The sequence below is a fragment of the Sus scrofa genome, chromosome 14 (genome assembly GCF_000003025.6).
Source record: "Sus scrofa isolate TJ Tabasco breed Duroc chromosome 14, Sscrofa11.1, whole genome shotgun sequence".
Taxonomy (NCBI): Eukaryota; Metazoa; Chordata; class Mammalia; order Artiodactyla; family Suidae; genus Sus; species Sus scrofa.
Window position 1 is genome coordinate 72,374,710 of NC_010456.5, and position 102,012 is coordinate 72,476,721.

At 49.9% G+C, this 102,012-nt stretch overlaps 2 protein-coding genes across 2 annotated transcripts; one reads left to right on the forward strand and one right to left on the reverse strand.

Annotated features, from left to right (window-relative positions):
* Positions 8,619 to 86,218, forward strand: HK1 (hexokinase 1). Its single transcript, NM_001243184.1, is given in 19 exon segments — positions 8,619 to 8,807; positions 30,289 to 30,451; positions 43,366 to 43,514; positions 49,478 to 49,492; positions 49,495 to 49,596; positions 51,935 to 52,030; positions 52,655 to 52,754; positions 52,860 to 53,043; positions 59,710 to 59,865; positions 62,893 to 63,126; positions 65,220 to 65,524; positions 67,388 to 67,536; positions 67,837 to 67,956; positions 69,839 to 69,934; positions 72,825 to 72,924; positions 78,113 to 78,296; positions 80,523 to 80,678; positions 84,023 to 84,256; positions 85,342 to 86,218. Coding segments are annotated over 19 exon segments (2,748 nt in total). The 5' UTR covers positions 8,619 to 8,744; the 3' UTR covers positions 85,484 to 86,218.
* Positions 88,696 to 101,325, reverse strand: TACR2 (tachykinin receptor 2). The gene is given in 6 exon segments (XM_001929073.7): positions 88,696 to 88,864; positions 88,867 to 88,988; positions 89,537 to 89,733; positions 91,498 to 91,651; positions 95,552 to 95,746; positions 99,886 to 101,325. Coding segments are annotated over 6 exon segments (1,143 nt in total). The 5' UTR covers positions 100,278 to 101,325; the 3' UTR covers positions 88,696 to 88,781.

Sequence of the window (102,012 nt, forward strand, 5' to 3'; positions counted from 1 at the left end):
TATTTTATTTTGTTGCCTTGGTTTGTATGGCTGCCATGCCCAAGGTTATCTCATCATCCAGGCTGGTTCTTGGATCTCCAGTCGGTCTGTCTGTACCTCAGCAGGAGGGACAAAGGAGAAACAGCGGAGGGAAAGCTGAACAACCTTAGGGATAGCTCCTGGAAGCTACCCAGAGACACTCCCACTTTCTTCTTTGTCCTTAACTGAACTTGGCTCCTCCCACTTGACCTACAGCAAAGCCAATCTACTGACATCAGGTTGCAGGTGCAGGGGCATCGAGGAGCAGCTTGTGCTCAGAAGACCATTCCCTGATGACGTTCAGGCAAAGGGGTTTTTAAAGCAAGCATGAGAGGTGAAGGTCACAGAGTGTGTGATTAGCTAGTGGGCATGCTTCTGTTTGGTTGGTGGTGAAGTAACAGGGTGATGTTTCAGAAATCTTATTCATCAGCCTTCTGGTTCCAGCCAACTTGAGGTCTATGTACACACTTGTGGTCAGCATGCAGTCACCATCCTCTGCTGGATGGGGGTCTTCTTTTCAGCAGAACCACTCAAAGATATGCACATGCTTCAGATTGTTATCCATATCCTATCTGGAGGAATTAGGAGGCTGTGACTCTGTAGTTCTAATCATTAACTACTCTTTGGAACTCAGGAACGGGCAAAGGGGAAGAGAAGCAGGGGAATGTGGAGGGATTTGTACCTAGGGAGGCCCAGCAGGGTCCTGCCTGGTTTCAGTCACCCCTTTTCTATGATATTTCTCAATCCCAAGGGGCCCATGGGCAGGACAAGAAAGGGAAAGCTTTGTATAGTAAAGTAAATCATAAGCTTGGCAGGGGAACTCAGTATTGGGGGAACTCGGCTTTACTCGGCCACTGCAGTGGCCTGAGTTGCTACTGTGGCAAGGGTTCGATCCCTGGCTTGGGAACTTCTGCATGCTGTGGGTGTAGCAAAGAAAACAAAAAAGGAAGAAGAAGAAATGACTGTCATGGGACACAAATTGAGTTTCAGGTACCTGTGGGAGGTCTGGAGCTCAGGAGAGAGGTGGGGGCTGGAGCTCTTTTTTTTAGAGCCACGCCTGTGGCATATGGAGGCTCCCAGGTTAGGGGTCAAATTGGAGCTATCGCTGCTGGCCTATACCCCAGCTACAGCAATGCTGGATCTGGGCCAGAGCTCTTGACAGGAGGGATTCTTTGGGTGGGGCACCCTGGGATGGACCCACAGAAGAGTGAGAGAGGAGGGAACCCTCAGCCAGCTTGGCTGAATTCACCAGACAAGATGCCCCCGCCCCCACCACACTGGGAGGGGCAGCTGCTTCCCGACCTCCTTACAGGCCCCTCTGTGCTAGGCAGCAGGGAGCAGCTTCACCACTTGATTTGAGAATATGCCCCTTATAAGAGTGCTCTGCAGAGCCAGGAACCACCTGCCATGTTTTACACAGCTTGCAAATCACCTTTGTGCCTCAGTACACTAGGGGAGAAAGTCCCCAACTCAGGGTTTGGCCCTGTCTGTGACTGAGATGTCATGGCCTAGACAGAATAAGAGAAATAGGGACCAGATGGTAAAATGAATATTTCACCTTGTTAGAGCAGCTGAGTGGTTGGTATCAGACTGCCTGGGCTCAACCCCAGCTCTTCCATTAGTGGCCCTGTGGACCTTGGAGAAATCACTTAATCTCCCTGTGACTTGGTGTTCTCATCTGTAAAAAGGGACTATAACCAGAACGTACCTCATTGGGTTGTTCTGTGGGTCAAGCAAGTTAATGGAAGTAAATGATTTAAAACAATACCTGGTATGGAGTAAGTTTTAGCTCAGTAATATTATTGACTGTAAAGCCAAAGTATTTAGTTTAAAAAGCAGCCCTTATTTTTACTTCTCTGGGGTAAAATATCTTTTTCCTTTAGGACATTTCAGTGGTAGAAGACGGAAATGAGAATTGAAAAAAAAAACGCCTTTCTTAGCAAAATGAAAAGCCAGTGCCTGGGTCTTGTTTGTATGTTTCATTTGCTGGCTTGTGCAATCCCCCAGCCTAGGAACCCCGCCTAGGTGTTGAGACGGACTCTTCTATGTGCACTTGTCCTTCTCTGTATTTGGGAGCTCTTGCTAAGGGGCAGGATGGAGGACCTTTTGCTGGATCCATGAGGGGGCTTGTGTGTGGGTTCTGGGGAGAAGTAGTCCAGGAAACTCAGGGAAACTGGCAGGGTGATTTAAGATTGTTCTGTCCCAACACACTAGGGGCTTCCTTTGGGGAAGGAGCTGGCCTCAGATAAGGAGCAGGGCTGAAGCCAGGCAGGCCTCAGCAGGTTGGCTAACCCTTCTTCCTCCAGGCCATTATTCTTTTTTTTTTTTTTTTTTGGTCTTTTGCCTATTTCTTGAGCCGCTCCCACGGCATATGGAGGTTCCCAGGCTAGGGGTCAAATCGGAGCTGTAGCCACTGGCCTACACCAGAGTCACAGCAACGCGGGATCTGAGCCGCCTCTGCGACCTGCACCACAGCTCATGGCAACCCCAGATCCTTAACCCGCAAGGCCAGGGATCAAACCCGCAACCTCATGGTTCCTAGTCGGATTCATTAACCACTGCACCATGATGGGAACTCCAGGCCATTATTATTTATGCACAGGAGGCTTACCAGGCTCAGAGGCAATGGAAGGAAGATGGGATGTCCAGGAAGTGACAGGACCAGGCTAGGCTTTCCTCAGCCTCCCAGAGGGATTGCAGTCCCCAAAGGAGAAGAGAAACCTTAGGACAGAAGCAGAGCAAGGTGTCTCTGGGATGTCAGGCCCTTTCTGAGCCAGGTAAATAGGTCAGGGTTGAGCAGGGGCAGGGAGGCAGGGACATTAATGATACCTGTGAAGGTTGGGACTCAGGTGAAGCAAGAGAGGTGCTTAGGGTGCAAGGCCTCTCTTGCCTCACCTCAGCCTCAGCCCTAATATCTGAGGCCTTCGGCTTGTAAATTCTGGTTATCAGCTGAAAGTTGAAATGCCTACTGGGGCCAGTCAGCTGTGTGTACCAGTGAGGCAAGTGGGCTGGGTGGGGCCTGGGGTGAGCTGCAGCACCCTTCCTTGTCTGAAGGGGTCAGTAGTGCTCAGTGCCAGCAGACTGTGGGCAATGATAACATGGGCCCTGTGTGGCTAGATGCCAGAAACCTGGATTTAATTTTTAAATTATTTTTTAATTTAATTTTTTAGGGCCACATCCATGGCATATGGAAGTTCCCAGGCTAGGGGTCGAATTGGAGCTACAGCTGCCAGTGTACACCACAGCCACAGCAACACAGGATCCAAGCCGTGTCTGCGACCTACACCACAGCTCATGGCAATGCCGGATCCTCGACCCACTGAATGAGGCCAGGGATCGAGCCCACATCCTCACGGATACTAGTCGGATTCATCTTCACTGTGCCACAACAGGAAATTCCAGAAACCTGGATTTTCAAGCATTGGCTCATATATAAAAAACATTAGGTGGGCCAAATAAGATATTTTAGCCTAGCGATGGTCAGTTTATAACCTCTGTTAGGATGTCATTGGCGGGCATCACTTTGGGTGCATGAAAGAGGAAAGAAGGCAGAGTTCCCGTTGTGGCTCCATGAAGATGCAGGTTCGATCTCTGGCCTTGCTCAGTGGGTTCAGGATCGGGTGCTGCTGTAAGCTATGGTGTAGGTTGCAGATGCGGCTCAGATCCGGAATTGCTGTGGCTGTGGTGTAGGCCTGTGGCTACAGCTCCAACTGGACCCCTTGCCTGGGAACCTCCAGGTGCCTTGGTTATGGCCCTAAAAAGACAAAAAAGAAAAAAAAAATACTACTGGCCAATTCATTTCAGATATTTCCTCCACATGCTCCGCGTAGAAAGTTAGGGTCTAAATCAGTCATTCTCATTCCTAGAAGTATCTGGGACTCACCTGGGGAACTTTCCAAAGGATATTTGGACTGCACCCTAGATCAATTCAGCTATCATCTCTGGGTCTGGGATCTGGGCATCAGCATTTGTAAAAGCTCTCCAGGTGATTCTTCCGTGAGGCCAGGTTGAACACCATGGATCTAACTAATAGAAACTCTAGGTCAAGCTCCCTTCCTGGTGCTTTTTTCCAGAATATGCCATGTATGACAGGCCTCCCCCCTGTGCCAGGATTCCAGGATGCTGCCCTGGAATGGACAGTGACCTTAATTTCTTTCTTTTTTTTTTTTTGCTTTCTCTTTCTCTTTGAGACCTTAAACAAGCTTTTTAAACTCCATAACCCTCATTGACTGATTAAATGGGGATAATGATATTTGTCCTTCTAACCTCACCAGCCTGTTGTCAGGAGAAATGAGGCAATAAATGAGAAACTCCTCTGTAAACTGTCAACATTATGCAAGCACTGCTGTTACAAGTGTGCTGCCAGATGCTGGGGTCCAGCTTTGATCTGCTGCAGATTTCTGGTGTGACATTCCTAGTGCCATGGGTCTCATGTAAATTGTTATATTCTGACTTAGCCGCAAGCTGCATTCTCTTACCATCGGGGTGTTTTGTAGGAGGCAGCACTGTCTGACCCCCCACCCCCACCCCTACTGTAATTTGTACACAAGGAGGTCCTATAAATAAACAGAGAACCCAGGGCACTTCCAGGAAATGGGAGCGCCAGCTAGAGGGTGAGGGAAGAGCTAGGGAACTCGTCTTCCCATGGTCAAGGTCTTTGTTGCTCTCTGTCAGGGTCCATGGAGTAATCAGCAAAGGGGCCTGACTAGGGTCCAAGAGACATGTGTCAGCAAAAAAGAGGCAGAATAATGAAGAAGTGCATGGGGTGAGAACTGGCATGACAGAGAGCGGACATAGGCCCTGCTCTGAGCCTACTGGGGACAGAGCAGAGCAGCATGGGCTCTGGCCTCAGGAAGCTGTCTGATTGGGGTAGATAAGGCTGCCTCCGCACCCCCCACCCCCCTAGAAGACAGTCAACAATATCAGGCAGACTGTCATGACCCAGTGTTACTTATCTGAGAACCAGGTTGCAATGCGGAGGTGGGGAAGGGTGGACAGGGCACCAGCTGGGCACCAGAACTGGGTTTGGGTTCCAGCTCCAAACTCTGCCACAGCCTGACACTGGGTAGGATGGCCCACCTGCTGCTTCTCAGGTTCCTAGTCTATAAAGAAGAGTCTTGGTCTAGAACTAGATAGACACTGAGCACAGTCTGAGCTTGCCTCGTGGAAGTGCTGAGGCCTGGGAGAATGCACCAAGGAGCCAAGTTTAGGGAGGGTGGGAGAGCTGGGCCTCTGGCGAGCGGGAGGCTTGTCAGGTGGAGGTGAGTGGAGAAGGCCAAGCAAGCAGGGAAATGAGCAGGGGCTCAAATGGGATGCACTTGGTGTGTGGGGGCCAAAGACAGTGGGAAGTGGCTTTGCCGTGGCCAATGGTGGTGGAAGAGAGAAGAGGGGAAGAGTGGAGTCAGATTACAGAAGGCCTCAGACAGAAGGCAGAGATGTTGAAACTGGCTCCATCAGGAAGGAGGGGGCCATCAAGGGATTTGGGGCAGGGTTATGATGTGATTAGGCTGCTTTTTAGCAGGATTCATGTGGCCAGGACCTCAGAATGACTTGGATGGCGGGAAGCCAGGAACAAGGAAGGATAGCTAGAAGACTCTTGTAATATTTCTGGCATGGGCTCGTGAGGACTGAGGGTTGGGAGGAGGCAGTGGGGCAGGCCTAGAGCTATTTCTCAGGAAACACTGATAGGCCTTGGGGTATGGCTGCATTCAAGGGGTGGAGAGAAGTGAATCCCCTTGAGAGTTTTACTCTCAAAGGCAGGGACGAGAAAGCATTGGCAGCCTCCCTGCCTGCAAGCAGAACATCTCAGGAGAGCCTGGCCATTGGAGGAAGGATTAGCTTCTCCATGGCTCCAGCTCAGATAATTCATCTCGGTTGTAATGAGGGCTTGGTGACCATGCAGGCTGGGCCTGGTTTAAGGGGGATGTGTACTCCTGATCACTACACAGGGTTCATGCCACCTTCTTTCTAGTGTGAGACAGAGTGATGAACAAAGCACAGGTTTTTTTTTGTTGTTTGTTTTTTGTTTTTGTCTTTTTAGGGCCATATCCGTGGCATATGGAGGTTCCCAGGCTAGGGTCCAATCCGACTGCAGCTGCCGGCCTATGCCACAGCCACAGCAACACCAGATCTGAGCTGTGTCTGTAACCCACACGACAGCTCACGGCAACACCGGATCCTTAACCCACTGAGTGAGGCCAGGGATCGAACCCACAACCTCAGGGTTCCTAGTCTGGTTCATTAACCACTGAGCCACGACAGGAACTCCAAAGCACAGTTCTTGATCCTCATGAGTCTGGCAGAATCACGTTTGCAAGAGTCAAATGGCAAATTGTACCCATTCACCCAGTTTTGCTTTATGGCCACAGAGGTGGTCTAAGTGTTTGATGGATGCCAGAACACATCTCTGTTCCTGGTTTATAATACTATTGGCGGGGGTGGGGGGTGGTGGTGGTGGTGAACAGATCTAGGTTTTGTGAGGCTTGAAGCTTAAATAATTTGGGGGAGCCACTTTGGCAAACAATCCAAAATTATAAAGTTGCTAGGCCTTCTCAGTGCCTAGAATTGGGGGAATGCAAGTGAGAAGCCCTGAAACGTAAAACTCATCAGCTTCCCAATCAACCTTATAATAATACCGTTCCCGTTGTGGTGCAGCGGAAGTGAATCCAACTAGGAACCATGAGGTTGCGGGTCCGATCCCTAACCTTGCTCAGTGGGTTAAGGATCCAGCGTTGCAGTGAGCTGTAGTGTAGGTTGCAGATGCAGCTCGGATCTGGCGTGGCTGTGGCTCTGGCATAGGCCAGCGGCTACAGCTCCAATTAGACCCCTAGCCTATGGAATCTCCATATGCTGCAGGTGCAGCCCTAAAAAGACAAAAAAGGCAAAATAATAATAATAATACCTACTGTTTATTAAGCATGTATTATAAGAAGGTATTTTATTTGTACTATTTCACAGCAACCAAGGTGGGCATTAGTATCTCCATGGTATAGGTGAGGAAGCAGGCTCAGAGAGTGACTCAGGATGCCACCTCCATAAAGCCAGGGGGCAGGGGCTATGCTCTGGACTGAGGGCTCTGGCCCCATGGGCCACAGCTGAGTTCTTTTTCAATTGGTGGTGGCAAAAACCATGCTCTTGAGGTTCCTGAGGGCTGTTCTGGACCTAAATCATCCCCTCCCGACTCTTCTGTATCTTTCTTAGGCCTGACTAGGGCCCCAGGATCCAGGGCTAGGGTAGATTCCTGGTTGGATTCTGGCCATGTCAGGGCACCGAATGGTGAGCCTTGGTTCCTGTAAGGAACCATTTAGGCAGAGAGGGTGCAAACGATTGGTAGGACAGCAAACCCCAGGGGTGAGCACTGGCTTTGGAAACACAAAGAGCCAACGTCTAATCGTGGACCTACAGCTTTCTGGTTGTATAGCAAAACACATGGCCTCAGTGAGCCTCCACCTGCTTGCGGGTTGAATCAGAATAGTAACCATTTCCTTGTATTTTGAGCTCATTACGTGTCCTCTTGCAGGGCGGAAAAGCTCCCGGTGGTGTCTGGCACAGAAAAGCAATACATTTAAGAATGGTATGGTTGCCATTAGCCCTAGTAGCAGCAAAAACACCTGATTCCACACCTTCCTTACCCCCTTTAAAGCTGAATGATTTTCCAAGGATTCCTCCTATCCCAACTAACTTCCTCCCTGGAAGTAAAAACGGCGGCACCTAAGAGGGGCGCCTAAACTGTCCCTCAGTCTCCAGCAAGCCTGGATGTCCAAGAGGAAGAGAAGGCCTGGGGGATGGGGCCTCAAGTCCCGCCCAGCCGGCATGCGCCCTTCAGGAGGGCCTCAAGGACCAGTGACTCAGGGGCGGGTGCTGTGGGGCGTCGTTCTTAGTCTAACAATACAAATCCACCAGCCGGAGATTAGGCCAGGAGCGGCCACTGCACGGGCAGGGTGGGGTGGTGTGAGGTGACGCCCCGTCAGTGAGGACCCAGGTGGGGCTCCGCGCTCGGCCCCTTGGGCCCGCCAGAGAGGTGTGGCGTGGCGACCGGGTGCGAGGACCGAGAAGCCTCCGGATCTCGCTTCCGCCAGCAGAGGCCCCGTGCGCTTTCCACGCCCCCTTCTTCGAGGGCCCCCCCGCCTCCCCCGGACGTTTCCCCTTCCACGGAACTCGCGGGAGCGAGCCCTAATTTCCGAGGAAGGGGACCGCCCCCTCTAGGCTGCCCAGTTCGACAGCAAGCCTAGACAGGCGGTGCCTCCTCCCGCGTCCCCCTACCCCGCCGCCTGCGCCCCGCCCAAGCAGGACGCCGCCACGCGTGACGGTGCGCGCACAACAGCACCTCCCGCCCCTGCGCCGGCTCTCTACGTGGGGGACGTGCAGGGAGATGCTTGGCCTTGGGGGATTTCGCGGCATTGCCCGCCCCCTTTCCGGCGCGGGGAGGGGCGGCCGCCGCGCCCCCCCGGCCCCAGCCCGGCCTCCACCGCCTGGCTCTGCCGAGGCGCGCGGCAGCCAATGGGCGCCGAGGAGGTGGGCCGGCTGGCGGCTGTCACCCTCCCGGGGACGGCGACGGGAGCGCGGAGACAGGGAACGCGCGAGCTGCCGCCGCGCCCGGCTCGTGGGGGAGGAGCCGCCGAAGGAGGAGGAGCTGCGGAGCAGCCGCGGGAGGACCACTGCTCGCCCAGGCTGAGGAGGACAGACGCCCGCCCCACTCCTGCCGCCCGGCTCCTCCGACTGCCAGCATGATCGCCGCGCAGCTCCTGGCCTATTACTTCACCGAACTGAAGGATGACCAAATCAAAAAGGTGAGCCCCCACTGGCGCCGCCGCCCTGCGCTCTGCCAGCAGCGTTGCATTCCGGTATCCGCCGCAGCCGCCTCCATCCTCTCGCGCCCAGCCTTCCCCAGGCCAGCACTGGTTGGACTGCAGAGGGAAGGCTTTGCCCTTTGAGTCTCCCTGGGAATCGTGCGTGCGTGCGTGCGTGTGTGTGTGTTCGTGGGGGACGAGTAGGAAGACCCCGAGACTGGAGTGCTTGCTGCAGTGTCCTTGAAACAGGCTGTGGATGTCACATGGGCCCCCAGGCCATGTGGGGTGGTGGTTGTGTGGGGACTGGTGGGCTGGTCCCCAGGGCCTGTTTGGTACCGTCCGAGCGCCGTGGGCGGAGGAGTGATCATGGAGATGCTGGGGAGGTGAGCGCGAAGCAGGCGGGGGTGCTGGCTGAAGGCCAGGCATCCCATATTTGGGGTTCCCGGCGGAGGGCGTCAGATGCCCGGGAAGGCTGTTACCCGGGCTCTCCAGCTGCTGCGGCTTCTCCTTAATCTGAGGACTGGGCGACCAGCGCTCTGCTTCCTGGAACAGGGAGGGGCGCAGAGGCCACCGGAAACTTTGCTCACAGGCCTCAGGTCTGGAGCGGTTTGTCTGAATGGAATTTCTTTTTCCCTCTCCGCGACCGCTCTCTTAAGCTGTTATTTCCAGCCAGTCCAGGGAGCTCAAATAAGAGACTGGTCTTTTGAGTCGGATGGAGGCCTCGACATGTATGCTTGTGGCATGTGTGTACTTGCACAAGGATGTTTCTCCCTACCCTGAGGTGTTGCTGCCTTTGACTTTTAATGTAAAATACCATCTGCTGGCAGGTGTTAAAGGTGTACCTCTCTCTTATACCAGCGTTTGCACTACATTTTTAAGAAACAGCCTAGGCTGTATAGGGAAAGATGCCCATTTTATCAGTTCCAAGCCTGGCACAGGCTCCTGACCACCTCACAGCCTGCATGGTGACATTAGTGCTGGGATAAGCTAGGGTAGACAGCAAAGCCAACTTGACCTGGGAGTTCAAACAAGGGAGTGCTATCTACAGGTGAGAGGCAGGAGCCTCAGGCCCCCAGCCACAGGATGTTCAAGGCTCTTCCTTACCAACCTAGACAACCCCTTCCTCTGGCACAATAGGAAACTGGCCTGCTGAGGGCAGTGACCTCATCAAGGTCACCCGAGGAGTTACAGGGAGAGTCAGGGCGAGACCCGGGTCTCCGCCTCTCTCCTGGGAACTTGACCGACGCTCCTCCTGGAAGTCAGCTGACAGGGAGGTGCTGAGGCAAAGGCCTGGGGGATGCTGCTTGGATCCTGGATTCTGTGCTGAGTGGGCACCAGAGTGGGGCAGTTAGAAGACAGGCCTGGGAATGTGCCACGGCCCCTCATGGCTACAAGCTGTGGTGACTCTGGAGTTGTCAAACTGTGGGACTCATGCTTGCTCCCGTCGAGCACCCTGGAGCTTCCGAACTTCTGGCCACTGAGCTGAGGGAGCTGCAAATGCCAGTTCGTGCATTTCACCAGTTTTCTTCAGTGATGCCGTCAATCATCCATGTTCTTCCTGTTTCACAGTGGGGGACTTAAAGTATAGATGAGTTCACTGCCCTTACCCTGCACGTGGTGCCCTCAGAGTTCAAGACAGCAGATTACTGAGGCAGGGACCCTGATGCCCCTGATGCCTCCAGCATCTGTAGCCACCAATATCCGAGTGGCTGCCAGAGGCCAAGTTGGGTTGAGGTTTGGACTGCCCTCAGTGAGACCCATTTTAGCAGACATGCAGAGTCTTGTGCGGCTCCAGAGCCCTCCACTCCTCTGGTGGCCTGACTCACATTCTATCCACCAGGGTCCTGATGGTATGACTTCTGAATCAGTTGATCCTCAAATGCCTTTTCCTCTGAGACTGGCATTCTGAAATTCCCTTCCCGCCCTCCTCTGGCCTCAAGATGTTGCCAGAGGAGGGTGTTGAGGTCAAAGCTTCCACCAGATGATGTTATTGGTCAAGGAGAGTCTTAAAAAAACAAGAGGGCTTTCTTGCACTTCACAGAGATTTAGCTGCAGTTCTTAAGCTGCTTTCTGTAGGGAGAGTATATGGAGTCCTACCAGGGGGTCACCTAGATCTGCATGACGGGCTGAATGGCACTGCCATCCATGAGTGTGGCCCTTAGGAAACTTCCTGGGCCTCCTGGGCACACACTGGACCCTTGCTCTGATGACCTAGTCAGTTTTCCCAGTCCCTACCTGTGCAGATCCTAGGGAACTGCCTCTGCTGTCCTGGGACTCAGGACTTATTAGAGACCAGCTGTTCCTACCCATTACTTACCCTGGGAAAGACTGGGTGGTGTTGCAGGACCCCAAGCCCTGTTCTTCCTGCAGGAACTGGGCCCTACCTGCGACCTGATGAGGACCCAGTAAAGACAGCACGGCCCCCTCTCCCCCAACCTGCCACCGTGGGCAGCCATGATGATTCAGCCCTCCAGCCCAAGGCGGCCTCTGGGGCCCTGGTTCAGCTCCAGCAACCCTCACTAATCTTCATCCATCTTCTTGCCCTCTGGCATGAGGTCAGGGAGAGGAAAGATGGGGACGATGCCAGGGAAGGTTTGTGGGATTGCTCAGGATACAAAAGTGATCGTGAAAGGGTGTCTTTTCTCTCCCTGTTGCCTATGAGACTCATCAGTCATTCAACCTCATAAATATATCCTGGGTTGAAACAGCCAAGGCTCTGGCTTCCCAGTATCACACCCGCATTTTCCAGACTGCTTCTGCACAGTGTTGATGATGGGGTGCCATGGAAAGGGTGTCCTGGCATTGGACTGAAGTAAGTACCAAACAGATTTCCCTTTCACTCTTCTAGTGCTTTGAGGAGGAAAAGGAAGCACGTGTGTCCTTGTGAAAGATTTATCAGAATCCCAGACATCTGTTAATTCTGCAGCTGGAGTCTGAGTCTTTTGAACTCCAAATGACTTTTAGCTTGTTCCTCATCTCACCTATGTCTTCTTGGGTTAGCCATTAGGAGCCTGAAGGAGGGTGAAGGATTGCATAGCGTTCTGTTCCTTTAGGAAGGGGAAATGGGTCTAGAAAAGTCAGAACTTGGCTTCTAAAGAAAGACTAGGCTTCCTTTGTTCCAGGGTTGTCTGCATGGTGAGCAAATGCCAGTGAATCTTCTGTGTGAGGGACCCCCATGACCCTAAAGAATTCCCTTCAGCAGGTGAACAATAGGTGTGACTTGTCCAGTGACTGAACCCAGAGTCCTCGAGTGCTTGGCTGAGTCCTCGAGTGCTTGGCCTAGGAAGGCAGAAGAGAATAAGCTTAGCAGTTAAAGGGCTACCGAGTTCTGTTTCCTCAGAGCCCATGTGTCCCATTGACAAAACCAAGCATTTTTAAAAAAGTGCCCGAAGTTCCCAGCAGAATGGAAAAGAATCCGACTAGGAACCATGAGGTTGCGGGTTTGAACAGCGCAGCAGAAACGAATCTGACTAGGAACCATGAGGTTGCAGGTTTGATCCCTGGCATGGCTTAGTAGGTTAGGATCTAGTATTGCCATGTGCTGTGGTGTAGGTTGCAGCATGGCTCAGATCCCCCATTGCTGTGGCTGTGGTGTAGGCCAGCAGCAGTAGCTCAGATTAAACCCCTAGCCTGGGAACCTCCATATGCTGCAGGTGCAGCCCTAAAAAGCAAAAATAAATAAATAAATAAAATGCCCATTTCCTTATTGCTCGGGAGTGAGAGAGCTAAGGATTAGGAAATTATGAAAAATATCTCATGCAACTCTTTTTGAGGTGAGGGTGTGCCCACAGCATGTGAGAGTTCCCAGGCCAGGAATTGAACCTGTGCCACAGCAGCGAGCCGAGCCGCTGCAGTGACAGCCGTGGATCCTTAACCCGCTGTGCCACAAGGGAACTCCTCTCATGCACTTTTTGATCTGGTGTTACATAAATACCCAGTAAGAGCCTCAGTCCTTGGTGTATCTTCGTTTCATCATCCCTGTCCCCTCCACCCTGGATGGTCCTTGGAGTTCTCCCCAGAGAAAATCCCCAACACTTCATTTGGTTTGATAATTTGGGACTGTCGTGAGGGCATAAACTGGGAAAGCTGGTGGGTATGAGGGACTTTCACATCTGGCCGTGCCACGCTGTCCTCCCACACTCCTCCTGTTTTCTGGAGAAGGCACAGGCAGCTTTCTCCTAAAAGCACTGATTTGTCTCTCTGTGCATGTCTGCAGTCAAGGATTCCTGCCTGATAGAATTAGCCATTGGAGTCAGCTGTGAACGTGCCTGAGGAGGCTCCCAGAAGAGGTACTGGATAGAGGGGCAGCCATACACCTCCGCCTCCAGGAAGCAGTCCTGGCTACACCACTGTCACCTGCTTTTTGCTTTGAGAACCTTTGGAATCAAATCTGATTGGGGAAACTCATTCATTTCTTCAGAAAATCTTTGAGTCCCTTTTTATGTGCAGACTACTGTGCAAGGCTGGGGTGATGACTAGGAACCTGGTAGAAATAGTCCCTATTCTCGTAGAGTATAAATAATTATTTGCTGTCTTACGATAAGTGCAAAGCATAGAATGCTATGAGAGCTGTTGGAGCCAGTGGTCAGATCTTGGGTGGGAAATCACTAGCCTTAGAGTTGCTTAAAGTCAGTTTCTAGATGTGCAAATTGGAATATTCTACCTAGAAACTGTAGTTTTGCTCTCTTTTTAATGGTTTGTTATTGCTGAGCATTCCCAAACACCTTATGGGTGCCATATCAGGTATCAGGTGTGTGCATCAGTATATATGCACATATATGTTTGTATATATGTGTGTCTATATCTGGCAGTACACACAAAAAGTACTAACCTACGTGTGAGCGCACGCTTTCATCGGATTTTTCAAAAACCTCAGTGAGGTTGTCAGGACAGGAAGTATTATCCCCCAGATCCCAGGGCCAGGGCGTCTCAGGGCAGGCCTCTGAGCCCAACCCACCACCCCCACCCCCCAACCTCAGCTCCTCCCCTGGACATCCTGCTGCCTGCTTTGTGTGCCATAGACAGAAGGCAGAGATTGTATTCCCCATTTAGAAACAGGGACTGATTGGAGGCCCAGAGGAGATAAGTGGGTTTCTCAAGGTCTTAGAAAATCCGGAAGGCTATTCTTGCTTCCCCTGCTTCTTTCCTCCAGGAGAAAAACCCATCTTTGTTGATTTTAATGATTTAACTTGGAATCTGTATTTAATTATAATTATTATTATTTTTGTCTTTTTAGGGTCTGCACCCACAGCATGTGGAGGTTCCCAGGCTAGGGGTCTAATCGGAGCTGTAGCCACTGGCCTACACCACAGCCACAGCAACTCCAGATCCGAGCTGCATCTGCGACCTACACCACAGCTCACAGCAATGCTGGATCCTTAACCCACTGAGCGAAACCAGGGATCAAACCCGCAACCTCATGGTCCCTAGTTGGATTTGTTTCTGCTGCGCCACAGCAGAAACTCCTGGAATCTGTATTTTAATTCCCACCCCCACAAATCAATCCATGTGAATTAATTTGTTCTTAGGAAATATTTGAGGTGCCTAAAAAATATTGAAGTTAACAAACAGTTGTGTATCCACTACACAGCCTGAGAAGAAACAGACAATTACAATTACCTCACAGACACAACTGAAACCCCTTCTATGCCTGTCTTCATTCCCATTTGTTTGCCTTCCGGAGGTGAACTCTGTTCTGAATTTGCTGTTTATCATTTCCTGCATGTTTTTATGCTGTTATTACATATCATGTATCTATAAAGAGTACATAATGTTACTTTATATGGTTTTAACCTTTTGTAAATGGTGTTATCCTGTTTGTATGCTGCAACTTGCTTTCTTTTTTAGCTCAACTTTGTATATTTGGGATTCTGTCATGTTGATCCATATACCTCTGTTTCATCAATTTAAACTGCTATATGCTCTTATGTTGTGTGCACACACAAGACTAATTTTTATCTGTTCTTTTGGGTCTTTGGGTTTCTGATTTCTTAAACTACAAATAGTGCCACAGTGGAGTTCCGGTTGTGGATCAGCAGAAATGAATCCGACTAGTATCCATAAGGACTAAGGTTTGATCCCTGGCCTCACTTTGTGGGTTAAGGATCTGGTATTGCCATGAGCTGTGGTGTAGGTCGCAGACGGGGCTTGGATCTGATGCTGTGGCTGTGGCTGGCCAGCAGCTGCAGCTCCTATTCGACCCCTAGCCTGGGAACCTCCATATGTCATGGGTGCAGCCCCACACACTCCTCTCTTCCTGGGTGGATCTGACTCAGGCAGGGCTGGCTTTTCAGTCCCCTGAGCCATTCTCTATTATAGAAAGCTCAAGCCAGCAGTCTCTCTTAGACTATCTTCCTTAAAAGGAGAGGGTGGCCGTGCCCCCCGTGGCCAGAAAACTGAAATGTGAAGTCTGCAGCCCAGCCCTTTGCAAACAGAAGCCGAGCTTGCTGTCCCCATGAGAGGCAGAAAAATGTCAGATCATGTTCATCTGATTCCATGCTTGGTTACAGGTGTACGGACACTGAGGCCCTGGGGGTACCTTGGAGGGAGGGACCTATCGAAAGCCTATTAGGGGCCTGCCTTTCCTAAAATGAGTCTTATTTCATCATCAGTAGTAATAATACTAATTGAAGCAACACGTAATGCCTGTCACCTCTGCTGCACCAAAGGCATTACATCCCCACAGCAGCCTTGTGATGCGTGGGTCCTCTTATGATCTCCACTTTCGGCGACGACCCTGAGGCTCACATAGTCAACAGAAGGGCCAGCATTCAGACCGTTCAAGTCTGCTGGTGGGACCCCCACTTTTTTTTTTTAATTGAAATGTAATTCATTTACCAGACAACCGTTTTAAAAAGTGCTGTGGCAAAATGGGATCGGCAGCGTCTTGGGAGTGCTGTGATATAGGTTTGATCCCCAGCTCGGCACAGTGGGTTGGGGATCCAGCATTGCTGCAGCTGTAGCTTAGGTCACAACTGCGGCTCAGATCTGATCCCTGGGCTGGGAACTCCATATGCCACAGGACAAAAAAAAAGGGGGGGCAAGACTGGGAATTCGCTGGTGGCTCAGTGGGTTAAGGATCTGGCATTGTCATTTGGATGGCTGCTTGGATAGCTCAGGTCACTGCTGTGGCAAGAATTTGATCCCTGGCCAAATTGCCTCAGTGATCCTGCCACTTCCCAGTCTGGTCAAAAGTCTATACAGGTTCCTGTGGTTCCACACCAACCCTTGGGAGAGTCAAACCTTTAAATTTTTTCATAGTTTGAAAGAGACTGTTTCTTCCTAGTCATTTCCATTCAGGTTGCAGCATTCGAGCTTGGCTTAAAACTAGTCATTTCCTCATTTACCTTATGAAGCAGGGCCCGCTGCCAAGCACTCCTGGGTGGCGTTGATAGGTCTCATCGTGAACAGTGCTCGCCCCGTGACTATTTGCAGTGCCCAGAAGGGAGGAGGAGGCGAGGCAGAGATAGGTTTGGGAGGGCTCCCTGCCTCCCCTTGTGCTCTAGCATGAATCTCTTAAACTTTTCTGGGAATTAAAACACACACGTGTGATTTTGCCCCCACAGCTGCGGCTCAGATCTGATCCCTGGACTGGGAACTCCATATGCCACAGGACAAAAAGGGGGGGGGGCAAGACTGGGAATTCGCTGGTGGCTCAGTGGGTTAAGGATCTGGCATTGTCACTTGGGTGGCTGCTTGGATAGCTCAGGTCACTGCTGTGGCAAGAATTTGACCCCTGGCCCCTGAACTTTCACATGCTGAGTGTCACCAAAAATAAAATAAAAGTGCAAGTCTGTGGTGTTAGTACATTCGTAAGATTGTGAAACCATCACCACCATCTAATTCCAGAACATTTTCATCATTCCCAAAAGAGACCTTATACCCATTAAGCAGTCACTTCCCATTGCCTCCTCCACCTTGGGATCTACTAATGTACTTTCTTTTTTTTTCTTAATTAAAGTATAGTTGATAACACTTAGCATGTTTTCAAGGTTCATCCATACTGTAGCATGTATGAAAACTTCAGTTCTTTTTATTGCTGAGTAATATTCACTTGTGTCTATATTCCACATTTTTTTTGTATTTTATTTATTTATTTATTTATTTTGTCTTTTGTCTTTTTTGTTGTTGTTTTGTTGTTGTTGTTGCTATTTCTTGGGCCGCTCCCGCGGCATATGGAGGTTCCCAGGCTAGGGGTTGAATCGGAGCTGTAACCACCGGCCTACGCCAGAGCCACAGCAACACTGGATCCGAGCCGCGTCTGCAACCTACACCACAGCTCACAGCAACGCCAGGTCGTTAGCCCACTGAGCAAGGGCAGGGACCGAACCCGCAACCTCATGGTTCCTAGTCGGATTCATTAACCACTGCGCCACGACGGGAACTCCTTTTTTGTATTTTTTAAAACTACTCAGTGAATTTATTACATTTATAGTTGTACGATGATCATCACAATCTGATTTTATAGGATTTCCATCCCACAACCCCAGCGCATCCCCCCACCCACTGAACTGTCTCCTTCAGAAACCATACGTTTTTCAAAGTCTGTGAGTCCATATCTGTTCTGCAAAGAAGTTCATTCTGTCCTTTTTTCAGATTCCACATGTCAGTGAAAGCATTTGATGTTGGTGTCTCATTGTATGGCTGACTTCACTTAGCGTGATAATTTCTAGGTCCATCCATGTTGCTAAAAATGCCGGTATTTCGTTCCTTTTAATGGCTGAGTAATATTTCATTGTGTATATGTACCACATCTTCTTGATCCACTCCTCTGTTGATGCACATTTAGATTGTTTCCATGTCTTGGCTATTGCAAATAGTGCTGCAGTGAATATTGGAGTACATGTGTCTTTGCGAGTCGTTTTCTCTGGATAGATGCCTAGGAGTGGGATCCACATTTTGTTTATGCCATTTGTCAGTTGACTGACACTTGGTTTGTTTCCACTTAGAGGCTGCTCTGATAATGCTGCTGTGAACATTTGCATTTCATTTCTCCTGGGCATGTGCGTAGGAGTGGAATTGCTGGGAGAGCCCCTGCTTCTGTCCACCTGCAAAATTTAGAAATGAGGAAACCAAGGCCCTCAAGTGGTGAAGTGACTTGCTGATGACTACACAGCTCGGGCATGATAGGGATAGAAACACTGCCAAGTCCCCTGACTCAGAAACCCGTGTTCTCTCCACCATACCACATCCAACTCTCATTTTGCTGTTTAGGGAAACAGATCCAAGCAGGGAAAGAGCAGAGTTGAGCACTGGGCCCTTCAAGTTCGACTCCCATCTCCCCTTCCTTCCCCCCCCACCCCCCGCAGCCTTTCCAGCAACTAACTGGATTGTGCCCCACCTCCCCTCCCCAACCTTCTACTGTCAACTGCTCCCTGGTGACCAACTCCCTCATCTTGGAAAGGAAATTGACACAATAAAGTCTTTACAGGGAAATGTTAGGAATTTTCTCTGGTTTTCAAATTTCTCCCTGTGTGCTTTCCATTTGTCCCATCCCCCCCCACCCCCATCCTCTTTGCATTTAAAAGAGGACACTATGGGCGGCCAAAGCTTACCCTGCAAGAAGGCCCCCTAATGCTCCCTTGTAGGCGTTATTAGTCTAGCTTTTTCTCCCAGCCTCTGGCTGGCCCTACTGTAAGCAGCTGATTTCCTTGGTTGATTGACACGTGGGGTTTGCCTCCAGCCATGTTATTCAGTCTGACCTCATTTCTCTGATGTCCCCTGGTGCTTCTCTGGGTGGGTGGGATGAGTGACTCCAGGCCATCATTGTAACAAAGACATCACCTCACATTTGCAAAGTTCTGTTCCATTTTCAAAATACTTTTACATGCTTGATTTAGTGGAGTCCTTCTGGCAAGTTTGGATGTAGCTGTTTCTTCCTCCATCTTCCATGTGAGGCAGGTGAGTCTTAGGAAGTGGAATTGATGTGATCTTGGTAGCCAGAAAGCAGAAGGGTTGGGATGAGGACACAGATCTGTCTGATGCCAGCTCTCACTGTTTGCAGATCCAGGACTTTGGTCCAGGCTTCAGGCTTCCAAGGCAGTGCATTGCAAGTGGTCTCCCAGCAGAAATCATCTCGCAAGGCTCCCATGATGGGGACGTGATTGGAGAGCTAGAGCTGTGCTCTCCACAACTGTGGCTACCAGCCACGTGTGGCTCTTGAGCACTTGAAAGGTGGCAAATCCGGTTTGATATGTGCTATTGAATGTAAAATACAGGATTCTGAAGACTTTATATGACACAAAGATATGTAAAATAGCTCATCGATAATTTAAAAAATACTAATTAGGTAGTTCCATTGTGGTACCGAAAGTTAAGTATCTGGGCATTGTCACTGCAGTGGCTTGGGTTGCTGCTGTGATGTGGGTTTGACCCCTGGCCTGAGAACTTCTATATGCCTTGGGCATGGCCAAAAAATAAAATAAAATATAAACAAATAAATAAATACTAATTACATGTAGGAATAATATTTTAGATACATTGGTTTAAATAGAATGCTATTAAATCAATTTCACCTTTTTTTTTTTAAATGTGACTATTAGAACATTTTAAATTATGTATGTGGCTTGCATTGTATTCTTATTGGAAGCTTTCTGTTAGATAGTGAATTTTGTGGCTCTGAAGTTTGGAAAGAGGCACTCTGAATTTAAGGCAGTGGGGTCCAGGGATCCTTGGGCCTTGGTCTCCACATCTGTGAAGCCAGGAGGCTGTAATCCATTGTCTCTAAAGGATCCCACTAGCTTGAGCAGTGTCGTTAGCAGACAGCAAGCTCTCTGGGCCTCAGTTGCCTTATCTGTCAGATGAGGTAAATGATTCCTGCCTTACTATCTATCAAATCAGAGGACAGAGAGGGAAGCACTTGGAAAGCATACAGAACTATACACATGCCAGATGTTATCGTTGTTGTTCACCTGGAACACACCTGTATGGTACGGAGTGCAGCTTCCTGGATAACAGAGGGCAGGCAGCCTGAGCCGGGGCAGGGATCCTAGGTATCCCTCTGCTTTGCCACCATCGGATTCTGAAAAGCCTGTGTTCTGAGAAATCTAGAGTGTCCTGGAACTCCTGTACCCACCATAGTGAGAACGAGAGGGCAGTTTTCATTCTTCTTCTTCTTCTTTTTCTTTTTTGGTCTTTTTAGGGCTGTACCTGTGGCATATGGAGGTTCCCAGGCTAGGGGTTGAATTGGAGCTGTAGCTGCTGGCCTACACCCCAGCCACCGCAACATGGGATCCGAGCTGTGTCTTCGACCTACACCACAGCTCATGGCAACACCGGATCCTTAACCCACTGAGGGAGGCCAGGGATTGAACGTGCGTTCTCATGGATACTAGTCAGATTGGTTTTCTGCTGAGCCACGACGGGACCTCCTGTTATTCTTTTACTGATGGAAAAACACAGAGATGGAAGTGACTTGCCCAAGGTTACAGAAAGAATCTGTGTAGCTGGTGGAGGCCTGAGGTCCTTTGCTTTCAGCCCAGCCTGCTCCCACCACTGCATATTTGTAAGCTGTGGCTCTGTGGTCTGGGGGTTGTCCCATGGTGAAACCAGACCTGTCCTTACTTTGGATCCTCTCTTCTCTTTTGTCTGGAAGCACCTGGGACATAGGAAACTGTGAGTCTGGAGGCTGGCCCCTGCCCAAGCCATTGACCACGAGGTCCAGAATGAAGCCTGTTGTTCTTGCCCCGCCACATTCCAGGGCTGTTCTGTTTCCCTTGAGGGACCTAGTACTTCCTTTATTTTTAGCTTGTAAAGTGTGACAAGCTTTGTTCTCATCCTGTGCAAGGGCTTAGTCTCTCACCAGCAGAAAGCTCCTCTTAGCATTAGCCAAGGTCACCAGGAGAACCTTGGACATGACCTCAGGGCCTTATGCATGAGCAAGAGGCATATGGGGAAGTAGGGGAGGAGCACTGGGATTGGGGTCTTAAGCCAGAGCGCCGCCCCCCCCCCCCCAGTGCTGGTTCCTCAGGACTTCAGCTTGGCTGCGCAGCCCCTGCTTCTTCCCATGGAAAAAGGGCCGATAACGCCCACCCTGTAGGTGTGCAGATCGGATTAGGGCAGGTAGAAATGCCCAGCAGGGACCCCAACCTTATTATGTAGATTGTTGCTACATCTGGGTTCCCGGAACCTCAGTTTCCTCATCAAGAATGGGGGTCCCATTTTCCTCCAGATTTGTTGATTAAATAGAAGTGCTGTCTGAACAGTCCGTGAAATGGAACTGTCAGTTCAGAAGCATAAATAAAATGATGGACAAGGGACTGAGAGCTTTGTTTGACTCTTGCAAAATGATAGACAAGGGACCGAGAGCTTTGTCTAACTCTTGCAAAAGGGATGGGGGAAGGGAAGCTCCCCTTACAGTGTTTCAACATGCCAAAGGGGCCCCTTAAGCTCTGGGAATGTTCGCACACACAGTTTTCCCTTAGAAGCCTCTACAGTGGACTTTATCTTCCCGAACACATTTCCTCTGTCAGGTAGTCAGCAGTCTCTGTGAGCCTTGAACAGAGGAGACTCCTGATTATCTGTAGAGCTTTTATGTCCCCCTGGGCCTCAAGGTGCAGATGTTGTGAGGGACAGTGGGGCTCAGAAATCGCCTGGGACCCCCACCCCCTCCCTCCTTCCCTCAGGTCTGAAGTGAGGGGCTGGTGCTGGAGAGGGGCTGGGTCATTTAGGGAAGAGGGGTCCCCGGCCTTTACCTGAGCCAGTAAATTCTTCTGAGACAACCTTCCGGGTGAGGTGTCACTGGAGGCCTTCCTGCCTGCCAGGAGGACAGCCACCCAGCCCAACTGAGAAGCCACCAAGGGGGGACACCAGCGCCTGGAGGCACGGCCCTGCGCCCCTGGCACTTGCGGTCTAGCTGGGGGCCTGTGCATGAATGCTCACACTGCCGCCTGTGCACCGGGCAGCGTGCTTCCCACGGAGTAAGCACGTGGGCCGAGGGAACGCCAGGCAGTAGGTGACATTGCGTGGGCAGATCTGGGTATGCCCTTTGGGGGAGGTGAAGGTGGACAAAAAAGGAGCTGGGTGCCCACAGGTATTTATATCCCTGGCCAGAGTGGAGGTTCAGGGGATGGGGGCGGGTCAGAGCCTCTGTCAGCGCCCAGCCGCCTGAAGGCAGGACGGTGCCAGGAACAGATGAGTCCTGTAAGGAACCCACAGAGTCCAGACTGTCCAGGCTTTGGCTGGTGCCCTCCCTACTCAGGGACCAGCTGCCAAAAGCAGGATAGAAATATAGGTTCCCTGGGCTGCCACCCTGAGCAGGGGTCGGGGGATGGGAGGTGGGGCTGGGGAGCCAGGAAGAGGGTGGGTCCTGCAGGAGGCGGGCTGGGGTGGGTCCTGCAGGAGGCGGGCTGCAGCACCAAGGAGGATCTCTTAGGTCCAGGACCTTTGGGCTCGCTATGGCCTTTGAGCTTCCTTCCCAGGATTGTGTGAAAGGGGAAATGAGTCGTTGGCTTGTAGCTGCTGGAGGGTGAATGAAGCCTCCCCCCAAAAAAAATCAGGCTGGAGTGAGTGCTTTCTGCAAGGCAAGGGAGCCATGCTGCCTCTGCAGTGAGTGGAGCTGTGGCCTTAAGACCACAATTCCCCACATTTCTTCCTGCTCTCGGAAGCTCTGGGCCTGGACTCTCTCTGGGCTGAGCAAAAAGTGTACCGAGGAGGGAGCACAGGAGCAGGAATGGTGGCGTCCACCTCTCTTTTCTCACTGACCAGTGGTCACCTTGGCCGGTCAAGCAACCTCTCTGGCCTCTGATTTTTTTATTAGGGCTTCTCTGGACAGGATAGTTTAAGGACCAGCATATGAAAGTGCTGTGCAAAGTAGAGAGGCCTTCCCAGAGCCACGTCAGCTGAACACACCCACATTACAGATGGAAAGATTGAGGTGCCTGCAGGATGGCACAGCTGGAGTCTGACGTGCGTGTCTACACTGGCCAGCCCATTCCCCATTGTTGAACCAAGCAGGGTCCTGAGATAATCTAAGTATGGCCATTAGTGTGAGCCTTAGAGGCAGTTCCCAGAGGAAATGGAAAAGTAGAGTTAAGGTTTCAAGCGAGCAACTGTTTGTAATATGATTCCATTTTTGTTAAATGAAGTTAAAAACCAAGCCCTGTATGTGTGAATATTTGTTTCGCTGGGAAAACCATCCTGGAACATAAAGCTCTTAGCAGGGCTTTCTCTGGGGAGGCTGAAGGAAGAACTCAGACTTTGGACTTTGATGCATGTATGTATTATTCAAATTTTTTAATAGTAAGTGTGTATTAAGTATTGTTACTATAACTTACTGTTAGTTTAAAAAAAGAAAAACCGAAAAATCCAAATGTTTCAGAGGACTTTTGCCAGGATCTTTCAATTTCTCTGGTTTCAGGGAAATGACTGCCTACTTTAGTTTTCTTTTCTGCAAAATGGGTCAGTCAGTGCTTGGTAACTGGAGTTCCCGTCGTAGCTCAGTGGAAATGAATCTGACTAGTATTCATGAGGTTGAGGGTTCGATCCCTGGCCTCGCTCAGTGGGTTAAGGATCTGGCGTTGCCGTGAGCTGTGGTATAGGTCGCAGACGAGGCTCAGATCTCGTGTTGCTGTGGCTCTGGCATAGGCCTGCGGCTACAGCTCCAGTTCAACCCCTAGCCTGGGAACCTCCATATGCCGTGGGTATGGCCCTAGAAAATACAAAAAATAAAATAAAAGTGAGGACATCAGAGCTGCCACTGTGGCGCAATGGGATCGATCAGCAGTGGCTTGGGAGCGCTGGGACATGGGTTCGATCACCATCCTGGCACAGTGGATCGGGTGTTGCTGCAGCTTAGTTGGAGGCTCAGGCTTGGGTCTGATCCCTGGTCTGGGAGCTCCATATGCTGCAGCAGGGCCAAAAACGTAAAAGAGAAGTGAGTATATCACGATTCAGAGAGGTTAAGTAACTTGTCCAAAGTCACATGACTAATAAATGGTAGATCCTAGATTTGAACCCACTTCTCTTCGTCCAGAGCCTATGTTCTTCCCACCATGTGAGAAAGAATGGAAATTCGTAAGGAGAGGCCCAAAATGAGGGGTTAGACAACCTGGAATGTAGATCCAGATGCCACTTATAAATCCAGTGACTGTGTGTGAGTCACGGGCCTCTAGTTCCTCAGCTCTAGGATGGAGGTAATGATATTTTTCCTGACTACTTCACTGAGTGGTTGTGCCAGGAGCAGGGGAACTAACACATTAAGCACCCGTTTCATGCCATTTCGTGCCAGGCACCTGGCATCCACGAGCTCATTTCTTCTCCTTCTATGACGTCCACATGTGATAATGTATGTGAAAGTCCTGTGTATCAAGGGCAGAGCCCTCTGCACATGTGACCTCTTATTAAAATAATATTAATCACCCAGGACCCGCTCTTTCCCGAGTCAGGCTCCTTAAGAAAGAGAAATGAATCTGATGTTGAAATCTCTGCCCTGCCCTTAAGCAAGAGTCCTTCCTAACCCCTCCCTGCCAGCTTCCCAGTTCCTTTTGCAAATAACGTGTCTCGCTTGGACCTGTGAAACACTGCATTTCATGGGCCTGTGCTGAGCAGCTTCAGTTACACCAGTTGCTCCACCTCATTCTTTTTTTTTTTTTTTTTTTGCTATTTCTTGGGCCGCTCCCACGGCGTATGGAGGTTCCCAGGCTAGGGGGTCGAATCGGAGCTGTAGCCACAGGCCTACACCATAGCCACAGCAACGCGGGATCCGAGCCGCGTCTGCGGCCTACACCACAGCTCACGGCAACGCCGGATCGTCAACCCACTGAGCAAGGGCAGGGATCGAACCCGCAACCTCATGGTTCCTAGTCGGATTCGTTAACCACTGCGCCACGACGGGAACTCCATCATTCTTGATCCTCATGGAAGAGCAGAAGAGAGAGAGAAAGAGAGAAAGAAAATTTTCCATGTCTGGGCCCCCTTGCAACGAGGGTCAGGATGCCTGGGTCACCCGTGGTTACAGTGCCTCCTGCCACGACTGGCCTGTTCACTTGGACATGTCCAGTCTTGAATTGTTTGTTTTTTTTTTTTTTTTTGGTGCCTGTCCGTTGGGAGCAGGAGGTAGGGCTGGGATCGGGCACAGAAACCACTGAGTTTAGGGGCCACTGGATTCTTTCACCAGCTGGAGAGCTCTGGGTGTGGGGCTTGGTGAGGCTGTGTTGTCTTCTGACATCTTCTCCTGCCTCTGCTGCATTCCTGCTTCCATGGCTGCTGAGAGCTTCCAGGCACTCCTGGTCTGCAAGCAGGACAACCCAGGACCAGACTTTGCACAGTAGTAGGGCACCAGTGCCCACCCTTTGCAGCCGACCTTATTCCTCCCCTTGAGAGAAAGGCTCTTCCCCTTTGGAGGTGGTGAAAGATGCCCTGGGGGCTAGACAGGGGCCCTCATCAGTCTCAGCCACAAGTCTGCAGGACCCAGCTAAGCGATGTGGTGTTTGGGGCCCTGGCACCTCCCCATTTCCTTCCCTGTCTGACCGAGTCCTGCATGTTCATGTCAGACACCAGATGTGAAAGTGAGCCCTCGGGGGCCTGGGGACTCTCATCACCAACTCCTGGGAGCCTCTTCATCTGTGATAGACCTCCCATGACAGAGGTTCTGAAGGCCGTGGCTTGCAGCTGGAAGCCCCCAGAAGAGGCGCTGTGCCATGCCCTCCTGTCACCAAAATGTAGGGCTGGGGGGTTGGAGGCACAGGTGGGATTCTTTGGCCAGAGCTGCAGAGTCTGGAGGCAGCATCCAAGGAGAAGAGGAGCGATTGTGGAGCGTGAGTGTGAGAGTGAGGGGAGCGGGAAAGACCTGGAGTTGCTGCAGGGAGGGACAGAAATAGAAAAGCTGAAAGGATAGCAAATTTTGACCACACCCCAAAGCCAGCAGTTGTCCTTCTCCAGCCCTGCCTCCTTCCCCCATCTCCGCCCTCCTGGGCTTCTGGGCCCACCTTTGATAAGAATAGCAGCTCTGGAGTTCTCATCATGGTGCAGAGGAAACAAATCTGACAAGGAACCATGAGGTTGCAGGTTTGATCCCTGGCCTTGCTCAGTGGGTTAAGGATCTGGTGTTGCTGTGAGCTGTGGTGTAGGTTGCACACGTGGCTCAGATCTGGCGTTGCTGTGGCTGTGGCATAGGCTGGTGGCTACAGCTCTGATTGGACCCCTAGCCTGGGAACCTCCATATGCCGCGGAGACGGCCCTAAAAAGATGAAAAGAGAAAAGAAAAGAAAAGCAGCTCTTACACGGGGTTCTTGCAGAGATTTGGAGCACATGGGCAGGAGTGATGCCCTTCCTTTTTCTGCCTTTCTCCACTCACCACCTGTTCTCAGCTCCTTTCCCAGGTGGGCAGGGGCAGCCCGACCAGCTGCCAGGAAGGGCTGGTCTGAAGGAGAGGAAAGAGTCGGTTTGTTCAGGGAAGTGCTGGGCACGCTGGGCCCCTGGGAGTATTCTGCAAGTGTTTCTTGCCATGTGCTTTCCTCCAGCGCATCCTGGGCTGCTTAAAGGGACATAGTCCGTATGGCGCAGATCTGCTGAGCCCTGCACCAGCTGGCCGCCTGACTGGGCAGTGTGGCAGGTACCTCACCAGCCCAGCCCCAGGATCTGCGCTGCTTCGAAAGTCCCTCTTGAGCTCCCAAGGGCCAACAGGGTGACCCTTGGCTCATTCTCATGCACCTGAGATCTGGCAGGCTTCCAAGTTAGTTCAGGTCTACCCAAAGCTGCAGCCTCGTTCTGGCCACAATTTCCACATCTCTCTCTTTTTTTCTTTTTGCTTTTTAGGGCTGCACCTGCAGCATATGGAAGTTCCCGGGCTAGAGGTCTAATCGGAGACGCAGCTGCCGGCCTCCGCCACAGCCACAGCAATACAGGATCTGAGCCTTGCCTGAAATCTATACCACAGCTCACGGCAACAGTGGATCCTTAACCCACTGAGTGAGGCCAGGGGTGGAACCTGTATCTTCATGGATACTAGTCAGGTTTGTAACCTGCTGAGCCACAATGGGAACTCCTCCACAATCTCTTCTTAGAGAGGTTGTACCACGTGAAGATTGGTGAACCTGAACCAGAAGAGGAAAGCCCTCCTGACTGCCCCCACATGGCTGGGTGCTTTGAATTCATCACTTAGCTTCTTGGAGCCTCAGTTTCTACAACTGTTAAATGGGGATTAAGAATGTCTCCCTGACAGGCCGTTTTGCAGGTTAAATGACACAGTGGATATGAAAGCACTTGTTATGCTGTAAACCATGATATCATTACAAAGTAGTATTCGAGCACCTGGCATTCACTGAATTCCTCTTTTGTGCCGGGCACCTGGGTGGTTCCAAAGGTCTCTTCAACATGTTCCCTTTCCCTGGGGAACCCACGCATTATCACAGGAGCTAGGCACGTCAGTGAGCAGAGGATCGTGACAAGAGTAGTAGTGGAAATGCGTCCAAATGCCTGAGCAGCACTGTGACTGTTCTGCACGCCCTGCCCCTGCTCCCCCATCCCCTCCCCAGCACACAGCTTGATCTTTCTGAAACACGTCTCTTTGTGGAATACCCATTAAAGTCACATTGAGAGTCTAAATGTGGAGAGTTCCCTAAACGTCTAAATGTAGTGGTCTAGTGGTCAGGATTTGGTGCTTTGACTGCTGCAGCCTGGGCTGTCTCTGGTCTGGGAACTGAGATCCTACATCAAACTGTTGCATGCTGCGGCCAAAAGAAAAGAAAAAAGAGGCTAAATTTGTTCGCCTGGCTTGTAGGGCTCTGCCTGGCTTAGTTCTTGACAGCCTTCTTACCCTGTGTGTACTCCACCATCACCCAGACCATCTTCCCTCGTCTTTGGCCTCCACACATGGTCCTGCTTGTGCCTGGATCCGCTCTCCAACACCACCCCCGCTGGAAGCTTTCTCCAGTCTGTGCTCAGAGCCCCCCAGGTGCTTCTGTGGCCGTTCACACATGCAGGTATCACGACCACCTCTCCCGACCAGCATGTGGGCACCGTGACAGCAGGGCTGGGATCGTTGCTGCCAGCCTTGGGGGTAGAACAGAGCAGGTCTCCTTCTATGGCTGAGTTCTGGCCATTTCTGTTCCAGCTCTCCGTGGTTTCTGATAGCCTTTCTCTGCATTGCTTTTTCGGGAGGGGAAAGGAAAAGGTGGTTGCAGTAGAGGAGATGGGGGCGGGCGGGGTTGTCTCTGGCCGCAGAGGACTTTGGGGGACTCCTGCCAGTGCCCTGATTTTCCAGGAGGCCGGAGGTAGGCAGGGCCTCAGGGAGCGTGAGACGTGGACTCCAGAGCGAAAAGGCTGGCCAGGAGCAAAATATGCAGAAAAGACCTAGGACTGGGGAGTCAGACGTCTCCAGCCACTGTGAAATTTAAGCATGAGATGCCATTCTCAGAAGCAAATCAGCATCAAAGGTCTTTTTAGCCTCATTGAGCCACAAATCTGTCTCTCTATCTGCTGGGAGCTTGCCATGAGTGAGGCTGCATGTGAGGCACCGGGAGGTCAAGGTAGATGGGGCAGACCCAGGTGACAGGTGTCGAAAGTGGTGGTGATCCAGGCTAGACCATGCAGAGTGATCATGATGAGGGAGGCGTCATCTGCAGCCTGAGATGCTCAAATAGCTGCAGAGGGAGGTGATGTTTGATTTGAACCTTGAAGGGGAGGTGAGATTTGGGTAGCTGGGAAGGGAAGGAGGGCATTTCAGTAGCACCTCCCAGGAATGGCGGAGGTGGTTTGGCTGGAGTCCAGAGAGCTGGAGCCACACCTGCAGAGTGTAGGTGCCTCAGACGCGGGAGGCACTCATGCTTTTGAGCAGGGGAATGAAGTGACCAGTGTCCCGGTTGAAGAAGGTGACATGTGGCAGTGGTGCAGAGGATGGGTTGGAAGGGAGAGAAATTGAAGATGGAAACCCATGATAGTTGAATGCATCAGGAATCCGAATCCTGGCACATGGTTATCAGGCTTCCTCAGGCAGGGTGTGGCAGAAAGAATGAATGGTAAGGCATTCCTGCTATTGAACAAGCTACTGTACAGTGGGTTTGGCGGTGTCTCTGCAGCAACAGGACACAAGTTTGATCCCCAGCCTGGCACAGTGGGTGAAAGAATCAGTAGTGCCGCAGCTGTGGCTCAGATCTGATCTCTGGCCCGGAAACTCCATATACTGTGGAGCGGCCAAAAAAAGAATGAATGGTGAGACAGACTTCCAGTGAGCTCCACAGGGTCAGGCACCACAAGGACAGATGTCTAGCCTAGAGCCAGGCACATAGTTGGTGCCCAGTAAATATTTGCTCAGAGAGCAAGCAGGAAGATACTATGAAGGTCGGAGTTCCCTTCATGGCTCAGTGGTTAACAAACCCGACTAGGATCCATGAGAATGTGGGTTCAATCCCTGGCCTCACACAGTGGGTTAAGGATCTAGTTTTCCATGAACTGTAGCATAGGCTGGCAGCTGTAGCTCCGATTTGACCCCTATCCTGGAAACTTCCTTATGCTGAGGGTGCGGCCCCAAAAAGCAAAAAAAAAAAAAATATATATATATATAAATATGTGTATATATATATGTATATATATGCATATATATAAATATGTGTATATATATGCATATATATGGAAGAGTTTTGACAAAAAGGGGGCCTTAGCTTAGGAGCCCAGGATCCTTGAGGAGAATGGGGGACCCAGGAGGAGGAGCAGGTTGGTTCAGTCCTGTTGAGGGGAGAGCGGTCTGACCTGGAAGTGTGGGCATGTTGACTCTGGCTCGGGGCGTGGGAACTTGGGCTGTCCCATTCCTTCTTGGGGTGGTGCAGTTAAGGTCTCTGTGCTCCGGGCCTGCCGCCCCAGGTTCTGAAGGGCTCCAGCCCTAGGGAGGCCACCATTTCCACCTACCTGGAAGTCATGCCCAAGGAAAACCCCCGGCACCATGGCTTCCTGTTAATAATGACAACAGCAGATGTTTACTGAGCACCTGCTGTGTTTTCAGTGCTTCTCTGTCTCCTTTGATCTTTCAACATTCTGTGAGTTAGGTTCTGTTTACCTTCTCAGTTTTTCAGTTGAGGAAACTGACATTCACACAACTGTGGAGTGATGGAGCTAGGATTTGAACCCCAGGTGGATGCCCTGGAGCCCTTGCTCTTAACATCCTTGGCACTGTCATCCATGGGAGGATGAGCCAGCCACCTCTCACAGAGGGAAGGAGTCATGTGGAGGCTTAAGGTGCCTCTGGCATGTACTTGGGGATTGAAGGGCAGCTTCCAAGTAATATTTGAGGGTTGGAAGGGACCTTGGAGGTGTCTGGTTCATTTTATAGGGGAGGAACTGGGGCTCAAAGCATCCTCAAGCCTGCTCTGAACCATGTGGTTGGTGGCAGTTGAATGACCTTCCGTTGGGTGATCTGCCAGCACAGGTGTGCTGTGCCCATGGGAGAGGGGGTGTCTTAGGCGGGCAGGTCCTCTCCCGGCCAGACTTGAGCGGAAACGACCTTCCTCAGCCTTGGCCTCACTTTCTTTCCTTTTCATCCTTTCCCCAGATTGACAAGTATCTCTATGCCATGCGGCTCTCTGATGAAACTCTGTTAGATATCATGGCTCGTTTCAAAAAGGAGATGAAGAATGGCCTCTCCCGGGATTTCAATCCGACAGCCATAGTCAAGATGTTGCCAACATTCGTAAGGTCCATTCCTGACGGTTCAGGTGAGTCTCTCACCCAGAGCTGAATGCCCTGTGAAACCATCCTTCCAACTCTCATTTGTTCGTCCATTCATTCCTTCATGTACTTGCTCACCCAGGTATTTAGTCTTTCACCACTCCGTCTGTCCTCCCATGCACCTATTCGTCTATCCATCCATCAATCCGAGGTGTGTCTCTTGAGCCTCTACCATGTCCGAGGCACTGCGGATACCATGGTTGGACCAGCATGACCTGCCTATTGGCCTGACTGTCTAGTGCCTTGTGATAAGAAAGTGTATCGTAGGAGTTCCCTTGTGGTGTTTTGGGTTAAGGATCCGGCATGGTCACTGCTGTGGAGCAGGTTTGATCCCTGGCCCAGTAACTTCTGCATGCTGCGGGTGTGGCCAAAAAAAAAAAAAGAGAGAGAGCATAGTGTTTATGGATCTTACAGGTACTGTGTGAGTTACTCTTATGTCTCCAGAACATGAAAAGCTCCAGAACAAGTGAGGAGTTCCTGTTAGGAGAATGTCTCCATCAAGGCACCAAGGCCTCCCTTTAGTACCCCAGATAGGTAGCGATCAGAATCCATATGGGTCTCAGACTCAGGAGATTCAAGTCCCCATTTGAACAGATCTCATGGATGCTGAATCAAGCTAGCCCCAAAGCAGAGAAATGGCGAGAGGAGGTAGGATTGGAGAAAAAACTTTCCCATTGGTCACCATCCGAAGGGCAGAGGGGAGAGTGGAGGTGGAGAGGGTGCAGCCTGGCCCTGGCCTGCTTAGGGGGCCTCTGGCTGGCTGACCCAGGGGCGGGTGCTGTGTTTGCCCCAGCCTGGCACACTTACAGGAATCCCATGCTGAGCTGTGTTCTGGGCTCTAGGCTGGGGTTCACCTGCTATGTGGGAGCGAGGGTATGAAAGTCGAGTTTCTCTCAGAGTTGTGAGCACACACCCTGAGAGAATGGCTTTCACATACTCCTGCTATTTCTCCCTGCTCTGGAGATGCATTTGAAGCTGCGGTCTGGGGCATCTGATATGCAGCCTGCAAAGTGGATGTCAGAGAAAGTGCAGCTGTCGCAGCTGATGTTTACAGAAGACAGGCAAGTGCATAGCTTGTTGGAGCTGACTGGCTGCTATGCCTGCAGCTGTCCTGAATGAGATGGGGATGCCCAGTAAGGGCATGTGCTCTCTCTGCCCTGTGGCCACAGGCAGGGTTTACTTCATGCACACACAATGGTACTTACAGCTCTGATGTTTCTTTCTTTTTTTTCTTTTTTTTTTTTTTTTACTATGCTGCAGCATGTCGAAGTTCCCAGGTTGGGGATGGAACCTGCACCACAGCAGCAGCCCGAGCTGCTGCAGTGACAATACCAGGTCCTTAACCCACTTTGCCACAAGGAAACTCAACGTTCAGAGTTCCCACTGTGGCTCAGCGGTAAAGAACCCGACTAGTATCCATGAGGAGACGGGTTCAGTTCCTAGCCTTGATCAGTGGGTTAAGGATCCAGCGTTTCTGTGAGCTGTGGTGTAGATCACAGATGTGACTCAAATCTGGCGTTGGTGTGGCTGTGGTGCAGGTCAGCAACTGTGGCTCTGATTTGATCCCTAGCCTGGGAACCTCTATATACCGCAGGTGCGGCCCTTAAAAAAAGCAAAAAAAAAAAAATAATAATAATACTAAATAAAATCTGTTCCACTTTTACCTTTTGGATTCCTTGCAGTCTTGGTTACCATCAAGTTAGGTTTTTTTTAAATAGCTACTGAAGAGATTCCAGCCATCAGAGTGACCAGACTGGGGTGTCCACTGGGTTTTGTTCTGATGTCTCTGGCTTTGTAGTTCACTCCTGCTTATTCCCAACCCGAATGGCTGTCATATCTAGGAGCATTTGCACCTTTACAGGATTTCTGTAGGGGAGAAGTGGCTGTGCCTGCTGTCCTCTGAGAGAAGAGGAAGGGGAGGGGCTGTGGGCGGGCAGCCCCCCAGGGCCCTGCTCTGGCTTCCAAGGGAGAGCTCAAAATGAAGGTCCTGTGTCCCTAGCCCAGGGCTCAAACATCCCATGAGAGATGCCTTCCCTTCCTCCTGAACCCTGCCTGCCAGCCAGCTGCCCTTCCCAGAACCCTGTGTCAGCAGTGGGTGCCCCCCACTCACGCTCACACACCTTTTCCACGGGTGAGGGGCTCAAAGTGTGAGCCACATACACTAGTAATAGCTCCATCTGTCCCCATTCGCTAGTCTTCAGAACAGGGCCCCAGACTCATTCTCATTTGGGAAAAACAACATTCTGCAGCCCCCTCTTAGGAATTCAGAGCAGGCAGCAACATCCTAAAGGCCTTGAGCACTCCTGCCTGGAATAACACCTGTTTAACCCGACTCTCTGCCTTTTTCCCAAACCTGTTTGATTTTTTTTTCCCTCCCAAAATCAGTCACTACATTTCATCAGTTTTGAGACACTTTGTTTGAGTACTCTCAAACCAGCCACGCGTTGTACCATCGTTGCATCTTTAAATTATTATTGGAAGCATTTTTTCCCCACCCTTCGTATTACGTAAAAGAATGATGCATCCACAGTCAGTGGTGTCTTAAATGTGATGACATGTGTGGTGATACACGCCTTGTTGGGAAACGCTGTCCTAGGGTGTGTGGAACCCGCCTCCTTCTGAGTATCTCTCTTGTCCAGTGTGGATGGACCCAAATGTTTAGGGCCTTCTGGGAGCACAGAGCTGTGCTGAGAACAGAAGGAGGAGGTGGAGGAAGTGAAGCCAAAACCCCGAACCCCAGGGACCCACCCTCCCATGCGTGAAGGCCTGGTCTGTGTTAGTTTCCAGGGCTGCTGTGACAAAGTACCATGAACTGAGTGGCTTTACACAGAGTGAATTGTCTCACAGTTCTGGAAGCGAAATGTCCAGAATCAAGGCATCAGCTGGGCTGTGTTCCCTCTGAGACACTGGGTTAAATCCTTGCTTGCCTCTTGCCAGCTTCTGGTGGTGGCCATCCCTCCTAGGTGGTCCTTGGCTTGTAGCTGCGTCTCTCCAATTTCTGCCTCTGTCATCACGTGGCGTTTTCCTCTTGTAAGGATACCAGTCCGATTAGGACCCACACCCATGACCACTTCTTAACTTGGTTACATCTGCAAAGACCCTCTTTCCAAATAAGGCCACGTTCACAGGTACCGAGGGCTAGGACTGCTGCATATCTTCTGGGGGGACACTTTGCAACTCCCAATACACCCGATAGCCCTCTCCCTATGATTATTTGTAATATTCACGTGTGGGCTCAGGCCACATGTCCTGGGGCCCACACCCCTCTTGGAATGGTTCCCTCCAGCCCCACACAGACAATGACATTGATGCCGAGGCCTTGGATATGTGGGACCCCAATCCAGTCCCTGCCTCTTTGTGACGGAAATGTCTTCGCCTTCATCTCCCCTGCATTTCTTTATTAGCTGGAACCAGGAGGTCCCCTGGTGCCGTCAGAATGTGGGTCTCCTTCATAGTAAAGTATGGTGCTGATCCCTTTCTGAAATGTTAATTACTGCTTCAAGTGTATAATTAGTTAGTGACAGAATTAGTGGTAATCCCAAATCACCAAGGGATGAATGGCAAGCACTGCAGTGGAGAGATGCTCCTGCCTATTAAGCGGTGATGTGACTTCCAAGTCGGGGGGAAAAACACACCTCTCCTTTCCCGCTGATCTTGACCTTGGTGGACTGGGCCCAGAGGTTTGGAACTCTACTGATTTAGAAGTGTATTAGCCCATTTTTATTAATTTTTTGCCCTTGGACATTTTTTATGGGCAGTGGTTTTTCTTATAATTGCTCTTAAGTGATCTATACATTAGCGTTTTGTTTTGTTTTTAAACCCTAAAGTGGCTTTTAGCTGCTGCATATCCTTTTTGGCATGGGAAAGGTATGAATAATAAATAAAGAAGGAAGATATGGAAGCCCTTTTACTCCGATGACTTGGCTAAACAGAAGCCCCTCTTCAGAGCTGTCCAGCCTCCAGGGTAGCCACCCTCCTGCGCCCAGCCTCCCTCAAAAGGCCTGGCTCATGCCGTGTCTCATTTATGAAACCTCCTCTTGGCATTTGTCACTTAGGATTTTGTAAATCCCAATTAGATTGTAAACTTCTTGAGGGCAAATTGAGTCGAAGGTGCCCTTGCTTCTCCTTTATGGTCCTAGCCTGCTCTTTACCCAAAGGATGAGTTAAAAATGTTCAATTTGTTGTGTGGTCACAGTTAAGTTGGGGGGCCCTAAATATACCTCGTACTACTTTCCAGGCAAAGGAAGGAAAATAGTTCCTTTTTCCGTGGCATTTGGGCTAGTCACTTACCTTTCTCTGTCTGTTTCCATACCTGGGATGATGGTTGGATTATCTTGGTATTTCTCTCCATCCATGAAATCTGAATGTCCAGCATTCTAGTTGGGTTTTCGATGAAGGTGTAAACTCTCCAAAGTTAGGTGGATTGCAGACAGGGAAAGCCTTTGTCTCCCCTGTGTAGAATTAAGTTGTGGCTCAGGGCAAAGGTAGGCATTTCAGCAAAGCAGAGTTTTTGTTTGCCCTGTATTCCGGCGCAGGCCTGGACTCAAATGAGACATCTGTCCCCGTGTTTGTTTTCCAGTATTTGCTGGTAATATAATGGCTGTCATTAGAAAGTGGAGAGTTGCCAGAGGCCCTTCAGATGTTTTGTTTAATGAGCCTTCTCTAGAAGAGCAGTTCTGGCTTCAGTGGAAATGGGGAATGTGGGAAGAAGTCTCTGCAGCAGCAGGTGGGGTGAGCGGTGGTTGAAGCCAAAGATTTGAAGAGGAAGTTAGAGGGAAACCAACTGCTGCAAGGAGAGGCTGATCTTGAAATTAAAGGAAAAAATAAAATAAATAAAAATAGAAAACCCAAAACACTGGGTTAATCTCTGGCTCTGCTGCTGATTATCGCTGTGACCTTGGAGAAGTCACTTAACTTCCCTAAGCCATGCCCCACCTGCCTTACCAGGCTGTTAAGAGGATCAGCTGACTGTGCTTTGGAAACTGCAAAGCCCATGAGAGTTACAGGGGTCATCTTTCTCCTGATCATTATTGTAACCGAATAACTGGCTTTGTAAGAATTCTTTGGAAAGGCCCTTCCCCACTGATGTGGCCAGTCAAAAGACCCCCACCCGTCAGACCTAAATATGTAGGTCCAGCCCTAAAGGAAAGAGTCGGAATTCTTCAGAATTCCCCGGCATCCTGTGATGTTACAAGGGGAGGAGGCAGGAAAAAAAAGGGTGAAGCAAAGGCAGGCTGTCTCATTCCCACCCCAGTACCCCACACAGTGTGGACGAGCTCACAGATTGCAGTGCCTTCTCAGTGGGGTGAGTGGACATAACTCTAAATGGGGGAACCAACCTAGATAATAGGGGAGGATTGATCCTTTAGGGAGGGCAAGTTGGTTATTTGGGAGATTCATTCCCTCATAAAGAATATTGAACTCAGGAGCCTCTGGCTGTAGCTTAAAGAAATCTAACTTGGAGTTCCTGTTGTGGCTCAATGGGTTAAGAAACTGATAGTCTCCATGAGGAGGTGGGTTTGATCCCTGGCCTCACTCAGTGGGTTAAGGATATGGAGTTGCTGCAGGCTGTGGAGTAGGTCACAGATGAGGCTGGGAACCTGTGTTGCTACAGCCTGGGAACCTCCAGGTGCCACAGGTGCAGCTGTCAAAAGAAAAAAAAAAAAAAGGAGAACAAAATCTAACTCAAAGTTGTGTAAGTCAAAAAGGGATTCTAGGTTCACATAACTGGGAAAGTTGTAAGTTGGCCTCTATAATCAGGGGCTCGTCTGTCTTATTCTTCCAGTCTCTTTGTTGGCTTCATTCATAGGCCACCTCTCACTTATGGGGCCGAGACAACACTGGCACCCCTGGTGGACACCTCACCTCAGAACTCGGATCCCAGAGGTGATCTTGGAGAGGGTGATGATTGGCTGATGAGGGTCACGTGCCCATCCTGGACCAATCATGATGGTCAAGATAAGGAACTCTGGATGCTCTGGATCCATTGGCGCCCCCCTGGAGCTGGAGCAGGCGGTCAGCTCCAACCTCTAACCTCAGGAAGGGTAGTTATCTAAAGAGACACTAGACAGCAAACAAAATTTACTGGAAATCTTGCTACCCTTGCCAGAAGTCATTTCTTGGAATCCCTTGCTTGGCAGAGGATGGGACTGCAAATAGACCATGCATTTGACCCAGGCAGTTTTTTTGGTTTGTTTTTTGTACTTCAAATTTTACTTTATTTTATTTTTAATTCAAGTGTACTTGGTTTATAATGTTTCTTCCTTCAATTTCTGTTGTATAGCAAAGTGACATGAACACAGTTCCCTGTGCTATACAGTAAGGCCCCATTGCCCATCCATTCCAAATATAACCATTTGCATCCAAAAGCCTCGGACTGCCCGTCCATTCCACTCCCTCCCCACAACCCCGCCAGGTAGTTCTTACTGAACTAGCAGCAAACATACTGATTTGCCTGCTGTGCACAGGACTCAGGCCTGGGGGAAGGAGGTAAGCATGTTAAATTGCCCCTGCCTTCAAATTGCTTATCATCCAACTGAGGAAGATAAGACATATACACATAAAAAATAATGAGCAGAGTTTCCTGGTGGCTCAGCAGGTTAAGGATCCAGCATTGACAACTGTTGTGGTTCGGATTGCTCCTGTGGCATGGGTTCGATCCCTGGCCTGGGAACTTCCACATGACACATGTGTGGCCAAGAAAAAAAAAAACTGAGCAGCACAGTATTTGCAAGTACATGAGTGACTAAGAAAAGGGAAGGGCCTTAGCCTTGCCACAGGTTGGCTATGAGCTAGTCATTCACTGGATTTGGTTGGAGCTTCCTTATCCATAAACTGAAAAGGTGAGTTAATATTTGTCCCATATTTCCTGAGCTGCAAATGTGATTTACAGAAGAGGTGCCAACTGCCATTTCTTTTAGCAATCACAAACACACCCTGGAGTCAGGATCACTGCTCAGGGAGGGATCAGGAGCTGCACTGGGTTTGACAGTGACCCCTTGTAAAATGCCTTCAGGGAAAGAGCCCCCCCAAATCCATCAATCCCGCTAGCAGCGTGTGGAGTGTCTGGTATTTAGCGTTGTCCTGACATCTCTAGGCTGCTTTTTCTGGTCTCCTCTCACCCTAACTCCTTGGGATCCTATTGACCTGTGCTTGTAAAATGAAAGGAACAATGGAGAGCTGGGGTCGACAGACCACTGCAGGAGGCTAGAATGGGGCAGGGGTCTGGCAGAGCTGCGGAAGTGTGGGCCGGCCCCTGAACCCTGAGGCCCAGGTTCCTCCAGGACCTTGAGGCAGCTGAGATCATTTTCACTTACCCTGCTTGAAAACTTCTGGCCTGGGTTCTGCAAAGGTGTTGCCTGAAACTTGACCCCTTCCTGCATGAAAGGCTGAAAGCTCTTACCTGTTCTGTGTTGACACTGACATCAATAAACAGGAGATCCCTCACCATCATCTGGGACTTGAGCACAAGAACCTGCTTTTACTTAGGCCTTTGATTCAACTGAAAATGAGACTTTTGACCAGGCTGGCAACTGAAAACTTTCCCAAGCCATTTTTTTTTTTTAAAGTTATGATGAAAAGCCAGTGTAAAACATTAATTAAAAAAAAAAAAAACCCATCCAAACAGCAAATAAATTAATTAAATAAAAATGTTGAGGAGTTCCCTTTGTGGCTCAGAGGTTAAATGAACCCGACTAGGATCCATGAGGATGTGGGTTCAATCCCTAGCCTGGCTCAGAGGGTTAAGGGTCCACGGTTGCCATGAGCTGGACTGTGGGTCGCAGACGTGGCTTGGATCTGGCGTTGCTGTGACTGTGGTATAGGCTGGCAGCTGCAGCTCCAATTCAACCCCTAGCCTGGGAACCTTCATATGCCATGGGTGTGGCCCTAAAAAAAAATGTTGAAACGGAATAAAAAGCATCCATAATTTCAACCTACCATGGTGTTCACTTGTGTACTTATTGTTTCCCTATGCACAAGTGGTTTATAGTTGTTTACCAGATGGACCTTTTTGTTATCTTCACTAAAGAACAAAGCAAAACAAAGTCAAAAGCTGCAAGGAATCACAACATTGTAGATCAATGATACTTTAATTTAAAAAAAAAACATTTAAATTAGCCATTAAAAAGCTACAAGGAATCATGGGTATTGATGTAGCTGTTCCTGATGTGCTAATGTCTTACTCTGACACTGTCCTTGGGAACCCTTGTCCTCATCTATCCTGGGGGCAGTTTTAGCCAAAGGGTATGAATTTGGGCTTTGGATTCAAAATCTGGTTCTGCCACTGCTGGCTGTGTGCTTGGATGAGTTACCTAACTGCTTCCAGCCTTTACTTGTTCATCTATAGAATGGGCGTCATAATAGTACCTACTTCAAAGGTGCAGAAGAAACCTATGAAGAAAACCCTAAACTGATTTGAACAACCCACAATATCAGGGTCAGAATTTCCTGCAAAGCTGTGACCCATGCTTTTCAGCCTTCTCCTTTGGCCTCTTTCTTCTGGACCATAAAAACAATTTAAAAACAGTGGCATCGTGTGGTATTTCCACACGGCGGAATATACTGATTGATACGTGCTACAACATAGGTGAACCCTGAAGAAAGAAGCCAGCTATAGGGGACCACATATTATATGAGTTCATTGATGTGAAATGTCCAGAATAGGGATATCTCTAGAGACAGACAGTAGATTGGTGGTGGGTGGTGGACAAGGGGGTCTGGGAGGAAATGGGGAGTGACTACTAATAGGTTGAGAATTTCTTTGGGGGATGATGAAAAATTTCTATTGATAGTGGTGATGGGGATTTCCTCTCGTGGCTCAGTGGAAACGAATCTGACTGGCATCCATGAGGATGCAGGTTCGAGCCCTGGCCTCACTCAGTGGGTTAAGGATCCGGCGTTGCCATGAACTGTCGTGTAGGTTGCAGACGCTGCTCGGATCCTTTGTTGCGATGGCTGTGGCGGAAGTCAGCAGCTGCCCCTCCAATTGGACCCCCACCCTGGGAACTTCCATATGTTGTGGGTGCGTCCCTAAAAAGACAAAAAAAAAGATAGTGATGATGGTTGTACAACTCTGTAAATATACTAAAAACCACCAAACTGCACTTTTTTTTTTTTTTCAAATGACTGCACCTGTGGCATATGGAGGTTCCCAGGCTAGGAGCTACCTGCCAGCCTCTGCCACAGCCATAGCAGTTCTGGATCTGAGCTGCATCTGTGACCTATGCCACAGATCACAGCAATGCCAGATCCTTAACCCAGTGGGCAAGGCCAGAGATTGGACCCACATCCTCATGGATATTAGTTGGGTTCGTTACCACTGAGCCACACAGGTAACTCCAAGTTAGATTTCTTTAAGCTACAGCCAGAGGCTCCTGAGTTCAGTATTCTTTACTAGGGAATGAATCCCCCAAATACCAACTTGCCCTCCCTGAGCCACGACGGAAACTGAGCCACAACAGGAATTCCCAGACTGCACTTTAAAACGAGTGAATTCTGTGCAATGTGAATTATTTCTCAATAAAGATGTTTAAAAAAAACAACCAGCGAGTTCCCTGGTGGCCTCGAGGGTTAAGGATCTGGCATCATCACTGCTATGGCTTGGGTAACTGCTGTGGCGTGGGTTCAGTCTCTGGCCTGAGACCTTCTTCGTGCTATGGGCATGGCCAAAGGGAAGAGGGGGAAGGAAAAGCAAAGCAAAAAAGAAAAACAACCAACCAACCAGCATTATAACTGCTTTCTATTTAATGAATAACAAGCAAGTCTGCCTTGAATGAATGAATGGGCCGCCACCCTTTGTGATAAAGCAGCTACCAAGCATTTATTGAGCTGTCCTGAGTGCCAAGGGCAGGTGTAAAGAATCCTAAGTGTGGTTCTTTCCTCAAGGAGCTTGAGATGTAAGAACCGAGATTCAGTGCGAGAAGTCTTTGGTTCATTCACAGATGCCTTTAGCATCCTCATTCGTTCAAGTATTTGTTGTGTTCTTCCTGTGTGCCAAACACCATTCTAAATGCTAAAAATAGAGCAGTGTGTCAGAGCCTAAAGCTTGGTGGAATCAAGTACAAAGCTATCTCAGCTTAATACAAGAGAAGATTGAAAAAAAAATCACGACCTTAAAAAAAAAAAAAGCTCAAGGGATCCGGAATAACCAAAACATCTTGAAAAAGGAGAACAAAGTGGGAGGACTTTCACTTCGCAGTTTCAGAATTTACTACAAAGCAGTAGCAGTCACGACAGTGCAGTGCTGTCGTAAAGATAGACATATGGATCAGTGGATCAGAATTGAGAGTTCAGAGTGTCAATTACATCTCAGTAAAAAACTGGCGAAGAAAGAATTAGAGTTCAGAAATAAACCCATACATTTATGGTCACTGGATTTTTTGATAAGTGTGCTAATATTCATCAATGAAGGAAAGAATAGTCTTTTCAACAAATGGTGCTGGAATTTGACAGTGGCTATCCACATGCAAGAGAATGAAGTTAGGGAGTTCCCTGGTGGCCTATCAGTTAAGGATTCAGCATTGTCACTGATGTGGCTCCAGTTCAGTCCCTGGCCTAGGAATTTCCATATGCCATGGCACCACCAGAGGGAAAAAAAAAAAAAGGATGAAGTCGGACCTCTACCTCATACCATGTACAAAAATTAACTCAAAATGGATCAAATATCTAAATGTAAGACCTAAGACTATAAGACTCGGGAGGAAACATAGGTGTGAAACTTTGTGAACTTGGATTTGGCAGTGGATTTTTAGATATGACAACAAAAGAAAAAAAATAAATTGCATTTCATCAAAATTAAAAACTTTTTTTTTTCTTTTTAGGGCAGCACCCATAGCATATGGAGATTCCCAGTCTAGGGCACTCGGGGTCAAATCGGAGCTACAGCTGCCGGCCACAGCAATGCAGGATTTGAGCTGCGTCTGTGACCTACAGCACAGCTCACAGCAACTCCAGATTCTTACCCCACTGAGCGAGGCTCTGGATTGAACCTACAACCTCATCATTCCTAGTTGGAGTTGTTTCCACTGCACCATGACGGGAACTCCCCAAATTAAAAACTTTTATGCTTCAGGAGTTCCCGTCGTGGCGCAGTGGTTAACGAATCCGACTAAGAACCATGAGGTTGCGGGTTTGGTCCCTGCCCTTGCTCAGTGGGTTAACGATCGGCGTTGCCGTGAGCTGTGGTGTAGGTTGCAGACGCGGCTCGGATCCCGAGTTGCTGTGGCTCTGGCGTAGGCCGGTGGCTGCGGCTCCGATTCGACCCCTAGCCTGGGAACCTCCATATGCCGCGGGAGCGGCCCAAGAAATAGCAACAATAACAACAACAACAACAACAAGACAAAAAAGACAAAAAAAAAAAAAAAAAAAATGCCCTAGGTGTGACTGAAAAAAAAAAACCCACAAAAAAAAAAAAAAACTTTTATGCTTCAAAAGTCACCATCAAGAAAATGAAAAGAAGGTGAGACTGTGAGAATCAGAAGTAAATTTATCAGATTTTAATCGACTCTGAAGGAGAATGTGTGAGGGCAACTAGGGTAAAGAAGGCCCGATGGTGCGTTAATGCTTTGGCATCTTGCCTGTGGCCACCTCTCTTGATGCTGTGGTGGTCTCGGCATACAGTCCCATCATCTTTCTCTACCCCATTGAGGTTCACCCCAATCATTGCACATGTTGGTCTTGAGGGATATAACCATGCCAAGCCAGTTTACTGTTACGTGAGCAAGAGGGACTTCTGTTAAAAACACCCCCTGGGTGGAAACCACGCAAGTGTCCAGTGACAGATGCATAGATGAACATTTGTGTACGCATACAGTGGAATATCATCCAGCCTCAAAAAGGACTGAACTACTGATACAGGCTACAACGTGGATGAACCTTTGAGGCATTACACAAAGAGAAACAAGCCAGACACCAAAGGACAAATACTGTATGCTTCCACGTACATGAATAGGCAAATTCATAGAGATAGAAAGAATAGTTGTTGCCTGGCTCGGGGGGTGGGAAAAAGAGAGCTACTGCTGAATGGTTAGAGTGTTTCTGTTTGGGATGATGAAAAATTTGGAGAATAGTGGTGATGGTTGTATAGTGCTGTGAATGTGTATAATGACAGTGAATTGTACACTTTGAAATGTGGTCCATTTTACCTTATATGTATTTTGCCACGATTTAAAACAATCCCGGGAGTTCCTGTCGTACTCAGTGGTTAACGAATCCCACTAGGAACCATGAGGTTGCTGGTTTGATCCCTGGCCTTGCTCAGTGGGTTAAGGATCCGGTGTTGCTGTGAGCTGTGGTGTAGGTCCTAGACACGGCTCGGGTCCCGCGTTGCTATGGCTGTGGCGTAGGCAGGCGACTACAGTTCCCATTGGACCCCTGGCCTGGGAACCTCCATATGCTGCGGGAGCGGCCCTATAAAAGGCAAAAAGACAAAAAGAAACAAAACAAAACAAAACAATCCCTTAGGGGATCACTGGAGTACTAGACTAGGTGGAACTGGTGTCTGGCTGTTGAGAAAGAAACCCGAGGCATGGGATGGACCTCAGATGTAAGGTTTTCTCCAAGTGGAAATGCTGTTTTTATTCTTACTGTAAAGTTTTCCATAAGGATAACAGGGTAAGGAATTAGAGAAAGGTGGGTAGGGCCTTGTACTTAAGCCTGTTGCTTCTGTCTCCCTGTAGTCAGGAGTGAGCGGGACTGTGTGAAGCTGTCTGGGAGGTGGGGACGCTGGGCTGGGAGGCAGGGCCAGGTTCCTATGGGCTCCGCATGGCTCCTGCTTTCTGGCCGAAAGTGCAGTGCGGTGGGGGAGGCGGGTGGGGCGGACCCTGTCGAGAAGCAAGCAAAAAACCATGGGGCCTCCCTGGATCACTTGAATCTGATGTGATACTGTTGTCTCCCTAAACAGAAAAGGGAGATTTCATTGCCTTGGATCTTGGCGGTTCTTCCTTTCGAATTCTGCGCGTGCAAGTGAATCATGAGCAAAACCAGAATGTTCTTATGGAGTCGGAGATTTATGACACCCCGGAGAGCATCATGCATGGCAGTGGAAGCCAGGTGGGTCCCCACTCCCTTCCCATCAGCCCCTGTGGCCCTAGCATCAGGCCCTAGGGTACGTCTTGGAACCAGACCCCAAAGCAGTGGTGTGTGAGGAAGGACTCCTAGGCAGAAGGGTGCGACCGCCTGAAGGGACCCCATCGTAGGAGTAAGCTGGAGGATGGGAGAGGGCTGCTGAGACCTTGAGATGAAGGGTATGCAGAGGAGGCCCAGCAGGTTAAATACAGTCATTCCCTAAGGATCCTGGGGTTGGTTCCCCAGTAGGGGGCGTAGCAGAGCCCTTGGCCGAAAACACTTCTTGCAAGTCATTGTCCTCCTCATCCAATTGACCGAAGGCCCAGGCCTCATATGTTGTAGCTCTCACCTTGTGGGGTGGCAGGAATTTGAGTTCACAGCCCCAGGGCTCGTGTGACAGGCTTCTGGCCACTCATCTCCTAAGAGTCCTTGGCACAGAAAGCAATGAGGGCAGGGCCTTGCCTGGAAAGTCACCATCCCTTCCTCTTACGCTCATAACCCCCGCCAGCGGAAGGGCTGCCTTCCTTTGCTGGCCGTGGGCCGTGGGAGTGCTCAGAAGGGCCTCTCCATCCTCCCCACCCGCTCCCTCATCTGGTCATGGTGAATGGTGGGATGCAGGCTCACTGAGGACCCTGGGATCAGGGTGTGGGCAGTCCTGGTCAGGTTTCAGTCCATTCTGGGTCCTCTAAGCCCATCGTGGGGGGCTGCTCCTCACCTTCCTCTAGATGTCTCGCCCCTCCTGTTTGGAGCTCGCCTCCTGAGTCATGGCTGCTCTCAGGGTATGTACTCAGGGCTTGCTAAATACTTGCTTTAGGGAGGGTGTGTTCATGGCAAAATTCATGACTCAGTACTCAAGAGAACATGTGTATTCAGGGCTGGACTTGGAGATGAGACCCAGAGCCTTCTCTTCCTGACTCTGCTTTGTTCATAAATGAACATGGGTGGGACTTGATGCCAGCTCTCTGCCTTTTCCTCGTATGACAGAAAAGGGCTGTTCCTGGCCTTTTACCTGCTCCCAGGGGTTTCGGTTCAGAGCTTTTCAGACTGTGTCACAGTGAGCATTGAAGGGGACACTGTCACTAGGACAGATGAGCCGCATTTCAGCCAGCCACCAAAACCCGTGCATCTCTCATCAATGGCGCTGCCTGGAGGTCGCCCCGTGTATCCCTCTGTTACTGGGCTGCAGAGACTGGCTCATTCATGTAGCGCGGGCACAAAGGCTGCCAGCAGGTCAGGCTCCATCCTGCCCTGTGGTTACTGTGTTGCTCCTGTTTGCAGGTGACCAGCAGCCTCGAGTTGGCATCCTGCTCTTTCCTTTTGGCAACAAGTACTGACCTGTCACTCTGTTCCCCGTGGTCCTCAGGTTGAGCCTCCTTGCCTGCTGCCTTCCCAATCAGGACTCTCTCCCTGTGCTGCAGACATTCCTGTGTGCTTTGGCCTGACCTGACCTTTTAGCAGCAGGGTTTGTAATTTGAGGGGTCTCCCCTCCAGGTGCACAGTTGCTGAATCACTTCAATAGCACCTGCCTTCTTACTGCTGCCTTGAGACTTTTCTCCCAGCCTCTGTCCCCATCCTTCCCAGCCCCAGGATTATTTTGCTTCCTGCTGTTTCTTCCTCTCTTCCTCTGTGCTTTTGAAGCAGAGAAAAGATGGTGATGATGATAATGATAATGTATTATAGCAAGTGTATTATTGTAGTTATGTCACTGACCTGAGCACTTTATATGGCTTCACTCATTTAATCATCACAACAACCCTATAGAGTAGGTATTCTTTTTTTTTTTTTTTCTTTTTTTGCCTTTTCTAGGGCCGCACCTGCAGCATGTGGAGGTTCCCAGGCTAGGGGTCTAATCGGAGCTGTAGCTGCCGGCCTGTGCCAGAGCCACAGCAATGCCAGATCCAAGCCACGTCTGTGACCTACACCACAGCTCACGGCAACACCGGATCCTTAACCCGCTGAGCAAGGCCAGGGATCGAACCCACAACCTCATGGTTCCTAGTTGGATTTGTTAACCACTGTGCCACGATGGGAACTCCTGGAGTAGGTATTCTTCTTCTCATTTCATAGATGAGAACATTGAGGCTCAGATGTTAAGTAACCAGCCCCTCAGGTCCTACAGCTCTTAAGTGATGGAGCTAGAATTTGAACCCAGGCAATCTGGCTCTAGATGTTGCAGTTTTAGCAACGTGGATTGCTTTTGGGCTGGGTTTTATCTTTGTTTTCAATTAATTTATATTTTTATTTAAAATGTTTGAGGGTGTGGTAATATAAAAGATTGTGGGCAAGGAGGAAGTTCCAAGGGACTGAGGAAGAAAAGGGTTGGCAGTTTTAAAATAGAGATGAATGAAACAGGAACCTCTTATCCAGAAGTTTGGTGTGAGGTTAGCAATAAGTATTGGCAGACCATTTTTCTGAGATCTTTTATCAACCTGTAGAGTATTCTAGTAAACCAAGGGCCTCATTTTGCCCACGATGCAACTCAGACTCACAGACTATGAGCAGTACTGAATTCTTGGTTGTGATCTCATCTTCTGTAATGTGCAAGAATTTTTTATTGGTTTTAAACCTTTTATTTGAAATAGTGTTTAAACTTACAGAAATGTTTTAAGATAAGCACAAAGAGCTTTTTATGCCCTTTATCCAATTTTCCCGATTGTTAACTTTTAGCTTTACCCGTCTTTTGCTCTACACACACACACCACACACACACACACACACACACACAGTATCTTGAAAGTTTCAGTGCAATTTTATTTTTTTATTTTGTTTTAAAGGAACTTGCGAACATTATATTTAGGTAGGACACCCAATTTAAAACAAAGTATACATACAACAGAAACATTGTAAATCAACTGTACTTTAATAATAGTAAAAATGACAAAACAAAAAGCAAAATACACAGGAAAATATGCTTTTGTAGAATTATGATTTGTTCAGTGCAGTTTTAAGCTTACTCATTTCAGAAGCGTAAATGCAACCCTCTAAAAACATCACTTATTTACTTTTGGAAATTTTGAATAATAAATGTGTAGGTTTTTAATTTTCATCATGGTTTGCCTTTTTCAATTGGAAAGACTGCCTGTGGGGGGCGGGTTAAAACATATGAGCATGTTGTCAGGAAAAGAAAAACAAGTTTCGACACTAACGTTTTTTGAGGCTGGATAGGAAACTTCCCTTCCTGGTTGGTCACAGACATGGCTTAGCCCGGCAGTCACTTCCTGTCTTCTCGGGCAGGCTTGTCACCCTTGGGTTGTGAGCATTTCCTTCTTAGCCCTTTTGGGTTGGTGTGTTTGGCCTGAATCAGGGGGCTGGTCACAGCACCCGTCACTGCGACTGCATTTCTGTGGCCGAGTTCTCCCTGCCTCTTCCTTCCGCCCAGCCCTCTCTCCTGAGGGCCTGGAGCCTCTGCATGCAAATGACGTGGGGCCAGCGGATGGGCTTAGTAATGGGTTTATGTCACTCAGAAATGTAGGTCGCAGGAAGCTTAGCTGGGCTTCCCCAGGGAAGGTGGTCATGTGTCTTCCTAGTCGGAGTTGCCACTTCAGCTATAGTCTGAGTAATAGGGGCTTAGGCTCCCAAATCAAGCAAAGTCAGACTCTAGAGCTGGGGCAGGGACTTCTGGGGAAGGATGGGCACAGGAAGGATCACTTCCGGCCTCCTCTCAGGAGACACGGCTGTGATGGCAACAGTGACCCTCCAGCCTGCAGAAGCCCCTCCCCCAGCCTGGCCCAGCTGCCTGGGCTGGGGGGCTGGGGGCTGGGGGGTGGGCCCCTGGCTGGACTCTCCTCCACCATTTATTTGACATTTTGTTTCGGTTTCCTTTACTCCCTCAGTCTGTCAGGGAGTCTGGACAGATCAGCTAGGAATGAGTGAGCTGTGGCCTTGGTGAAGCTGCCTCTTTTTCTCCTCGAACCATAGCCCCGTGATGCTAATGGTCTAGTTTTGTTTAGCTTAGTATTGTTTTGGGGGGTTTTTTGGTGTTTTTTTTTGGGGGGGGGCCACACCCATGGCATATGGAAGTTCCTGGGCCAGGGATCAAATGTGAGCTACAGCTGCAGGTGCGGCCATTCCATATCCTTAACCCCCTGCACCAGGCCGGGAATCCAACCTGCACGTCCACAGAGACTGAGCCGCTGCAGAGATAATGTGAGATCCTTAACCTGCAACCCCACAGCAGAAACTCCTATTTTGTTTTGTTTTTAAATTCAATCTGGAATCAGAAAGCTGTGGATTCTGCCACATGGTCCTCGTGTCCTTCCTCACGCGTCCCTTGTCTGGTCCTTATTCTTCCATAGCTCTTTATCCCAAGCACCGCTTTGCCTCCCCCCGAATCCTTTTAGATGAGGAGAGAAGAAGAGGAGAGCAGAGGGGACATCTGGGAAGAGGTGCCCTGCCCCCATAGGTCACCTTTTCATGTGAGCTCTCTCCCTGGCACATTTGTTAAAATCAGACCTGAATAAAATAAAACTTTCAGTTTAAGATTAAAAAAAAAAAAAAGATACCCTACACAGAAAGCCTTTGGGCAGTTGACCTTGTCTGGGAACGTGGGCTGGGGTTGCTGCCTGTGACAGTGTGGTTTGACCCTCTCAATACTGCCTTCTGGGATTCAAGAAGCTCCAATAGCTGTGTCAATCTCACGTAGAAGGAAGGTCTAGTGTTAGGACAACCATGTGAAAAAAAAAACGGAGGTTACCTGGATTGTGGCATGGTTGCTAAAAGAGCACATACATATGCTTTGGTTACATTAATAGAGGTATAGAGCTAGGGGAACGGGAGGTTCTTCGTTTAACTAAGCTTCTTTCTTGTTCAGGACACATGTAAAATACTATGTTTGGGTTCCGGATGCATTTTAGAGAAGAGGAGAGATACTAGCGAGGTCAAAAAAGGTTGCTTTAGAGGTGGTGAGCCTCCCATCACTGACAGTATTCACGCAGAGGCTAGGGAAACAGTGTTCTGGATTCTTTCTAGTAGATTCTAAGATGTGTGTGCAGATCCCAGCAACATGTTGTAGAGCAGACAAGCTTAACTTGCAATCCTCTAAATAAATTGTGGTGTAGTCACACTGTAGAATACTGTGCAGCAGTGAGAACGAGTAGCCTACAAAGACAGGTGGCAACGTGGATGACACACCCGTGATGCAGAGGAAGGGAAGGCAGATACCAAGGACTGCACACTCTTGGCTCTGTTTATACATAGACAGTTGGGAAAAACTAGTGAGAACGCTGGAAGTCAGAGTGGCTGGCGACTGCCGTTGGGGGATTGGGTGGCAGCAGCAGTGACTGCACGAGGAGGGTGTTTGGGTACTGATGACCTTGTGTTTCTTGGTCTGGGAGCTGGTGACACAGGTGGGCGCAGCCTGTGAGAATCCAGTGAACCCTACACTTAGGATGGGTGCACTTTTTTGGTATGCATGTTATGCTTGAGTGAAAAATAAGACGTCAATAGCCTGAAGATGATGACATCACTCCAGTGGCTAGAGCCTGTGGAATTGCCCTTGGAGCTTCTGGAATTGACAGAGTGAGGGAGATGGCGATGAGATACACAGACGAGGCCAGATGACCACTCCACCTGGGTGGCTGCTGCTGCTTCATGGTCTGTGTGCTCTGGGGGATGAGCTCATTTTCTCTGATTCTTAACATTTCCTCAGCACCCAGATACTCATCTTAGTGACCACTGAGAGGCCAGTTCCGTGTGAAGGGTTCAAAGGCTTCCTAAGCCGTGTCGGCCCATGGGGCAGGCTCTTTGCAAAGGACTCTTCTCTGCTGGTCACACAGTGTGGTTCTTTACACAGGCTGCCGGGCGCCTTGGGATGGGCACTGTGCTCCTTTCTGGGGTGTGTGTGTGTGTTTGTGTTTGTGTGTGTGTGTTGGGGGAGCATCGTTTACTTTTTTTCCTGAAATGCTAGGCCCCCTTTCTCCCTCCTGACTGCTCTCTTGTGCTTCCTCCAGCTTTTCGATCATGTCGCGAGTGCCTAGGAGACTTCATGGAGAAAAAAAAAATTAAGGACAAGAAATTACCTGTGGGATTTACGTTTTCTTTCCCTTGTCGGCAATCCAAAATAGATGAGGTAAGACATGCTGGAAATAAGGGGCTCCACAGAAGCCCCAGAGGGGAAAAGTTAATGAAGCCTTTTTCTGGACTCCTTTTCTCTTTTGCTTACGGATGCCTGTATGTCTCTCATATAATATATATATAAGAAACTTTGTTTTTTTGTTCTTTGTTTTGCTTTTTGCTTTTTAGGGCTGCGCCCATGGCATATGGAGGTTCACAGGCTAGGGGTTGAATTGGAGCTGTAGCCACTGGCCTACACCACAGCCACAGCAACAATGCCAGAGCCGAGCCACATCTGTGACCTACACCACAACTATGGCAACGCCGGATCCTTAACCCACTGAGCGAGGCCGGGGATTGAACCCGCAACCTCATGGTTACTAGTTGGATTCGTTTTCTCTGTACCACAATGGGAACTCCTATTTAAGAAACATTTGTAGAAATTAATGTAAGGTCATGATATCATGTTTACTTTTCAATTACTTTAGCTATTTATGTATTTTTGGAGATGAGTCATGATGTTTGTGGCGGTCAGGCTGAGAACCGTTTTTTAAACTCAACTGAGCGAAGGAAAACAAAGTAGCTTTAGGGACCTTTCACAAGGCTTGTTGTTGGTATTAATGTTTCTCTTGGGTTTTGAGAACTGAGACTTGATAGTCACACTTTCTGGGCAGCAACAGGGTAGGACATCCCCCCTCCCACCAGAGGGTCTGGTGGCAGTGAAGTGACAGTGCGGGCCATTGCTTGCTGGTTCATCAGTGGCTCTGGATGGCATGCCATCCTTTGTGGGCTGGACCGGGCCCTGGGAGAGAGCTGCATTTGGGCAAGGCTTCCTCCCGAGAGGGTGCCGCCTTCCAGGGAGGAGGCTGTTGCAGAAGTGGAGGGGCAAGTCAGAGCAGATGTGCTGGCAGAGGAGGAGCCAATGTGGGGCCCCACCCACTGGCCTCCCCCGCCCCCCTTTCTCGGAGGAGTTCCTAAGCCTGGAATCCTGCCTGGCAGGAAGCCAATGAATCACAGGCTCTACTTACCCATCCTGAGGCCTGTGTCCACTCCTCCAGGCTGCCTGGGTCCTCAGGATTGTCCAAATCCAGACCAGCTGCCGTTTTCCACAGATGAGCGGGTGATCCCGAGGGAGTTGGGGAAAATGCCACGAGGAAGCAGGAATAGGATTGCTCTCCTGATTCCTAACCCACGCTCTTTCCACAACATCTGAGGCTTTGGGGGTCTGGGGGTTGAAAGGAGAAAAAAATTGTTAGGAGGCTTTTGGAACGCCTGGCTCAGCTGCAGGCTGCTGCTGGCCCTTCCCTGTATGTCCTGCAGGCTGTGGGACTTTCAGATCTAGGGGCCATTCTTGTGTCACCCCACAGGCTCTATGGCCAGAACAACAGCTTGTCCCAACCCTGCTGCATTCATAGCAGTTCCTCCATTCAGAGAAAAATAGTCGATCGTACAGTTATTTTTCTTTTATAGTATCTTCGATTTTTAGAAAAAATACAGAAGCGATATGTGAAACTATTGAAATAACATAAAGGTGTAAAGCGAAAGGTAGAATTCTTACCCTTATAACAGTCTCAAGTGAATAACCCTTGCTTATCTGTCCTTCATGTTTCTCCATTAGTGTTCAAACAAAACGTATCATTTTGTATAAATAGCAAAATATTGTCATGCTTACAAATAGGGGTTAAGTTCCAAAGTTGGGGAAGAGGTGTGAATCATACATAGTCAGGGTATCCTCTAATCTCAGGACCTGGCTCTCCGAAGTTCAGTAGCCAAGAATTATTTTAGCGTTTTGTTTCTCTTCCCAATTTGGCTCTGTCAGAAGTCCCTTGGGGCTGTAAAAGCCAAGGTCTGGTTTGAAAGTACAGAAAAGTGATCAGGTAATAATGGGATTTCTTTTGCTCTCTCTCTCTTTCTCTCTTTTTGGCCTCGGTGTACAGCGGCTTGATAAGGATCTCAGTTCCCAGACCAGGGATTGAACCTGGACGGCAGTGGTGGAAGCCCTGAGTCCTAACCACTGTGCCACCAGGGAACTCCCTGTTCTCTTTTTATATGAAGTCTGGCTGTGCAACTGACATCAGTTAGATTTGCACGCTGGGTGGCACTTCAGCGCTGGCCTGCCACTTAAATGTATGCAAGTGTGAACTGCAGGTTTTTTCCCCAGAGCAGCCCCCAGAGAAATCCATCGGGTGGATGGATAAACAGGAGAGGGATAGTATGGCTATTAACCAGTGTGATCTGGAGTGAGCTTTTTGTTCCTTCTGGCTTTGTCACTGCCTTTGAGCAGACTCCCTAGACACCTGGGGCTTCTGGAGGCCTCCCAGCCCTCATCCAGCCCCATCTGCTCTCCTTTGCAGGCCATCCTGATCACCTGGACAAAGAGATTTAAAGCAAGCGGAGTGGAGGGAACAGATGTGGTGAAGCTGCTTGAGAAAGCCATCAAAAAACGCGGGGTAACTTCTCTCCAGCCACTGGCCTTGGCTACTGGGAAGTGGGGGAGGTGTGGGGCAGCCACTGGCCTTGGCTACCAGGAGGTGGGGGAGCGTGGGGAGAAGGCTGTGACCAGGGCTCTTTCGAGAGACAGTAGTGCATGGCCTGAGGCTTCACATGGTGGGGCGATCTTGAAGACCCAGGCAGATGAGCAGTGCTGATTCCAGGCAGAGCATCTCTAGGTGCTGCCCTGAAGAGCCAAGCCCTTGGGTGGTGCACAGCCTCCTTCCCACAGGAAGGCAGCCTGTGTGTGCAGCCCACGTGGTCATGTGCAGCCTTCCGTGGTTACACTGACTGCAGCTGGCACACAGATGCAGTGCGGTGGTTTGCAGAAAGCTGTGGCTCTGTGAGAAAAATCCACCCTGAAAAGGATCTTCAGCCAGATAATCAAGGAAACCTTGCTATTTCCATAATTTAATCGTCCCACTCGAATCTGGTGAATCTGAGTGCCAGCAGTAATGTAGGCAGCACCCCCATGGGGCGGTGGCAGCTGTGAGGACAGGAGCCTTCGTACCATGCTCTCTTTAAGGCTGGTGGTCTCTGATCCATGTGTGAGTGGACGGTGACACCCCCTTCTCTCCATCCAGGACTATGATGCCAACATTGTGGCTGTGGTGAATGACACAGTGGGGACCATGATGACCTGTGGCTATGATGACCAGCAGTGTGAAGTCGGTCTCATCATTGGTAAGGTTCACCCAGCCCCCATCCCTTCCTGAAGCCGGTGTTTCCAGAAGGCACCGAGCCTTGGCGTGGTTACAGCTTCCCACTGCGTCTCTCTCTCTCTCCAAGGTACCGGCACCAACGCGTGCTACATGGAGGAGCTGAGGCACATCGACCTGGTGGAGGGTGACGAGGGCAGGATGTGCATCAACACCGAGTGGGGGGCCTTCGGGGATGACGGGGCCCTGGAGGACATCCGCACTGAATTTGACCGGGAGATAGACCGGGGGTCGCTCAACCCTGGGAAGCAGCTGTGAGTCCCACCCTTTCTTATTAGCCATATGTGAGACTTAGGAGACACTTAATGAAAGATTTGGGGTGGGAGACGAGAGGGGCAGGAAGCTGGGTAGTCACAAAAGGAAAAGCCCATCAAATGTACATTTAATCCCGTCATGGTGCAGCAGAAACAAATCCGTTAGTAACAGTGACATTGCAGGTTCGATCCCGGGCCTCGCTCAGTGGGTTAAGGATCTGGCATTGCTGTGACTGTGGTGTAGGTTGCGGACACGGCTCGGATCCTGTGTTGCTGTGGCTGTGGTGTAGGCCAGTGGCCACAGCTCTGATTCGACCCCTCGCCTGGGAACCTCCCTATGCACATGTGTGGCCCTAAAAAAAAAAAAAAAAAACGAAAAACCTTTTTTTGGCTGTGTCCATGGCATGTGGAAGTTCCTGGGCCAGGAATCAAACCTGAGCCCCAACTGTAACCAGAGCTATAGCAGTGATAACACCAAAACCTTAACTACCAGGCCACCAGGGAGCACCCAAATGTGCATCATTTGTCACTCCTTTGGGGAGATACACAGTTGTGGATCGGTAGCTTTGGTTTTTTGTTTTTGTTTTTATGGCAACACCACAGCATGTGGAAGTTCTGAGGCCAGGGTTGAATCTGAGCCACAGCTGTGACCTACACTGCAGCTGTGGCAATGCCAGATCCTTTAACCCACTGTACCTGGCTGGGGATTGAACCCCCACCTCTGTAATGACCCAAGCCACTGTAACTGGATTCTTAACCCATTGCACCGTGGTGGCAACTCCGAGTCTGCAGCTTTAAGAGCACATTTTAAATGGTTCTCTCTGTTGAATTACACAGTGATATTGTCCTTGTAAGACATTTTGAAAATTAAAAGCACAGAAACATTAGTGGAAGGCATTTCTAGAGAGTTCCCATCATGGCTCAGTGGTTAACAAACCTGACTGGTATCCATGAGGATGTGGATTTGATCCCTGGTGGTGCTCAGTGAGTTAAGGACCCTACGTTGCTGTGAGCTGTGGTGTATGTCACAGATGTGGCTGGGAACCGGCGTGGCTGTGGCTGTGGCTGTGGTGTAGGCCGGTGGCTATAGCTCCGATTGGACCCCTAGCCTGGGAACCTCCATATGCCTTGGGTGCAGCCCTAAAAAGACAAAAGACAAAAAAATAAAATAAATAAAAACGTTTCTACATGCTGTTGTCACTAGGGCTGCCTTTCACAGTGGGAGAGGCCACTCGTCCTCTGGGGTGTATGTGGCTGTTTATTCAGCCCACATTTCTTGAGCACTTCTGATGTGCCCACTCTGTGCTAGGCTCCAGGGGTACAAAGTAGCACCTGGAGTTCCCTTCTAGAACTTAAAGTCTGGCTGGGGAGTCACACATGCAGATCTCTGTCGCACGGAGAAGTGGGTGAGAGCCATGTGAGTCCGTGACCTTGGGGAGACTGGGGAATAGAAGAACGCCTTCCCTGTCGTGCGTGGGCAGATAGGACAGAGCTGATAAAGAGCATCACATCAGACGTCTTGGGCAAGAGCGTTTTGGCCCTGGAGAGCTCTGGCTATAGAAGTATGAGTGATGTTAATCAGGCTGGTGTGGGCGTTGCTTCCTTTGAGTTTCTTTCCTAAAATGCATGCTAATATTTCTCGGAGATGCTCGCAAGCTGCCAGCATCCTGATCCCCCTCCCGGCAGTCTTATCCTGGAATTGGATACTGTCCTCATGCTGAGAGATGTTCCCTGACCCTGTTGGCTTAACAGCTCTTATCCTATATCAGAGAGACATTATGGCAGGAAGTATTGATCATGTTGAAACCTGTCATGCAAAAGATCCCCCAGGCTGGCCAAATGGGCTTTCCACTTGAGTTAATGGAACTGCGTAAATGGCCAGCCTGCCTCCCCTGGGAGGGGTGATGGTGAATAAATGAGGTCTCACTGAGAGAATCCCAAGTTCTTCGACCAGCCTTGAAGATCTCCTTTGCATCCTGAATCTGAAGCACCAGTTTGGTTCTAAAAAGTCCCAGCTCCAAAGCTCTGATAGCCCAAGGTTTTTTTCCCCTTTTGTCCATTGACCTAACCCCCAGTTCTAAAACCTGACTCCGGCAGACATGAGGCTATTCACTGTGCCTGTTTTTGCATTTCACTGGAGATTTGTGGATATGCTTGATTATAGTCCTGCCTCAGGCGCTTCTCCGGTTATTCTATGGTGTGTGGCATATGCACCACATGACATCACTGCAATCAATCCTCAACGCTCCACATTCCCAAGCACATGTGACCCCAGGGTTTCAGATAAGAAATTTTGTACAGTCTCTTAATCAGAAGTCACTGATTATCAGAAGTATAATCAGTCTCTTAATCAGAAATCACCCAGTGCAGGTAGGGCAGTTACCTGTGATAACAGATGTGGCCCAGGCCTTTGTCTGTTTCCTTAGCTCAGTGTAGGGATCCCACATGACTTGGGTAGAATCCTAGATGCTCTGCCATCCATTTTGACATAGTTCTGAATTTCTCTAAAGGCCTGAACCATATGATTGCGCTGAACTGTGAACTGGGCTCACAGTTGGCTTGCAGTAAACACTTTTGGAATGGTGGGTGGATGGGGGTGGATGATGAGTGGCTGGATAGATAGGGGGATGCAGGATGGATGGAGGAGGGGAGATGGCCCGGTGGCTGGGGGTAGTTGAATGGATAGAAGAGTGGGAGTGGGTGAGGCTAAAGTCCATCTCCGGTGTGCTTCCCTGCTTACTGATTACATAGGTCAGGTCTTCGTAAGAACAGTTTCAAAAAGATGACAAATTCTTGAGTTGTATCATATATTCTTAGAAATAGGCTACTGACCAGAGTCTTTTGCCAAAGTAAATTTAGCTGTGCTTCTAGGCTTTTGCCTGAGTTTTTGGGTCTTCCCTGTGTCTTCTGTGCTTCTGTGCAGTGCCACATTCTTCAAAACCCTTTCCTTTTGTTTTCCTTATAGCAGGGGAAAGTATTTGCTCCACTTGACAGATGGGGAAATTAGGGTCCTGGGATACTGGGATAGGACAAAGCTGGCCCAAGACTCTTTGTTGAGCTTTAATCTGGCCTAAGTTTAGGATTTTCTGTCCTGCGTGAAAGTACAAGTTTTTCATAGTAAACTCCAGAATGTCTAAGGGACGTCTCATCATTTATGAACAAAAATCTCCAAGGATGGTCTAGAGGGATATTTTTCATCAAAATTACATAGAAGCCTTCAAAAACATACCTTTGCCAGGCATCCTCCCAGCCTACTCACCTTCCCTCCCACTTCTCATTCAGTTGGTCTGGGCTGTGGGCTGTCCTTAGGAGCCTAACTTTTTTTTTTTTGGTGGGGGGTCTTTTTTCTTAGGGCTGCAATTGCAGCATATAGAGGTTCCCAGGCTAGTGATATTGGAGCTGTAGTAGCTGCTGGCCTATGCCACAGCCACAGCAATGCCAGATCCGAGCCACATCTGCAATCTATACTACAGCTCACGGCAATGCCAGATCCTTAACCCACTGAGCAAAGCCAGGGATCAAACCTGTGTCCTTATGGATGCTAGCCAGATTCGTTTCCACTGAGCCATGACCAGAACTCCTTGATTCTAATTTTTAACCAGGGTTGAAAACATAGATGTGTTGGCTCTGTACAAAGGCTCTGACTGCCCAGGTGGGCACCCACTCATTCATTTTGATTGACATTTACATTTACAGAGGCCTGACTATAGGGCTGACACAGTAGCTCTGTGGCTCACGCCTTATTGCTGCTTCCTGACCTTGGGGGAATGGCCCTGAGTATTAAGGACTTCCCCCACCCTTATGCCCCCAAGTTAGGTCTCTCTAAAGGAGATCAGACATTGGCCTCCTCCCTGTCACCCTCTGTCCTGAGCCTTTGCCTCCTACTGTAGATGTCAGCCCACCTTCTTTCATCCTTAATTCCCTTCTCTCCTTCCTGTCTTCCTGGGCCTCTGGCTCTTCTGTTTTCACTGTTGTTGCTGCAATTTTGAGTCCCATTTCTCTGTGACTCCTCATCATATCTTCCAAAATGAAGAAGGCACTGCTCCACAAAAGACAACAGCAGGAGGTTTGGCCTGGAGAATTCTTCGGCTTGAATGGTGGTGGAGTAACAGCCTCTTTTCAAGTCATACCCTGAATACCTCTGCTTCCTGTTGCTCTGCCTGTTCCATGGACTCTCTCAGCCACTCTCGTCCTCTTTAGGTGTTTGCAGACCTCCCTCCTTCTCTCCGTCCCAGGGCTGCCGGCCCAAGCTGCCATGGGAGCTCCTGCTTGTCATGCAAGTCCTTGCCGTCCTGTCGGATTACGATCCCTCACCTGCCCTTCCCAGCCTCCCCAGGCCCTGTGGTCTCAGCCCTCCTGTGCTCGCCAGTAGGCAGTGATGCTGCAGCACCAGGGTGCCACCCACTGGCCTGTGGTCTTAGGCACCTGACGGCTGAGAGGCAGATCATGACTTGCTTAGTTTCACTGGAGGCTGGTGAGGAGTGCTGTTGCCTCGTTCGCTTGCTCCAACAGGGTCTCTAAGGACTGAGGAAGGACAGACCTCTGGCCTGGGGCTTCCTTTATCTGTAAAGGGGGATGGATGGCAGTATCTATGTGTTTAAGAGACCATCATGTAGAAAGGGGAGCACATCCTTCTGCGTGTCTCCAGGAGGCAGAGTGAGAAGCCACAGTAGGGGGGCCGGGATGTTGTTTGTAACTCACCTTGAGGAGAACAACCTTTCTGTTGTCACACTTGCCCAACGTGGGGCAGGCTGCTTAGGAGAAGTGAGCTGGACAAGCAGAGGCTAGTTAGGGGTGGGGCTACTGGCTGCTAGCATGACAGTAACTGGTAACATTTAATGACACTGAGAGGGACGTGCCCATGAGAGGGGCAGAACAGCACAGTGGTTAGAGCATATACTCTGGGGCTGCATTTCACTGGGTTAACAACGTGGAGTTGCCACTTATATTAGCTCTGTGACGCTGGGCAAGTTGTGTAACTGCTCTATGCCTCAGTTTTCTATCGTGGAATGGGGTAATGATAATGTCTATCTCATGGGGTTGTCACAAGGATGAAATAAATTAATATGCGTCAAGTGCTTAGTTAAGTGTGAGACACATGGCAAGGGTCACAGCACTCATTATTAACCAGGCACTGTGGCACTTTACCTGTATCAATCCCTATCCTCTGTTCAACCTTGTGGGTAGGCCCTGCCGTGATCCGCATTATGTAGGTAAAGAAACCAAGGCCCAGAGGGTGAGTAGCATCGCAGGTGGCAGAGCCAGGCTTGAGCCCAGGCAGCCTGGCTCCTTCCTGCTCTGAGATTCTGGTTTGGGCTGCACAGAGGCCGTTCCCACAGGTGCTTGTGGCAGCAGCTGGGCAGGGCAGCCAGGATCCTCCCAGGGATCCTCGACACAGCCGTGGCTGGAGCGCTCCTGTCTGGTCCTGTTGGAGTGGAACAATGAGAACTATGTTTCCTGCGCCTTGTTTTGGGGCGAGGGAGGGCCGGGTGCTCAGGTCTCAGCAGCATCCCTGGCTCCAGGGCCCGGCTCTGAATGGAACAGATTGTTTTGCTGTGTCACAACCAGCTCTGGGTGTGCCAGCTGGACTCCCTCAGAGGAGAGGCCGGCCGCCCTGATGTGGACATGCCTCTGATCCGTCCTGCTCGGGGCTCTCTTCTGGCCTCTGGTCAGCCAGGATTTGGGGCCTGGATCTGGCTCAGATGTGGCGTCGAGTTCCTGGCAGCCTCCTCCCTGCAGTGTTGGGCTCCGTATGGCTGCTGTAGTCATGGAGCCCACCCCGCCCACACCTCCCAGGAGAGCCAATCTGCTGGGATTGGCCTGTGGCCAAATGTGGCCCGAGCAGTAGAGCTGATTGGCTTTAAGCCACTCGGAGCCCTCTCCTGGGATGTAGGGAGAGGTCAGTGGGGAGGGAGGGAGTTCCCCAAAGCACACTCTTGGCCTTTTTGGCTGGAGAAGGAGAACATGGATGCCAGGGAGGTGACCAGAGACAGGGGTCCCGTGGGGAGAGGCTGCACTCAGCCCTTCGTCTTCCCTCGGGGAAGGCATTTACCCTTCCTGAGCTGAGAGAGGATAATTTCTGGCCACCTTCCTGTAGGGATTGGAGAGCTTCCTGATAGCAGGATGAAGGTGAAAGCCCTTTAAAAAGTATAAGGCAGGAGTTCCCTGGTGGCCTAGGGGTTAAGGATTCGGTGTTGTCACTGCTGTGGCTCAGGTTCAACCCCTGGCCTGGGAACTTCTGCATGCCGCAGGTATAGCCAAAAAAAAAAAAAAAAAAAAAAAAAGAAAGAAAAGCACAGCATGAAGTTTTGTAAGAGACAGTCACATTCTGCTCATTTCTGTCTGGCTTTCTTGTCAACCTGAATTTAAACCCAATGCTCCCCCCGCCTCCAGGCAGCCTTCCCTGCCTGCCCCTGCCCCAGTGCTCTCCTCCCGTTTCCTATCCTGGGGATGGGTGTGGGGTTTGGATGACCCTGTCCGCCACCCAAACTGTCCATCTGTGATTAAGCAGTCACACAAGTGTGTAGTCTTGCTGGCCATGAGACTGAGTTTGTGAGGAGGGGCTGTGGCTTCCTCTCTGCTTGTGTGGCTCTCCCCTTCGTGAGTTGCCTGAGTGCTGGGACTTGGCAAAGACCTGACAAGTGCCCGGGCGCTTTTCTCCTGCAGGTTCGAGAAGATGGTCAGTGGCATGTACATGGGTGAGCTGGTCCGACTGATCCTGGTCAAGATGGCCAAAGAGGGCCTCTTATTTGAAGGGCGAATCACCCCGGAGCTGCTCACCAGAGGGAAGTTCAACACCAGTGATGTGTCAGCCATAGAAAAGTAAGTGCCCCCACCCCTGCTCGAGGCTTTCTGGGGGGCACTGGGCAGAGAAGAGCCACGGGTCCCTTGTTACCCCTGGAGTCCTGGATTGCTGGGCTTCTCCTTGAGAGTGTCAGGGCTCTCTGGTCAGTCTCCCTTCTCCCTTAGCTCACCTGTCCTGGGCTGCTCTCTCCGCAGGCATCTGGTGGCAGCTCATTGAAGAGCCATCTAGTTAGTGGCAAATGCCAAAAGCCGTGTCTTCACTCTTCCCCTCCCCCTGACACACACACACACACACAAAACTGGATTAGAGTCCTGGTGGTGAATAGGAGCTGACCGGCTGCAGGCCTGGGTTAATTCCTCCTTTGGGATATCAGGGCCTTTCCCAGATGGTGTTCCACGGAACCCTCGTGACCTCAAAATCACCAGGTTTTCCTTGGAAAAAGAATTCTGTGGCCAGTAGGTTTGGGAAATGCTGCCTGCTTATCCTCCATTTAGAGATGTACATGATATCCATTAGCATTTTAAAGAAAACCCACTTTACTTCGGTTAACTGGTTAATTTCCCAAAATATTTTGTGCCTGAAACACCCTTCCCCCTCCTGCCTCTCCTTCCTGCTCCCTGCCCCCCAACACTCATACACATGTACGCTCACCTGTTCATAGCCAGAAGTGTTCTCTGGGTACAGGTTTGAGAAACAGTGATTAAGAGATAAGACAGGACAGATAGCCACAGAAGGACAGAGCCCAGGCCAGCAATCTGGCTGCTGCCTTTTGGCCTCAATATAAGAAACCCAGACTTCTCTGCCTCGACTGTCATTTTCAGGCTTTCACCTGAGATGGAAGAAGGTAAGCTTGGTAAACCTGATGCTGGGCAGTTTGATGAGTCAGATGGCTCCACGTCTGAAGGGCTCCTCCTATCCGGTAACCAGTTCTGTGTGCCACCAGGCTCTTTCGTGGTTCAAGAGACTCCTCGTAGCCCTGTGAGGCCACTGCTTAAAGACAGGGCCAGCTTGGTGCTAGAAATGCCATTTCATCTCTGCAGGAGGCAGGCATCCTGCTGCCTGGCCATGGTCCTGTGAATTTGGACAGAGCCAGTAGCGTCCTGGCTCTGGCTTCTGGGAGAAGATGCTGATGCAAGTGGAAAGGACTTTGTCTGGACTTTTATTTTACATTGGAGTCCTGGCCTCACTCTCCTTCAGCAGAGATTGGTGCAGAGCTATCATCAGTAGGAATGCCCACTGCTGAGTTCCCAGTTGGCTCTTTGCTTAAGTCCCCTGGTCAGCCGCTGGGAGGGGAGGGAGCACGAGCCTCGTGGCTTGTCTTCAGAAGCACTGACAGATCAGGAAATGCCTGCCTTCCTCTGAGCCTGTTTCTGGTGTTGGCTCCTTGGTTGCCAAGAAACAAAATCTGCTTGAACTCTCTCAAGAAAGCATGTATGTTTAAAAAGACCCTGTCAGCTGCAGATGTTGGAAGCATTCTCTTTAAAATCAGGAGCAAGACAGTATCACCTGTTTCTATTCAGTATTTCCCTGGAGGCTTAGGTAATTTTTTTTTTTTTTAAGAAAGAAAAAAAAAATCAAAGGCACAAGAATCGGCAAAAGAGGAAGTAAAACTGTCATTATTTGCAGATGATAATTGTCTGTATGGAAAACCAAAAAATATTTGTACAAGGGATTATGATAACAGGGGAGGTTAAGAAGATGTCTAGCGATAAGGTGCAAAAGTCACTTATATTTCTATATATTGACAATAATTAAAATATGTGTGTATATATATACATATATATATGTATATATGTACACACACACACACACACACACACACTTTTTTTGGCTGCGCCTGTGGCATGTCACAGTTCCAGGGCCAGAGACTGAGCCCATGCCATAGCAGTGACAACACCAGATCCTTAATCTGCTATGCCACAAGAGAACTGCAAAAATATGTATATATTTTTAAATACCTCTTTTTGTTGTTTTTGGTTTTTTGTTTGTTTTTGTTTTTTAGGGCCACACCTGCAGCACAGGGAAGTTCCCAGGCTGGGGGTCAAATAGGAGCTGTAGCCTCCGGCCTACACCATAGCTGCAGCAACGTGGGGTCCAAGCTGCTTCTGCAACCTACACCACAGCTCATGGCAACACCAGATCCTTGACCCACCGAGCAAGGCCAGGGATTGAACCCACATCCTCATGGATACTCGTTTTGTTTGTTTTCTGTAGCGCCACAATGGGAACTCCTAAGTAAATCATTTAAAATCAACTATAATGGGAAAAATAAAAATCATAAGATAAAAAATAAAAAATGAATCTTTTTAGAATATTTTTAGACTAACGGAAAAATTATAAATGTATTACACATTCCTTCACCCAGTTTTCCCCATTGTTAACATATTACCTTAATATGGTACATTAAAATATATACAATGTATATACATATGCATATATATATTCTTTTTAAAAAATAGACATCTACAGTAGTAATAAAGCTCTACCCTGGAATGAATCAAGAAAAGATATACAAAGCATTTATGCAGCAAATCAAAATTTGACTGGAGGAGTTCCCGTCATGGCTCAGCAGTTAACAAACTCAATTAGGATCCATGAGGATGCGGGTTCGGTCCCTGCCCTTGCTCAGTGGGTTAAGGATCCGGCATTGCTGTGAGCTGTGGTGTAGGTCACAGATGCGGCTCGGATCCCGTGTTGCTGACCTACCCAAAGAGCAGGCGCTTCTTCCCTGAGCCTCCTGGACAATGAGCCCAGGGGTGGAAGCAGCCATTTCTCCACCTGTTCAGGGTCATGTCTTCTGGCCTCTCCACATCTCTCCATGAGCCCAACATGCCATTACCCAGCCTCCTACAGTTTCTCCTGCTGCTCGGGATTTCTCAAGGAGGGGACCCCTTCTCCCTCTCTTCTCAGGCACTTGACTGCCACACTCCCAGGCCCTGTGCCTGTGGCAAAGGGAGTTCCCCTTTCCAGGACCTTCAGCCCTCAGTGCTCTGTGCTACCTGGTGTGGTCTTTAACTCACAAGTATTGGCCTCTAACCTCACAGGAATAAGGAAGGCCTTCACAATGCCAAAGAAATCCTGACCCGCCTGGGGGTGGAGCCATCCGATGACGACTGTATTTCGGTCCAGCACGTGTGCACCATCGTCTCCTTTCGCTCGGCCAACCTGGTGGCTGCGACGCTGGGCGCCATCTTGAATCGCCTTCGAGATAACAAGAGCACACCCAGGCTGCGGACCACGGTTGGTGTCGACGGGTCTCTTTACAAGACGCACCCACAGTGAGTCTGCCCTTTGCTCCACTTGGCACGCAGTACTGGTCTGGGCTAAGGACCTTCTCCAGAGGTCAGACTTTTGCACCCAGTGAAGGTTTTTGGTGGACAAGACAATATCTGGTTCTGGGCAGATGGTCCACTTGGGGAGGTATCCAGCCCTCAGCTGCTTCTTGCGGGTCTCGATTCTTTTTGCACTGTATCTCTCCTCATTTTGTAAGCTTTGTTTGAGACTTCTGTGGCTGCCAGGAACACTGGGTGGAATGTGTCTGTATCTTAAATTCTCTTTCTTGTCTGCATTTGTCAGGGACTTTAATCCTCGCTGTAACTCGGGTCATGGGTCTAGTGCCCACATTCCTGTTTTAGAAACTCCTATGAGTTTCTTAAGTCCCCTAAACACTCAGATAGTACAGTTTCCAGACCAGAGATTGAACCTATGCCACAGCAGTGAAATGCCAAATGCTAACCACTAGAACACCAGGAAACTGCAGTGATAGTACCTTTTTTCTTCTTTTTTTTCTGGCTGTATCCTTGGAAGTTCCCACGCCAGGAAATAGCAGTGACAATGCTGCATCCTTATCCTGCTAGGCCACCAGGGAATTCCTCTCTATACTTTTTTTAAACTGGCAACTTGTCCATGCTTTGCATCTGAGAGCCAGAGAGAAACTAAGTTGTAAATGGTCCCCACCGATGCTGCCTTCTTGGCTCTTGGACTCCTTAGCATCAAAAGCCTTCTGTGGCCACTAAAAACATGTTTTGTATCTATCTATCTATTTATTTATTTATTTAGCTTCTAGGGCACCTGCGGCATACGGAAGCTCCCAGGTTAGGGGTCAGATCAGAGCTGTAGCTGCCAGCATACACCACAGCCACAGCAACACAGGATCTGAGCCACACCTGCGACCTACACATACCATAGCTCATGGCAACGCTGGATCCCTAACCTACTGAGCGAGGCCAGGGATCAAACTTGCATCCTCATGGATATTAGTCGGGTTTGCTTCCACTGGGCAGCCATGGGAACTCCCAGTTTGTACCTTTTTAAAAGTCTAAAGGTGAATTCTAAGTCTTTATATACCGAGTTTTAACAGTAACTGCCTGTGGCATGATTTTTTGTTCAGGACCTCAGATATTTCTCCCATTGTATATATAATACGCATGTGCAGTAGCCTTGCAGTTCTAGTAACAGTTAAATAAAAATTGAGTTAAACTGAAATAATTTAGTGTTGCTGAGCGAGTTAGCTGTTACTATCTGCCAGGTTCTTTTTTTTTTTTTTTTTTTTTTTTTGCTTTTTAGGGCCATCCCTGTGGCATATGGAAGTTTCTGGGCTAGGGGTCGAATCAGAACTATAGCCACTGGCCACAGCCACAGCCACAGCCACAGAAACTCCAGATCTGAGCTGCGTCTGCAACCTACACCACAGCTCACGGCAGTGCCAGATCCTTAACCCACTGAGCAAGGCCAGGGATCAAACCCGCATCCTCATGGATCGTAGTTGGGTTCTCAACCTGCTGAGCCACAATAGGAACTCCCTGTCTGACTTTTAAACACTGGCCTCTTTGTTGACCACAGTGCTGTATTATGTATCATCTCCTTGTCATGGTGGAAGACAAAATTTTTTTGGACTCTGAATTATCTTTTTCTTTTCTTTCTCGGACTTTTTAGGGCTACACCTGTAGCATATGGAGGTTTCCAGGCTAGGTGTTAAATCTGAGCTGCAGCTGCCAGCCTGAGCCACAGCCATAGCAAGGCCAGATCCTTAACCCACTGAGCAAGGCCAGGGATTGAACCTGCATCCTCATGGGTGCTCTTCAGATTCGTTTCCACTGACCCACAATGGGAACTTCTGGAGCCTGAATTTTCTGAATTCAATATTCATATAATAATGAGAACCTTGTCTTTTTATGATGACTATGGGTGATTTCACTTTTCCCTTTTTGCCTGTCTGCACTTGCCAACTCTCCTACGGTGGATGTGTATGACTTGAGTACTGAGGAAGGCAAGTGTAGTAATGGAATTAAAGTGTGAAAAAAGAGAAAAGGCAGTCCTCGAGGCCCCTACAGTCCGGCTCAGTCTGGCTGTGGTGCCCCCCACGTCCCAGGTACTCCCGGCGTTTCCACAAGACTCTGAGGCGCTTGGTGCCCGACTGTGATGTGCGTTTCCTCCTCTCGGAGAGCGGCAGCGGTAAGGGGGCCGCCATGGTGACTGCGGTGGCCTACCGCCTGGCTGAGCAGCACCGGCAGATCCAGGAGACCCTGGCCCACTTCAGTCTCACCAAGGATATGCTGCTGGAGGTGAAAAGGAGGATGCGAGCCGAGATGGATTTGGGGCTGAAGAAGGAGACGCATGACAAGGCCGTGGTCAAGATGCTGCCCTCCTTTGTCCGGAGCACTCCTGATGGGACGGGTAAGGACTCTGGGGGGGCTGGTGTGCCCCTCCTGCCTCTCATACCAGTGACAAGTCCCCGTGGGGCTGCAGGGAGGTTGGCCTCTCCGGGGGACACAGTTACACTAGGATTGCCTGGCTTTGGCAAGAGCTGGCAACCCACTCAAACCTCTCTTTTCCATTTTTACCACTGATTTGACATGTGTGTGACTCAAGGCAGTTGACTTCCCCTGGTCCAGCCTCCCAGGCAGGTGTCATCTCTAAAACCACAACCCTGCTCAGAATTAGAAAGTATTCTTAAAAGAAGAGAGCTTCAGGAGTTCTAGTCGTGGCTCAGCAGTTAGTGAACCCGACTAGCATCCATGAGGATGTGGGTTCGATCTCTGGCCTGGCTTAGTGGGTTAAGGATCCAGCGTTGCTGTGAGCTGTGGTTTAGGTCGCAGACGCAACTCAGATCCTGAGTTGCTGTGGCTCTGGCATAGGCCGGTGGCTACAACTCTGATTGGACCCCTGGCCTGGGAATCTCCATATGCTTCAGGTGTGGCCCTAAAAAGACAAAAAGACAAAAAAAAAAAAAAGAGAGAGCTGGCCAAGTCCTGAAGCCCTGAGTTTGCTATAGGTCCTCTGATAAATAGGGTAAACCGGAAGAAGGATAAACACCCAATACCTTCTTCCTAGGTCCTGGGTTGCAGGCGGGGTGCATGTGAGGCACACAGGGGGCTGGAGATTTTTACACTGGGCAGTTTGGAGCTCAGCATCCAGCCCTTACTGTTGACCTTGCTGGTCCTCTTGGAGCTGAGCACTCTGGGGAGACCAGTGAGTATTTGTGGTAGGAACATTTCCTACATGTAAATTACTATTGCATTATAAACCATCCTCAAACTTAGTGGCTTAAAACAGCGACCATTTACTGTTGTTCAAGGGTCTGTTGGTTAGCAATTGATTGTTGCTCATCTGGGCCAGGCCGGACTGATCTTTGCTGGACTTATTCACGCACCTGCAGTCCCTGGTGGGTCAGCTAGGGGGCCTCCCCCACATATCCAGCATTCGTCAGCTGGGGTGCAGGAGTACCTGGTCATGTGTCTGTTCCTCCAGCAGGCCACTGGGCTCTTTGTAGGAGCCTCTTGGAGGCCTAGGCTAGGACTGGCTCATCTCTGCTTTTCCCACATTCTGTTGGCCAGGCCAGATCCAAGGGGAGGAGGAAATGGATTCCATGTTTTGACTGGAAGAGCAGCAAAAACACTTTGCAGAGAAGCAAGTGTACAAGGAGGAATGATCGTGGTCATTTTTGCAAAGACTCTACACACTGGTCTATATTATTAATTTTTTTTTTCTTTTTATGGCTGTACCTATGGCATATAGAAGTTCCCAGGCTAAGGGTCAAATTGAAGCTGCAGCTCCCAGCCTATGCCACAGCCATAGCAGCACCAGTCTGAGCCAAATCTGCGACCTACACTGTGGCTTGCGGCAATATCAGATCCTTAACCCACTGAGTGAGGGCGGGGATGGAACCAGCATCCTCATGGAGACTGTTGGGTTCTTAACCCACTGAAACACAGCAGGAACTCTCTATATTATTAATTTTTATATGAGATTCCCTAACAGCAGGTCGTTGTTGCCAAGCTTTTTAGTAGCCTGATAATGTTTATTTGTTTATTGTGACAAATGGTTCATCCATGGGGCCTTTTGTCCTTTGGTGTGGTCCAAAGGTTGTGGTAGTCAGTGAGTTAGTGCTGACCCTTTCTGAGCCTGAGCTGTGGGCTGAGGGGAGACCTGTATTTAATATGCGGTTCTTCCCTTGAAAGTTGGAAGTCTTGGGGTTACTGGCTGCCAGGAGATAAAACGAGCTCCTCTTGACCCTCTTTGTGTTCTTGACCACAACAGAACACGGTGACTTCTTGGCCCTGGATCTTGGAGGAACGAACTTCCGCGTCCTGCTGGTGAAAATTCGTAGTGGGAAAAAGAGATCGGTGGAAATGCACAACAAAATCTACGCCATTCCCATTGAAATCATGCAGGGCACTGGGGAAGAGGTGAGACGGCTTTGCTTTTATACTGTCCTAGCGTGTGTGCATCACACTTCCAGCCAGTGGCATCGGTGGCCCCCAGAACCTGCATGTGATGTGTGCTGCAGCACAGTTGTGTCTCATGGTCTGAAGCGTCAGGTGCATTCAGCCAGGCAGGGCTTAGGGTACTGGGGGGCTGTGAAGATCTGGAGAGGAGGACTTGCTCTGCATGTGTCCGGGTATGTGTGTGCGTGTGTGCACGTGTACCTGTGCACTGAAGGGGTGAAACCAGAGGGTGCCTGGGTAATCTCTTCCTTTGTCCTAAAGCTGTTTGACCACATCGTTTCCTGCATCTCTGACTTCCTGGACTACATGGGCATCAAGGGCCCCAGAATGCCTCTGGGCTTCACGTTTTCGTTTCCCTGCAAGCAGACGAACTTGGATGTGGTGAGTCTCCCCTTTCCAGGCATCAGACACAGGGCAGCACTGACTGTCCCTTGTCAGTGTGGGTTGGCTCTTTTGAGGCTTCCTCTAGCCTCTGCATCTTTTGATTCTGGCACAGCTTAGCTGTCAGTCACAGTGGCTTGACCCAGGCCTTATGTCATACCCTCTAGGACGTCTTAAGACTCTCTCTATTCTTCTTTTATCATTTAAAACATTCCTGTCTTTGGGGAAGCCTCCCAATCCTCCAGGCCAGAGAATCTCACCCTCCTTGGTGTCCCCATTCCCTCTAATGTTGCCTGGTTATAGCACTTTTTACACAGTTTTTAGTGATCTTTGTTATCTTTCTCTTCTCTGATGCCATGTGGTCCTTGAGCAAGGACCCGTGTTCCCCACAGGCCCTAAACACAGTGCTCTTGCTCACAGAGGAGATGCTTAATAAATGTTTGTCCAATAAATGGGACAAAACCAGCCCAAAGTCAGGGCTTGAGCACCTGCTGGGGACTGAGACCTGGACATATAGTTCCCCCCACCCCACCCCCACAGCAAGCCCACAGTCTAGTGGAGGACCCCAGCCCTGACACAGCAGCTGCAGCACCACGCTTAGGGCTGCCAGCGGGGTGGGGGCATATTCCATGCGGAGGGAGCCGATTGTGCAGTCATGCATGCAAGACCAATCCTGCAGGTGCCTCTGTGTTTTACAGGTAGAGGTATGACCAGGGATGAGGCCCTGGTGTTGGCATCACATCACATGAGACCTTAGGCTGGGGTTTAAGGCATGTAATAGACAGCACTTGGGAAGCTGGGTATGACCACCTACCTCTAGAACCCACTTAATCCAGTCACAGTGCTGACTTGGGGCTTTTTCCCTCTTAAGGACTTTTAGATCTCAGCAGGTGGGTCCACATAAACTTGTATGTTTGGGGGGTTTGTTTTGTTTTGATTTTTGGGTTTTTTTGGCTACAGCCTGCCGCAGTTTGATACAGGATCTTTGTTCCCAGACCAAGTATCAAACCTGAGCCACAGAGGCGAGGTGCTGAGTCCTAATCACTAGACCACCAGAGAACTCCCAAATAAAGTTGTTTTTCACAGTTTTTAAAGGTCTGGTGATTTCTTTTAATGACTTTTATTTTTTCCATTATAGTTGATTCACAGTGTTGTGTCAATTTCTGCTGTACAGCAGAGTGACCCACACATATATACACATTCTTTTTCTTATACTGTCTTCCATCATGTTCTACTCCAAGAGATGGGATATAGTTCCCTATGCTGTACAGTAGGATATAGTCTTTTCAAATTGAGGTATAATTGACATACAGCATTGTATTAGTTTCAGGTGTACAATGTAATTATTTGATATTTGTGTATTTTGCAGAATGATTACCACAATGAGTCAATATCCATCATGACGCATAATTACAAAATAATTTTTTTTTTTTTTTGCCACACCTGCGGCATATGGAAGTTCCTGGGTCAGAAATCCAATCCAATCCACAGTCTCAATCTCTGCCATAGCTGCAGCAATGCCAGATCCTTAACCCACTGTGCCACAGCAGGAAATCCACAAAAATTTTTTTTCTTGTGTTGAGAACCTTTAAGATCTATTCTTTTAGCAACTGTCAAATAGACAATACAGTATAAAATTTTTTTTGCTTTTTTTTTTTTTTTTTTTTTTTTTTTTTTTTTTGCGGGGTGGGGAAGGGCCGCACCTGAGGCACATGGAGGTTCTGAGGCTAGGGGTTGAATTGGAGCTACAGCTGCTACACCAGATCTGAGCCGTGTTTTTGACCTATACCACAGCTCACAGGATCCTAGTCAGGTTCATTAACCACTGAGCAAGGGAACTCCTGGCTATACAGTATTATTAACCGTAGTCATCATGTTGCAGGGAATTTTGATCACCTGGACGAAGGGTTTTAAGGCAACTGACTGCGTGGGGCACGATGTGGTGACCTTACTGAGGGATGCAATAAAAAGGAGAGAGGTAACTATGAAAAGGATGTTTTTAAGACTCTTTACTGTTTTGTTGGATGATAAAGATTGGACTTGCTCACTGTCAAGAATTCAAACAATACAGAAGCGTGTGACAAGGCTATTAACATTCTCCCAGTTGCCAACCATAAAAGAGGGAACAGTTTTGTGTTATTTAAAGGATTGTTTTAGGAACTAAAATCATGACTCTCCCCCAGATCGAGAAGGAGAAAAGTTGCCAGCGGGCACAGCCTGGCACTGTTTTCCAGGCCTTGGCTGAGCACACGGGCCATGGAGCACAACCATCCGTCATCATAGCCCCTCCTCGACTAACTGTGTTGGAATTAGATGAGAAGCAGAGTGCTCTTTAGGCAGAACTGGGCACTTGCTTGGAGAGTGTTCTGCTTCCTGACAGCATCCAGTCCAGTGCAAAGTCCCGTTTCCTTTTTTTTTTTTTAGGGCCGTACCCTTGGCACATGGAAGCTCCCAGGCTAGAGGTTGAATCAGAGCCAGAGCCATAGCTACTGGCCTATGCCACAGCCACAGCAACGCAGGATCCAAGCTGCATCTGCGACCTACACCACAGCTCAGCTGGATTCTTAAGCCACTGAGCGAGGCCAGGGATCAAACCTTCGTCCTCATGGATCCTAGTCAAATTTGTTTCCGCTGAGCCACAGCGGAAATTCCAAGCCCCGTTTCTTTGAACCCTCCCTCAAGCTACCAGCACAGGCTCACATCCTCTACTTGTGGTTCCTAACACTTTCTGAGATGTGTTTGCCCGTGTTGCAAGCAACCAGTCAGTAATCCCAACTTTGTCCCCCTGTGGGTGTGTTTCTGGTGGTCTTTGGCTAGAAGACATTGACAAGATATAAAATGAAAAATGCAGAAGTTTTTTTGAATGTGTTATTTTACTAAAATTAATTTTGGTAGATGAAATAAAAGATGGTGTAAAATATAGAGCTGTGAAACTAAGCATCCCTCACACATTTGTTGATGCCATATCATGGGACTCCATGGTGCAAACGCTTGAACATTGCTTTATTTCATAAGCTCTCAGTAGCTTAACTAGGACAGAGCTCTTTATTTTTCAAGATTATGACCCCTTTGGGTGTTCCCTTTTGGTGCAGTGGGTTAAGGATCCCGTGTTGTCACTGCAGTGGCCTGGGTTGCTGCTACAGCAGAGGTTCAGTCCCTGGCCCAGGAATGTCCACATGCTATAAGCAAGGCCAAAAAAAAGGTCTCCTTGGAGATAAAGGGAAGGGGTGGTCACTGGAGGATCACATGCTTCTGGGGACCTAGCAAATTTTTTTTCTTTTTATGGCTACACCTGTGGCATATGGAAGTTCCTGGGCTATCGGTCAAACTGGGTCCAAGCCACATCTTTGACCTATGCCACAGCTTGTGGCAACAGATCCTTAACCCACTGAGCAAGGCCAAGGATCGAACCCACATCCTCATGGGCACTGTGCCGTGTTTTAACCCACTGAGCCACAAGGAGACCGCCAGTATTGTTTCTTTTTGTTTTTCTTGCTTTTTAGAGCAGCACCTGTAGCATATGGAAGTTCCCAGGCTAGGGGTCAAATTGGAGCTGCAGCTGCCAGCCTACATCACCACAGCAACGCCAGATCTGAGCTGCATCTGCAACCTATGCTGCTCCCCCAATATTCTGCTTCTTGGAACGAGGTGGTGGTTACTTGGGTTTTCTTGTTCTATTAATTCCTTAAGCCGTATATTTTCATGTGATGTGTTATTCTATATGTGTTATATTTCATAATAAGAAATGAAGTTTTTACTTATTAATTAATGAGGGAATCAGTGAGAAGTTAAAAAAAAAAAAAAAAAACAGTTCAGGCATCTCCAGTTCAGAAGGGCAGACAATACAAGGCAGTCAGAAAGGTTGAAACGAATGGATTTCACTGAGAAGAAACCTGACCTCTTTTTGCCCATTTCACAACTCTTAATGTTAGCATTCTTCCAACATACTTTCCATACATATATAAATATGCATGGAGATACACACATTTTCTAAATGGGAGTCATACCGTATATACTATATTACAGTTGGCTTTTTTCATTTAATATGAAACAGGCATCTTTCTTGTCACTACGTAGTGGCCAGTCGCACTCATTTTCTTGGCCGTACAGAATTCCCCAGCTTGCCCAAACCAGGGCTTACATAGCCCCTTTTGTAAATACCCTCACGTGTGCCTTTGTGAACCTGCCTGTGTCTCTGAAGGACAGATTCTGTATTTGACATTTGTATTTTGCCCTCTGAAAGGCTGTAACACTTAGTTGCTTAATTTTTATTTTTTCGTCTGTGGCATGCAGAAGTTCCTGGGCCAAGGATCAAACCCTCACCATAGCAGCAACCCAGGCTGCTGCAGTGACAATGCTGGATCTTTAACCTGCTGAGCCACCAGGGAACTCCTAAAAAACTAACACTTTAAACTCCCAAGAGAAAGAGCTCTTTGGCCATTCTCCCTGTCTTTCCTCTGTTCTATGCTGCCTCTCTAGTCCTTCAGGGCCATCTGTGAAATGGGTAGCATACCTCCTTTCTTTACATCTCAAGCTTCAGATGCATCAGTAATGATAGATGTTCAGTGAAGGAGGATTCCAGTCCCTTTCACAAGCTGGTAAGGAAACTCTTTCAGATGAGGCACCACCGGCTTTCTGACCACAGTGTGGCACAGTGACCCTGCAGAACTCAAGCTAGACAGTGCTGTCCCTCCCTTTTTTTTTAAATAGTGATTTTTATTTTTTCCATTAGAGCTGGTGTTGTGTTCTGTCAATTTTCTGCTGTATAGCAGGATGACCCAGTCACACATACATGTATATATATTTTTTCTCACATTATCATGTCCCTCCCTTAAATAAGCCAAACTTGTGTGTCTTTCTTTCCAAAGGAATTCGACCTGGACGTGGTGGCTGTGGTCAATGACACGGTGGGCACCATGATGACCTGTGCTTATGAGGAACCCACCTGCGAGGTTGGACTCATCGTAGGTGGGTGTCCTGGAAGGTCCTTCTTGGGGGTGGGGAAGGCCAGCTCTGTGGGGCCCTGAGGACAGCTCAGCCCTCAGTGCCCCTCAGTGCTGACAGTACATCTAGCAGTGCTGTCCCTTTGCCACCTCCTGAGGTTCATCCTGGCCCGAGGCTGCAGTGCTCTCCAGGGATCCCTCTCCCTCAACAGCAGTGCTGAACCTCACAGCATTAATGAATGGCCTCCACCTAGCCAGGACCCAGATTGAGACTTGAACCCACAGTTTTATCTTTTTCTTTTTGTGTCTTTTTAGGGCTGCACCCGAGGCATATGGAGGTTCCCAGGTTAGGGGTCCAAAGAGAGCTGTAGCCACAGCTACAGCAACGCAGAAGGAATTCAGTGAGAGACAAAGTTAGGGCAAGCAGATTTATTAAGATTTACTAAGTTAGGTCACTTGTGAGAAATGCAAGCGGGCAGGCAAGGAGACTCTGCCCCAGGATCAGGTAGGCTACAGTTTTATCATCCGAGGGGAGTGGCAATGGGAAAAAACCACCTCTTCCTCTTTCTTCGAGTAGTAGCATCCACGAGTAGTAGCATCCAGTAAGAGAGTATTTGACCCGGTAAAGTCAGACTAGGACTGTCCTGGTGCTTATTCAAATCAGCAGAAGCACAGCCCTCGGCCCTCAAACTCCTGCCCTTAGTCTGAACCTGAATGCAGGCCTCACCCCATCCCCCTGAGGCAGGTCTCCTGCCTCCACTAGGCAAGCAACCCTGCCCTGTTCTGATGACCCTCTTCAGCAATTATTGACTTAACAGTGGCCTCCCCTGGGTTTCCCTCTCTATCTGTGGTCCCCTAATGGGACTTTTACAACTACCTGTGCCTGCTCCATCCCTATCAACCCCACCAGGCTTCGTGGTGGCTACGATGGATGGGGTGGGAGTGCCTGGAGCTGGCACTCATCAGGGCAACTCTCAGGGCTTGTAAGGAAGGGCCCAGGCCTGTGGCTGGGAAGGAAGCAGAGAAAGGAAGCAGATTGCAGCCACTGTTTGTGAGGGACCCAGCTGCTGGGGTGAGAGGCAGGGTTTTTTTTTTGTTTGTTTGTTTTTTTGTCTTTTCTAGGACTGCACCCACGGCACATGGAGTTCCCAGACTAGGGGTCTAATTGTAGCTGTAGCCGCCACATCTGCGACCTACACCACCGCTCACGGCAATGCCATATCCTTAACCCACTGGGCAAGGTCAGGGATTGAACCTGCAACCTCATGGTTCCTAGTCGGATTCATTAACCACTGAGCCACGACGGGAACTCCAGAAGCATCTTGATTTAGGCTGCAAGAAAACCATTCGTCTAACTGATCCTGCTCCTAGTGTCAGCGACACTGGGAAAAGGCTTGATTTCTTAGCCAACACCTGCAGAGCCTCCCTGGATTGAGGGTTGGCACCCTTCTGTGTGGACCTGGGAGATTGGCAGAAGGCCCAGCAGGCTGCCTTCCCCGCGCCAGGGAGACCTTTTCATTTGTTAAGCCACTTTCGCTCCCATGGAAACTTAAAAAACTAGGGAGCAGCTCCAGGTGAAAAGTGGTTTGGGGCCTGGCTTTGGGGCTCTTTGTTTCTTCCTTTCTTTTGCAAAGCTTTCTTTCTCCACTGGCCCCTCCCTCCCTTCAGCTTCTGAATGGGTTTAGGTGTGACATGCAAAGATAGAGTGACACAGCACTTGCTTTAATTCCAGGCCTGGCCTCACTTTCCTGCCCTGGAGGTCAGGCCTGCCCAGTCCAAGGGCGGGGGGTGGGGGGGTGGGGGGGGTGCAAGGCTGGGTAGTGGGGGTGGGCTTCTCCAGGGCTTGGTCTGCCTTCAGTCTGTATTATATATTTTTTTGTTCTTTTAGGGCCGCACCCACGGCATATGGAAGTTCACAAGCTAGGGGTCAAATCAGAGCTACAGCTGCCGGCCTTCACCACAGCCACAGCCACAGCCACGCCGGATCCAAGCCGCCTCTGCGACCTACACTACAGCTCACGGCAATGCCGGATCCTTAACCCACTGAGTGAGGCCAGGGATCAAACCCATGTCTTCATGGATACTAGTCAGGTTTGTTAATCACTGAGCCACAGTGGGAACTCCCTGGGGCTGCCTTCAAAGCCACTGTTTCCTTCAACCATCAATTGGTCTCTGCTCAGAGCTCCCGTAGGCAAGATGTATGGTGTACAAGTTCTGGCTTGCTTTGCACCCGCTTCCATTTCTGAGGCTCCTTTTCTCTGTTTTACACTTTGGGTAAAAGGGAGCTGAGAAAACAAAAACAATCCAGTTATGGAGTTCCCATTGTGGCTCAGCAGTTAATGAACCTGAATAGGATCCATGATGTGGCTAGGATCTGGTGTTGCTGTGGCTCTGGCGTAGGCCAGCAGCTACAGCTCCAATTCGGCCCCTAGCCTGGGAACTTCCATACGCCACGGGTGCGGCCCTAAAAAGACAAAAAAGACACCCCCCAAAAAATCCAGTTATATTATCCAAAAACTGGGTTTGCATTTTTGGTGAGTGTCGAGGCAAAAGACACAACCGAGCCAGAGATCAGAAGGAAGGATTTATTACTTGTAGCAAGTAGAGAGAATACCAGGCATCTTTCTCAAAGGAGGGAGTGTCTTCTCTCAGGGAAAAATTGGGGAGGTTTTAAGCTAAGAGCACCTGCATATTCCTTTAGGGGCTTGGGCAGAGGAGAAATTAGCATAGAATAGGGGGCAGAAGTTGACAGAGGCTAAGCTTCAGTTGATTTAAATCACTGAGAGTCGGGGAGTTCCTGTCTGGCTCAGTGGTTAAAGAATCCGACTAGGAACCATGAGGTTGTGGGTTCGATCCCTGGCCTTGCTCAGCGGGTTAAGGATCCGGCGTTGCCGTGACCTGTGGTGTAGGTCGCAGATGCGGTTCGGATCCCGTGTTGCTGTGGCTCTGGCATAGGCCGGTGGCTACAGCTCCGATTGGACCCCTAACCTGGGAACCTCCATATGCCGCGAGAGCCACCCAAGAAGTGACAAAAAGTAAAAAAAGTAATCACCGAGCCTCAGAAAGGGTTAACTTCTTCAACCCTTAGGTTCCAGGTGAAGGGGTTGGTTGAGCACCCAAGGGGGGTTTATTTCTGCCAAACAGCTCAAGAAAGTGCTTCAGGCTAACTTTTACCTTTGAAACAGAACTGGGAGTCTTTACAAGGATTTATTATCTTTACTACTGTTATTTCTCTGGTGTGTTCTTCGGGTCCCTGAAGATCATTATTCAAGGGCAAGCATTGTGGCCTAGCTTAGGTCACCAAATAGCTTAGGCCCCAGTGGCTTCTCTTATGTCAAGAAAGCCATGTCTGCTCCTCTTTCTCCCTGTCTGTTTACAGTTGCGTAGTTTAAAGCATCTGCAAATTCCACTTGTTTCTCTAAACGAATGAAGCCTATTTGGTCTGGCCACTAGGGGTGTCCCTGTGTGCCTTAATGATGTCGGAAATATATCTATCTCTGCATCCCCCCCAGGGCAGGTCCATTGAACTGGAGTGGGTTCATTCTAAGGCCTTGAATGAAGGTGTGGTCCATGAGCGAGCAGCATCGGCATCACCTGGAAGCATGTTAGAAATTTAGTCTCAGGCCTCACCCCATACTCCAGAATCAGAACCTGCATCTTAACAGCTCTCCAGGGGATTTGGTGTATATTAAAACATCTGTGTTGAAGGACTCCTGGTTGGTTGGTTGGTTTTTAAATTTCCCCTTCATCCACTGAGACAAGGCCAGTGACCGAAAATTTGGCTATCTGGCAATCAAAAGTGTTTTTGAAGGTTTTAGAATGTTTCCTCTCTGTGTCTGTACCTAACTCCTCATGGACAAGAACAGCAAACAGTCTGTGGTCTGACCCTAGTCCTGGGGTCGGGGTGGGAGGCGCGATCTAAATAGCCCTGCCCTGGGGGCGCAGGGATGGAAATCAGAGGCTTCTGAGCACCTGGAAGCCACTTGTCAGATTGTGTGTGTACAGCATGTGGGGTCACCCAGGGAAATGCCCCTTTTCTCAGGACAATCAGCAGAACTTCAAAGAGGTTTGTGATACCAAAATGGTGAGGAATCATTGCTTTGAAGGGCACCCTTGAAATGCTCAGGACACTATCCTTTTCTGAACTAACTGTGGGCTCCATTCTGGAACCTGCAGGAGAGTTTATTCACGCCGAGTCCATGACCAAATTTGATATGAAAAGAGAAGTGGACATGCATGGCATGGTAGTAGTCAGTCCCACTGTATGATATTTTATATATGTATGCACGTGTGTGTATACATGTCCCGTGTGTGTTTAGAGAGAGAGGGAAAGAGAAATAGAGAAATATCCTTCCAATCTGAATGCTGCCTAAACTTTCACCATTGGAGAGACATCCCTTTGTTGTAAGACCGTCTTCTATTAAAATAAACCCAGTCCTGTCTGGACAGGTAAACACAGGAGGCTCTTGGTATTGATGTCTCAGTATAAAGTTAATCAAATGCTCTGGGCAGTTTTTGTTTGTTCTATGGCCGAACCCACAGCATATGGAAGTTCCTGGGCCAGGGATTGAATCCTGCAGCGTAGGTCACAGCTGCAGCAATGCTGGATCCTTTAACCCACTTTGTGGGACCGGGGATTGAACCTGTGCCTCTGCAGTGACCTGAGCCACTGCAGCTGGATTATTTTTAATTTTTATTTTTGGTCTTTTTGTCTTTTCAGGGCCACACTCGTGGCATATGGAGGTTTCCAGGCTAGGGGTAGAATTGGAGCTATAGCTGCCAGCCTACACCACAGCCACAGCAATGCCAGATCCGAGCCGTGTCTGTGACCTATGCCACAGCTCTCGGCAATGCCGGATCCTTAACCCACTGAGTGAGGCCAGGGATCAAATCTGCAACCTCATGGTTCCTAGTCGGATTCGTTTCCTCTGTGCCACAACGGGAATTCCAGGCAGTTGGATTCTTAACTGTGCCGCTGCGGGAAATGCCCTTCCCACTTTTTTTTTTTAAGCTCTGGGCAGTTTTAACACTGGCTCTCCTTCTGTATTTTGAGGTTTTCCTGGAAGACATTGGGAAAGTGAAGCAATTACTTTGTTCACCTCAAAAGTGTAGCCTTCCAGAATCCAAAGCCCCAGGACTAGTTGCGTCCCCACTAAGCGTGGTGGCATGTCCAGTCACTTCCCCTCTTCGTGTTTTTTTTTCGTGTATTTCAGGGACTGGCAGCAATGCCTGCTACATGGAAGAAATGAAGAATGTTGAGATGCTAGAAGGAACTGAGGGGCGAATGTGTATCAACATGGAGTGGGGTGCCTTTGGGGACAATGGGTGTCTGGATGACATCAGAACAATCTATGACAAAATGGTGGACGAATATTCTCTAAACGCAGGGAAACAAAGGTAATTCTGCCTGGTGGGGAGGGCATGTGGCTGTATTCTACCCTTTGCAGTGGGAGAAGCTTCTAGTAGGAGCGGGATCTGGACAGAGTCTGGAGACCACGGTCCCTCACGTTAACTCCGACCTTGGCTTTTGGCCCGAGGAGAGCAGAGAACTTAGGGATGGGGAGTGGCAGCACAACATGGTTCAGGATGGCCCAGGGTTGATGTTCTCTCCACATGTTTCTGGGGGACAGGGGGCACCACTCTTCTCAATGACTGTGTTTATCTTGGAACATTCTGGCCTTCCCATTTCTCTCTTTCTTCCCCACCAGACTAATAGAAACCTCTTGGTCAGCAGGTTTTTGCCTTGTTTAGTGGAAGTAGAACACACTTGACCTGCAGTTGTTAAAGGGTGAAGGAAATTAGGATGTTGCCAGTGGGAGTGGGCATGAGAATGCATTGGGGGCTCTGGGTCAGGGGTGCAGCCAAGGCTCGCCTCAATTCACCCTTCCCATGGCAGACCTCCTGCACCACCCAGTGGCTGTCTGGAGCTTTGCAGCTCAGTAGGAATCCTGAGATGGCAGGGTTGGTCCACTCTTCCCCTTCCCAGGAGAGAGACAAATGACGCTTTGTCTCAAGCTCCCAGGCATCAGGCCATCCTCTGCCATAGCCAGGCCGGGTGTCTAAGCTGTGTCCTCAGGAGCAGAATGAAGAACCGGGGTAGTGCCTTCCAAACAAAGTTATTCTCCAGATGACCTCAAGATTTTTGCCTTTCCCAAATACCACCTATGTTTAAATGTTTTTCTTTAAATCGGCTTGTAACATTTTTTTTATAAAATTTTTTGAAATTGAAATATAGTTGATTTACAGTGTTATGCCAATTTCTGCTGTACAGCAGAGTGACCCAGTCATACATGTGTGTACATTCTTTTTCTCACACTATCTTCCATCATGTTCTATCCCAAGAGATAGGGTATAGCTCCCTGTGTGGCTTGTGATTTTTTTTTTCTTTTAATGATTTTTATTTTTTCCATCATAGCTGGTTTACAGTGTTCTGTCAATTTTCTGCTGTACAGCAAGGTGACCCAGTCACTCATACATGTACACATTCTTTTTTCTTACATTATCATGCTCCATCATAAGTGACTAGATATATTTCCCAGTGCTGTGCAGCAGGATCTCATTACTCATCCACTCCAAAGGCAATAGTTTGCATCTATTAACCCCAAATCTTATGTTTAATGAGGGGGCAATCCAATATTAGCGTTAAGTGAATATAGTGAAGAATGGCATTATTCGATCCTAGCTACCATGCCTACCAAAGGCTTTGTTAAAAGGGGGTCAGTAGTGGTTGGTAGGGGTTAGATCTATACCAGCACCAAAGGGATTAGCACCGAGAAGATGAGAAGGACTGGATGGGATTGGATGATGGTAGTGCTATTTGTTTTCTGTGCACCACCCGAAACCTTCTGGACCGTCCAGATTCCACTGGACTCTTCACAGCTTGGGGGCCCTGGGATGGGATGTGCTCATGGAAGCATTTAAACCTCTTGTCATTTCTGAGGCTCTCGTGCGTGGAGATGGCAGGAATTAAAAGCCCCAAGAACAGGGGGCCCTCAAGGGTATTGGTGGCTGCCTGGGTCCTCCAGCCTATGTGGCTTTATCACCCTGTGGGTGCTTGACCAGCACTCCAGGTTTTCCAAAAATTTAGTGGGAACGTTCCCCTGGTTGTCTTGTCGCTTTAAAGCCGCCTGCTTGTTCTGCAGATGTTGATTGAGCACCTGGCGGAGAGCTCAGCGCTCTCGCTGTGCTGTGCCAGGCCCTGGCACTCAGAGCTGAGCAGGACACATTTTCTCTGTCCCCTCCAGGTTTTCACCTTAGGGGTGCTGAGAGGTGGAGGACCCATGCATGTTGTGAGGAAGGGGAGTGCATGGGAGCCGACGTAGGCAGGGAAACCCCAGTCTGGGGGAGGACAGGTTTCTTGGAACAGTGGCGGGGAGCTGTGGGCTGAGAGCTGGAAAGGCAGGGAGTCAGGTGAGGAAGAGGATGGTTCAGTGGTGAGACATGAGTGCTCCTGGCTTCGAGTCTGATCCCGGAGGGCCGGGGCCCCTTTGCCCTTCCCGGTCTCACCCCCTCCCCTCTGCTGAGAGCACCGGGCCAGGTGTGCCAGAGGCACAGCAAGGCTCCCCACGGTTATGGTGAGCCCTGAGGCTTCATAGAGACACCCAGCCCTCTCCTCCGTCTCAGGTATGAGAAGATGATCAGTGGCATGTACCTGGGTGAAATCGTCCGCAACATCTTGATCGACTTCACCAAGAGGGGATTCCTCTTCCGGGGGCAGATCTCTGAGCCGCTGAAGACGCGGGGCATCTTTCAGACCAAGTATCTCTCGCAGATCGAGAGGTGAGTAAAGGGGCACGGGGATTCCCTCTGAGAGGGGGCCCTGGCCAGGGGGTGGTGATGGGGGCAGTAGAGAACCTAGCGGACGTTTTCTGGCCACTTGTGAGGGTTTTCTTCTTCCTCTGGAGTAATAAGCCCTGAGCGAGTGCATATTGAAATACCATAATTTTACTATAAATCATTTCCTCTTATTCACCCTCTATGTCAGGGGATTATATTGATTTGTGTGATGTCATGTGTGTAAGTAGGTTACATTTCAGGAGAGTGAAGGTGCATCACAGATACTTGTATTGAAGGAGTATTAGGTCCAGAAGGGCCAAGCCCCACCGGTCTGACCTCACCCTCATTTCCTCTGCAAGGGAACCTGGGATGCATAGCTCCCCACCCAGCCCGCGGGCCCCACGCAGGCTGCTCTTGTCTTCCTCCTGTTTGTCTCCCGGGGAGTGAGCCTTTCCTCTCTGCCTTCATCTTCCACAGAGAGCCGTGAGAGAAGGTGGAAAAGGGCTCAGCAAAAGCAGAAGTAGTTGTGCAAAAAGCAGTGGTTTGAGAATGGTCAGATTAGCTGCACGGACACTGGCTCCACCTGGACCTGCTCCTCACTTTCCCCCAGGCCTGGGTCTGTAACCTGCAGCTCAAACTCACTGCCCAGAAGAACCCGCTGCAGACGGTGGCCCCATGATTGAGCATATGGAACAATGGCTTTTCATAGCCACGGGGGAGGGAGCAGGGGAGGGAGGCTCTGTAATTGGAAAATGAATTCCCTGTTTCTTTCCCTCCTCATTCTAAGAGGGAGCTCTGTGGACCATAGAAGCCATGAAAGAATGAGAGGACAATATCAGTGATTTTTTTAATTGCGGTAGATATATGTAACATTAAATTTACCATCATTACCATTTTGAAGTGTATAAATTCCCCTTGTTCAACCATCACCATCGTTCATCTCCAGAACTTTTTCATCTTCCCAAACTGAAACTCTCTACCCATTAAACACTAACTCCCCATTCCTCACTCCCCCAGCCCCTGGAAACCACCCTTCTACCTTCTGTGTCTATGAATTTGACTCCTGGTGACCTCATGTAAGTGGAATCGGTAGCATTTGTCCTTTCACATCTGACTTATTGCACTTAGCTTAATGTCTTCGAGGGTCATCCAGGTGGTAGCATGTGTCAGAATGTCCTTCCTCTTGAAGGCTGAATAATTCCTTGTATGCATACGCCACATTTTGTGTATCCATTCATCTATCCACGGACACCTGGGTTGCTTCCACCTTATGCCTGTTGTTAATAATGCTGCGATGAACAGGAGGGTATAAATACATGATTGAGTCCCTGCTTTCAGTTCTTTGGGGTATATACCCAGAAGTCAAATTGCTGCATCACAAAGTTATTTTGTTTTATTGTTTGTGGAGGAACTGCCATACTGTTCTGCACAGTGGCTGCACCATTTTGCATCCCACCGACGGTACATACAAGGGCTCCAGCTTATCCACATCTTTGCTAACACTTGTTATTTTCTGTTTTTTTTTTTCTTTCTTTCTTCCTTCCTTCCTTCCTTCCTTCCTTCCTTTCACTGTACCTGAGGCATATGGAAGTTCCCCGGGCCAGGGATTAAATCCAAGCTGCAGCTGCAACCTGTGCCGCAGGTGTGGCAGTGCCGGTTCCGTTAACCCACTGTGCTGGGTCAAGGATCAACCACACAGAAGGAACTCTCTGTTTTTGGTTTCCTTTTAATAATAAACATCCTGATGGGTGCCAAGTGCTAGGAAGGCCCTTTTTCCTGGTAATGGCTAAGAGAGAAATCATCAAGAAAAAATTGCCAAATTTAGCTACATAGTTTCTGTAAATTAAAACAAAATCAGTCATTGAGCTTAAAGGACAAACAGCAAACTAGGGAAAACATTTGCATTATATACGATTGGATGAAGAGCATGGCACATGGGGCGGGATCTCTGGCAGGTCTCCTCTTGAGACCTGCTCTGCCCCACTGGCTATGAGCTTTGGGTGAGTTACTCTATCTCTCCCAGCCTCAGTTTCCACATCTTTAAGATGGGAATAATCACACATGGATTAGTTGGTTATTAGGAAGAAGAAACGAGGTGATTTTCTGTAAAGCTCCTGTCGCATAGTAAGTCCTCAAAGAAGGCTGCCTTTTCTATCCCTGTCATTGTCATCATCACCAGTCATTGTCAACTCTTTCACTTGAGTGAGAGGGAGACAAATAATATCCCAGGAGAACCAGTCTTGCTATAGTAGGTAGTTCATGTGACTAGTAAACAAACAAATAAAAGGTCATCCTGACTAAGAAGAAAAGAACACATATTAATCCACAGTGTGATGCTCTTCCTACCAAATGGTCTAATATGTGTAAAAGGGCTCCTTTCCACTGGGCACAAGTAGGGCCAAATACTTTGTTGGAGAGAGAGAGTAAATTGCTACAACTTTCTGAAAGGCACTTGGCAGTATATATCAAAAGCTCTTTGACCTAGAAGTGTATCCTAAGGGAAAAATCTGAATTGCCCATAAAGACATAAACAGGAATGTCACCAGTGTTACTTTATAGTAGCAGAAAATTGCAGGAGTTCCCATCGTGGCTCAGTGATTAGCAAACTCGACTAGCATCCTTGAGGATTCGGGTTCAATCCCTGGCCTCGCTCACTGGGTTAAGGATCTGGCGTTGCCGTGAGCTGTGGTGTAGGTCACAGAGGCGGCTGTGGCTGTGGCATAGGCTGGCAGCTACAGCTCCGATTTGACCCCTAGCCTGGGAACCTCCATATTGCCGTGGGTGCGGCCCTAAAAAGACAAAACAAAAAAAAACAAAAACAAAAACAAAAAAAGAAAATTGTAGACAACTTACATTTCTTTAAACTGACTAAACAAATCCTCCCCAGAATGAAATACTATGGCAGCCTTTTGCAATCCTGGTCTCAGATAAGGAGGTGGGAACTGGCCCTGATGTATGAAGTAGGGAAAAAAAAGCAAGAAAGTAAACCATATATAAAGGACAGGCCCACGTGCATATCATAAGAGCAGACATTGTTTAATGATAGCCAAGCAAAATAGATTGGAAGGAAAGATATTTAAATGTTAATACCATTTTCCCTGATGTTGGGATTGTAGATAGTTTTAATTTTCCAATTTTTATTTTTCTAGATTTGCCAGCTTTTCTAGAAAACATGTAAGTAACATGTCCTTTGGGGATCATTTAAAAAAATAGATCAATGTTATTTTGAAGGAGAGAGAAGCCCCCATGACCCTGGTCCTGAATAAGTGCGGTGGTTTAGGGCCGGCTCCTGGGGCTGCTCTCGTGGGTCCTGCTTCATCCCGCCTCCTGGCTTTCATTCCCCACAGCGACCGGTTAGCGCTGCTCCAGGTCCGGGCCATCCTCCAGCAGCTGGGCCTGAACAGCACCTGCGATGACAGTATCCTCGTGAAGACCGTGTGCGGGGTGGTGTCCAAGAGGGCAGCGCAGCTGTGCGGTGCCGGCATGGCGGCCGTAGTGGATAAGATTCGTGAGAACAGAGGGCTGGACCACCTCAACGTGACTGTGGGTGTGGACGGGACGCTGTACAAGCTTCATCCACAGTGAGTGGGGCTTCCAGCGGGGATGGGCAGAGCTTCCTGGGCGGGTGCATTATAAGCGATCTCACCCAACTCAACGAAGGCATTGCCTGCTCCCCTCATGGCCATGGCTTGGGAGGGAACCATCTGTCCTCTGTCCCCACCTCTGTCTCTCCACTTTCATAGCTGTCCTCATTGTCACTGTGGTTTAGAGTTAGGCTTTGGAGCCAGGCACAGACACACTTGAATTTAATCCTGGCTCCATCATTTAGAAGCTGTGCTCGGAGTTCCCTGGTGGCCTATCGGGTTAAGGCTCTGGTTGCTGCTGTGGCATGGGCTTGATCCCTGGCCTGGGAACTTCTGCATGATGTGGGTGTGGCCAGAAAAAAAATAAAAGAACAAGCAGCTGTGCTCAGTTGCTTCATCTCTGCCCACTCTCCTCTTCCTCATGGGATAACAACCATTGGCAGTGTGGACATGACATATGTAAAGGGTGGGACACTTAGGTACTCTGCAAAGGGCAGTCAGTGTTACTTCTAGAGGCCTCACTGCCCTGAGCATCCTCAGCCTGGCCCTGTCTCCTTTCCAGCACAAAATGCAAGACCCTAGAGTCACCTCTCATTTAGAGATTATGCTTCACTGGGGTGGGGGTCGGGGTAGGGCCTCCCTCTGAAGGCTGAAGAGCTGGGGTCTCAGAAGGTTGCAGCTGGGGGTGGTGATGTTCGTTCCCATGCAGCCTGCTGAGCTGACCGGGCTTGGCCGGCCTCAGGGGTCCACACCCAGGCCTCAGGACTTTTCGGTTTTCGGTGCCCCTAGGCGCCTCGGGCTTTGAGGATGGGAGCTGTCTGGATATGTGACTCATGTCGTGGCCCACTTAAGCTACACTGAGCAGCTTGTTTTGGATTCTCTGTTGCCTTCCCTGTTGCAAATTGTAATAGAATTGGTGATGAACCCACTTTCCTCCCAGCCCTTCTCAGTAAGCCGCAGCTGCTTCTAAGCAGCCTGGTCCTGCGTTCCTCCTTATTGTCGGGATGCTTCAGCATCTTCATGTGGGCCCAGCAGCGCTCATATTCCTCTTCTTACCCTTCTCTGTTTTTCGTCATTTTTAGCTTCTCCAGAATCATGCACCAAACCGTGAAGGAACTGTCACCAAAGTGTAACGTGTCCTTCCTCTTATCCGAAGACGGTAGTGGCAAGGGAGCTGCCCTCATCACGGCAGTGGGCGTCCGGCTCCGAGAGGGGAGCAGCTAAGAGTCCTGGCCCCCACCCCCAGCCCGCAGCCCTCCAGCACTTCTCTCTTCAAGCAGCGACCCCTGTTCTGTCCAGCGAGCTGTGCTGGGAGACGCCGGCGCCAGGGCCCGCCAGCACCGCCACGGGGAGGAAGGCAGAAGCCACCTAATGGCGCGTAACGTAGGGTACCAAATAGAGTGCGTGCTGTTGATAACCTCTCACCTCCAGAACCCCCTCACCTGCCCTGACACTTTGCATGATTTGATTTCTATCCCGTCGTACCTTCCCCACGTGTGAAGTTTAGTGGCGTCCGTTTCTAAGTTATGCATTCGTCCAACAGTTATTTATTGGCCCAAGATGCAAAGTCACACATCTGACCCACCTTAGGGGCCTCCGCCGCCCGTCCTTGGGGATGCATCCCCCGTGTGAAATGTATTCTCACCAGCAGACACTGCCGGGGCTCCTCTCCCACGGGTGCATCCTGCCGCTTCCTCCCGGCCCAGCACCCACTGCTGTCTGGTGTCCCCCTCGGGGCGTGTCAATGCCACTGAATTGTGTGTCCGTGGAACTGGTCATAGCCACATCGTGACGGTCTTGCCTTCTGTCTGTCTGGGGGAGGGGGGGCAGTCCTGCGGGAAGGTGTCTTGTCTCCATTCGGGTAAAAGGAACCAATCAAGAAACAGTTCGCTCATTGGAATTCCCCATCGCTTTTGTGAGCCATGTCGTATGACCTAGTAAACTTTGTACCAATTCAAAGACCCGGGTGCTGCTTAATGGCTGGGGCGCAGGGAGGGCATCTGGGGATGAGGCGGAAACCAAACCCGGAGGGGGTTCGTCAATGTCTGGGTTAGGAGCAGAGTTTGACATGAAGTCGGCGTTCCATAGTGTCCAGCCTTCTTTTGGCATGAGAACATTTTTTTTTTCCCCCGCTTTTTGGGACCACACTTAAAGCATATGGAAATTCCCAGGCTATGGCCATTGGAGCTACAGCCACTGGCCTACGCCACTGCCACAGCAACACCAAATCTGAGCCGCATTTGTGACCTACACCACAGCTCATGGCAATGCTGGATCCTTAACCCACTGAGCGATGCCAGGGATTGAACCTGCATCTTCATGGATGCTAGTCAGATTGTTTCCGCTGTGCCGCAGTGGGAACTCCCATGAGGACATCTTTTTTTTTTCCGGCCGTGCCTGTGGCATGCTAGGGATCAAACCCAAGCCACAGCAGTGACAATGTAGGATCCTTAACCACTGGGCCACCAGGGTACTCCTGCACGAGGACTTCTGTCCTCTGCCTGCAGAGTGTCAAGAAGTAGGTCCTCCTCTTGTCTTCCAGCACCAGACCTCTCAGTTCCCTGGGGAGGGAATTCCTGCAGCCCCCCCACCCCTCACCTTTCAGAAGGGAAAAGGGGTGGAAGCCCTCTGTGCTCCAGCAGCCTGGCTTCCTCACTTGTAGTTGGAACAAGAGAAAGTCAGCTTGGTGTTCAGGGGCTATCTGGATTTCATGAGAGGACAGGGCAAGAGCAGCCCTCCCTCCTGCCGTTCCCAGCCAGATCCTATCCTCATCACCCTCCCCAATAACTCCAGGATGGGAGATGAATAGACCCCCGGTCCTAAGCCGACACAATCTGCAGCAGCCCAGGGTAGCAGGGTTGCTGCCCCCCGCCCCCAGCATAAAGGAGCTCCTGCTGTGGGAAACTGGCCCTTACCTGACCCCTCCATCCCGCCCCAGCTCAGCCTCCAGGGGGCGCTTCTGCTCCGTGGCTGCCGTCAGGTACATCCTGGTACCCTGTGACGGAGGTGCCACATGAGTCTGCCAAGCCATGGCCGCACCTCTCGGCTTTCCCCAGACAACACACTCACTTGGTTTGGTGAGACCAGAGTCGTCGCTTTATTTGGCCCTGCTGGTGCCTGTGGCACAGTGATCTTGTGGAGAACACAGGTAACCTTAAACTATAGGTGTGCACTTACGTGTTAAGTGATTCTAGGGAGGCCCTGAGGTGGGAAAGGAGTGTCCTCAAGCAGGGAGAGGTATGGACTGAGCCAGACCTGGGGCTTTTTAGGAGGTGGTACCGTTGGTGTTTTCTGCCTGCAGAAGTAAGGGCTGTGTGGCTGACTCGCAGGAGGCATTCATGGAAAACGGCTGGCGTGGTGGTAATAAACGTCAAAGCTGCTCTGAGGAACTTAACCTGTGTGGAGCCTGCCCGTTTATAGGCATCACTCCCATCATCCTCACAGCCTTCCTGTGAGGTTGTGTTGCTGTTAAAAGAGGATGAGGCTGACGGTCAGAGTGACTTGTCTGAGGCAGCCCAGCTGAAGCTCCTTGTAGCTCTTAACGGCCATCTACACTGGAGTGGATCTGGGCACTTAGATGCTGAGGCAGAGAAGCACCAGAGTGGCTCAGAGGTTATGAACTTGGCAAAAGAAGAAGCGTTCTCCCTTGTTAGCCTGATAATGAATCAGTGTCACAGTTGAGGGCTGCCCGCAGGTGCGTTTTGTTTAGTTTACCCAACATTTATAAATTTAACAAGTCTGGAAGTTTCACAAACTTGGATTTCTGGCTTCTCTTGAAAGATCTTGAGGATCTGGCAACAATAGGCTCCCAGCCACGTGGCAGCATTTGTCCAGAGCTGATCAGCTGCTGCTGCCTTTGGATGCCTATGCCCTCGAGTTTGTCACAGTCCCCACCACTCCTATTGCTCCAACACTGGAAGTCAGTTACCTTTTTTTGTTCTGTCTTTTTAGGGCCGCACCCACGGCATATGGAGGTTCCCAGACTAGGGGTCCAACCAGAGCTGTAGCTGCTGGCCTGCACCACAGCCACACAATGCCAGATCCGAGCTGCGTCTGTGACCTACACCACAGCTCACAGCAATGCCGGATCCTCAACCCACTGAGCGAGGCCAGGGATCGAACCCGCAACCTCATGGTTCCTGGTCGGATTCACTTCCACTGCGCCACGACGGGAACTCCAATGGAAGTCAGTTATCTTTTATCATTACATCTACAGTTTTTCTTTTATACCGGATTCAGTTTACTCATTATGTGGCATACCCCAGGAAGGCTTTTGAACTTGCAACTCCTGGATTAGATAAATGTTAGCTCAGACTGTCTTCATTTACTTTACTGATGCCCTGAAGCACTGCCTGAGAGGGATGACAGGGAGAGTCAGCATCCACGGCAGAGTGCTTGGCCCCATCTTGTTTTTCCACTGATGTGTTGAAGGATGAGGCATGGGCCGAGCTTTCACAGTGGTCCTCTCAACTGGCTACTTCTCAAGGGTGCCGAGCCTCCTCCTGCAGCCAGGCGCAAGGCTTCAGGGTTCAGTAGACACTCCATCTTGGGCCTGCCCATTGGCAGCCTCAGAGGGGACCACATCCCCAGCCATGAACAAAGTTCTTTGGTGTGACACCTCTTGACCTTCTTGGAGAGGGATGGAGTGTGAATCAGCTCAATCTTATCTTCCTTGGTTGGCGTGACCCAGGGGCAGCAACGGAAAGCAAGCCGGAATCCAGAGCGAAACCTGGGGGAGGAAAGGTCCTCTTGAGCAACAGACTGAGGGCGACAACTTTGGGAGCTGGCCTGTGGCTGCTGCCGCCTTCAGGAGCCCATCTCCAGGAGGAAGTTGTTGCCTCACTCCTAAGAGCTCAGGGTCTCTGGAGAGACATGTTCTTCAATGGATTTGGTTTTTGGAAACAACTAGAAGTAATCTGGAGCTGAGTCCAAGGATTGAACTCATACTCTCTGGCTGACTTTCTGCTCTCTCTGCCTTCCCTCCCCCTCATCTCTCTGTTCCTCTTTTCTCTCTTCTCTTTGTCCAGATGCATCCCCCAGGAGAAAGAGCAGCAGTGGGCTGCTCCCACAGCGTGGCCTGGGGGATGAGGCAACACTTTGGGGAGGAGGTGGGGCTCAAGCTAGACCTGGACCAGGAAGGACGGTGCTGGGCGCTTCCTGAGAGGATGGCAGTCCCATGGGGGTGCGGGTGGGGGGAAGGCAGAGGCTCAAAATGCCCAGGGGAGCCCAGAGGGAGCCGGGCTGAGGACGGGGCCGGGGCCTGGGGTAAGGGCTCACCTGTGGTTGAGGCAGCAGTAGATGATAGGATTGTACATGGTGGAGCTCATGGCCAGCCAGAAGAGTGCCAGGTAGACCTGCTGGATGAACTTGTGGCAGTAGATGTCCTCCTGGAAGCTGCCCAGGAGGAAGTAGAGGTGGTAGGGCAGCCAGCAGATGGCGAATGTCACCACCACCAGTACCATGGTCTTCACAAACTGGCCCAGGAGAGACTTGGGTCACTTCTCAGCCTGGAAACCCCAAGCCCTGGGGTGGGGTGTCTCTCATGCCAGCCTGAGAAGTCCTCAGGGCCTGTCAGCGTCACAGCCCCAGTCCCCTGGATCGTCTGCTACCCAGACACTCTCAGACTCTCCACCTCGGGGCTTTTGCTTAGGCTGGTCCCTCTGCTCGCACTGAAGTCCTCACTCCTCGAAGCCCAGCTCAGTGGCCACCTCCTCTAAAAGGTGTCCCAGATCCTTTTTAATGTATTTCTTTTTCTTTTTCTTTTTTATTATAGTTGATTTACAATGTTCTGTCAATTTCTGCTGTACAGCAAAGGACCCAGTTATACATACCATTCTTTTTCTCATTATCCTCCATCATATTTTATCACAAGTGATTGGATATAGTTCCCTGTGCTATACAACAGGATCTCATTGCTTATCACCAAAAATACAATAGTTCGCATCTGCTAACCCCTATTTATTTTTTTCTTTTTAGGGCTGCACCTGCAGCAAATGTAAGTTCCTGGGCTGGGGGTCGAATAGGAGCAATGCAGCTGTCAGCCTACACCACAGCAACCCTGGATCCGAGCCATGTCTGCGACCCATGCCGCAACTCACAGCAACACCAGATCCTTAACCCACTGAGTGAGGCCAGAGATCAAACCCACATCCTCATGGATACTAGTTGGGTTCATTATCACTGAGCCGCAGTGGAACTCCCTGAATCTCTTTTAGAGCAGAGCAGCTCCCCTCCCTGGAGAGTGGGTGAGCTCTTCCCTCCTAACCCCATGCTTAGGGGAGATCCATGCCAGCTATGGTTCCCAGGCCCCCATCTCCTTGCAATCTGTCAGCCTTTCTATCTATAGGTAGTGAGGCTCCAACTGGGGACCCCAGCCTCTGCCCAGAAGCCAGCTCCCTGACCTTGATCCACTCATGGCCTGGTCTCTACAGACGTTCCTGAGCATGACCCAATGTCCCATGAGAGATGGAGGCCAAGCCAGGGATGGCAAATGGAGCTCATCTTTCATGAGGAGGGCCATTCAGAAGGTGTCCCATTTCCAGATACTCCCTGAATCACCCTGTGAAAAACACCTAACGACAGATGAGAAGCCAAGACGTTGACCTGACACATGTTGTGATTAGCCTATTACCTCCCCTGGTCCCTTAACAGGACGGGAGCATGGCAAAGGTGAACTTTGGGAGAGAGTAGAGGAGATAGATGAGCATAGATGCCATATCAGGACACTTGTGGGCCTTGAATGGCAGGGAGGAGGGAGGACACTGACATTTCAGTTGGAAGTTGATGACAAACTTGATATAGCTGGACTGCAATCCAGTCTCCATGATCTCTGATCATGATCCCGTCTGTAGTTCCAGCATTTGAGAATTCTGCAATTCTGTCTAGGCATCTCCTCTAATTTTGTGGGGCTTGATTCAACATTCTGATTACAGAAAAAGTCTAAGATTTTCAGATTCTGAGGTTCTTGGAGGTATCTGAAATTCTGTAGGGCTTTAGGATGCCCCCATTCTCCTAACAGTCTGGGAAGCTCCTTTTACTTTGTATTCGCCAAAGACCAAAGGCAAGTCCACCCGCCCTGGAAGAAGGAATGAAGACCCTGGCCAGAGACTAGGGATAAGGGCTAATTACAGGTGGAGTCTATTCTTCGGGGGCGCCCTCTTGAGGGTGGGATCGGAACGGCGGCTCCCGAGGCGGGGCCAAACTTGCGGCCTCGTCCCCGTTGCGCCTCCGGAGTTTACCTTCTTCTTGGCCTGCAGGTGGCGCAAGTTGGCGCCATGTGCCTGGTGCCCGGGGACTGTGCGTCTCCAGAGCGTGAGGCCGATGACACTGTAGGCGACGAACATCACCACGAGAGGTAGGAAGTAAATGAGGGCGATCACCACGAGGTGGTACCTGGAAGGAGAATGGAGGGCCTGGGCACGGGGCGACCCATGGGTGACTTCAGCATCCGCCCCAGCTCAGTTTCCAGGACTTTGCACGCGCCGCTGGGAGGTCACCCTGGGCCACCTCCCAAGGCCATGGTTTGATTTAAAGAAAGAGAAAGAAAGGAAGGAAGAAAGAAAGAAAGAAGAGAGAGAGAGAGAGAGAAAGAAAGGAGAGAGAGAGAAAGAAAGGAAGGAAGGAAGAAAGAAGGCACACTGTATAGTATATATGGCCAAAGAGGGCTTCCTTTGCTGCAAAAGGGACATCAGTGTTAGTCCTTGAGTCCTGCCAAGTGACAAGTTATCAAACAAGGAAATAAATAGGAATGAAAAAGTTAACTAATACATTTGCTTAAAATTTAAAATGCCATTGAGAGTTCCCTGGTGATTAAAGGATTTGGTGTTGTCACTGCTGTGGCTCAGATCACTGCTGTGGTGGGGTTTGATCGCTGGCTGGGGAACTTCTGTATGCTGCAGGCGCAGCCAAAAAGAAAAAGAAAGATAAAATGCCATTAAGCACAAACAGCAAGTAAAATTGCTTATCCCACCTTATCGCTATTAATAATTTAGAACATTTTCCCCTAGAATCATGTGTACATGTGTATAGTATATATTCATATATACTGGATTATGTATATTATCTCTATTGGCATCGTCTAGATAGACAGATTTCCTGGAGTTGATATGATTCTATCCTGTGCCAACATCCCTACCAGGGGCTGGGGCAGTGGAAATGGGCCACACTGTACAAGCAATTGGATTGTCCCTTCCATAAGCATTTGGTTAGGAATGTAGCTCACATCTCACATCAGCAGACACTTTTCACACCACCTATGAGCAAGTGGCCTGGAATGCTACTGATGGCCATCATTCTGTCCCCATGAAGAACACCCCAGGCTGTGTTGAGGCCTTTTCCTTTCCTTTTTTCTTTTTTTAAAGGCCGCACCTGCAGCATATGGTAGTTCCCAGGCTAAGGGTTGAATGTGAACTGCAGCTGCCAGCTTATACTGGAGCCACAGCAACACGGGAATCAAGCCACATTCTGCAACCCTCTATTGCTTGTGGCAATCAGATTCTTAACCCACTGAGTGAGGCCTGGGATCAAACCCTCATCCTCATGGATGCTAATTGGGTCCTCTACGCACTGAGCCACAATGGGACCTCCCTGTTTGTTTTTGGAAAGATGGTGTAAAGGACATACGTGCTGCCCATTCTGGTTTTTAAGTGATGCTGCAGACTCTCTCTGACAAGGCCCTGGTGGGATCCTTCTGTGAATGGGACCAAGACACCGAGCCCTGTCAGGTAACCTTTTTCTAGGAGAACTGAGATGTTCCTAAGCTTCTTGTCGCCTCCTCGTGTGCCAGCCTTACTAGGCCACTTTCAAGAGGTGCTGCCACCTGGAGGGAGGGGAGCAGCAGGTGGCTCAAGCAAATGTCTTTCCTAAAGCTTAAGGTTTAGAAATTGGCTTGCTTGCTCTTTTGGCTAATTACAAAGGGCCTGGGGGCTCCAAGACACCCTGATCCTCATCTGTCCTCCTGTGGAGCAGGTAAGGGGGGAGGAACAGGGAGTGCCAGGTCACTTGTCACCTTACCTTGATTGGGAGGTCTCGGAGTGTCTGCGCTAGACAGACCTTGAGGGTCAGCAGGGGACACCTGTCCAGCATCCACGGAAACAGAGGCTCAGACACAGGAAGTCTGTGTCATATGAAACGGCTCTACAGACTTAACACCCAAACTATTTCCCTTTCCCTGAGGGTCAGCCTTGTGGAGTCAGAAGAACTGGATTCTTGTCCAGCCTCTAATTTAAAGCATGACCTTGGGCAAGTCAGATCTCACCCTCATTTGTTAAATAAAACGTAATCCTCACCATCCTCCCTCATTAAGAGTGATGCCTCCCCATTGCTTCCTTCTTTCCTGGGGACGTCAGTGCAAGATAGGAATTCACACTCAGCTACGTTCCCACACAGTAGGGACGCTGAGGAGCCTTGAGGACCATCTTCTAGGGCCTGGCAAAATCAAGGATGTCTCTTTCCTGGGGACGTCAATGCAAGATAGGATTCACACTCGGCTACGTTCCCACACAGAAGGGACTGCCGAGGAGCCTTGGGGACCATCTTCTAGGGCCTGGCAAAATCAAGGATGTCTCCTCTCACAGCCTGCACTGCCTTTTTTATATCCTGATTTGGGGAGTGTATGTGCATTTTCCTGCAGAGCATCTGTCATTTCATCTGTTTCCTATACCCCCACAGGATGTGAACTGAGACTTTTCCCAAATCCTGAGTTTGAAGTAACACCAAAGTATATAGCCTTAGCCCACCTCTACCTTCCTGTTTTCCTGTTGCCTGAATCAGGGTTGGAAATCGCCATCCCCAGAAAGGTGGTCCTTGGAAACCCTAAGTTATAGCTGGTTCCCTACCTCAGGGAGAAAAGCTCACAATTGAGGTGGAGAAACACCGCCCCCCAGTGGCCAGTTATGACATGTTCTGCTCTCCACCCCTTCCCTGAGCGAGAGAGAGGGGGCGCGTCCCTACGTGGGCACCGCCATTGAGCTTAAGTCCTGAGAAGGTGGGGTCCAGAGTGAGGGCAGAGACCCAGGGCAGGGCCAGCCCTCGAAACATACTAGTCCTCAGGAACCGGCTTCTCAGAGGAATGGCGCCTTCCCCGAGGACCGCAGAGCGGCTCTGCTCCGGCCGCGCAGACCAGGTAGGGGCGGGCGTTGGGGGAGGGGGCTGAGTTGCTGTTGAGATGCGGGGCAGCTCTCAGCTAAAAATGTGCTCAACCGGGCCTTTATTGGACTAAATCTGCCACCCTAGGTTTGTTTTCGTTTGTTCCTCTTTTAAACTACTACGTAACTGGGCTTAGGTTCTGTGCCAGGCACGGTGCTAGGTGTGTCTCCTCATGTCTGCTGACAGCAACCCTTGAGCAAGGTTCTCTTCCTGATCCCATTTGAGAGAGGGGGAGACAAAGGCTCAGAGAGGTTAAGTGACTACAAGGGTCCTCCAGCCAGCAGGGGACAGAACCCCATTATTGTCCCCAACCTGAGTACTGACCCCAGAACCACCACCAATTCCTTATCTTCTACTGACTAAAACCAGGCAGTGCTTGGGGATGACAAAGCCACGCCCCCGGACTGGGCAAACTGAGGCCCAGAAAGGGAAAGGACTTACCCAGGGTCTCACAGCATCTGGACTAGATTGGAATTCTTCTGCTTTCTCCCCCTAACCCCTAGCCCATGGTGCTCTCCTCAGCTCGTGGGCCAGCACTAGGCTCCTCCTGAAGATATCCCTGGGTCTGTCAACTGCCTTTTCTTTCTGCTTCAGTACCCTGACCCTCTGTGGCCTGAGCATTTACAATGCCGTCTCCTAAACACACACCTGCACACCCATTCCCACATGTATCTGTGTGCACTCATCCTTCTACAGACAAACACACACACACAGATGCACAAGTCACATACACTTGTGCTACACGCCTCATATCCTCATTTAATGATATGCACACCCTTATTTAAGTGGTGAGGGGGTTGGACTCTGAAGCAGGACTGTCTGGATTTAAATCCTCATTCACCACCTAAGCTCTATGGTCTCAGGCACATTGCTTAGTTTTTGAATGTCTCCATGTCCTCATCTGAAAAATGGGAATAATAATATCTACACATTCCTTATTGCTAGAATTGAATGGGTCTATGTATGTAAAGTGCTTAGACCAAGGCTGAAGCTTAGTGAGCCAGGTGTTACTTTCAGTTTATACTGTATTCATATCCCAGATTCACGCCCAGCCGCCTGTGCACACCCACTTGGACACAGGGCACACGTGTACATTCACATTTGCACACACACAAACACACATGTGCCTCCCCCCACAAGCCTTACAAAAGGAGCATCTTGCCACCGCCGTCTTCAGGCCAGGCCACCACGCACTTGGTGGCACCCTGGTCCATGGTGATGGTAGAGTAGAAGCACTGGGGGAAGGCGAGGGCCAGGGCCACCAGCCAGATGCCAGCAATGACTGCTCTGGTTCCTTTGGCTGAGAGTCGTGGCTGGAAGGGGTGGACAATGGCCATGTACCTGTGAGCAGAGGGAGACGTGAGTGGCGGGCACCCTCCCATCAGACCAGCCCCCGTCCCTCTTCCTACATGAGCTAGTCCCATTCCCCACACCCTGCTGGTGACCTGCAGGGCGCCTGGGCTGACGACTCTCCCAAAGCACACAGCACATCAGTGCCCTAAACCCCAGCCCAGCCCCCACACCAGCACTACACAGCCCCCCTCTGAGCGTGGACAGGCTGTCAGATGGCCACTGTGAGCAGTGTGGTGACACCGGAAGTCCATCTTAGGGCATCGGCCTGAAGCTCAGCCCCATGATCCTTCTTCTGTTCAGAAACCTTCGCAGAGCCTGATTGTCTCCTGGACAGAGGCCAATGCAGCTGCCCACCAGCTTTCTGCGGGAAATGCTCTCCATATGCGCCGCCAGTTAGGAGCCACTAACCACACGTGGCTGTGAGCTCTGGAAGCGGGGCCAATACGACTGAGGAACTGAATTAAAAAAAATTGGGGGGAGCGTTTTTTTGGTTTTTTAGGGACCCACCCGTGGCATATGGAGATTCCCAGGCTAGGGGTCCAACCAGAGCTGTAGCCGCCGGCCTACACCACAGCCACAGCAATGCTGGATCCGAGCTGCGTCTGCAACCTACACCACAGCTCATGGCAACGCTTAACCCACTGAGCGAGGCCAGGGATTGGACCCGCCACCTCATGGTTCCTAGTCTGATTTGTTTCCGCTGTGCCACGATGGGAACTCCTGAATTTTAAATTTTAATTAAACACAAACAGGCACATGCGGCTGTGGTTACATGTGGGCACAACCTTTGAACTTGGCGTTCAAGGCCCTTGGCCTGTGGCCAGCGCACCGTCCAGCCTCCCATGTCACCACCCCCTGCTCCTTCCCTGGCTCACACTGGCCGTGAAACAGCCCTGCTGACCCTCTTTGAGTTGTTTCCTCCCCTCAACCTAGAATTTCTCCTTCCTCTCTGGATTCATTTAAATCCACATGAAAGGCCAGCTTCTTGGTGAGGTCAGCGAGGAACAGGCCGGTCTCCTCTGCTCCTGCCTCTTTCTGGGGGGACCTGGCAGGGACATGAGCTCAGGGTGGGAAGTGCCCCTCTGCGCTCAGGACCTCCTTTCTCCTTGGGGTGAATGTGAACCTTGGGATGAGGCTGGTGAGCAGGGATGGTTACCTGCAGTTTCCAGGTCAGGAGACCCAGGCTACATGGAGGGCAAGAACCAGCTTGGAAGAGGAGCCCTGGCTTTGAACTCAGGGGGGAAGCTCCCCTCTGCCCTCAGGACCCCTGGCCCCTTCGGGAGTGTCCTGGGGCCTGGTGGCCCTGACTGAGGAAGGGAGGGCCATGAGCAGCCTGCTCCCCCAAGGTCAAAAGAACCAAAGGCACCATCCATCATAGATGCAGGGCCCACCTCGGCCCCCACACTGCCTCTACCTGCTGTCTCCTGGGGCCGCGGTTTCCTCCGCAGAAGAAGGAGGGTGTGGGGCTCCAGGGGGGTCTCTTTGTATATCATGGACCCTTTGGCCCGCCCAGGGCAGCGCACAGACCCATCTTCATCCTCAGCACAAGCTTTTTATGTGAATGAAAATACATAGGATTATAAAGACAACCAGTGATGCTGAAATACAGCTATCAGCATATGAAGTACCTTTGGGACACTGGATCACACCCACTTCTTTATCAGCCCTCTAAGATCTAGCAGCAGGTCTAGACACCGTGGTAATTTTGAAGTACGAGCTTGGAGTGTAGGGGATACTTTGAGATTTTGCACAGCACATGTGTCTGTGATTTCTGTGGGTGACACAGTCCCGGCAAAGCCTGGTGTGCCGCCTACATGTGTAATTGTGATTCCCGGCCCTGCCCAAGTTCATGACCCTGCAGATTTCTGCCCACAGTCTACGGTCGGAAATGCATGTCTGGACCAGATGGATGTTCACCCCTCCCTCCTTGCCTGGTGACGCTGACCTTCTCCCGGGACTGTGGCCAGGCCCTGGGCCATTCTAGCTCTCTGCACCTGGACCATGACCCAGAGCCTCAGCAAGACAAGAGCTGCGGGCCGTTTTTCCTCAAGGTTCTTGAGCACCACACCCCCATAGGTGATGCAGGTGACCAGAGGGTCTCCTCTGGGACTTAGGGTCTCCTGCTGTCCTAGGAGGTGGGGGGTGGAGGGGAGAGGCGAGCTTTCCTTCTTATCCTATTAGTGGAGCAGCAGGCCTGAGACTTTGGATCCTGACTGATCTGGAGTTGCATCCTGGCTCCACCACTTCCTTCCTGGCAGCAGGAGATATGTCTATTTACATAATACTTTAATTTTTAAACAATTTAAAACATTTTTTAAGCATTATAGGTTGATTTATGACATTGTGTCAATTTCTGCTGTACAGCAAAGTGACCCGGTCGTCCATATATATATATATATATATATATATATACACACAATATTCTTTTTCTCATATCATCTTCTATCATGTTTTATCACAAGTGATTGGCTATCATTCCCTGTACTGTACAGAAGGACCTCATTGCTTATCCACCAGCAGTGGGATCTTAAGCAAACAATCTAATCTCTTTGGGCTTCTGTTTCCTCCTCCATGAAATGGCATGAGAGTAATTTGCACCGTTAGGGTTGTCATGCAAAGAACTGAGATGCTTGACAAGTGCTCATGATCGCCCTTGCTTATTTCTTTCCTTTCAATTCATGAGAAATGGCTTTGCTTCTAGATGACCCCTGAGCCTTTCTCCCTGGGGTGAATGTGAACCTTGGGGCAAGGCTGACACAATAAGATGTGGCCTTGCACTTTCTTTATAGCCTTTGCCCTGGGGGGGGGGCGGGGAGTTCACACCTTGAGGGCTTGGGCATCACGTGAACAAGATTCTGCCTTGGAAGCCTTTCCATTCAGTCTTGGCCAGAGCAGCTCCATCCCTGCTCTATGCGCATGCGAACGCGTGCACGCACACGCGTGCGCACACACGTGCCTGCTCCTGCCACAGGCCAATGCCCCTGTGCCCCTGGCTGGGACTTTCTTACCCCAGAGCCCACGAAGCTCACTCTCTCACTTCTTTCTCTCTTTGCTCAAAGCCCACCCTCGTAGTAAGGCTGATCCTGATGCCCTGTCTACACCGTGACCTCCCCCATCACACACACCCTAACACTTCGGGTCCCCTTTCCCCTTCTTAATATTTTCCCATAATATGCACGACTTCAGAATGCAAAATAGAATTTATTCTTCTCACCAAGCAGGCATCTTTGTTTGTCCCCCCTCCTGGTGCCCAGAGCAGTATCTGTACACAGTAGGCATCGAGTGTAAGAATGAATGAAGAAATGAATGGATGAGTTTCCATCATTACCACCCTGACCTGAGCCATCAGCCTCCCTCACCTGGGTTATCATTCAGCAGCCTCCTGCCTGATCTCCAGGCGCCCACCCCGCCCTCTGCAGTCCGCACTCCCCACCCCCATCCAGCCTTTAAAGTGGGAGCTCCGTGAGGCCATCATTTCCAGACTCTTTTCCCACTGGTGTATATTCCCTGGTGCCTGAAACAGAGGGGCCCTCAAACACTTGTGCAGTGAATGAAAAGAAAATCTTAGTGGGACTTTCAGATCAGCCCACTGAACACTCCTCTGCCGTCCTGCACCCCCCTCCCCTGCCCCCTCAGAGGTCATGGGCCTCAGCCCCTGAGAGCAGCATCGGAAATTAATTGGCCTCGTCGTATTTATATGATAACTGCATGCAGTGTTAATACTTCCCCTTGTATGATCTATCCAGGAATAAGAAGACAATAGAGGCAGTTTCCTTTTAGTAAAAGAAGGACACCATGACAAAGCTCAACTCCAGAGAAGAAGTTCCCTAAAACAGAAGGGAAGGTCCCTAAAATACCGTAGCTCTTCCCCTGTAGCTTTATCCAACCATCTAGTGCAAAGCTGTCTAACCGTGTGTCTAACCTTAACCTTACTTGCCTCGGCTCCACAGTCCCCAGTCCTCCAGATGCATAGTTTAGGATCATGATCAGATTAGGAGGCAATTAATTCCCTGGGTTCTGTCCTTAACTTGCTGTGTAACCGTGGGCAAGTTACCAGCCCTGTCTGGACCTCGGCAAAGAGAGCCAGCTCCCCCCAGCTGCCCCACGACCCCACTGCCCCCTCTTGCCTGTCGGCGGCGATAGCGGTCATGGAGTAGATACTGACGAACATGGCTGTGATGGGGAAGAGGTTCTGGAAGTAGCAGAAGGCTCGGCCGAAGTACCAGATGTTGTGGCTGGCATAGACGAAATTGAACGTGGCATTGAAGGCAGCCATGCAGAGGTCGGCCAGGGCCAGGTTGACGATGAAGTAGTTGGTGACGGTGCGCATCCTCCGATGGGCCAGGATGATCCAGATGACCGTGGCATTGCCCATCACAGCCACCAGCACCAGGGTCAGGTAGGCTGCGGCCCACAGTGCCAGCTGCCAGCCAGGCATGGAGAAGGTGGTGGTGCCCGTGATGTTGCTCTCAAAGCCAGACGAGATGTTGGCATCAGTCACCACATCACAGGCCCCCATGGCTGCCTCTAGGTCTGGGACGAGGGGCCTGGCTCCAGCTCCTTCAGGGCCTGGGTTCCCTGCCGGGATGTGCTGTAGAAGAGAAAGCCTCTTTGGTGCGTGAGGAAGAGGATGGGGAGGTGCAAAGCCGGGCACATCCGGAGAGCCGGCGGTCACACCCAAGGCTCAAGCAACGATGACTTAGGCTGAGCAGAGAGCCATTGGCATTTCAGAGCCCCAGGTCCCAGCCAGACTTCTCTAGTATCACGTGGAAATCTAGAATCCAGGACACAGTTTCAGAGAGGGAAACATCCTTGTAAATCACCAGTCAACTTTTCCACTGCAGAAATGCAAAAACAGATTCCAAGAGAGGACCAGCCCGAGTCACGCCATGAGTTGGTGATAAGCCAGGACTCAAACTCAGGTCCCTCCTAATGCACTTCGGGGAACATTCTGGATAGGATGGGCGCACAGCAGCGGTCTCTGGATTCCACAGGTCGACTGCGCAGCAGGCTGTGTCTCCAGGCATCGGGGTGCAGACCGGGCTGCCAGCCTGTGGAGCTTCTGCCTCCCGCTGCTCTCCAGGGGGGCGGAGAAGGCCTTGGCAGAGCGCTGTCTTGTCTGCTTGCGAGGTGGGGCTTTGCTTCCCGCCCCTCATCCCACCCCTGCGTGGATGGCCCGGCTTTGTCTCTTGAGGAAAGATTTAAGGCTGGCTATTGAGGCAGGGAGAGACCCAGGGGAAACGGGGGGCAGCAGGGGTGGGGCCTGGCATGGAGGGCTCAGTCCTTGGGAGGGTGTTTACATTCAGATGGGCCAGAGCTGCATCGAAGACTATGATCTGGGGCCCGCTTGGGAGCCTTGGGACTCCAGGCAAGTCTCTTACCCTTTCTGAGCGTTGGCTTCCCCATCTGAAAAAAATAGGAATGAGATGGTGCACATCTCAGTATATTTGAAAGTTTTAAATGAGATAATGTATGTGAAGTCTGTGCCAGCACAGGGGCTGGCACATAAAGTGTGCAGGGAGTCGTAGCCCTGTGGGAGGCCCCCGGACAGCTCAGGGCTCTGCCGGAGGAAGAAGACTGTATGCAAAGCCTTTCTTTTTCTTTCTTTCTTTTTTTTTTTTTTTTTTTTTTTTTTTGCCTTTTCTAGGGCCGCTCCCATGGCATATGGAGGTTCCCAGGCTAGGGGTCTAATCAAAGCCTTTCTAACAAGTTCTCAGGTGATGCTGCTGCTCCAGGGACCTCACCTTGAGACCCACTGTCTTAGGACAAGGACAGGGCATATCTGTGAGCGCCAGAAAACCCCAGGGGGCTGCCTACAGACTCTATTCTTTTTTAAAATTTTTTTATTTACTTTATTTTGTGTTCTTTTTAGGGCTGCATCCACAGCATATGGAGGTTCCCAGGCTAGGGGTTGAATTGGAGCTACAGCTGCTGGCCCACGCCAGAGCCATAGCAACGCGGGCTCCGAGCTGCATCTGTGACCTACACCACAGCTCACAGCAACGCCGGATCCTTAACCCACTGAGAGAGGCCAGGGATTGGACCTGCAAGCTCATGGTTCCTAGTTGGATTCGTGTCTGCTGCGCCACAACGGGAACTCCAACTCTTTTTTTTTAAAAAATCTTTTTTCTTTTTTCTCTTATTTTTAAAATTTTTTTAAGCCCGCCCCCGTGACACATAGAAGTTCCTGGGCTAGGGGTTGAATGGGAGCTGCAGCTGCGGGCCTACACCACAGCAACAGCAACACCAGATCC